At 31.2% G+C, this 139,988-nt stretch overlaps 1 protein-coding gene across 2 annotated transcripts; it reads right to left on the bottom strand.

Annotated features, from left to right (window-relative positions):
* Positions 1-18,775: 18,775 nt before the first annotated feature.
* Positions 18,776-115,521, bottom strand: LOC132754086 (metabotropic glutamate receptor 3-like). Of its 2 annotated transcripts, XM_060744681.1 has the most exons (6): positions 115,451-115,521; positions 37,203-39,581; positions 30,052-31,115; positions 26,162-26,315; positions 21,909-21,983; positions 18,776-21,031 (listed from the first exon to the last, which is right to left on the bottom strand). In XM_060744681.1, the coding sequence occupies exons 2-6, from the start codon at positions 38,587-38,589 to the stop codon at positions 20,919-20,921; spliced, it is 2,793 nt and encodes a 930-aa protein (XP_060600664.1). In that variant the 5' UTR covers positions 38,590-39,581; positions 115,451-115,521; the 3' UTR covers positions 18,776-20,918. The 2 variants fall into 2 exon arrangements, with proteins under 2 accessions (XP_060600664.1, XP_060600665.1); XM_060744682.1 differs by lacking the exon at positions 21,909-21,983.
* Positions 115,522-139,988: the final 24,467 nt, after the last annotated feature.

Below are 139,988 nucleotides of genomic sequence, written 5' to 3'. Positions count from 1 at the left end.
ATGTACGACCAGGGGATACACGACCCCATAGGTTATTGAGTTGGCGGCGACTATGGTGAGAAAAACTGACATTCGACGCAGCATTTTTAAAAAAAAACTAGCAAACCCCAGGGAAAAGACTCGTAACTCGGAATGGACGCCCGCACCGCTACCACTTGTCCATTACCCTCCCCACAACACTGATCAGTTGCGGACAACTTTGAAATTTTTTGGGAAATTATACATAAAATGATTTTGTTAATGTTAATTTTGTTTGTTTTTATTTTCAATTTTTTAACAGAAAAAGTCACGTAATTCGGGCCCCCCCTCGTATGAAGATCAGAAGCAGGATAATTGACGTCAATATTTTTTTACTACATTTTTTTCTGAATAAACCCCACTTTTTATTAAAGGTAAAAAAGGTAGATAAAAAAATATGGTGGTGTTTGTGCATTTCGTTTTTTGGGTTCGCGGGTCGCCAAACGAAAACACAAGAATACGACAAAGTCAACTTTTGGGTGGACTTTCGCTCTGCTGGGGTCAAAAAAACGAAAACGCGATAATACAACAAAGTCTCAAATTTGTCGTTCTTTCACTCCGCGGTGCACATGGTGAAAAAACGATAATACAACGAAGTGGTGACTGTCGTATTATCGTGTTTTTGCCTGGCTCCCCACGGAGCGAAAGTACGACATAGCACAGATCAGCCACAATAACAAACAGACAATTAACAAGTTTTTGCTGCATATGATAAGATAACAATGAATTAGTTGAATGAAATCCAGTATTATTGATGTGTTTTCCTTCAAGTCTGAAAAGCTGTCACAGTTTCCCCTAAACAAAATACATTTTCAGTCCCCGAAAAAAACCCTTTTAAAAAAGTATGATGCGTAAAAATTCAGATATTGTGAAGTTAAATGTGACTCATTGTCATTAAAAAATATTTTCCCCACCTGTCATTACGAAAAAGCGCAAGGACAATTTTGGATAAATTTTGTTTTTAAAAAATATTTTTTACAATATTTATATATGAATATGTGAAAGGGTTTTAGCTGTAAGTGTAAATTTTTCAGGGGTAAAAAAAAAGGGTTTACAGTTACGGTAAATTAATTTTTCATTGATTTAAAACCCGTTTGGGTAAAAATTTGTCATCTATTTCCTATAGAATTGTGCACAAATGAATTTTAAATTAGTACATGTTGTTTTGGGCCTTAAACTATCAAGGTTGTGCTTTAAAATTAAAATATTTTTTTAAAAAATAGTGTAACGTGCCCGAGCTATACCCGTATGATATAAAATTTTCCCCTGGCTTTTTGCCTTATATTATTTGATTGGACCCAAATTTTTTTTGCTTTTAAAAGTGCATAATTCCCAAAATTGAATTAAATATATAAAATATAATTTCCTCGGGGGGACTACTTTTTTTTAAAATTAAAAAACGAATAATGATTTTCTATACCTATTAAACAATTTTTTAAAAATTAATACCTTTGAAATCCCTATTTATATATATACTTTCCCCTCTTTCTCGATCTCTAAAATTTTCTATTTAAAAAAATTAAATTCTTAATTTTCCCCTTTATTAATTTTTTAATTCCTTGTTTTCTTTCTATTTTTAATATTTTCGGGGGCCCTTATCAAAAAGGGCCCCTATGCACTGTGAAACTAAAAAATAAAAAAAAGAAAAGGTTTTACCCTTTTAGGATTGTCGACTGTTCAAACGCTCCCAAAAACACCCAACTCCCCAATTTTCTCACATTCACCTCCCTTTAATATATTGGCTGGGGACTGCTTCCCCCCTTCAAAGTGTTTTCCATATCTTTTTAAAACGCTTGAATATATTTTTATCATTAAAATCAAATACTGTTTTCCCTTTTTTTAAATATGCTTTACTTTTGTACATAAAAAACATGACCCCGGGAAAACCATCGCCAAAAATGAATAAATAAATTCCCTTTTCTACTTTTAAATAAATAAAACCGGGGCAATTTCAAAGGGCTCCAAAATAAAAAGTAAAGGGAAATTTTAAATTTAAAAAGCAACATTAACAAACAATTTTGATACAACTTACAGGTCCCAATTTTAAAACAGGTTTCACTTTTCGGGAAAAATTTGGTTTTGATTGTTAAAAACAAATGGTTTTTACTCTTTAAAGGGGGAAATTTAATTTTTTCTATATTCGCTACTTTCCCCCCACCCCCAAAAGGGGACATCGTCCCCCCATGAAAAATTTCAATTTCAAAAAATAAAAATAAACTTTTTTTAAAATTTGAAATCAAACTTCTCGTTTTATAAAACAAAAAAACTGAAAAAGAAAAATCTTTTACATTTTAAAAATAAAAATCCTGTCCTTTAAAAGCTTTAATTCCTTTTTCCTTCTACATGTCTGATATGATGTAATTTATTTTTTGTTAAAAAATTTTTCCCTTTAAAACCCCAAATTTAGCTGTCTCTAAGTCTATTTTTTTTCTTCTCTTTTTTCTAATTTTTTCCCCTCTCAAAGCTAAAGAAATTTTTCTCCCGGGCGGGAAAGCTACACTTTTTTCAGCATGATTTTTAAAATAAATTCTCAATTTTTTTTTCCCCCTCTTCTTTGGTGTCTATATCAGATTCATAAACTTGTTCCTACCCTTTTAAATTAAACCCTTCCATAATTTTTTCATTATCATTTTTTGTCCTCTTTCTTTTAAAAATTTTATAAAATCGGGTTCCCTCCGAAATTCCAAATTTTCTTTTCCCCTTTGAGAAATTTTAAAAGGGACGGGAAAGGTTTCAAGGGGCCGAGTCCAATTTTATTTTTTTTGTCCCATATCATTGTAAAGTTTCGCACACTTTCTAGTGACGGGTGTTTCCCCGGGGATTTGGAGGGTTTCTTTTCCATAACTTTTTCCCCAATTTTAAAATTTCTTGTGACATTATCAGTCTTTTTCCCCCCAATTTTTTAAAATGTCAGGACCCCTACCCAACCCAAAAAAAAATTCTTTCGTCCCCAATTTTCCCAACACTCTTGATTTGTATTTGGGTTTTTTCCCTTTAAATCGGAAATTTTTCAGTGTTTATGCACTCCCCTTCAAAATGTTTACTTCTGTAAATCCCCTTTTTGAAATACATTTTAAAATGTACACAGAAAACCCTATCATTGTTTTTTTCTTACAGTAAAAATTATGGGGCTGTAAAAAACTTCCCCTTAAGCAACAAAAGGCCCCTTGCATATTGGACAAAAACGTTTTGGAGAAAGTTTTCTAAAACCGGTCTGTTTATTTTTTTCCCAAATTCTGGAAATAAAAAAATTACCATATTCTTTAAATTTTGATGGTTTCTTAATTTTTTCCCATATCTTTTTTGTCTGAATATCCTTCATTTTTTTCTATTTTTTTGAAAAAATTTAATTTTCTTTCTACCCTCTGAAATCTTCAAATACTTTTTTGAAAGTCCTTGCTTGAGATAAATAAGTATCTTCTGGGGGAAATTTTGGGCCCCTTTAATTTCGCATACTTTGGGGACATAAATTTAAACCTTGAAAAGGGTTTTATTAAAACCCACAATTAACTCTATAAAACATTTGATATCTTTCTTTTTTACTTAAAAAGGTCCCTTCCAAAAAAAAATTTTAAATTTTTAGAAGAAAAAACCCAATTCTTTTTACTAAAAAAATAAACTAAAACGTGATCTCCAGGTTTAAAAAAGTATTAAAAAAGAGTTTAACAATAAATGAAACTTTTTCTGTTTTTTTTAAATTAAAGTTTCCAGTATTTTGCCTTAAAAAAAGAAAGTGCCATTCCTAATCTTCTTGAAGTTCCCATGCCCAATTGTTTTTAGGTACTGTTTTTAAAATTTTGGGACGGAACTTAAAAATGCTATTTTTCTAAGGTGTAGTTTGTTCTCTCCCTAACAAAAGGGGTATTGGGAGCCCAATACCTGGGGTTTTCTTGTCAGATGCTCGAATAACCAAATATCAAAAAAGGGTAAGAAACTCATCCCAGCCCCTTTTTGTTTTCTCGTAAAAAAACATAACTAAGATTCTAGTTAATGTTTTTAAAAAAAACCCCCTCTACCATCCCCATCTAAATTGGGGGTGGTTTAAAGGTGTTGTTTTTGGTCTTCCTGTTTTCTGAAAGCACTCACAAATTTTCCATGAAAAACATAAACTTTCAAAAACCCCCTTACCTTAAACAAAAGGGTTATTTTTACTGGGTACCCCAAAACCCCTTGCTAAAATCTGTTTCTCCTTATTTTAAAAAACAGTTTTTCCCTCCATGTTTGGGCATGGGAAAATTCCTCGGTCCACTTCGTGAAATAATTCAGCAATTACAATAAATTTATTACCTTTTGTTCGGGTTTTTTTGGAAAAACTCACCAAAGTATTTTCAAACCGCAATTTTTTCCTTTGGAAACCTCTGACTTCCTAACTACATTCATGGGTGCTTTATTATTGGGTAGGGGCCCTTTTTGCTTTTAAGATTTTTCAAACAGGTATTAACTTTAATTTTTTCCCATCTTTTTTGTAAACCAGGCCAGAAAAATATCTTGCTTATTTTACTAAGTGTTTTTACGGTTTACCCAAATGAACCTGATCCCTTTATATTCTTTAAGAGAATTTTGGGGATTTAAAAACCCCAAAAACAAAATTGGAAATTTAAAAGCCTCCCAAATTAAAAATTTGTTTTGTCCCAAATCATTTTTTTCCCTTTTTTTCTAACAAAAATGGGGCCCCTTCATTTTATACAAAAGTTTTTCCCTTTTGGTTCCAAAAAGATTAAAAATGAAAACTTGACCCCCAAATATCTACACTATTGATTTCCCATGTTTAAACCCAAATTTTTTTAAATTATTTGAATATCTTTGTCAATTATTCTGTGAAAATTTTAAAAGTGAAAATGCCCTTAAACCCTTAAATTTCATCTGATTTCTTGTAAAAATAGCTGCGGGAAACCTAAAATTTTTTCTTTCTTTAAAGGGAAATGACCCTTTTATCCACTTTGGGTTAAAGGGTATTCTACTTAATGAAATCAGCGTTTTTTTCATGAAATTTTTCCCAGGTCGATTTTCCTTTTTTTTCCCAAAATTGTATGAAGAAGTATTTCAAGCCATTTTTCCCGGAAACTTGTCCTTGGGGAAATTTTTAAACTCCCCTTTAAGAAATCTAAGTGACCCATGATCGGTTTTTACTTTTAAACCCTGTTTACCAAAAAAAATTTAATGAAAAAAAGTACTTGACGAAATTTTTAAAAGGGTGCTAAAATTTTCTTTTACGTGTGAAAAACATATTTTACTTTTTCACCCCTTTTCAATAAATGGGCTTGCATAGGAAAAAAAACCCGTTCCTTTTCCAAATTCTATTTTCCTGTGACAAAATTCCCCCAAAAGGAAAATTGCAAAACTTTCGGTATCCAATAAAAAATTTTCTTGTGTGAATTCGGGGTTGCGCTGGGCCCCAAGGTTCCTTTGTTAATTTCTGTTTCAGACATTTAAAGGTTTTCAGAACTTTCTGTTTTCCCAAAAATCAAATTTTTGAGATTTTCTTTTGTTAATTTTGAAAGGGGTTTGGGCAATATCGAAAAAACCCTTTTAAATGAATTTTTCTTGTAAATAACTGCAAAGTCTAAAAAAGGGAACAAAATTTTCCCAAAAACATTTCTAGGCTTTTGGCCATGACTTTTTTACAGTTTTACTTTTTGGGGTTTCATTTTTTAAAACCTCAGACGAAAAAAATGTGCCCAAAAAACTCTACTTCCTTTCAAAAATTTTTTAACTTTTTTCTGGGTTTTTTTAAAAATTTAAAGGGCCCTTTATTTTTCAAATTTCCTTTTAAAAACTGTTCTAATTTTTTCGAGCAAAATTTTGAAAAGTTTTTCCCTATGACAATAATTTTCGCAGAAAAATTCAAAAAAACACTCCAATGGTAAAACCACCCTGTACCTGTCCCCAAATGACCCTTTTTTGAAAAGCCCGCTGGCGCATTGCAAAAAAACCCAAAAAGGCAAAATTTAAAACGGGATAAAATTCCCTTGCCGGGGTCATAAAAGCTTTTTTGGGTTTTTATCTTCGGGCTCAATTTTAAACCCTCCCAGTAACCTGATTTTTAAATTTCTAACAGGGAAAAACCCTTTTTTGCCCCCCCGAAAATTTTTTGGATCAATGATTCATCTATTCGCGGGAGGATACGCCCCCTTTACCTTTACATTTTTTTAATTTTCCTAAAATCATCCCAAAACCAAATGCGTTCCATCTTTTTTTCTGAACTAAATCCCAACCCCAACTAGCCAAGGACTTGAGGATGTTTTCTTAAAATTCCCTTTTACCCCAAAAATTTCATTAACATTTTTATTATTTCTTCGTTCTTTGATGAGGAAGCCTTCGGAGAGGTTTTTTAATTGGATGTGCATTCCCCAGTCGAAATTTTTTTGGGCGATTATTTCCCGGCGTCCCACATCAAATCGTTTTTTCAGAGGGAAAATAGGAAATATTTACAATAACTTGGGGAAACAGACTTTTCACTGGAAATTTTTTCCCAAACTTTTAAATTTTCTTTCATAAGATTTTGTAAATGTGACGGGATATAGAATTATTTTAGACTTTACTTCGTTCACCTTTTAACAGGACTCTGAAAAGCAAACAATTTAGTTCCTGGATGGGAAAACCTTTGGTTTTTTTCTGACAAGTTTAAACTCCCTTTTTGAAAAATCTGTTTACTTGCTTTGCACAAGTGTTCGATGCAACTAAAACCCTCGTTATCAAGAAAAAGGGCGATTTTTAAAAAGTTCAAAAAAAGTAAAAAAAACCCCTTTGTTTGGCCCTTTAATGCCAAACATTAATTTTACCCCCTTTTCACTTTTTCAAATTTCCCCGGGAATTTCCCGTTCTTTCCCTTTTTTAATAACCCCATTAAAACCCTATTCCCGGGCCCCGCAAAAAAAATTTTAAAGAGACTGTCCATTTAAACGTTTAAAAAAACATTCTGTAAGGGTCGAAAATTTTTCATTTTGCGATTTTTTAAATAATCAAAGACCCAAGAAATTTCGTCCCCCTTTTAAAATTTTGGATACAAATTAACATCAAGCAATGATTTCTTAAACCCCGATCCAATTTAACTTTCGTGCTTCCTTTGGGGATTCTAAAACCCTTTCCTTTATGCGTAAAGATATCAGCTGTAAACGAAAATTTTAATTTTATAGCGGAATTAATTCCCCTGAAAATTTCCTTTGATACTATGGGTTTAAAGTAAACCCCTGTTCTAAAAGGGAAGTTGCTGGAAAAATTTTAAATTTTACCCTTTTGGGAAAATAAAACCCAAAACCCCTATTTTTCTAGTAATTTTTTTACGGGATTTTCCATATTTTTTTTGTTTAGAATTTGAAAACTTTTGGGGTTATGAAGTTTTGGGCAATTAAAAACGAAAGGGGACCACTTTTACCGCATTTTATAAAATTTAGAACTTTTAATACTTTTATGATAATTATTAAAAACCTTTAACTTGGGTTTTTGAAAATTTGTGTTTCTTTTTTCCCCGAACCATCGGAATTTTTAGATCTTGTGTTTTTTAAACCCCCTTTTCCTTGGAAACTGCAGACTTTGACCCCGTATTTCCCTGTAAAGAAATTTTCTTAATTTCTGACACTGATTCCCGTAACTGGGTTTAACGTCAAATTTTTTAAAATTAATTTTTTTTAAAAATTTTCTGATTGGGCTAACCCTACGCATTTAAAAAAATTTTTTTTTCTTTTTGGGTTTTGGGCCCCGGGGGTCCCCTCTTGAAAAACCTCTTTCTAAATGCCCTGTCTTCGGATCGTTGGAAGGTTTTAACGGGCCCTTGGGTTTCATTTTTTTAGCTGAATGAAAGGGAATTTTTTATGCTTTTCCAAAGGTTTTTTCCATCTGAAATCTAGGGTGGGTGGTTTAAGGCTGTATTTGGTTATTTTAAAAAATAAAACGGTTTTTCCCCTTTCACCTTAAATTTTTTGGTTTATAAAAACCCCTTTTAAAAACCCTTGCTAAATTTTAAACTTTTGCCCTTTTGTTCCCAAATTTCCAATAAACCCCTAGCCTTTTCCGCCGGCCAAAAAACCTGGCCAAAATAAAATTTTTTTTTTCAAATTATCTGTTTTTAAACCCAAAAAATTAAATTTAAGTTTTTAATCCCTTTTTAATTTCCCGGGTTCCCTCAAAAGTAGCTGGTTTTAATTTTAATTTTTTAGGGAAGTCCCTTTTTTGGGGGTTGGGATGTTTTAGGGCAGGTTTCCCAATCTTGTAAATTTTGTCATAAAATTTGTTTTCTTTTTTAAAAGTGGGCAAAAACCCTAATTATTTTCCCTGGATCAAAGGGTTTTTCTTTGTACAAAAATCGCTTTGGAACAAAATTTTCCTGTTTTGTTCTCTTTTTGGGGGATTTATGGCGTTTTCCTGTCTGTTGAAAATTTTATCGTGGGGGTTGGTTTTCAAAAAATGTGGGGGTTTTGGGGCCAATGGGGGGTTCGGGTTTTTTTAAAATTTTTTTTTCAAATTGCGGGTTTTCTTTTTTGAATACAAAAAATTATTAGGAACTTGAATATGGTGTCTGAAAAATTAATCTAAAAATCCCTGTATGAATGTTCTTTTATTACGGGATTTTCCCAATTTCAACATCCCTGGCCCCTTTCATTGTTTCTTAGGTCCAACGGGGGGCGAGTTTGAGAAGGGCCTTCATTTTTTTATCCCAGAAAACTTTTAAATATGGCTTCCCAAAACAGTATCTTCGGTCTTCCTTTTAGAACCCCGGAACCCTGTTTTTTCCCCTAACAAACTTTCTGGCTCATTTTGGGGGGTAAAATCCCGTGGTTCAAGCCTGGGGCCTTTATACTTTGTGATCTGTTCAAAGCTCTGTTTCTGTAATTTTCCGTCACAGAGGGGAAAATTTTTAGGGTTTAAAATTTAAGAATTTGTCCAGGAAAAGTAATCTGACTGGACCCTGAGAACTTTTTTTCTCTATTTAAGAAGTTTTTTATTTTGTTTAAGCAAAAAATTTGCTCGTTTTTTCAATTTTTCCCCAATGTATTCAAAAAAATTTAAAAAATATGAAATAATGGTTTCTGTGGCTAACTCGGGAAATTGATTAAGTAATTACTTTTTTAACTATTATTTTTATCCTTTTTTTTTATCCTTAAAATTTTGTCCTTTTTCACCCCTTGGGCCCCCAAATTTGTTAAACGTGCACCGAGCTTTTTACCCGGGATATACTAAATTTTCCTTTTGGGCTTTTTTTGGGCCCTTTTGATTTTTGATTGAAGACCAAAAAGATTTATAAATTCTTAATAATGTGCAAAGTTACCAAATTTTAATTAAAATTTTTAGGGTATAATTTTTCCTCGAGACTTTCCTTGTCTTTTAAAATTTAAAAACGAATTAAAGATTTTATAACCCATTAAACAATTTTAAATTAATATTTTTAAATAAATATTTATAAAATATTTAAAGTTCCCTCTTTCCGATCTCTAAAATCTCTTTTTACTAATTTTAAAATTTTTCTTAATCTTTCCCTTTTTTTAAACTTTAATTTTCCCTTTCTTCTTTTCCAAATTTTAAAATTTTTCAGCCTTAATTTACAAGGGGCTAAAAGCACTGTGCACTAAGAAAAAATAAAAAAATAGGGTTTAAGCATTTAGGATTTTCGACGTTCCCAAAACGCTTTCCAAAAAAACCAACCCCTTCCCAAATTTTTCCAAAATTTAAAAACTGGCCCTTTTAAAAATTGGGTCGGGACTGCTTGCGCCCCTCAAGTTCTTCCAATTTTTTGGGAAACGCCCCGAATTTTATTATTTTTATTTAAACAAATACTGCTTACCTTTTTTAATATGCCCTTACTTTATTTTACCCAAATTTACATACTCGGGAACCCTTCGCCAAAATGAATATAAACTTACCTTTTTTACATTTAAAAAAATATACCTGCTTTTTGGCTAAGGCCCCCAAAATGGAAAATTAAATTGGGAATTTTAAATTCAAACAAAAAATTTATAAAAATATTTGATATTTAACTTACAGGTAAAAATTTTCAAGAATTTACGGGCTGGAAAAATTGGTTTTGGGTTTTTATAAAAAATGGTGTTTCCTTAAGGGGGAAAATAACTTTTTTTATATTTCGCTTAAAATTAGTAATTGACCTAAAACCCCCATAATATTTGCAAACTTCACCAATTTTTGAGGGTGAATTTGAAAATTATAAGGCTTCTGGGAGTGCCCCAAAAAGTTTTCAAATTTCTTTTTGTAGTCCCCGGGGGAATTTTAACCCGTTTGTTTTTGTACTATTTTTTGTTCCCCTTTTCAAATTTAATGCATCAGTTCCCCTAGAAATTTTCCAAACAACTATTCATATAAGTTTCTTTCTCCTTAATTAGCCAAAAAGGGGTATTTTGTACATCTGCTGAAAAATGGAGGGTTAAATTCATAAATATTTTCCAAAAATTTTGCCTGTTTTAAAAAGCACTTTTTGGAAGGGGTTTAAAAAAAAATCTTGGATTTATATTGTTTTTACTTCATATAAATTGGGTCAAACATTGATGTCACATTGCGACAAAATTTAAAGATTGGGGGTAATTGCAATATGTTTTTGGTTTATTGCGACAAAATCAAGTTTTTGCCAAATCCAACCCCTTTTAATTGCATCTGGCGACCCTATTTTAAGGAATCTGTCATTTCATACATGAATATACTGACAGGTGGGGATGAATTTCCCCAAATTATCTATTTTGCAAAGGCAGGGTGCGGGAAATTCAGGATTATTTGCGGATGAATTTACAATTGGGGAAACTTAAAAGGGCCCCTTTTTTTAAAAGTTTAAAACGAACGCCTAAATTATAAAAAACCCTTTTCCCCCACCTTTTCCCAGTGAGGGTTTTTTTGTTTTTTTAAATGCCTAATGTGAATTTTTTAAAAAGACTTGAAAATTTTGTGACTAAAAATAAAATTTTAAAATTACATTTTAAATTTTTAAATTACTAAAATTTTTTTCTTTATTTAAAATTTGTTTTTTAAAACCACCCAAAACATTAAAAAATTTTTTAAAATTTCAAAAACCTTTTTTAAAATTTCTTGACCCCTTTAAAAAACGAATTCCATGTAAAAATAAAGAATTTAGCTAACTTAATCTAAAGTTTTGGGGAAACATTTCAATTAATTTTGTTCTGGGGCGATCTATAAAGTTTTTTAGTTTTAAACCTTTAAAATTTGGGCCGGGTGGCAAAAAGCGACGAGCATGTCCAAAAATCATTTAAGTAAAAAAAACCCTAGAAAGCGGGGGTCCCCAAAACTTTCCCTTGTTCTTCCAAATTTTTTTACTAGGTCAATTTGTTTTTTGGGGTATATGTTCCCACAAATTGGGAAACTAAACTCCTTTAAATTAAAAAAAAGGGCAAGAAATTTTCAAAAACTGAATAAAATCCCAAGCGAACCCCCAAAGATGGTATAAGTACGCGTGCTGACCACCATTCTTGTAAACCTTCAGGCCGACAGGTCAATTTTTTTGAGCTATGCATGAACAAGTAAAAATATTATTTCTCTATAGGCAGTCAAGGGCAATAACTCTTAATAAAACTGAAAAAATAATCCACATGCAAAACCCAGGTGCATAACTTCACAGTAATGTTGATCATTATTCCTGTAAAATTGGTTGATTCTATCTCAAGCACACAAGGAACAAATAACACAACATTATGGAATGTTATTTTACTAAATCAAGGACAATAACCAAAGAAATACTGGATTAATCCACCAGTGAAACCTAAGGTGCACAACTACACATGCTGACTATCATTCCTGTAAAGTTTCATGACACAAGATTAAATACTTTTGACTTACGGGCGACCATCACTTATTGAAAATTTTCAAAATTTTCTTAATCAAGAGGGGATGGCTTGGGCAAAAGGGGAAAAAAAAATCCACAAGGGAAAACAACAGGGGGCAAACCTTCCAAAAATTTTTATGGGGGCAAATTTCCCGTACCGGTTTTCATGGGCTCTAGTCAAAATTTTTTTAGTATTTTGTGAAAAGTTGATAAATGGCAATTTTTTACTAAAATCCAAGGGGAATTTCTTTCAAATTTCTAAAATAATTTCAAAATAACCCGTTTCCAACTACCATGGGGCACAAAACCTGTAAAATTTATAAATTTTAGGCAAAATTTTTTTGACTAAAGGGAACACCCAATTTAAAAAGCATTTTTTTTTAAAGGTGGGCCCTAATTTTAAATTAACTCTTTTTTAAAATGGGACTTAACTTTAAAAAAAAGGGTATTACACAAAAAAGGGTATTTCATTCACTTATTTTTTTAAAATATTAATGTGATGGCTTGTTAAATTATTGACATATAATAACGATTAACGGACTCGGTAAAGAATGCTATGACGGCAAAATAGAAAATGTAACATTTGGTTATATGGTGCAAATGAAAACGGCTACCTATGCTTAATATAATTACATTGTCTAGCTTATCGCATTATGTTTTTTCGCATGGTTTTTCTATAATTTATCAATCAGATAAAGACATCCGCCTACACTAACACATAACTTTTTTCTAATTTCGATAATAATTTTTTATACAATATTTTTCCAAAATTTACCAAAACACCGCATTATGCGTACATTGTTTTGGTGTAATAATAGCAGTTGCTTTTAAATATATTCCTTTGATAAATAAATAACTATCTTTCTGGACTTATATAAAAAATTTTGTGTCTTCTTGTTTTAGGCATATCTGATTCAAGTCAGTAATTATGAATACTTGTACTCAATACTGATGAAAAATTTGGGTAACATAGATTATTCTGTCCCGTGGAATAAGGCAAGAAATCTATCAATAAATAAATGTTAGTCTGTAATCAGGCATAATTTGATGGAGTACAGAGCAAAGTAGCGATCCAAAGTTGACGTGATCATAGGTCATTGTTTGACCTTGTTTTAAACATGGACGTTTTCCCTCCTGTAGGTAAAGACACAATGGTTTCGGGTTTTTCACGTCTATTATCAATCATTGAATTATGTGAGGAGATGAATTTTAAAGTAAATATATAAACACAACGAAACAGCAGCAACAAAAATACAAAAAGCAAACATTTTAATTTATGAAATGCAATGTTTTCTATTTAAGTTCAAGAATAAAAGCTGATTCAATGATGTGTTTTTATGTTATTATGAATAACTTTATTTGCATGAGATCATCCAAAATTGACACCATCTAAAATTCATTTAAGTAAGCTATTAATACTCTTCAACGGTTTGAAACTGAAAACAAATTTTACAAGAATTAACAAAAAATGAGAAATACAGAACATGTGAAATCATCCGTTGTATCAATGAACAGAAAAATGTAAATAAGTATTATTAATTAAATTTGATTTTCTTTTACATATTTTTCTTTTCTTGCGTGTATGAATTATTTTGAGTAGCAAATGCAATGAAAACAAAACATAAAGTGATGAAAAAAAAAAGAATAGGTTTCATGACAAAAAATTATCACGCCCAATGCACCAAGTAAACCAGAATGTAAGCCATAATTCTTAACATATTTTTTCAGAGGATTATCATGCCATCACTAAAATGAAGTGCAGAGACAATTTTACAGATGAAACACATCAGCTTATTGCAGTTATGATGTGTATATATGACAGCTAACGGAATTGTTTTTGCATCTTTTGCTTAATATCAACGTGGTAATAAATAAACCATGCAAAAATCAGTGAACGAAGATTGATTGGTGAATAACCTTAAATGAGGTGTAATGATGAACGTCTGATTTAAGTGGAAAACACATGAACAGTAGTAGTTTAACGTTAATATCTGACCTCATTTTCAGTAGTTATGTACTTCTGGTGTTAGATTTGGTTATAGGAAAATACTGGTTGAGTGATAACTCTTGTTCTCCCTAAATGACTTTCAAATAACATTTAAGTTATTATTTTTTGATAAATTGTACTATGATAGTCACCTTGAAACGATAATAAATATATGTATTCAGGAAAATTACTTTCTATGAAAAAGTATCTTATGTAAAATCCAAACTTGTTAACAAGCATTTGGCCGAAATATATGTGCAATTATTTAGTCAGGTTCTTTAAATGAAAAAGTATGAGTAATAAATAGCCCTATGTATCGGCAAAGACACATTAATAAAGAATAATACGAAAAAGCGGCTTTTTGGTTTTTGTCGAATTTCTAAAAAAAATGTAGTATGTCTTATAAAGAAGTATACAGTGGCATAGAGGTGACATTTGCAGTTTTATTTTATCTCGTGGCCACGACATATTATTTGGTGGCCACGACTTATTATCTTGTGGCCTCAAGATATTATCTCGTGACCACGAGTTATTATCTTGTGACCACGATTTCGTATCTTGTGGCCACGACTTATTATCTCGTGGCCACGACTTATTTTCTTGTGGCCTCAGTAAGAGATAATAAGTCGTGGCCACGAGATACTATGTTGAGGCTCGTGACCACGAGATAAAATAAAACTGCAAATGTCACCTCTATGCCACCGTAAAAGTATGATAATTGACTTCTGACTTTATATAAACCGTGATTAAAAAGGTCGTAAAATCTATGGAAACTGTTATTATCGGTAAAATAAATATATTCAAACAGCTAAATTCTGATTTTTTTCTCAGGTTGACTCTTATTTTTTTTTCCATTTATTTCCCTTCGTAGCCGCTAAGAACTTAGAGGGCTAATTTAATTGATAAATTATATCAATATTTCAAGATCTTAGTTTGCAATGGTTTGTGCACTTTAATGACAGCAACACATTTAACAAAGATATCGCTTATCATTAAATTTAAGTAAAAACGCGTTATGATTTTATCATTTTTGGCACCTTCCTATTCATCTTTTTCAACACGAGTAGTCTACAAGAGTTTAAGACTTTTTTATTCCTCTAATTTGATAAAGTATCCTCCCTTATAATTTAAATAATAACTGCCAATTCCATGAAAGTGACATTATGCCCATCAATGTGTAAATGTTGAGTGCACAGCAAGTCAATATATATTTACATTTTGCCATTATTATGCAAAATAATCAACAAGAGAGTCATGATGACATATTACCGCTTATCTGACTGAAGTATCCACTGGTTACTATTGACAATCAATTATTGCTATGGAAGTCACTGATTGCCATAGAAAGTCAATGGTTCATTTGAAAGTCACTGGTTACCATACAAAGTCAGTTGTTGCTATGGAAGTAACTGGTTGCTTAGAAATCACTGTTTCTCAATTGAATTGATAAATAATATTGAAATACATTACCAATTAAACTCACCTGACAGCAAAGGCCTGAGCATAGTGTCGTTTTAAGCATAAAGAAGAAATTTATGTTCTTATGTTAAAAGGTATTTTTATGTAAAATTAATCATTTGACCGATAAAGAATCAATTGTTCGGTCGGGTTTGTTAAATGAATAAGCAGGAGTAATAGATATAGATTTAAACGATTCTCTATTTTGGTTAAGTTACTTCCCTTGCAGTTTAGATGAGAGTAGCTAATTATGTTAAACAAGATTGAAAATAAGGTGTAAGTAACAGCTTGAATAAAATGGAAATCAACTAGTACTGTGTCCAACGTTACAAGGACATTTTCTAGACTCAAGTTCAGGCTTGGTCTGAAACTGGAAAAGAATGTACACTGATCAATGAGAATTCTAGAAAATAACCGAGTAACTCAGTCATGCAATAAATTATAAATTGCCTTCCCTTCTTTAAAAATTGTACTACCGCTCTTTAAGTCTTAATAAAGTACTGGCAGTGTACATTAAGCCTGATCTACACGCACCTATGGTCAATGTCTTACCTGTACAGTAGTCTGTATATGGTAGGGAAATTTTTTTTGGGCAATATTTTGTGTATCTCAATACAGGCAATTCTTCCTGACTTACATTGTGAACGTCAGGGTTATTTTATGACTGTGGACATATCATGTGATATAGCATATCAATTTTAAAGCGTCGCTTTCAATTATTTCATTCTATTTGGACAGTAGAACCATTGCTTAATTTAATAGCATTAATTTAAATGCGATATGGCGCATGCTCAACGCACATTTTTCATTGCACTCATATGCCTTGTCGTTCAAACAGTCACTAACATTTTTGCTTTTCATGGTTCATTTAGCAGACCAAAGCTTATAATGTCTTCTATGTCTAAATCTCTCTAATGTAGTGACATATCTTATATTTTACATATTAAACATTTTAGAACCTTACTGTATGGAATGTATTGCCACTTAGCATTTGCTGATTTCTATGACACATACATATGGTTTCATTTTGTGACGAGCAAAATATAATTGCAAGACAAGCCTTCATAAGATGATAATTTTATTATTTATATACTTATCACGATATGTTTCATACAACCTAATTTAGTAACATTTAACCCTTAATCTGCTGAATATGTGTAACGAATTTGCCCTGCTTAGATTTCGTATAGTTTATTATGATATTGATATATTCCACTTGTTTTAAAGAACATATTAAAGCTTGATCATACTACACGGACTTGCAGGCTGGCCTGGTTTTAGACTAATAACAAAGGCTAATCAATTTTGATTTCAGCAGAAAAGGGTCATTTCATTTTCTTGACAATCACATTTACGACTGTCATAAACATTACAATTAAAAATTATTGATGCTTTTTCCATATTCAGTATAACACTTTTGAAGCAAACCGTTTTACAACAAATTCAATCATTATCATTTAAAGGAAAGTCGCTCGCTAATCAAGTAATAGAAAGAGCATCGAAACACGAGGCTTTCTGATTTCTGATTATTAATCAGATTGCCGAGTGTGTTGATGTTCTTTCTTTTTTGTTCCCTGTTGTCACACTATGAAACCTCAGAAAAAAGTAACAAGTGAACGAGCAGCTTTCCCTTTCTCTGCCGTCTAAATATGTAAACCCCACCAAAAATGAGCCAATCAATGGGCATCCTCTGTACTGCGGGTAACTAATACCCGCACTCCAGTTAACGCATTGTGTATGTATATGTATACGATTTAACACATTTTCAACAGAAAGGTCCCCAAACCATGATACAAAGAAGAAATAGAATACACAAGATTTTTGAAAACTAGTAAATGATTCACAAACATTTTATAATAAACTCTAAACATTAACAAATTGAAGTGCACATTCAATTTAAGTTCATTTCAATTCTTACACCATTTTTAAGAAATCAAAACAAGGTAAACAAAACTATGTTATATACAGATAATTACATCATACATATACATTCTGTTCGTTTCATCACACCGCATCTAGATTTAATAATATATTAACCCTGACAAATGTGACGTTTTAGCATAATCATCAGGGTATTAGTTAAATAGTTAATTCGAAAATGTAATAATAGTAATGTTTTGATTTCTTAACAAAAACATTATTATCTTTTTAATTCGGACTAGATTTAGTTTAGTAATAAATGAACCTGAACTTCTTCGGTGTTTCTAAATATAAAAGTTGCCAATTAATATAACGGTCGTTAATAATGTTTTTGAGATTTATATTATTTAGCTAAAAAGGACTACAAAACTCATTGGTTCACTAATATAATAAAACAATACTGATAAAAAATAATCATGAACAACAAAACACAGTATATATTATATGACAAAACCATAAAGCTGTAATATTTATGCACAAAAAAGAAAAGAAAACGTTGAGGAATTTCTTATAATATTAGTTACATCAGAAGTGAATGTCATCCAAGAGTGAACTAACCACTTTATATTATAATCTTCGTAATGTTCATAAACATAACTGTTTAATCTTGGAAGTGCTCATTAACATAACTTGTACCTAAAATACTGAATGTTGTGTTTAGTCAGTTTCAAAAATCTCTCTCTCACTCTCTCACTCTGTCTCCCTCTCTCTTTAAAAGATTTATTCCTACGACTATGTCATATTCACTTTTGCATCAACCGTTTCTTTTTGAAACGCTTAACTTTAAAAAACATTAAATAACAGCATTAATAGACCACGAATGTAGTAATACATTTTTCGACTGATGTAAGGTATAAAACATGTGGAGCAGAACATGTTTCCAAAAAAATCGAATTTCTGCCACATGTCATACATACATCAAAGCAAACTATGCTTGTAATACGACGAAGGTTAAAACAGAGAAATAGAAAACCTAACAAGTAAGAGAGCATTTGTTACCACAGAAACGGACGATCGTGATTTAGAACTGATAGAGATCAGCACCAATGGCTTTTAAATTGCTTAAACATTATAAGCTAAGTGGAATGGACACAATTATGTCTGTTTCATAACAAATAATAACGATTCATACATAGTCGTATGGTATTTAATTTGTCATGGTGTCAAGTGAGCAAATATTTATCAAATATTTCGAACACATCTTTTGGCATTCAATTAAACTGACACATGGAACATTTACAACATATAGACATTCATTAATTTTACAAACTTGAATAAAATAACATCATATTCATATCCTATCAAATTTGAATCACATCATTTCTGTCATTTTGAAGTAATGTATTGATTGGCAATATACATAATGTTATTTCGCAATCAAATTGGATGCCCATTTGATAAAACATGAACAAATGATCAAATATAATCACTTATAATTCTACTCACTAGTGACATTGTATGTTACTGGCCTATCATAATATAACAATAACACATACAATCCCGAAAGTTATAAAGTTCAACATATCACTTTTTATTCTGCAATACGTATATTTGGTATGTTATTACCTAAACTTACCTATGAACCATGAACTAAATAAACATAACTTAAAATAACGTAACAAAAGCTTAGATATTAACATCTTGAAAAATTCAAGAATTCCCGAAATTAAGTTCAAGTTCAAGTGTTCAAATCTATACGAGGTATGATCAAAAAGTTCTCGGCCCGATACACTTTCTAGCCACTACACTGACATTTACATACAATACGTCGATGCCGATATCTTATTGAAGATTACTGACCGTGTTACACGCGGTTTCACACAGATTAAGTAACATAAAACACACTTTGATCAGTAAAGGGGTGTGCCATGTAGACCAAAAGGAGGAAGTTCAAACCAGAGCCGTCATTAAGGACCTCGGTAAGAAAGGGATTTCCCCAAGGAAATCCATAAAGATTTCATGGATACACTTAGGAATGAGTGCCCTTCCTATCCTATAGCACGGTGAAAAGATGGGCTGCTGAATTTAAGAGGGGCAGTGAGAACATTGGAGATCATGACAGGCTTTGGCGGCCAAAAGAGGCCACCAACGATGAAACTGCCGAAGCTGTGCACGATCTGGTCATGTGCGACAGAAGGCGAGACCTGCGAAGCATTGCTAGGGAAGTGGGTATTAGCTTTGGTTCAGTTCAGGCAATTCTGACTGATGTCTATGGTATGTCAAAGGTTTCCGCTAGATGGGTACCCAGAAATTGATTGACGACCAGAAGCAGATCGGAATTAATATTTTAAGATATCTTTTGTCTTGCTACGAGGATGAACCAAACCTGGTTTTATCTACCGGATCGTTACTCAGGATGAAACATGGGCCCATCACTTCGATCCAGAATCCAAAAAACAGAGCATGCAGTGGAAGCATCCTGACTCACCCCCTCCGATAAAATTCAAGAGGGTGCCATCAGCCGGAAAGATGATGGCTTAAATTCTTTAGGGATAGTAAGTGGATAATCATGATTGACTTTCTTGATCAACGGTACGTACTATGCTTTAAGAAAGTGCGCGTAAAAGGAGGGGCAAACTGACTCAAGGCGTTCTGCTCCGGCACGACAATGCGCCAGCTCACACATCCATAGTCGATGGCTGCTGCAACTGACTGCGACTTTTAAATTCTTCTCCCTCCCCCATATTTTCCAGACTTGGCCCACTCTGACTTCTACATGTTTCTGAAACTGTTAACCAAGCTTCGTGGTTGACGTTTTGGAAACAAGGAATTTCATTGATAGAGGCGATCAATGAGTTATTTGAGGTCCAAAATAGAGAGTTCTATTTTGAAGGGTTAAACAAGTTGGAGCACAAGTAGGCAAAGTGCATTCATGTAGAGGGCAAGTAAGACCATTAGTTGGGTTCTCTGACTACCGGAAGTACATCGGGCCAAGAACCTTTCGATCAATCCTCGTATACCACATTTTAGCCACTCTTTCTATCGTAACCTTTTCATTAGTTCGCCAGTATTATCTTTTTGCATTGCTTTCCCATATTCTCTTTCTCTTATTAAACTTGAAGTAGAGTAAATACACGTATTTTGACAATTCTAACAATCTTCACAGCATTCCCCTATAAAACAGACAGGTCAGTTGATTGTATGCGGGGCATAAAAAGGAATGCTTAATCGCAATATGACGCCAGTTGTGGAATAGTTTGTCTTGGTTTCTAGTATAATAATGCACGGTTTATTGTTCAAATGCTTTGTAAATGATCATTCATGCCGACCTGCCTGTGATAAAATCCATGCACATGTTCCCACTTATTGGACAACGGACTCAAAATTGATATATTTCCCCATTTCCTAATAGGGCTTAAACATGGAACTATAACCGACGAAAAAACCAAACACTCAGAGACAATTTGTTTCTTATCGTGATAAGGTAATATTTTATCTTTACGTAGTGTATTCAATGCGTAAACTTAAGACATACAAATTTAAATTAAATACAGCTTTATTTCATATCAAAGCTTATTAAGATGGTCTTTCATGTCACACACTATACTGGTCATCTGATTAGGTTCATGCTTAAATGGTGGAGGAAGGCTTCAGCTAGTAGGAGTACTTCCTAACATGCCAGAATCGATTTTTCTGTCTGGATCGAATCAGCAATGGTGTGGCGCAAGTGATTCGACAGCTACAGTGGCCTCGGTTTTAGCTTCAATACTTCTCCAAACATAAATTACGTACATCATCCCGTGTCTGTGTCGTTTGTGTTTACAATGAAGTAAGACTATCTTTTTCTGTTGCTGGATGTGTCTCGGTTGTCTCGGAGTTAAACTTCTGTGCAAAATGATGAACATTTAGACGAATGAGTTCCGCAGGACTATCTGTAACAGAATCAATGAATATGATATATCAAAGTACCGATTTTTTAAGGAGCATCAAAAGCAGGATAATTGACAGTTAATCTTTTATTACCTAACATTTTTATTCATGATAATAAACACTAAACATTTATGAAGGTAAAAAAGGTAAATACAACAAACTACTGGCTGATTTGTGTCATGTCGTATTTTCGGTTTCCGGGTCGTTGGACAAAAAGGCGTTAACACGTAATAACGACAGTCAACATTTCGCTCCGTGGTGCGCATGGTGAAAAAAATATAATACAACGAAGTGGTGACTGTCGTATTATCGTGTTTTTGCCTGGCTCCCCACGGAGCGAAAGTGCGACATTGCACAAAAAGTCATCGTAACAAACAGACAAAAGCACTTGACATTTAACAAGTTTTGGCTGCATATGATAAGATAGCAATGAATCAGTTGAATGAAACCAAGTATTATTATGTTTTTTACTAAACACTGAATGTGATGTTTAAAAGCTGTACATCAGCATTTGAAAACAGTTCTCCTCCAAACAAGTATACATGCAGTCCACATTAAAACCCCTAAGAAAATCATATGATGTGTAAATATTCACTGCATATTATAGAAGTTAGATAAGACTGAATTGTCATTTTATAAAATATTTATCCTACCTCGTTACTTATTACTTAACAGTGCAAGGAAAATTTGGCAAAATTTACGTTTTTATAATATTTTCATACAATATGTATATATGATATATGCTGAAGGCTTTATAGCTGTTAGTGTCAAATGTATTCAGATCTAAAATAAATGATGTCTTTACAGTTACAGTAAATTAAATTTCTATTGAATTTAAAACCTGGTTGAATAAAAACCTTATTATCATATTCTACTTACTTGCATTGTCTATAGAATTGTGAACATCTAAAGAATTGTTTAACTTAGTACATGTTGTTTGTGAGGCATCTGAAACTATACACAGGTGGTGATTTACAACATCAAAATATACTTATAAAGGAGTATTTGACCTATGTCAAGTTACATAATAGTTTGCAGCTTCACACTTCAGAGGCTGAATGTGAAACTTGATATAGGTTCTCTGCAGTGCAAAAAGTTTTAAAATAGCTTCTGTAGATTCAAGGAGAATTTATTTAATTTGTGTTGTATTATTTTATTGTTCCCTTTTCAAATGGTACATCAGTTACACTAGCAAATATCCAGGAAAAAACAAAGCGTAACTATGAGTTCTTTCTCCTTGAATAGACAGCCATGTGTTGACATAAAAAGTATATGTACATCTGCTGAAAGTGGAGATTTATTTATAATGAGTCTCAAACGTCTACCTGTTTGACTTATTTTTCGGAAAGTAAAAAGAAGCTCATAGTCATTTGCTTAAGAAAGACATCCAAAACAGAATATTCATGAACAAGCTACTAAACATTTAGTAGCATAAATAAAGATGTTTAAAAAAGAACGGAATGAAATGCTAGCATGGCTTTACCACCCCAATGGTGCTAATACGTGCCAGATTAATTATTAATCTTAAAGAAATATTTTGCAAGAAAAACGCAGTAATTAATTAATCTCCAACTCCATCATATGTACGTGATGTAACAATATTTTGGGAAAAGGTGATATGTAACTCATTAGCATTGGTAGACGACATATTCAAATACATGTAATAAGTTATAGATGTTTAACAACCAATTTTCCTTTCGATGTAAACGAAATAGTATGTAATGGTACAAATTGACTAGATAAGTAATAAACAAAGAACACATTATTGTGTTTTTCAAGTAATGAAATGTAAATAGAATATAACCGGTAAAACTGATATTTATTTTTAAATACCGCCACGCTGTGACACGTCAAGTATTAAGTAGTGCCAGCACCGTTATGGTTTTATCACGACATGTCAATTATCAAATATATGCAACTACTGTTAATGTCCTATGCTGACATGTCAAGTTGTGAATAACGTCAACACAGTTACATGTACAGTCTTATGGTGAATATCAGTAATGAAAAACGCCCACACTTTTGTTATACTGCGACATGTAAATTATTGAATAACGCAAAAACTGTTATTGCCATATAGTGACATCCATATATTGAAAAGCACCAATCCTGATGTCACATTGCGACATGTAAAGTATTGAATAACGCAATCTTTGTTATTTAATATGTAATTTTGCAAGGCAGCTGAGCAATTTCAGTTTATACCAGAGTGAATTGACACAATTGAGTTAAAAGACCATTTGTAACACTTGGCAACAAATACCTTAATTATAAAAGCCTCCAACCCTGCCCTCCTATGGTAGAGTAACATTTTATATTTAAATGCCCATGAATTTTCAATTAGACGTGAAAACATATGTGACTATAAAAGGTGAAATTTAGAATTGAATTTCATTGAAAGTGAAGTAACTATTCATAATTTACAATTTTGAAACCACCAAGGACTAAAAAGCTTTTTAAAATACAAAATATCACTTTTCTTATATTTGTTGTTTATATATGGAGAAAAAACAAATCGCGGTGCAAAAAATGACCATGCCACGCGGAAGTTTCCTGGACGTATTACTTGGGTTAGGGCTTTAAAACTTAAAACATGTAAAGTAGACTTTCCAAAGTTGTACAAAATTAAATTTGCAACGGAATTGGTCAATTGGTTATTGAACGGTGAGCTCGTGAAAATGATGTTTTGTTACGAAATTTATGTGGAGAAAGAACAAATCGCGGTGCAAAAAATGACCATGCCACGCGAAAATCTCCTGGACATATTACTTGGGTTAGGGCTTTAAAACTTAAAACATGTAAAGAAAATCCTCTATAGTTGTACAAAATTGAATTTGCAACGGAATTGGTCAATTATTTATTGAACGCTAGACTCGTGAAAATGATGTTTCTTTATGAAATTTATATGGAGAAAGAACAAATCGCGGTGCAAAAAATGACTATGCCACGCGGAAATCTCCTGGACATATTACTTGGGTTAGGGCTTTAAACCTTAAAACATGTAAAGTAGACCCTCCATAGTTGTACAAAATTAAATTTGCAACGGAATTGGTCAATTGGTTTTTGAACGGTAGGCTCGTGAAAATGATGTTTTTTTTACGAAATTTATGTGGAGAAAGAACAAATCGCGGTGCAAAAAATGACCATGCCACGCGGAAATCTCCTGGACATATTACTTGGGTTAGGGCTTTAAAACTTAAAACATGTAAAGAAGACCCTCCATAGTTGTACAAAATTAAATTTGCAACGGAATTGGTCAATTGGTTTTTGAACGGTAGGCTCGTGAAAATGATGTTTTTTTACGAAATTTATTTGGAGAAAGAACAAATCGCGGTACAAAAAATGACCATGCCACGCGGAAATCTCCTGGACATATTACTTGGGTTAGGGCTTTAAAACTTAAAACATGTAAAGAAGACCCTCCATAGTTGTACAAAATTAAATTTGCAACGGAATTGGTCAATTATTTATTTAACGGTAGGCTCGTGAAAATGATGTTTTTTTACGAAATTTTTATGGAGAAAGAACAAATCGCGGTGCAAAAAATGACCATGCCACGCGGAAATCTCCTGGACATATTACTTGGGTTAGGGCTTTAAAACTTAAAACATGTAAAGAAGAATCTCCATAGTTGTACAAAATTAAATTTGCAACGGAATTGGTCAATTGATTTTTGAACGGTAGGCTTAAAATGATGTTTTTTACGAAATTTATATATTGTATATATTACATAACGAAATTATCTGACTTAATCTGATTTTGGAATATTCTAAGTTATTTAGTTCTGGACGATCTATAAAGTTTCTATTTTTACCTTTAAGAAAGACCAGTGCACAAAGCGCACGAGCATGTCCATGCATCATTTAAGTAAAAATACAAACAGGGCATTTGGTTAAAACCACAACGTTATTTTATAAAAGAATAGTGCCCCGTTCAGTTTGCTCCTTACTCAAACTATCAAAAGTTATCAAGTTATACAAAGTTATATCATTCTCATTCAAATAAAAAGACAAGGACATTTTTTGTTTTGAGTCCAAAGTCCAAAACATGTAATGCGAAATTCAATGAATCTTATAAGATGGTTTCAAAATTGTGTTTCTATAATATTTGTTGATGTATCTCGAAATCAAAATATGTTTACTTGTGGTGTCATCAAGAATGTCAATCATTTTTTGACATAAATTACAAGAATCTGAAAAGAAATTTGTATCTGCATTCAATAAAGGTACCGCGATAGCAAAATAGTATAAAATAGATATCAAATTCCTTTTAATCCAGTAAATATTTTAATTTTAATTATGTAGGTATATCCTATCATTTTAATCACAGACTTATCATTTATTTTCTTTAACTGTAACGAATTTTTAAAAAAAATGGAAATACTGAGTACAATTTAATGTTAAGATTCGAATTGAGCGTAGAAAAATGTCCTATCAGAGAATCAAGTGATTTCCTAAAACGATTATTATCGTATTCGTTCAATTGTACAAAAAGGGTAACAAAACAAGTGGTGTACTTAGAAACAACTCGCTTTATAAAGGGTAGCAAAGGATGTGTGCAAGATGAAATAGGTTAAGCTCTACTACAACGTGGCGGGGCATAGTGATTACAACAAAAGGGATAACAATTAACAATACTTCGGTAATTAAGAAAAGAACCCTATCAGTGCATATACAAATTTAAGCTATCTATAAATCCTGTACACAGCTCAGTTTGTTTCAATATCAAGTATATTATGATGTTAACATAATTTTCATCTTTCATGAAAAAGTAATCAAGCTTTAAATTTTGTTTTTATTATGCCGGTAAGTTTCGTTCAGGCATCAGAGTAAAACGACTTTACTTGCACAACATAAAAGAAATCCATACCTCAAGTATTTAAAAAAAACATGTCAGACACAATTCGCCTGTATCTGTTCAATCCGATGTTGCAGTTTGTGTGCTCACAGATGATAGCTTTATGTTTTATAAGCAAATTGTATACTAGATGTCCTTTTTGATAAAGATTGACAGCAGCGTTCTTAAAACCTGAATTTTAACCTATTATTGCTCACATTTACAGCGAAATTTCCAGATTCAAAAATAAAAATAAGTACAAAATTCAGACTGAAAGAATGAAAGAACCAACCAACCTGTTTTTCTATGCATAGAGTTCATCATCATCGCAAGTTTTCGCACATTCTTCTCCGGTTGAAAGAAAATGATATACATTTTTGGTGTGAAGAGACAAACAAGAGCCACGCTAGCGCTAAGACTTATAGACACACACAATGTTGTGATCTGAACCTGCAATAAAATTCGAGTATAACGTTAAAAAAAATTAAAACACATGGAAATATCAAGAATTTTAAAACACACCAATACAGTATAATGCATCAACTTTTTAACAAAATGTTGTTAAACAAAATATATAGAGGCGCCATTTCTCTACAAACAAAGGTAAAATGTACTTTTTAATGCTTCAACCTGTCGTGCTTTTGTTTAGTTTTTCTTTCCCATGATATGAGCAACCTACGAGTTTTTATTGCAGAAAAGCGACATCAGGATAATTTGATCCATTTGAATTCAACAGTTTTGACCGTTCCTTCAACAAGGTGAAATCAAGTTCAATAAAAAAGTGTTACCTTATGTTTTGAATAAACAATAACATTTACTTGACAGATCAAATTCATCATACAGTTTATTAATTCAACTTACAAATTTCAGAACGAAAACACGTGATCTGTTCAATGACGAAGCGAAATATTCTTTTTTCTTTTAAATTTTGTAATAAAATTGTAAGCATTAAAAGCATTTATATTATACGTAAAGTCTTTGAACCCATCATACGCCGCGTAAGGAATAACTTAACGTTAAATGAAACTTTTAAAACGCCTAATTACAAATTGACAAGAACTCTTGTGTTGCATCTGGACAAGTGCAACAATTAAAGATAGGTGTGCAGCAGTATCCTTTGCGTTTTTGTTTCAATTTCATTAGGTTCTGTTTACTTTCAGATTATCACGTGCACATATGGCTTGAATTACTATTTCATTGAAATGCATCTACAATAGATCCCGGGAGATTTACGTGTTAACATTCTTGACAAATGTAAGAATTCTTTGAGCCAAATCATGCAAAGTTTTAATGAATTTTTAAAGACAAAATTGAAGCATCTAGTCATATTGTCTACGTGTTACATTAAACAGATGTGAGGTTTTCTATATGAAATAGAATTATTTGTTAACACTTTCTTTAACAGCATGATATATTTAATCCTATGTTTTAACCATCGACATGTTAAAAATGAAACGGAAATATGTTTAGTAGACAGATATTTAATGCAATTAGTAAAAGTTGTCGACAATTGAGTTATAATATAATCCTTCATTTTTTGTAATGTTAATTCCCCATAGGCCAATGACAGTTACACCTATTGTTAAAGGGATACCAACACAAAAAAATATTACAATGATCTTATGAACTCAAATTACGCTAAAATGGCATTTTCTTTAAACAAGAGGGCCATGATGGCCCTGAGGTCGCTCACCTGTATACAGGCCCCTTTAGCGGAGCCAGTTTAAACCTAAGGGCTTTTATTTAGACACCCATTAGAAGATGTTTCATGATGTTAAGTTTTTACTACACACATATAATGAAAAACAATGGTCTCCCCCCCCCCTTTGGCAGTGCCAATTTTGACCCAAGGGCTTTTATTTGAACAAACTTGGTAGACACCCACAAAAAAGATGTTTCCTGCTTAACAATCTAACCTCTAGCTCATTGGGTTTTTTAAAAGAAGATTTTTTAAGTTTTTACTATACACATATAGTTAAAATAATGACACCTTTGGGGCGGGGCCAATTTTGACTCAGGGCTTTTATTTGAACAAACTTTGTAGACACTCACTAGAAAATGTTTCATGCTTTATATCTAAACTCTAGCTATTTGGGTTTTTTCAAAGAAGGTTTTCTTAAGTTTTTGCTATACACATATAAGGATAATCAATGACCCCCGGGGCGGGGCCAATTTTGACCCCAGGGCTTTTATTTGAACAAACTTTGTAGACACCCATAAGAAGATGTTTCATGCTAAATATCTTAGCTCTAGCTCTATGGGTTCCTTTAAAAGAAGATTTTTTAAGTTTTTACTATATACATATAGGGAAAATCAATGACCCCCTGGGGCGGGGCCAATTTTGACCCCAGGGCTTTTATTTGAACAAACTTGGTAGACACTTATTAGAAGATGTTTCATGCTAAATATCTTAGCTCTAGCTCTATGGGTTCTTTAAAAGAAGATTTTTTAAGTTTTTACTATATGCATATAGGGAAAATCAATGACCCCCTGGGGCGGGGCCAATTTTGACCCCAGGGTTTTTATTTGAACAAACTTGGTAGACACTCACTAGAAGATGTTTCATGCCAAATATCTAAGCTCTAGCTCTTTGGGTTTTTTAAAAGAAGATATTTAAAGTTTTTTCTTTCGGTTGCCATGGCAACCAGAGTTCTGCATGGAATTAAATTCTTTGAACAATTTTTAAAGGTGACCATCAAAGGAACATTTCTGTGAAGTTTGGATGAAATTGGCTTAGTGTTTTATGAGGAGATGTCATTTAAAGTAAAAGTTTACGGACGGACGGACGACGGACGGACGGACGCCGGACGAAACGCGATCACAAAAGCTCACCCTGTCACTTTGTGACAAGTGAGCTAAAAATCCCAGCATGAATTCCTTTATTAAATATTAAATATTTGGGGTTTGAAGCGTAAATATATTTATATATGTTGAATAGAAGCCGACAGACACACCGAGTAAATTGAAAACAAGCCTTTTGACTTGAACAAACTCTGGATGTTACAATAACAAATATTGTGAATATTGTATGATTAAAACAAGTCTAAGTCATTCATTTGACATGTTCTTTAACGTTTCCAGAGTTCACCGTGACAACTATTCTGAAATCTTACCGCTCTAACCATACCCACTTGGGTGAGGTTAGAAAACCATAATTTAATCTTTATATTGTCGGAAGATTTGTTCCTGTGACTACCTAGTATATTCATTTTGACGACATTTACAAAATAATAAATATAAAATTCGAAACGAAGAAATGAAAATTTTGACTGTGCCTCCCTTTAAAGCAAGTGTACCACGTGACTAAGAAATTTGTACTGGGTAACAGTACTTTTTAGCAGTATACAATCTAGTCACGTGGTTTTTTCCCTAAAAAAACTTAAAATGGCCGCCAGCTATTTTGTTTTCTCGACTCAGCCTCTTTTTGCAAAGTTCACAACTTAGGGAATGGGGATTCGTGGGGCATCACTAAAGTGACTTTGACAACCACAAAATTTAGTTGCTTGCACCCTACAGAGTGCTTTTCGCGTCTTATATATCTTTTGGTTGAATAATCAAAAAGTGAACATCCGTTTTCAGCGAGAGTTATTGAACGGGAATAATTTCAAGTATGTGTCAAAATTGAACAAACAGACGATTAAAGCATGTACAAGTAGGATGTCATCGTCAATGCACATGTTCAAAAATATGATGAATATTCTGGAAATGGTCAGATTTTACAGGTCATAATCGTATAAATTGGTTTATGTTTTGATTCTAAATAAAATTATGAAGCAAAGCAAATTGTTTTTTATAACTGGTAGATAACATAATTTGCTTTAAGAATAAAGGGAAATTACCTCTTAAGTACACTTATATCTTGCAAGGTAAGGAGAGTCGAGTCATTGTTTCATTCGTTTCAATTTTGTAACAGTTAGATTAAGTTTAAATTTTGAAATTTTCAAATGATTTCATTATTTGTTCGGGATAATAGAATAAATAACACATTGGTTTGTTGGAAACAGTAATGTAAAATATCATTCTAAAAAGAGTTACACACAAGCCTGCGTGATATTTATATACTACCGGCAGTCTTAACTTTCCCATTTGCATATTTCTGACAAAGATGTTTTCCTTTTTTAATAGTCTTATGATACGGTATTACATTAAAAACATATAGTTTGGAATAGCTTTGAAAAATTCTTACCTGGAATGAATTAAGTGTTCCGAAGTATATAGGTACAAATGCTAGCCATATTATACACGTAGTGTACATTGCAAATCCTATGAACTTCGATTCGTTAAAGTTTTCTGGAATTTTTCTTGTTTTAATGGCGTAATACGTACAGATGATAATGAGTATTATATTGTAAATGAGGGATACTAAGAAGGAGAGGTCTTCTGTCCTGCACTTTAATATCACTTCATCACGTTTTCCATTTGGAAAATACAATCTTGTTCCCGGAGGCTCCAGCACAAGCCAAATAATTGTAAATATAACTTGAAGAGTGACTAAAATAGTTGAAATAATGATCTGTGATTTGGGACTAATAAATGGTGGTCGACGAGCAGACCTCCTTGCACTTTGGAATATCCTCGATATCCGATTAGTTTTCGTAAGTAGTGAGGAATAAATAATTGCAAAGCCGAACCCAACACCAAATCTCTGAACTGCACATGTGATTGGTGTTGGTTTTAGAATAAGAATAACTGTCATTAAGTAACTAAATAAACATCCAGATAGCAGCATATAACTTAGTTCCCGTCCAGATGCCATTACGACCGGTGTGTCGTTATATCTTATAAATGCAGTAATCACAAATAATGTTGCAAATATTCCGAGACCTGATAACACCAAAGGAACAATTGAATACACTGAATCAAACTGCATATACTGTTCTTCTAGCTGGTAGCACCCGAGACGATCTTCATACGGCCATCTGCCTTCCCCACAATCCTTACAGGTGTATTCGTCTTTAAGATATTCAAATGGTTGACATTTGATACACACCCAACAACACATGTCGCCATCTTCACCCACGTGCTTCATTTCATCTCCTAAACAAGGTTGACTACATCTTGAGAAGGGAAGATCTTTTGTTCCTCCAGACCAGACGATTTTATCAACATCGAGCGACAAGTCATTAACCCAGCTTCCAACCTTTCTGTATTCATACTGCCTTGTCGTCCTATTTAATTGATAATTCATAATACTGTATCTCCCAAACACATCGCCAGTCTCAGAGAATTTCACAGTGGCACCATATCCATCTAGATGAATGAAAGAAAATCTCATTTACATGTAATTTACATATTCACGTAGACATATGAACGAAATTCTATCTTATGTTTTATAATGAAAATTATGAGTGTTATTGTTTGTTTCGTTATACGCACCTTGTACATACTACTACATGTACCATGAATGTGTTATATAGTTGCTAACAAATGATAACGGAATTGGTTTCTAAAATTTAGTTTACAAATGCGTAATAGGAGGCATTTAGTTTAACCGTTCAATGCATAAAAGTAAATTTATTTATTAGTTTTTTGAGTGACTCGTTTGTATAGCTTTGTTAGCTTTGTAAAAAAAGGATTGCATATTTGGACGGAAAATGTAAAGCAGTTTTTGTTAAAAAGACAAAACACAATCGAACAATTGTCATATTTTTTCAGTTTTGCATAAGCATCTTTTAAAATTTAAACACAATTTGACATTCCAGCCAGGTTATTTTTAATGTGATATTTACATAAATATGTTTCTTTTATTACCGATATATGTGTCAGCGGGCCTATAAAGATCCTTAATGTTGTAATGTAGAATGTTACATAACTTAAGTAAAGTTTTATATATGTATGTAATTATTCTTTTGAAGCAATTTTCAATCATCCAAGAATATGTACTGCAAATGTTGATACGAATTATAAGTAATCATAAAAATATATGCATTCATTTCTTTTTGTAAAATTTAACTAACACTTTATTGAAAATAAATTTCTAATTACCTCCCTTTATTTACATGCATTTTAAATTAGGTAATATCTTTGCAAATAATGTCTTTTGGAACTTACAATAGTGATAAACCTTCATTTGAGCATCATATTTATGATATAAAACCATAAAAAAATTTGATATACAGGATCTTTAAATGCTATAGTTTTCTCGACGAAGTCAGTGGTCCGACAAAATGTTTAGTGACCGCCTGAGCAAGCACTAATATGTTTTTGTCAGACCGCTAAAAATTTAGCGGCGTATAGTTTAGTAATATTTAAAGTAATATAGTATGAGTAATATTTAAATTTACAAAACGGTGACAGACAACAATTTTTATACTCTAACTAGAAATATCTAAAATAGATATTCATGCAGTACGATTTAATTTTTTTCCTCGTTGATTTTTTCCATTATTTTCTACACCGCATGTACTAGAAAAGTGCGGTATGATATAAAAATAATACTATACTTCAGACCTCTTAGCATTACAGTGACCTCAAAGTTAGCCCCAAAAATTGAACGGACCTCAGTGTTCGTTGAATCCGTTAAACATTTGTGTGTGTCGACTGAGTAATCAGTCAGTATAATACTATAAGCCCTCAGTGTTGTGTACTATTTCTTGAATAACAAGATATCAAAAATCAACGCACCCCTGAAAAAAATGGATAGGACCATCGGAAATGCATCCAGTATGTCAAAATGATAAATAGTTACATAAGTAAATAGTGCCTTTCATTCTCAGATTTAATCTGATATGTTTTATATTTATTAAAAAGCCTTATAACCAGCCGTAATATTTATTGAAATTGTTATTTTAATAACTAGAATGACCTTAAATAATATTCTTTCAATCATGGAAGATAGAAGTAAAAAACAAACTACCTTTAATTTAAAAGTTGCAATTTATAAAGAAAAGTGATATAAAAATTTTATTAGCTTTATTTACTTGGCGTAAATTTTATCCACATTCGTAAGGCGAGAGATCATTTTCCATTAAAACGTGGAACCAGCCAATTCTTTGAAATACTTAATGTTGCGTGGTTACAATTCGTTGCTCTTTTGTAAGAACTGTTAGGGACGATCATTTACATCTGCATCGTAAAACAAGCATATGTCAAACAACACTCATCTAGCTGAGTGACTAATAATTGAAAAAGTAGTTTAAATTAGATCAAGACCTTAAGAAATTTTGATATAAGAGCCACTCCTTTTTCCATCTCTTATATCTAGCATAGAATTCAATTACATACAAAAACATTCTTTTTGACAATAACTATTAAATTAGTGTAACTGAAAGGTAATTACAAGTCTCCAGAAGAAGAGAAACATCTGTTTAAATATTAATGATTCCAATTTTATTTATCTAAAGTTTACGTACAGTTTTTCTAGTTTGAATAATGGCATGAAAGGGAAGATAAATAATGCACTCAGATAACCTGTACAACTGAAATATAGGAAGGAAAGTCCAGATTTAATTCCTTTAGTAATAAGGGCACGGTTAAAAAGTTTATGTATCTACATGAATTTTCAAACCAAATTCTTGTCAATGAATTCATTCTTTGGATATATTTCCTTAATTCTTTACAGAAACATATATTATATTCTTTTTTTATTTAATCTACATTTCAAGTGCAAGTTTTACTGATAAATAAATTGGCTATTTTGAAACCCTTTAAATAGATAAACACTAAATTGTTATATAAATGAAATCATAAAATAATATATATCAAAATAAATAAGTTTCAAAATATAAATATGGATAACATATTAACAATTGTAAACAATTGTACATATGGAAGTAAGATTTACTCCACAAGTAAGCAAAATTTAAAAAGGCAAAATTATGAACGCCACTGTAAAGGAATAATACGCAGAGAGAAATTCAACTATATTAAATGATAAAAGAACACAATGTTAATCGTAAGTCATCGTTTTTAATATTAGATGTAAAGATCATTTTAAGGATATAATGTTGACATAGCTTTAGTTTACAATCAGTCAGTTGGAATATCGTAAATGTATTTACTAATATATAACAGTATGAATCGTTTTACCGTTATAAAATAGCAATGCATTTTTTTCTTTTTATATTTCTATCCAAAAATTCACTCCATGTACATGTTATTACATAAACGATCGTAAGAATATACATTTTAATTTGATTTTTTTTTCAACCTTAACAAATCTTATTTATATATGCTAACGAATCGTTTGTAAAACGATTCAATTTGATGTACGCATTTTAATTTTTCTGTTTGACATATACTTTCATAGCAAATTATATACGTCTCTTTTCAAGAGGAAATATATGTTAAAAATACAAGGAAGGTTTCGATGTTCTTTTAATGTAAGTGTGCATATTTCCTTAACAATCTCATATTAAGAACTCAATTAAAGAGGTCTAGGACTATTTTCCTTCAACACTTGTTATTTAAAGTAGGAACACGCGCATACTTAACAATGATCAAATAATTTTGTAACTATTTGATATATGGAAGTAGATCTCCAAAACCATTTCAGTGGGATTGTTTGAAGGTCTATATATAGTCTTCTAAATACGTAAATTAGTCACAAATTAATGACCATGACCTTCTTTTATAAATAGGTTGATGCAATGAGAATAAAATATAACAAAGTTGCTATTTTCTAAACATGTTGTCCATTACGTTGAACTTATGTAAGCTTAAATCAATATTTTTAATATTTCTATTTTGAAATTATAAAACAAGGAAATGACCAGGTGGTTAAGCATGTTGATGATAACTGAAAATATTAACTTAAAGATAAAACAAAAATCCCCTAACACTTAGTGTTTTCATTAACTTTAGCTTAAATCATATAATTTGTTTGTTTCGTTCGCAAAAAAAAATTTAAGAGTTGAATAAAAACACTTGAATAGGTAAGTGGGACTTAATAAACTGTTTGTGTTTAAATGATAATTTCCATGAACAGCTTTAAAATACGGGTTTTCCCTATATACAAATGATAACACATATGAACTCATCTGCATGTGATTCACTCTTAATCATACCATTTTTAATTGACATGTTGACATATGCTTAAGTCGGGACGATAGCTTCTAATAATCATTACCTTTCAAAAATCAAATCAAACTAAAGCTGCAGCTATGTTGACGTCATGGGTGATCTTAAGAGTTCGAATTATAATTGTTTTAACAAATATTTTCGGCAAAAATGAAATCTCTGTAATCAACAGAAATACTTAATGCTTTGTTAAAGTTTGAAACTCAGTCACTATTCATGTCTTGTATATGCTTGTTTGAATGTGTTTTTGTGTTGTTTTAGGAAACATCAGATAAAATATAACTGTATATTATCACGTTTAAATGCTTCTCCTAACTCTCATTTTTTTGTTCTAATTCGGTTATTGTTTTCAAAGTATAAAAATGAAAAGTGAAACAACATTAAAGTTGTATCCATTATTTTTCATTCATTAAGACATTACTTGTTTTTAATTAAGGAAAAAAAGATGTTCATATGGCAAACGCATTTAAATTCCTGTTAATATAATAATATAACATTGTGATGTTTACCATCCTCATGTTGCTAGAATATTTATAGTCTCGGTTGACTTCTTAAAAATGTTGCAATAAATAACAATAACAACCTTTCCGTGAAAGAATCATGGAATTTGCCAACGAAAACAGTCAGATAAATGATAAATTATTGTGATAAATCAAGACAAACACAAATACACACGCATATATCTAGGAAAAATAGCTCTTACACCACATTCATAATCTAAATGTTAAATTGTGTAAAGGTCAGTTCTAGGGTACATTGACTGCAGCATGCACTTTATTACTTTCGTCTATTAAAAAGCTTGCTAAGTTAAACCAATCCTGCAACATTTTAAAATTAATCGTGTTGGAAGACATTTAAGGTTCCCGTTTTGAATATTTTAGCAAATTGATTTAATACAGGAAAAAAACATTTTTAATTCAATAAAATTATTTTTTTAAAATCCTCAAAGTCTAACACACTTTGATAACGCGATAAATCTTGTAAAATACCAAAGAGACGTGATATAATGTCGATACTTGACCTCATTTTCATGTTTCTGATATCCAATAACTAGAGAACTGGTGAAACTTTGACGCTTTTTACCAGACAATAGGTCCATGAATGCAAAGTGCGTTGTATTTACTACATGACAATAAAGAATATATACATATTTATAGACTGCGGATAAATAACTATACAGTAGTTGTTTTTTTAAAAGGCATATAATGCCTGGGAAACAATTTTTCCCCATCTTGAAGAAGGGCAAAAATGAGCTTTATAACGGTTTAATAATAGTTTAAGAGCTCTTTAAAAAGAGTTTAATGTGAAATTATTTATAATAAAAGAAGCAAACCAAAGTAGTATTTTTACTTCTATACAAAATACTAAATCACTATAACTGTACTAATTGCCGAAAAGCAAAGATGGTTCCGATAAGATGACAATGTGTATTTCTTTAGACACTATAACAGGTAACCAAAAATAAACCGGCTTCTGGGACATAAAAATAAAAGCATGTCTGGAGCATAATGGGCCTTTAAAATTACATTTAATTTCAACGATCGTATTACAAATAATTATATTTACAAATTTATGTTTTGCATTTTAATAACAAATCTATTTATTATGAAATATATTTACACAAGACATTTACACAGTTTAATTTTAATAAGAGTTCCAAATTTCTCTGTGATTTTTTTTTATATAATTTTCGAAACCCATGATGTACGTATAATGTTGTTTACTAGTCAAAAGCCAGGGAAATAATGGAATCTACACATTTCATTAGATCTCAGTAGGAATTTCGGTTCAAGATATTGAAATAAAAATATCTGGTGGTAACAATATTACATGTTTATTGCATTCACCTGTAACAAAATGAAATAATTGTTCATATGTAATGCATTTACCTATACGAATTTATTCAGCCTATACGACCACGTTATATGAATCAGTGGTTAAATTTAAAAAAGTAATTTTATAGTTTAGGCAGTGCCTGTATTTTGTATATTAAACGGTAGTCAATATATTTATTTGACTTATAAAATGAACGATTGCTTCGGATATAATATGCCCTTCCTCACTTATACGTGTTTAAATATAAATATATAAAATTTTATTTTTAATGTTTGATTGGAAGAAATAAATAATATATTACCAGTGAAAATGAGCAAATGAATGCACGAGGGGCTATGCATAATATTCCTTTGAAATGACACGATCAATTTAACTTAAGTTATTAGTAATTGCTTGTGTACTCTTACAAAAAGGTGTTTATATCGTTTTCTAATTTCAAATGTAATGGTAATATCAAGATACAATTCCCAAAAATTTACTTACCATCAAACGTCGTGTTGAGAATATATTTCTTTAACAGTTCTCCATTTATCTTTTTAAGCGCATGGCAATCCTTTGCCCTAGGATAGGCTTTGCATTTATCTATTCTCATCTGGTCAATGGAATGAGCAATAGCGTAGACAGCATCGTAAACAAACTGAACTTTAGATTCCTGCCTATATTTCGATTTGGACAACACCTCCATCCCTGTACAGTATTTTTCTGTCCCTGTTAGATTTTTAGGATTAACTTCATCGGCATACCGACAGTTATGTATAGTTTCCCAGTATTCTCTGAACCATGGATTTCTTTTATTATGATTAGGTTTTAATTTTGTAAAATAATCGTCAAATTCAGGAATATGAGTAGCCTGTAGAATTATTGTAAGAGCACCTTCTGCAGCAAGTTCGTTGTGTTTGACTGGGGATTGCTGTGTACCCCAACCGTCGGCGGCGATCCATGTAAACTTTCCAGAGATGTTTTTATGCGACGCTGCCTCCAAAACACCCTTTGCATCCTCTTCTCGCAGAAAAAGAATCACAACCTTCGCATTTGTCTTCTTTAACAGTTTTTCAATGATTTGATTGTATTCTTCATGAGTAGGATTGCTAGATATTTTAAGAGTTTCTGCAAGACAAATATTCCTAGACCGTGCCTCTTTTTGGAAGAATTCAATACCAGACACGCCGTACTCGCCTTCTGAAGCAACAGTAGAAACATATGTCCAGTTAAAGAATTGAACAATATCAACTATTGCAAGTGCCTGGTAATTATCGGCTGGAACCGTCCTTGCAAAATATTCGTATCTAGACTTATCGCTAAGCTGTGCACTCGTCGAAGCATAACTTATCTGAGGAATTTTGAATAGTCGTAACAAATTAGCTACTTGAATAGAAACTGAACTATATGCACCCCCTATCACACCAGCAACAGTTTTTGGCTCAAATTTAGCCTCAGCCTCCGACCCGTCTTCACAGACAAATTCAGACGCATCTAATGAAGAAAAAGAAGCTCTAATGTATTCTAAAGACTGCTCTAACGCATAAGTCCCTCGTGCACAAGTGTCGAAAATAGTCGTTCCAAGTGTTATTCCAGGCAGAATACTGTCGTCTTTATTTATGCGGTCTAATGTGAACAACATTGCTTCCACACGTTGTATTCCTCGGTCAGCATTAATCATCCCACATGGTCTATCTAATTTTCCCTTCTCACTTTTCTGGTGGACGGGGAAGAGCCCACCTAACATAACATCTCCCTCGATTGACGCCGAAATGGGAGCCGGCGAGTTTGTTAAATTTTCTATTGAGTATACTTTCACAGGAGACAGTACAACGGCGATAAAGATTTGTAATAAACAGTCTGAAAGGTTCCATTTTGTAAATTTAACCATAATTGTTGATGTTTACCGGCCGCTATTATTCACCTAGATTAGCCCGAAGCATTTTGTCTGACGCCGTAGAAATGCTTTTATATCCATTAAAACATATATTTTACAGGGCCTAGAAGCACGTGTTCGAGAATATAAAAAATCAGTCAGGATAAGAGCTCAGAATGAATAATACTGAATAATCCTTATTAATATATCCTTTAACAAAAAGGAAATGCTTCCTTTTTTACTTCTTAACTTACTTTTTATGCACATAAAACTACTTTAAATGAAAATTATCCACTTTTGCTACTTAACTACATTGTTGTCCTCTTCAGCTTAAATGTGTTAAGGGAAATATCGACAATTCGTGATATAAGTTCAAGTTACACACACGCAATTTGAAACTAATTAGCAGAATACAATTGAATGTATCTCCGTTATTTGCGCATTATCCTGTCGTTTCCATTAAAAGGCTCCTTTGAATTTTATAACCATTGATATAAATTTTACAGCACTATATTCATTTGAAAATATCATTGCGTTGCAATAAGATAATGTCATATCCGATTTCAAGAATTTTTTAGTAATAAAATAGCTTTTATTTGATTTATTTTTGTAGTTTATTCAACTTAAACACAAACGCATATAAATAACCAAGTACGTCCTCATTTAACAACTTGTATTTAACATAATCTCAAAAATTCACATTCACATGAAATTAATACTTTCAGAACTGATCATGAGATAAACTATTCACTTCCTGTTGCCAATTAAATCTCTTAGCCTCTACGCCTAGTGTGCCATTAAGATTTATATCCTTCGGTTAACAAGAATACAAATATATTTTTTAATGTAATCCGTTCCATTTCAAAAGATTATCCGTTGCACTTGGAATCTTTATAAACAATACTGCACTCTATCCTGTGTGTTCATTTTTTGCCGATCTCTCTGTCTAATTCTCCAATATCTCTTAGCATTCACGTAGCATGTCCTTCTCCGTTCTGTTAGACTATCTAAAATGAGAAGAAAAGGTATTTTAGAATCAAGACTCTGTAGACACTGTTTTGTAAAAGTATTTTTATTAAACGTGTAGTTATAATTAAGATTTTTTTTCTTCAAAACTTCAATGAAGTGTACTTTTGATAAGAGGAAAAATAGGTAGAAGTTATGATTTAAATCATAAAGCGATGGAATTGCCATAATAATGATTATTAATAATTATTTATACGAAAACATGCTTACAATACATATTAGTATAATGTTTATTTCATCTTTGAAATGTTTAATGCCACATCACAAAATTTTGAATTTTCTTTCTGAATAACTTGATTGTTTCAAATCTTAAAAGCTAGTCTTTTCAGAGGATTCTGTTAAAAAATGTTACATCTGGAACTAAATCTAACCATACGTTTAAACAAAGCATTAAATCGAACATATTATTATAGCTACATCCAAGATTATTGAACGTTCCAATTTTCCTTCATAATATTCTTATTCAAAACCATTTTAGAAACCTGTTTCTTTACAAAGTAATAATTTACATATATGTATTTACATTTCATATTAAGTTTAACTTACATAAAGATAACGACAATTGATATTAAACAAAAGTGAGTTGTTATTATGTTAAATATCAGTGTTTATCTTTATACCCTATATATCGTATATACTATTTGATATGATTTGCTCTAATTATTTGTACATATAAAATTCTGATTTAAGTACATACATGTATAGGATGTATAAAAAATAAAAAAAAACGTGTACGAGTATAAACGAAATTATTATGCACAATGAACAGTATACTATATACTTGGTAATAGTCAAACATAATATATTCACAACCTTCGCGATACTATTTTATAAACATATTATCATTTTGACGTCTTGTTTTGAAAAAAAAAACAAAAAAACAAAAAACAAATACGCGCACTCACGTGCATGCAACATATAAATTGATTCAGAAAAATGTTATATTTTACATTTTTGGACCCATGCATGGCGTCTTAGGTATAACTTTCATCTACTTCTAAATAATATTTGTTTAACTTTGATCAACTTTCACTTTTCAACTTTCATGTTGAACCTGCAAGTTCGTTTATCAAATAAATATCCCAATGCTTCATTTCTAGACTTAATCACAAAACAGTCTTACTGTTTTGGTATAAATAACTGTTAACTCTATAGCTTAACTAGCTGAATGCGTATTTTAATGACGTAACGCACGAGGAGTACACAAACATTTCTCTTAATTTACAGCTAATATGTGTAACTTATTTATACACTTTTAAGATGATTAGATTAATTTTCTTTAATCGCTTTACCTACTTTATGTCATGACCCAGACATTGACCTTTCAATTTAATTTGTTTTGATACGGTATAATATCAGTAATCCAAAGATAACAGTCGTAATAAAAGTTACAATGAGTAAAGTAAATTTTACGCCCGGTCGACAAATAACTATAAACATCAAGCCTGTGTTTATTATTATTATAATTCCGATGTTTTATACGAATATTGAGTAGAGACTGTTCAGAAATTATTCACTTCCATATTATTACTATTATTATTCAATATTTCATTTTTCTATCAGATAAAGCGTAGAGCTCACTCATTTTAGCGAGAAACATATACATAACATGTAAACAAAGAAAAAATTCATTTTCTATTTTTCTGTTGTAAAGCGACTGGTTGTTGAGAAATTCAAGCATATTCATTTTGCAAAACAATTTTTTCTCAATAAATATTCGATGTTTTGGTTACTTACTACAAAATAAGCGGGCTCTACACTTTATTCTATGTAAAATGAAGAAATCTCAAAAAAAGAAGAAAAAAAGATGATCGTTAATTGGATTGGTTTTCTGCCCCGCGCAGATCACAAAAAGTTACGTGGTATAGACACCATGTTATTACAGTACAAAATCTACAGAGCGCCCCTCAAAACTTATATTTGATTAAAACAAAAGAATAAGATTATTACTGATTATATATTACATGTCATAGATATTCATGTTTTCTCCATATAATATTTTCTATTATCTATTATCTATTATCATGTTAATGAAGACTAAATGACTGAAAGAAAAAAAATCTCGTTACTTTCTAACATAAATAATAGAAACGGAACTGACCAAATTAGAGAAAGCAAACTAATCAACGAGGAGCAATTAACACACACAAATTAAAAACTAGAAATTGCACAGTTTTTTATTTCAATGTTTTTGTGTTGTTTTGTTTTTGGGTTAAAACTTAGTTGGATATGAATTTCTTTTTCTTTGATATTCAAAATAACTGTAATGAATATAAAGAAATAAAAAAGTAACATGATAAATTCTCTCATAAACAGAAACCCATTCGATTATTGTTTATAGCGTATCGGCAATTAAGTCAGCCTTGTTCTAATGTCTGAAAATAAGCTAAGATAATAAATTATTCATCTTAATAGAGTTTTTTGAAATGAACAGATCCGTCTAAAGATGTCTTGAGAACGTAACTTAAAGTAGGCAGTCTAAGTCATCAATCTAAATAATTCGTCTGAATTATCCACCTATACCACCTCAGACATGTCTTTTGACGTGAACATCCCTTGTTGTTTTCGACAGATAGAATAATCTATTAACTACCAAAGCATGAACAATTTACTTCTAACAGTTCAATAAACTGTGTTTACAAGTTTGGTTGAATTTCGTGAGTGTTGGTGTAACTTAAATTTTGTGGGTTGGCGATCTACATTGGGTACGATTTTTATGAACATTTACAAGTTGAATATTTTGTTCTTTATCTGATATATTTCGTATATAAATACATGAAATGTATCTTACACCAACAACATCCAAATATACAATTCTTTCGTGTTTTGTTGTCATTCATAATACAAACTACTATCAACATATCTGTTTATTGTATAATAAGATAATAAAAAACAACAAATCTATGTATCATAAATCAACAATTGTTTCAATTTATCTTTTGAAATCATTAACCATTAACCAACGTAGTTATGATAAGCACTTCAACTATTTTTATAAGATTCTTTGATATTTAAGAGGGATAAAATGCCATTTTAATGCCTCATTACTCTATGCAAATTCCAGCAGTGATCGTTTGCTTGATTAGATGCCTGTATGCAACATGTTGTGTATATAGTGAGTTTCAAAGCATGATAGGAAAATGAAATAGGCATTTAAAGAGATTTTATATCACAGAAACTAATTCAATCTTAAATATTTATGTTCTGCTAGGACTTACATTATCAAAATATTCTACTAGAGTAAAATGACAAACGATAAACAGTTTATGTGCGTATAGTTTACACTACTTTGCAGACAAATTTACTGCAGATATACAGATCTAGAGGATATTGAATGAGTGTAGGTTCAATACGGATTTATTGAACGAGTTGAATACATTAAGTAGTGAACCTAAACGAATATTCTATTTATGACTTCCTAAAAGAACAATTTTTCAGTTAAAACAATCATTTTTTCATTGACAATCCTATAGTGTAACGCTAACATATGTCTGTATAACGCAAGTGACGTCACGTCAAAACATATGCAGGGCCGTGTCATACAATTGTTACTAAGTCGTAAAAGCAGCGCGTGTATGCGATGAAAATTTTTATTTTCTATTGGTACTTTTCTATGAAAAAGAAAAGAAACAAATTCCAAGACAAAGTTCGGAATGAACGTTATACTTTTGCAAGGGACTTTACAATATAATATTAAAATAATAATTTATAACGAGGTTTCATATAATAGTAAAAAAGTACGTTAATCAAAACATTATGATTTTTTAAGTCCAACTAGGGATGAACGATCAAAACCGTTGAATACCAGGACATTCATGAATGATTTATTTAATGTGTGATATATTTGGCATACGTTATCATTGTCAACATTTTATTTTGTTTAAACCGGGGGAAAAAACGAAACATTTCTATAGAGGAAATTATAATACAGCCTCTACTCAGCATTAATTCCGCCTATGTTGACACGTTCAATTCAATTCCTATAGAAAGGAATCTACTACTTCACAAGTAATGCAATACTATATTGAAACGCAGTCGGGGTCTGCTTCCCAAACACGCAACAATATCCAGGACGTGAGTTCTTCTCGAACGCACGTGGAGTATTAAAAATTGAACCTACAAGGGAAAAACAGAACACAAAAACCTGAAATAAAAGTACACAAATAATTTATTTAGATTTCATATCAAATACAGTTAAATTCGTAAGTATCTGGAAAATCCTCGTCAATGGGCCACGTCTGGAGGGGTTAGTGATAATCCTCGTCTTCAAGGCTGTGAACTTAACCAAAGAATAGCTATATCAATGTAGAGTAGCTAAGTATGACATCCAAGTTATATGTGGATCTATATGGTTTATAATAAACGGTCTATATTTATATTGGTTCATATAAATACATCTACATTAAAAAGGTGGTTATACTAGTAGTTCCATGGTAGCTGGAACTTCAGGATGGAATCTATGATAAAATACCATGGAAGCTGGTATTTATAGGTAATTCTCTATTATGTCACATCAAACAATACAATTGGAGTAAAATAAACTGTCAGGGAAAATATACTAAATTATCTGAGGTTAATAATTTAGGCACAATAAAACTGTCATAAATAATTATATTACCTTGGAATAAGGAGTTGCTGGCATTTTCCAAGGTAGAAATCGGCTTTGGTTACTATCCAAATTTCTATCCAGGCACTGACAGCCGGATTGCATGCGCCAGAGTATTTATAGTATCAGGGGTCAGGCATCTACGTCATATAGCCGATGACGTCAGTGCCAGAATTTAGCCCAAGCCGGCTGTGTTTCGGACAAGCGTGAACGATAAAGTCCGTTACATTCGGAACGGCTGAACTTGAACATGCGCGAACGGTAAAGTCCGTTAGATTCGGAATGGCTGCAGCCGGGAAACTAATTGATAATTAAACGTGTTTATTACGTATTTTATGGATATATAAAATGAAATTGGACTATAATAGCGCACTGGATATATTTACATATGTAAAAGGTATTGATTCACGAAGGGAATCTTGGTTGTCATTTATTCGGAGACCGGGAAAGATCTCCGATGTTTGTAGTGTTGTAGTAGTCGGATAAAACATCTTATCCGAAAATATCAATGAGCTAGGTACTTGGTCGTTACATTGCACCCCAACCAGATGGATTCAGTCCCTGAATAGGCTTGAGGTAAGTATCAAAATTAATATGTGAGATGGCTCATTGTTATAATGTTATCTGTAATTAACATAATCAGTCTCTAATTTAACGCACGTGTCTATTCAGGGGAGGTAATTCCGACATTTTCCTATATTAAGAATCACGAGTAATTCCCCTTGGAATCTTTAATTTATAACACAAGGAAGTTAACAAGTCTTTATTATCAATTAGAAAAAATCTAATATAACTTTAAATAAACAACATTCTAAACTTTTATGAACTTATATAAAATAACTCGTTATTAAATTTACTTACAAGATTAATTGTCAATTCAATAAATAGATTAATAGATTAGATGTAATTTACATTACAATACATTCTTTAGAATGTTTACAAATCTCACATACTCTTATATCAGTCATTCGGATTCATACAGCTATGGGATATTTTCATTTATTCAAGTATCATCACATTCATACTTTGCCTAGCTAGGACTACATTCATACTTAATAATGTACATTTTGTATTTTCTTTTGTAGGACATAGAGGTAATTATGGTGTTAAATATTTGCTGGTTACTCGGAGGTTTTCATAGAGTCCAACAATCTCTAGTCAAGGTAATTTCTCAATTATTTCTTATTTATATCTCGGCCGCAACTATCAATGGCAGTGTAAATGCTGCACATTCTAAGTCATAATGATTCAATTCAGATAAACTGGTATTGTTTATCTGGCACACTATGTGTATACACAGTTATATAATAGGATGATCATCATTTACGGGTATCCCCCCTAAAAGTATACCCACTATACGTGAGAACTTTGCTCACTCTATAGGATATTATAATCCTTTAATAATTATAAATAATAAAGTACCCTAGGACCGTCTTCTTCTACCATATTTTGTCTTTCTTTTTAAACACATTTTTCCATTTCTAGATGGTTACTTTTACTATTTTGTTTTCTTTCACTAGGGATTTGTCTTATACCTCCAAGTAAAGTCAAGGCAATTGAATCACTTGCCATGGGATAAAGTCAAGGCATTTTAGCCATGGGATTATGTCACACCCTGATGTGCACAGGGACGGGAAGTAAGTACACCTAACTGTATAACTCAGTAGGGAAGGGAAAGGGGGTCATCTTGTTGTTTCTCAATGTAAAGGGTTGATACGCAACAAGTAGCGGTATTTTTGGCATGCCATGTTTCTATTTATTATCACTTTTTGTGATAAAACAGTTTATTACGTGGTTCGATATAATTCTAATGACAATTTCACATGTCATTTGTTAGATACAAGACTAATTGTCTTTGGTTCTTTTTCATTAAGTGGTTTCTTGGTAAACTACACATCAGTTTTTATTCAGTTATCTATAGTGGTTCTATTTATTACGGATAACATAGGAGTTAAAACCGGCCTGGTTCTCTGGTTCTTTTTAATAAGATATCATTATGGTAACCTGTAGGACTACAATAAATAAGCAATAGCATATGTGATTCTTATAACAGTTCTAGTTTAATAATTCATTCATTTTTTTTTTTTTTTTTTTTTTTTTTTTTTTTTTATTACAGTATACAGTATACCGGTATATATTTCTCTTTCTATATATATAGTCATTTTAACAATTAAGTAATAAGTATAAAATTTCTATAATTCATTTTCACTACTTCTGTTATAACAACAGAGTATACATGTATGTATTTACTTTATCTCAAGTCACAACTCACTTAAGTTAAGTTACAATTTACTTCTTTAATGAGGTAAGTTTTTCATCAATTGCTTTTACTAATTTTGGTAAAATGTAAAATTCTGCCTCTTCCTTTAATTCATGAAGAACTTGTTTATCATTGGGTAAGCATCCAATTGGCATCCTACAATCATATCGTAAGTAATTTAATATAAACTTGAAGTGTGAAGGGTCCCTGTCAATGATCACCTTGGAATCTTGGTAAATGGAGTACAATCCGCATGGTATAGATATAAGGGAAGTTGGTTCCTTCATCAAAGTGGATTTGGTTGTATCGAAACATTTACCACCTACACATAATGTGATTTTGTCGTTCTGCCAATGTTGTAACATAGTTATTTTTGGTCTCATCTGGTCAATTGCATCAGAAATATGTACGGGAAGTTGTTCTTTTTCAGGTGATTTTGGTTGAGGAAGTTGTTCAGTTGATTTCGGAGTGTTAAGAAGACTTTCAATGAATTCATCATGAGTTTCTACAGAGAAAGGTGAAATTCTTCCCTCCATATCATCGTTGGTTATGTCAAGCGTCTCCCAGAAAGTTAAAGGTAATGTGTTATCAGTCTCAGAGTTGTTTTCTTTATTAATGTTTTCTGTTTGTTTAGTTTCCACAATGGGTTTAGGAGCTGGAATAGTATAAGTTGTGTTTTCTTCTATGGTTTCAGATGTTACTGTTGCAGGTTTTGAAGCCGGTGTATGAGAGATGAATTTCTTTGGATTTAGCACTTTATATGTAGATACAGAATGTTTGCTTAATTTTGTTTGATTACTTTCTAGGTTGTTGTTGTTTTGTTCCTCCATGGCCTCTCGAATCTGTTTACACATGTTCTGCTGTTTTACCACAGCATCGTGGCCAAATACACCTGACTCCCTGTGTAGAAGGTAGAATGAGGGATCCGGAACTCCACATGTGTGTTGCCCCTTTTCTGGCTTCCTGGGCATCGTTTTGCCACAACTACTACATTTGAAGGAGAAACCAAAATGGTAGCTCACCAGATGTCTCCTGCAGTCTGAACTGTATCTGAATAACCGTGGTGGATCGGTGCACAATTTGCAGGCCCATTTGGATGTAGACTGAAACAACAAGGTATACATTTTTACTGATATGTCAACATTGCTATTTGTATCAAATTTTTGTATTATATGTCTAAATCTGTTGGTACTTGGCAGCTGTAAGAAAATTATTAACTTTCTAAATTTATTCTTGTTTCAGGATTTCCTAGAAGACTTGTTTTGCCTGTGATAAGGAAGTGGTGATTAATAGGTATTGTAGGTAACAGCAGGTTCAGTATATTTGTTCTGGAATAAATCGGTTGAACAATATAAGAAGTAAATACCGGAAATTATAAAAAGTATATATTTGAACAATTATAAGTTTTGTGTGAACCAGGTTGGCTTGTCATCTCCATTATATGGTTTAAGTCGGTCATGGTGGACTACCTTTGCAGGTGTCCGAGGTTGTCTTTGTATTTTGAATAGGCAGTCATTTATTTTCTTCACAATAACCATAGGTCCAGTCCATGGCCTCTGTAATTTTGGACTTTTACCTTTTGTACGTCTGGGATCATGGTACCAGACTATATCACCTTCTTCATATGGGTGATAATATGTAATTCTGTCATATGTTTTCTTCATTTGAAAACTTGAGATATCAAGCCTTGACCGTGCATAATTGTGTATTTCAGATAACTTGTTTTCTAATTCATAAACATAGTCTATAGTTTGTTCTCTTTTATTCTCTACAGGTCTGCCCATTACAAGGTCTATGGGGAGATTAACTTGTCGGCCAAACATCATGGCACAAGGGGAAACACCTGTACTTTCATGAACACTTGATCTATATGCTAACATTAGTAAAGGTAAGTGTGAACACCAGTCAATTTGATTCTCACTAACATAAGCGGCTAGCATATTTTCTATGGTGCGATTTGCGCGTTCTATCATGCCATCTGATATAGGTCGAGCGGCAGTTGTTCGTGTCATGTGTATACCTAAGATTTTACATGTTTCTTGAAAAATCTTGGATTCAAATGTGGTCCCTTGATCACTATGTAACTCTAAGGGTACGCCCAATATTGAAATAAATTTGTTTACTAACTTTGAAGCTATGTATTCTGATTTAATATTTTTGAGGGGTATGGCATCTATCCATTTGGTAAAATAGTCTCCTACTACAAGGATATATTTGAAACCACGTTTAGATTTTGGGTAAGGTCCTTGAATATCAATTGCTATTCTTTCCATAGGCATTCCTACATTATATTTCTTCATTGGGGCTTTTGCATGTCTAGGCGGATTTTTACGTCTAGCACACTGGTCACAAATCTTACACCAGTATTCTATGTCTTGTCTTAATTTAAACCAGTAAAATCTTTGGAGTATTTTCTGGGTAGTTTTTCTAACACCTAAATGACCAGCAGTCACACTGCTGTGTAACTGATGAAATATGAGCTTTTTAAGTTTGTCAGGGGCTATTCTAACAGTATCGTTAGCTTTTAATAGCTTCTGGTTTTCTGTGATGCACAGTTCACTGTCAACAAGTTTAAGTCTGTCAAATATTTGCCAATAATACTTTATCTCCTGGTCATAATGAGATATTTCTTGCCAAGTGGGTTTTTGCTGGATTTTTATCCATTGTTTTACCACTGATAATTTAGGGTCACTGTCTTGCAATGCTGAAATGTTTTGTAGGCTATTTATAGTAATTTCATCAGTACTGCAACCTGGTAACGGGTTTGGTTCACTGGCAGTACATTCCAGTTTTAAACCAGTGGTTGTGTTTACATTGATTTTATAGTTTGTATCTAAACTAGTGGTCATAACATTTTCACAACTATCTAAGTAAATTTCTTCAGCACGTGTACAATATTTACATGGGTCGTCAGTACATGGTCTACGGCTTAGAGCATCACTATTTAGTGAAACTCTGCCTGGTCTGTAATGAATCGTAAAGTCATATTGCCCTAAGATTTCTAACCATCTGGCAAGTTGACCTTCACAGTTTTTGTTGAAATTCATAAGCCATTTAAGGCTTCCATGGTCTGTTATAACATCAAAATGTGTACCAAAAACAAAATGGTGGAAATGTTTAATAGAACAAACAACACTAAGTAATTCTCTTCTAGTGACACAATAATTTCTCTCTGTTTTGGTAAGACACCTATAAAAATAAGCTATAACTTTTAATTTTCCATCTTGTATTTGGTTCAAAACCGAGCCTATTGAAAATTTACTCGCGTCACACTCTATATTATATGGTTGTCCCTGTATTGGATAAGCTAAAACTGGAGCACTACTCAGGAGTTCTTTCATTTTCTGAAAAGAATTTTGGTATTCATTATTCCAATAAAATTGTCTACTTTTCTCTGTAAGTCTATGAAGTGGTTTAGCTTCTTCAGCAAAACCATGGATCATTTTTCTATAAAATGAAGCTAAACCTACAATAGAACGAACTTGTTTTGTGTTACATGGCACAGGCCACTCAGTCACTGCTTTTACTTTCTCAGGGCATGGTTCAATACCTTCTTCAGTCAATCGGTGACCTAAAAATGATACAGATTTCTGGAAGAAATTGCATTTACGGGGACTAAGCTTTAGGTTAGCACTTCTTATTCGCTGGAACATCTCGTCTAGGTGTTTTAAATGATCATCAAAGGTCTTGCTGTAACAAAGTAAATCATCAAGATAAATAAGACATATATTGTATGCTAGGCCAGCTAATACTTTTTCCATGAGTCTCTCAAATACAGCTGGGCAAGTACTTAAACCAAAAGGCATTCTTTTATACATATATGTATTTGAACCAAACGAAAAGGCGGTTTTTGGTTTGTCTTTTTCTGCTATACCAATTTGATGAAAAGCTTGTTTCATATCTAAGGAACTGAAATACTTATTATTTGCTAAAGCTTCTAAACATGTATCTATTCTGGGTAGAGGGTGGCTGTCATATTGTATTTTAGCATTAATTTTCCTGTAATCAACTACAACTCTGGTGCTTCCATCTGGTTTTGGAACAAGTATTAAGGGAGATAACCAAGGAGAAGTGCAAGGCTCTATTATATCTTGTTCTAATAATTTATTGATTTCTTGTTCTGCTATTTTACGTTTTTCTATTGGTAAACGATATGGTGGGGTACGGACTGGTTGACTGTCTCCAGTGTCAATGGTATATTGTGTCAAGGTGGTGAACCCAATATCTGTAGGTGTTTTACAAAACACATCTTGATTCTTTATCATTAGGTTTTTAAACTTGTGTTTTTGCATTTCTGTCATTTCAGTAGAGCAACGCTCAAAAACATCACTCAAATGAGGAGGGATAACATCACTTTGGTCACTTGTCTCTACAGAGTTTGACTGTTCAGTGTTTGAAGTTGGGAATAAGTCAGTAGGTATCATGTTGCCAATAACAGTATGTTTGTTTATTGAAAGTTTTTCATTATTAACATTTGCAAGTCTCACTGGTACACAACCGTCTATTGGATTTACAAGTACTTTTCCTACAAGTATTCCACTACGGTCTATAAAGTCTAATTTACCTTCTATAAATGAGGTTTGGTATCTGTCAAAGGATCAATTGGTTTAGCACTAACAATGATTTCAGTCTGTGGTGGAATTTCTATATACTTTGTTGTAGCTATTCTAGCACACATTGGTTTTGAAGAACCCTCATGTATAAAACAGTCTATCTTTTGTCCTTTTATTATAAGTTTCATTTGACTCAGTAAAATGTCACATCCATTTTTAAATAGGAAATCTCTTCCAAGAATTGCTTCATTCTTAATATCAGCTATAAGGATATCATGTTTAAAGATATTACCACCAATATCTATTGTAATTTCTGTTTTACCATGAAGTGGTGAGGTTTCACCAGTAACTGTGACCATTTGTGTATTTACAGGTTGAAGTATGGGTCTTGACTCAATTGGCAACAACTCATATTCAGATTTCTTTAATATACTGATATTGGAACCAGTATCTAAAAGTGTAGTAAGTTTTCTGTTTTGAAATCTACAATTTATGAAACAACCTTGGTCAATATTGTAGTTAATATTTTGTTTGACGGCCCGGTTGAAAGAATCGACCTGTGGGCCTCCAGGTCGACCTGCTGGCGTTTCCCGAGAAACTTTGTTCATGCTCTCTTTGAGAGTGGTTATTGTTATCAAATTGTCTAAACTTTGTGTGATTTTGCCTGGACTGAAAATTATTTGGTTTATAAGGCTGTCTATTTCTTGAATAAGTATTTCTGTCTTGTTTAATGTCTGCTACATCTTTGGATAAATTATCTAGGGATTTGCAGATATTTTCAAGTTTCTTGTCACTATTATTTTGAATTGGTACATTCTCGGTGACAGTGGCTACTAATTTGTGTCTTTGTCTGTCAGCGAGGCGAAATGCTTCAAGTCTAATTGCTGCTTGCTCGGCATCTAATAATGATTTTGGAGCTATTTCTTTAAGTCTAAGTCTTATATCTGAATCAGTTATGGCATCTATACACCACTTTCGGTCAAGGGCGTATCTTCAAACTAATCTTCTATGATGCGAGCGCAGCGTAAATAGGCAATATTCTATTGTAAGTCTCTCATAAAATAAGTCTCTGGATATAATTGGAAAGGGAATTTATGTAAGGTCCTCACCTTCTATTTCTAACTCTAAGTTTAATTAATAGCTCATATAAAAATGTCTGTTTATTTTGCTCTTATTTAGTGGGTCCAAACAGCATGAATGTTAACAGCTACTTAATAAGAAATGTTTAATTCATCGAGAAGCGATGATATACCAAGATGTCCATGTATCAAATTTTCTTGTATAACATGAACGGGCATTCTCCCTTTAAAACTACTGCAAGGGCATACCCCTTGGATCGTGTATCCCAGTTATGCAAGTCACTAGCATATTTGAAATGCAGATTAATGTAACTCTATTAATGGTCATCATTGTGCCATCAAGTAGGTGGTTACTTTTACAATATTATCTATTTGTACTACTGTGTAAAGGTACATTATTGTCACCATGGTCTATACGTCTGTCTGTAGGTTCTACTGAATTTGTGTTTCTGTTTTCAAAATTGGTTTGTCTTGTTTCTATTCTATTTAATCTCTGTTCTTCAGTTTCACCCATAGAAACAATAGCTTCTTTCATTTGTTCTACTATTCTTAACATTCTAGTTTCTGTATAAGAAATATCAACAGGAGAACTAGGTCTTGACTGGTCTGTACATTGTGATACAGTGTCAAAATTATCTAACTCATGAGGTTGGTGAACCTGGGCGTCCACCTCTATCTGGTTTTCTGCCATTGGTAATATTAAAGATAATGGTATCTACACTATTATGTAATACAGTGATAAAAAAAAATCAACAATAATTAAACAAGGGAAATGTACAATGTTCTCTTCCTTTCTGCTTTCAGGTTGATCAGTCCGGAATGCAGGCAGCAAAAGTCACTGGAAATAAGGCTATAATAGAATCCAATCAACAAGGGTACTTATTTGATTGAATGGTCAGCTCCTGGACAGATAATAAAATCAGCAGAAACTCAAGATATTGTATAATAACACAATGGAATAAATTGTATTATTGTAATCAATAAAATATGATTTTGGTCTCTGGTCTGGTTTCTCTGCAGGTTCTGGAATTGCAGACTATCTGTTGGAATAAATAATTTTTAATATCAATCCCACTTCTGACACCAGTTGAAACGCAGTCGGGGTCTGCTTCCCAAACACGCAACAATATCCAGGACGTGAGTTCTTCTCGAACGCACGTGGAGTATTAAAAATTGAACCTACAAGGGAAAAACAGAACACAAAAACCTGAAATAAAAGTACACAAATAATTTATTTAGATTTCATATCAAATACAGTTAAATTCGTAAGTATCTGGAAAATCCTCGTCAATGGGCCACGTCTGGAGGGGTTAGTGATAATCCTCGTCTTCAAGGCTGTGAACTAAACCAAAGAATAGCTATATCAATGAAAAGTAGCTAAGTATGACATCCAAGTTATATGTGGATCTATATGGTTTATAATAAACGGTCTATATTTATATTGGTTCATATAAATACATCTACATTAAAAAGGTGGTTATACTAGTAGTTCCATGGTAGCTGGAACTTCAGGATGGAATCTATAATAAAATACCATGGAAGCTGGTATTTATCTCTATTATGTCACATCAAACAATACTATTGGAGTAAAATAAACTGTCAGGGAAAATATACTAAATTATCTGAGGTTAATAATTTAGGCACAATAAAACTGTCATAAATGATTATATTACCTTGGAATAAGGAGTTGCTGGCATTTTCTAGGTTGTAATCGGATTGATTACTATTCTAAGTTCTATCCAGGCACTGACCGCCGGATTGCATGCGCCAGAGTATTTATAGTATCAGGGGTCAGGCATCTACGTCATATAGCCGATGACGTCAGTGCCAGAATTTAGCCCAAGCCGGCTGTGTTTCGGACAAGCGTGAACGATAAAGTCCGTTACATTCGGAACGGCTGAACTTGAACATGCGCGAACGGTAAAGTCCGTTAGATTCGGAATGGCTGCAAGCGGGAAACTAATTGATAATTAAATACGTGTTTATTAGTATTTTATGGATATATAAAATGAAAAATTGGACTATAATAGCGCACTGGATATATTTTACATATGTAAAAGGTATTGATTCACGAAGGGAATCTTGGTTGTCATTTATTCGGTAGGACCGGGAAAGATCTCCGATGTTTGTAGTGTTTGTGTAAAGTAGTCGGATTAAAACATCTTATCCGAAAATTCAATGAGCTAGGTACTTGGTCGTTACAATACTCCATCTTTTGAATTAAGAATTAAGTGGTTTTAATGTTGTACATAAATGCCCGGATTCGTTCTTATATATTTTTAATCTTTAGATATAGTTCCTTACCAACAGGTGTCTTGGTGCTAATACATTTTCAATCGATTAGATCGATTGCCAGACAACATTCTATGAGTATGTTTTGTTAATAAATTATTCATTATAAGGTTGCACACTCCTAATGCATTACATATTTCAAACATTTTGAGCAAACACAGTATCACTTGACTTGTTTAATTGTAATATGTATTTCATTAAAGGGTATTAAGAGATATCTTTTGTAAATATTTTTTTTTATATTTTGTTTCCATAATCATATAGGGGATTCCCGGGAAAGACGTTACATAAAACGTCTATGTAATTTAACACGCATAGATACTGTAGGTAAACAGAAAAGGTTCCAGAAAATGATTATTATGGTGCTCTCTTTAGTAAGGTTTAAATTGTTCAACAATGATTTTGAACATGCGTTAGTCGCTCCTAAAATTATACTAACCTATGTCTTTCATACAAACTTTTTGAAAGCATAACTTCAAAATTCAAACAAAAACATTCCAGCATGTATATATATTTTAAAAATTTCAAAACTTGTTATGGAAAGTCGAGTATCAGTTGTCATAGTTACAAACTATGTCCCTAGTGTTTTGTTTCAAATAACATCACTGTAAAAGTTTTACCATAAAAAATTAATCGGAATTTTTAAGTTTGATTGAGTTTTATAATAAATAATATCACAACTGACGCTCCCTATCAATTTTATATGTGATTAATGTTAAAGATCAAAGCGGCAATATTAGATAGAAGTGGTTCTAATGTTACTTACGTATTGGTGAAAAAACCACACTATAAAATCACGTTAAACTCATTTCTATCAATATTTAACGATTTTGTTTTTAGGCTAAATACGAAATTCTACAATTCTCCCATTGAGAATTTGAGATCCTTATATTTCAAGTAGAACATTCTACTTTTAATAAACAAAACCAACACAAATATTTTGTTCTCCGTGAAAACACTTGGTTGGTTTTCTTTGTCATTGTAATGTTATATCCATCATGATGCATTAATTACAACGTTATTTGATAAATATTTGATTTCAATACGCGATGGAAAAATCAATGGAGCCGGTTTTCTCTAAACGAAAATAAATGGCTAATAATATTGCCCTTTTCCTATTCATGTTTTAAGATTTGGAAACGTATAGTATAACAATAATATAAAATTGTTTTATGCGTTCATCTATATACAGCAATTAATAATGCAAGGTTTTGGTTTTAATATCGTCTTAATGTAAAACAAGCATTGACGTACTGATTATATTTCTTTTACCTTGGTTTATATAATATTTAAAACAGGTCATTTAGCGCTATGAAGAACATATTATGAGAAAAAATCATTAAAATATTTATAATGTATGTTCTTACTAATAGGATTGTGAGCCAATGACATAAAGGAACAATGTTTTGCAGTATAAATGTTTTGCTTTTTGTGTTTTTTGTCATTAGACAATATTTTTTCGCTTTCAACTAAGGCCTAGAAGTGTTTAATCATAAAAGTAGAAAGTCTTACATTGAACAGTCGATATATAATCAGTTCAATAAGAACAAACGCTTTTCTTAAGCTTTCGACGTTTAGTCTTGTCCAGAAAAATTGACGTTTATAAAATGAGCAAAATATTAGATATTTAATACTTTTAATTGAACAGTCGAGACACTTAGCACATGCAATATATGCAAACGATGACAAAATATAATCAAAATTAGATTGCAAATCAATTTTGTTGTGCGATTATTATCCAAACTAATATAAAGCGTTTTTTTAAAGGTTTTCTTATTTGTTTTTTTAAGGGGAATGATCTAATAATACCAAGCTATTGGATCAAACCAACAAATTAAAAAAAAAACACTTTCAGATCCGTCATGAAACAAACAACAAACCCTTTAATACACAAGCGCAAACTAATGATTGTTAAAATGTTAAATCAATCTACTAACAGTTCCCTGTTTAATAAATACTGCCTTTTGAGATTTTCATTACATATATATTTGTATTGCAGAGAAATAAATGCAATTTATACCTATCATTTTATCGCCAGAAAAAGTTCTGACAAAAGTGGCGTCCAGGGAGAAAAATAAAAGCACAATGTATTGGATATAGTACCAGAAATTAGAATTTTCCTTTCAGGGTTTGTTTTACTAGCGAAACGAATTGTAATATGGCATGCGCCATACACATAATTCATGATATTAAATGATTAAACAAAATGGTACATAAAAAATTGAAAATAAAGGAACTCCTTCATATTAATCTTCTTTTTTTTCTTACATTATGAAAGGACATAGAGATAATATGTGGTTTTGAAGATGAACAGCAAATTATTTCCTACAGAGGGGTCTAACATCTACGTTCGAGGCTGATAAACCTGATGAAATAGATAGTTATTTATTAATTGTTTTCAGAGTGGTTTCTTAAACTTCAATCAAAATAGAAACCTCGACATAACAAAAAAGTGAAACCAGTAACAAAACTAATTATTTGCTATTTTTTTGTTTTTATAACATAATGTTACATCTTGAATTTTTGTCTATCAGTTATATCAGAATTCAACACAACAGCACATGTTTGAGAACAAAAAAAAACAACAACAAACAACGGTGAGAAATCCACACACGATCACGAGGAACATAGATTATGGAACGCCGTGACTGTCTTATGTGATCGATGGTTTTGCTATCTTGTGAAATGATGTTTTTTATTGTGTCGATTAAGCATTTAAACAGGTGCAGTTAAATCTATGTATGTAGATGTTTCGAACGACGTCGTCTCTTACGTCAAACTAAACGTCTGATTAATCATTCCAAAAAGCGTTAAAAAAATTTTGTTTGTATTTTGGGAATCTTTGTAAAAAGGAAAACATAAAATTTGACAACCATGCTAAAAATATTATGTAACGTCTCAACTATCTGAAAACGATTGAAAGTGGATTGATTCGGATTTGTCTCTAGAATTAACTTTTACATAATTTCACAAACACAGACACAAGAAATGACCACTAAAAATGTTCACAAATTACTTGTGCGACGTCCTGTTCCATATGGCAATCATCATAAATATATTTACAGAACGTGATATACATGGGCATTCTTATATTTAATACAAAGTACTATAAATATCAATTTTGCAACAAAAAGTTGATAAATAAAAAGTTACACAAATCTGGAGTATTTTTCAATTGACCTAAATTGATTTCATGTTTTATTTATTTCTAACTTTTTACAAAGTCAATATCTTTTCATATAAAACAAACAATTAATATCTACATCATCACACACTATCTCACTGAGTTGCATTGTTTTATGTACATGTACGATTCGGGATTTTGTTAGATTTAGACATAATCGATATGTACGGTGGCAGAAAGGTGACATGTGTGTGTGTTTTATTTATCTCGTGCGCACGAGATACTATTTCTTAGCCACAAATTACTAAGTCGTGGCCACGAGATACTATGTCGTGGCCACGAGTTACTAAGACGTGGCCACGAGATAACTAAGTCGTGGCCACGAGATACTATTCGTGTCCACGAGTTACTAAGTCGTGACCACGATATAGCTAAGTCGTGGCCTCGAGTTACTAAGTCGTGGCCACAAGATAGCTCAGTCGTGGCCACGAGATACTATGTCGTGGCCACGAGTTACTAAGTCGTGGCCACGAGTTACTAAGTCGTGGCCACGAGATAGCTCAGTCGTGGCCACGAGATAAATAAATCAGGTTACACTATTCGTTACTAAGTAACTCGTGGCCACGACATAGTATCTCGTGGCCACGACTTAGCTATCTCGTGGTCACGACTTAGTAACTCGTGGACACGACATAGTATCTCGTGGCCACGACTGAGCTATGTCGTGGCCACGAGTTACTAAGAACTGGCCACGAGATAGCTAAGTCGTGGCCACGTCTTAGTAACTCGTGGCCACGACATAGTATCTCGTGGCCACGACTTACCTATCTCGTGGCCACAACTTAGTAACTATTGGCCACGACATAGTATCTCGTGGCCACGACTTAGCTATCTCGAGGCCACGACTTGGTAACTCGTGGCCACGACATAGTATCTCGTGGCCACGAGATAAATAAAAACACACACATGTCACCTTTGTGCCACCATAGATATGTGACGGCGGTCAAGTTTTTGTAACAACAATACGAAGATATATAGGAATAAATCGAAGTCTCAATAGTCACAGCCATTAATTTTTCACCCAACATGCATATATATTAATAATAATCCCCAGCATCGTCGGTTTGTGTTGTTTTTATCCATTTTTCCTGCATGAACTTTATGCATCATAAAAGTGTTCCAACAATTGCAAATCAGTTCTCAATGTGTTAATACAAACGGTTCCTGTAACATACTCAATTCTTGTTTATGCACTTTTTCATTATTATAGCTCATCATGAAGTCAAACGCGCATATGTCAAAAATCAATGGCACATGCAAAGCAAATGCTAAAATAAAACTAAAATGATTGCTCTTTCTTTCAATTTTGCAATGTTTCTATACACTCAATGATTCATAATAATACACGAAACAGGGCGACGAATTATTAGCCCCCATGTGCCCTTCCGTACATAATTTCAGTCACGAACGGGCACCTGAGTCACTGATGTTCTCTAAGCTGCAAGATAGCTTTTTTTATTACAGATTTCTAAGTACAGATTGAAGCTTACAATATGTAAATTAAACATAAGTTTACCTAGTTGTCTCTAGTCGGTTATGATAATTAACTCTTCTTATTCAAAGACACCAACCTAACGATATCGGATTATCTTAGTTATCCAAACATGTTTGACGATTATTCCTAGATGGCCTTTGAGGAATAACTTCAAGAAAAACTTTGCCTGCATAAGGATTAACCAGTATCATATATTACACAACTGCTGATAGTAGATTTATAAACCAAGTACGTGTTATTATGATACGTAAATTGCGACATTCTTCTTGAGAAAAAACTATGCCAATTTTCATTCTCTTTCATCAATATGTTTGACTAAGATCTTAAAAACGTAGAAATTCATTTACCATTTTTTTTCGTCATAAACAACTGTTGTTTCAAAGGAAATTCAAAATAAAATTAAAAAACTTGTCGCTTTTTTGTAATGTGTATAACCTCTTAAAAAATGCTACCTTATGCAAATAAAACAACAACAACAACTAAACTGCAGTGCCTTTGCATAAGATATTTTGACGAGGTTTCTCCACATTGCTTTTTAGCGAACGTGTTTTATACGTTAAATTTTAACAAAAGCTTTAAATTATGAACTTGTTAATGATATTCACCGCATCTGATAAATTATACGCCCACACTTTGAAATTCAACCCGTCCTTTGAGAAACAAGTCAGACTACTAATGAAGTATCCTTTACATCAGCAAAGCTGCAGTTCTCATCAATATTTGACGTTGAATGAAATTAAGATTTGAACATCAAATTTGATCCACACTAGAAGGGACTGACATGCATTTATTTGCCTTTTGAGGCGGTATTTAATGAGAAACATTTGTATTATCAATTCCAAGTTTTAACCGAGTTTTAACTAACGTCGCTTTATAAAAAAATCTAGGTGATACTTTCAACTTTATCTATATATATTTATACGTAATGTACACTTGAAAATGTTGACTTGAAATGAATTGCAAGCTTACAATTATTTTATTTTGATGTGAATATTTTCATAAATGTTAAATGATTTTAAAAGGAAACAAGTTTCAAGCTGTCCTTCTCAATCCTTGATTTTTGTATTAAATTGAGTCTACATTTCGTGGATGTTTGAAAGTATGATTGATATAAAAATGTTTTAACTAACGGGAAGTCTCTTTTAAACTTTAAAAAGTCAAACGCGCATATAATATAAGTTTGTGTCAAATATCAATGGGGCATGCTAAATCCAATGCTAAAATAAAATTGAAATGATGGCTCTTTCATTGAAATTTGCCATTTCCCTATACATTCAATGATTCTTAATAATACATGAAACAGGGCGACCTATTATTAGCCCCCATGTGCCCTTCCGTACATATTTTCAGTCACGAACGGGCACCTGGGTCACTGATGTTCTGTAAGCTGCAAGATAGCTTTCTTATTAAAAAGATAATAAAAAGATAATAAAAAGCTTGAATTCGACGTAGTTAACAAACGATTTTATGTTTCATTTTCATCTTAAAACTTAAAACATTAGTACATGCATGTATAAGTTGTGGTAGGCATTTGTTTTCTGAGTGTTGTATCAGTTTACAATGGAGTAAATAAAATGTGTATAATCTTTTAAAATAAATGGAAAATGTGAGAAAAATATATTTTGAAAGACAAATTTATAAATTGATGCAAATTATTTATTCGATGAATGTTAATTTCACTTAATGAACAATATTAAAATCCCTATTGATTATACTTTTGAAAAACTGATCTCTTTTTTTTGCTCTTCTGTGTATCGATTTGTTTCCTTTGACCAAGGCATTGTAAACATTTACTGAAATTCACAGGTCATGAACACTGAATCAGTAACAAAAAAGTAAGAAAATAATAGAAAAAAAACAGCACTATCACACCTTCAGGCCACATGTTTTGTGTCAAACCGGTTTTATCAGTGTCTTGACAGCCAAAAACTTGTAGAAAAATAGAACGTGTTCTAATTTTCTCGCAAGAAATTATCTTCATGGATGTCACATAATTTCTCTTTAAAAACCATTCAAGTAGGGTGTCTACACTATGCAAAACAAGAGAATATGATACTTGCATTCAAGACTTGGATAGGTGTAGACGGGGCTTTAGAAGTTGTTAATGTGACGTGTATTGCATTGTACTGCCAGTCTCTTCAGATTTTGTCTGTTATAACAGTGATTGAATGAAAAAGCCCAAGTTTAAAATGTGTCAATAAGTTTTTTGTAATCAAATTATTTTCCTTTCATCCCTAGTGGCCGAATACATTTGCGACGTTAACAAGGTGTTAGCTTGATTTCATTGGAAATAATTTTTAAAGTACAAAATGATGTAGCAATATATGTTATATCTTAAAAAAGTTGTAAAATACCGTATTCCTTTTCATATTGTTTTCATCCGTTAATGATGTACTCTTATACGGCATACACATGTTCAATCAGAGCATATAGCACAGCAATCTTATATGCCATATTAACAAACTCGGCACCCGTGGCCGAGTGGTTAAGGTCGTTGACTTCAAACCACTTGCCCCTCAACACTGTGGGTTTGAATCCCGAGAGGGACTTTGGATTCTTTCATGTGAGGAAGCTATCCAGCTAGCGTACGGAACGTCGGTGGTTCTACTCAGGTGCCCGTTCGTGCCTGAAATAATGCACGGAAGGGCACCTGAGGTCTTCCTCCACCAGTAAAGCTGGAACGTCGCGATATGACCTACACTGTGTCGATGTGACGTAAAACCCAAGACAAACAAACAAACTCGGAAATGATTTTTCTAAATATATATGCTGATTTAAAAACGCTAATAGCTTTAAGTATTTCTTCAAGGGTACTCCAATGTGTTTCTGAGAGCATTACTTATTTTCATTGATGGAGAGAATTTCAGAAAAAAAATCTTCTGGGTAAAAAGAAGGGAATATCAGAATGATATAGCTGTGCGTGAAGCAGATTATTGTTTGAAGTCATGGAACACTAATGCACTTATCCACTGGAGACAGTTTTATCTGTAAAAGAAGCTAAAATAAACACAACCAAATCGTTTGTAATCACAGAAGCAAAAGCAAGAATGATTGAAATGCTTTAATGTGTCATATTTTCATCACTTATTTCTATTTTTTAAAACCATCAAACTATTTAGAACTCTTAATAAACCACTGTTTACTCTGTAATTAAACCATGTTCTGTGGTATCGACAACTCTTACCGATTCTTAACCAAGGACAATGATTTAGATATATAAATAAAGATTGATAACGGTAATAATATACTCATCTTTGGATGAAATACTTTTATTGCAGAAATATTTGAATATATTGAATATGCCTAATTTAATTGGGAGATTGTATAACTATGTGTAAAAAACATAATTTCCTGTTACTGTTCAAGGTAATATTGTCCCTGTTCTACAAACTGACATTTAAATGTTACTTTACGGTGTTAACTTATAGCATTTCGATTTTAAAAACGTCACATATCTTTCTCTGAATGTGCTTAACAGATGTTTATTGAACCTTCAAATAGAGATTCTTCTAGCAATTATCAGTATTTTCAAATATTAAGTTTAAGTTTATTTTATCTTTAATTCTGAGGACACGAAATATGCAAAACCATTTAAAGTAATGATTCTTTAAAACAAATTCGCTGTGAGTTTTGTCTTTATTAAAAGAACTGGAAATAGGGTTTTAATTGTTTACAATGTGCTGATGTTCTTGGTAATAATTTCTACGCATGAATTCAGAGTATTTGCTCATTCCGTTGTTTTTTTTTCTGGAAATATTATATTGTACATAATTACCGAAAATTGAAAAGTTTTAACACACTTTTATTGCTAAAATTGATATAGGTGAGGATTTGAAATATAATTATTTCACAGTATGGTTTAACTAACTTTATATTCAGCTCGATGTCGGCATTTCAGGCATCGTTATCATAAAGGAATTGAATATATAAATACTGAATCAGAATCAGATTTGATTCAATACTAATTTAGAATATATAAAATTATGAAATTTGTATTCAATTATGCGGGTTATACGATGAATGGTGGATATTGAATATGGAAGATACACTAAAAACAACGACAAAAACACGATAAAAATGCACAAAAACTAGTCATATCTATACATGAATTATTTCGAAGATTTTCGGTTATAGGTGATTGTAATAAGTTTTTTTATTTGATCGTTACATGAGAATAACATGAAATGAAACAATAAACGAATAGTATTTATTTACAAGATTCCATTATTATACTTTGTTCAATTAATGTTTACTAATATTTGGACAGTTTGACCTATTTTAGCTGGATATTTGATGCATTCACTTCTGAAATGCGTCTACAAAACTAAATACATAAATGATTAATAAAATATTGAAATTATAATAATAATTATAGTAATAAAGACAAAACAACAACAAGCTAACAAACACACAAACAAACAAACAAAATAACAACAACAACAAATCACACCAAAACAGACGGTCTTAAAAAGTACTTCAGTGTTGTTTTTATAATCTGAAGAAGGGAACAAGGTACCGGAAACGGTAGTTATAAATAGATTTTTAAAGCCATCCCTTGTTTTTGACGTGATGCTTGTCACTGTTACTTTACGTTTTTGTTAGTTGTTTTTTTAACTTACAGTTTTGTTAGCAGTTTAACAAATTCTGTTTTTGTATTCCACAAAAAGAGCGGTCAACAGCTGAATTTAAAATTATTTGGAAGGGAATGAAGGTTAACTGGAAACAAATGGCAACAGCAATTGTGAAATGAACTCTAAAATCAATATTTTAACGCTTGCAGCTGGATGCAAACATTTTTTGTGATTTATGTTACACTGATTTTATCTGCTTTTCTCTAAATTTTATAAATTAAATATCCAGAGATATTTACTGTAAAATTTTCGGTCTGAAGCATTTTCCGGAAACTTTCACATTTTTGTTTATTTAAACTGCGTTCAAGAACATTTATCTATTCATCACAGACATTATTACAAAGATAAAACTATATTTTTTTCGTTAACATGAATACGTCGAAAGATTTCTGCTTATATTTCAAATCCAGTTCGGCACGACTTTGTTTCTCAAACCAAATTATCTCAAATCTATTAAATGCTGCCAATCTAAATCATACAATATCTTCTCCAGCAATGATTCATACAAATTTCCCATTTTTGTATTTCGTACTTTTAAATATAGGACATTCTAAAATAAAAGGCATAAGCTGGAGCCTTTAAAATGAATTATGTCCGTTTATCCGTTTATATCGGTATAGTATTTTGTTTGGGTTTTTTTTTCGTTTTTTTTTTCATGAAAAAACCTATAGTGAAGCGTTTTTACATTTTATTACATCGGAGGCCCTGTCAAAAAAAACCTAGTATATATATTTATTAGATTATTATATTGTATTACCAAGAGGAAAGATGTACCGAATATTACTTACAACTTCATTTTTGAATACTTTGCTAGAATAAAAAAAGTAATATGAATTTAACAGATGGTGATAATATTCAATATTTTAATTCTTTTATAGCTTTGCAGACCTAGAATTATTTGATATGCACATTTTGAATTAGAAGAAAAGTTGAAAATAACGCTCATTTTATTCAATCAACGTAGACCAGTCTGTTTACATAACGGTGCCTTTTGAGATTTTCATTAGAGATATGTTAGCTTTGTGGAAAACAAATACAATTTCTGCCTATCATCTTATCGCAGTAAGATATTAGTTCTAGACAAAAATCTATAATGGTCGAAAAAGGAGTAAACCATTTTCAGTACTTAGATGCATGGAAGATTAAATGAAAAATGTTGTGTGTTTTTAGTTTTAGTACGCATTGTTGTATCTGCTTTGACAGTTATTTTATTCGACAAACATTGAATGTCATGCCATTTAGCTATAATAAAATTGTAATAATAAATATATAATTAATAAACAAGGAGAGGAAATAAATTTTGTAGAAATAAAATATTGTGAAGATATCATTTTTAATTGATGCATATACGCAGCAAAATAAAGTGTACAAATCCGTTATATGGGCTATGAAACGTAATAGCTTACGTTTATCCTTATTCACAAAATAATGTATAAATAAAAGTGATAATTTATGTAAAAATACACAGCATTAGCAATTGCCCATTGAAATAAATTAGTTTTCTACTTAGTGACAACAAACGTTAGCAATATCATAGCTTAAAATCATGTGACACAGTAAAAAAAATCTAAAAAATCTTCACACCTGATGACAAAAATATTTAGATCTATGCAAGGGATATCCAAAATACTCTAAAATCTTAAAAATGTCTTGGAAATAGGATTCATATTAGCGAAGTCTTATTGAAATGAATAAACCAAAACTTACATCTTAGTTGATATCATGACATGTACATGTAGACGCAATTCCATTTATAATATTAAAAAAAGACGACTTAATCGTGTTGATTGTGAAAATGAAAATTGTCATAGAATTTATAGCATTGCAGTGTATAAACGTTTTCAATATGTTATTTATTTAAACTATCAGTATTTTATAACAGTACTGAAATTGTTGAACTAGATATTTCCATTAAACCGATAATGTTTTGTCAAACAAGAGGAACATTTCACGTAAAACTAAGTAAAAACGTAAAGCTAACGTCAACACCAACATCGTTGAACACATGAGTAGAAAGGCTTATCGAATCTTTCAATCGTTAAGCTAAAGTATCAAAAGTTGAAACGGTTTCAAATATAGAAGATGTCTGTTTTATTGGTACATTACATGAAGAAGTAATTACATGCTCGAACTCATATAACGGAGCATGTTTCATATGCAGCAAATTATTTTTTTAATTACTAATTGGGATAAACAACTGTAGTTGCGTCATTCAATTGTTTGGAAAACAAAAACTTCACACTCGGTACGGTAGAAAAATGGGACAAAAACAGAATAAGATAAACAATAAGAATTCATAAAAGTGACTCGCAAGATATGGTTTCGTAAACTACAAATATTCTAGAAACCAGTAGACTCATAATCAGCAAGACGGCAAAGTAATCAAACAGTTTTCCTCGTTTATTTTCTATGATGACTTCGATAAAGGGACAAACATACATTTACATATCAGTTTATATATGCATATGCATTAACTAAACTAAACCGGTATATGATATATTTATTGGGCAAGATAAAATATTTTGCAATATAATTTAATCGTTTACATACTGTCTCAGCTTCAATGCAATTCATTACTTATAATCAACGAGATAGTCCCAGCTGTTCTCATCACTGAAATCAAGGTATCAGCTCACAAGATCCAGTCGGTGTATACTGTAAGCATGCGCCTGTGTACGTTTGAATGTTTGGTACAAATATACTTTACAACAATATCATCGAGGGAAAGAAAATAAATCACGGTAGCTGGGAAACAGGTGCCAGATATAACTAACAATCACATGTTGTATGTGATGGCGGGAAGCCATTCATAAAACGAACTAGATCTATTTATCGTTCTGAAAAAAGATTTATGTATATCAACAATAAGTGCACCCATAGCATCCTTTATAACAATGACTACATTTAGATTGTTAGAATGTGTATTTATTTCAATGTTTTCCTTCTTCATCAGATTTGTTTGTATATAATTTATTTCCCATTGACGAAATCAATCATTTCATTATTATTTCTAGGTAGGAATCAGTAACTTTCATTCAATAATGCATCTTAAATTGTGTTTGTGAAATGAAATGAACAGATCAATCGTAAGATATCGGTGTTATGTATGATTCTTTATGCATTACCTAGCAGGAAAGCTAACATATTACTTTATTATTAGCATATCAGTAATTTTTTTTATCAAATGCACTAAGTCTTTGTTTTTTGATAAAAAACATCTCGATATTCTGTCTTGTGTTAGAATCTTGTGCATGATGCGTAACATAGCAATTGAGCTAAAATATCGCTTCTGAATCAACATAGCATATTTATATTTTAAGTCACCAATTGCAAATAATATTACATTTTGCATGAAAATAATAATTTAATCAAATGAAACATGTATATGACACTCAGATGTTGAAATAAAATTCCATTATCTTTATAGTGACAGACACATTTTTAAATACAATTGTTGTTTCATTACATTTGTAGACATTTTACGCTACAACTTGTCTATGATAAACGATCAAAATATCATCTTCAAATTTAAAAATTGTGTTTACCCGTTTAAAAAAACCAAAAAGTAACACCATTTGATATGCGGTACTGATAAAATAGCAATAACATGTTCATAAAATTCTTCGGCTGACAAAAAGAAACTCGCTGATTATTTCCGGATTGTTTTCTTAATTTGACATATGTTGGAAACTTCTCTTCCTTAGAGTTTAATCTACCAGGACCATAAAACATGTAAACACAATTTCATCCTAACCAAAATTAATGGGGACGTTCTCAGGGGAATCGCTTCTTTTTTATTCTACTTAATGGTATATCTATCAGACTAAATCCCCGCACAATGTTATTTAAACACATCTCACTCAAATACACCGTGGTCAAATAATCAACTTAAGGTCTTTTTTCTAAATTGTAAAAGGATAATAAACGGAAAGCCAGCAATATTGATACGTTTTGTGTTTGAAGTTTTATTGCAGTGCTGATGAGCCTACTCGTTATATAGATAACCAGGACATATGGATAGCTAAAAATGTCAATTCTGTGATGCAGAAACAAATTGAATTGAAGGTAACTTTGAATTAAAAAATGTCTCGTGGTTTCGTAACTTTTGTAATAGTGAATTTGGCGATTTACAACATTATCTTTCTTTTGTAATTTTGTAATTAGTAAAAGTATGAACCAATAGTAATATTAACTTACAAATCTGTAGCAAAATACACTTTCCAATACAAATAAAACACCATTTTGTCCCGTACACAGTAAAGCAGGATGAATATGGGAGTGATAGCCACGTGGTTATTCCTATTTCCATTTAAGTCAGCCTTTTAGTTACTAGTTCAAGCACAAAAAGAATTGCAGTTGGACCACCTACAACATTTAACTAATTTGATCCGACAACAAAAGGTTAGATTATACATGAGATAAAGAAAACTATTTTCTAATTAATCATTTTTTTTATCTTTTGGTTGGTAATCTATCTTCTAATTTTCAGGGCGCTTAGATATATCAGGAATATTTGACACTTTAATACAGTAAAACACACAGATTCAATCTACTAAGAACTCCCTGTTTATTTAACGGTAGGTTTGGAGATTTTCATTACAGATATGTTTGTTTTGCCGGGAAACAAATACAATTTATGTCTATCAACTTATCGGCGGGAAAAAATCTGCCAACATTTGCGTATTGGGAGAGAAGGCAATGGCGCTAAAACAGTAACATGTTTGCAAAGGTTGTTTTTTGATTTTTGTTTTAATGCGAGATGCTTTTTTATATTTTTCACTTATTGCAAAAAAAGATACCATGACATTAAACGAAATGGATAATGGTAATATCAATATAACTACATCAATTGGAACAATACAGCTTGTCCACATTTCGTGCAAAAGTCTGCTTATATAAATTAATTATTTGATGTTTAAAAATATCATTTGATGACTTAAATGGCCACATAAGCCTGTATAATTAAAAGTCTAGGTTATCCATCACATCAAATAACGTTATCTACACAGTGTCCGTTAGTAAAAAATAATTGAACTATAATCTAATGGCTGTATCTGGACTATTTATAAAATTATCTAAACGTTTCTGTCACTCATAACAGCTATATACCTGATGTTATCAAAACAAAAAATACGGATTATACCTTTAAGTAAACACACGTCTGGTGAAATAATGAAAATATTATTGCTGTACAGGTTTGGAGTAGGTTAAGACAATAAACGAAACGTTTATGGCACTGACAAGCGGTATAAGAAATTGCTAGATGAACATTTAGGAGTGTCATTTAGGACTCTTATTTTAAATTAATGCATTAATTTTATTTCTATATCTGATATAACACATTACCTTTCGGCCGTTAAATTTCAACATCTATTTGCTGAACGTAGCTCTTAAAGAATACCACAATGTCTTACTATTACCATTACGTGATTCCTCGCCCTATACTCTCAGTTATCAATCATATTAAAGGCATGATAAAATGTTATAAGATAAATGCGATACAAAGAAACGAAATCAGGCGGAATACTGCATAATTTACCCATAAATAGCATGTGTTTAAACGCTAAGATAATTGCGTTTTTCGTGTTACGGTTATATGATTTCAATAATTCGCAATCACGATTCTATGTTAATTGGAGAGTTTAGACTAATAATCACAGAAGGCATTAGAGTATAATAAGGATTTCGTTGGGAAGGAAATGATTCCTGTTTAATTTACAAATGTATGGTAATAAGATAAGTGATATAATATCATGAAAGATAATAAGGAACATTTTTTCTTAATTATTGTACAAGATATGAACCTGGTCATGATGTTCTTAAAAATGATCCCCTTCTATACCTCAATCCTTATTTTGATCATTTCAAATATTATACAAGTTATAAGTATTTGATAAGCTTGTAAACGATATTCAAGCAAATAAGGTGAATTGTGTTGTCTATGCTATTGTTATTTAATTTAACATATATCTTTTACTTGCAATTGTTAATGTTCAGATAAATTGCAAGGTCTTCATTCCTAGCGAGAACATGTTTATATCTTGGTTAGATCATTTGACTGCAAGAAACTCAAAGCGGATATAGGAAAACAGGGTAGAGAGAAAATAGACTAATATAGATATTTCTCTTTTTTCTGTATAAAATCACTTGTAAAGACAATATAATAAAATTATAATCTAGAACCCGCAGTAACTAACGATGCATATCACATATAATAGTCATTAAATATACTTTTTACATAAATAGTAATTATATGTTGAAACGTACAAAACTGAAGCATTGCACACACGTCTTTAATCATTTCTGAAATTTAAACTCCATAACAAGACATTATCAAATTTATATTGTTTCAGTTGATACAGTGTTGATATATTGCTATCAAATTAAAAAAAAATTAATATGTGCCACACAGACAGAATTTAACAAAAGAAAAAAAAACTTTTCGCTATTTGATTATAGCGTAAATTAGCAGCAAACTACAACATCAACCATATTAATTTTGCAAAATACTCATCCATGAATTATTGACTAAGTAGGACCCATTTATCCAACAAAAGCCCTGTTTATTTTAGCCTTGTACTGTTTGACTGCTCCTAGAAATACATTCTATTGTCTTTACCACCTAATTCTTTCTTTTCCTCTTTCTTAACTAAGGAACATTTAAGAATGCTTAATTTACTATGGCACAGAGGTAAAAACTGCACATTTTCCCCCAAGAAATACTATTATGTGTTTCCCGTGATCTAATTATGTAATTATCTCGTTCCAATGAGATATATTCTCGTAACCACGGCATAATTTATTCATTCCCGCGGGCTATTATCATGGTCCCACGAGGTATTTTCTGAAACATATATTTTAATTGATCAAGATATTGTCTCAATAGACATTTTCTTATTTTCTTTATTTCTTTATAAATATTTTTTCGTATATCTTGCGTAATAATATATCGTGATGATGTATATAATATATCGTGGGAACAACGATTAGTACGTCGTAGCAATGAGATATAATATCATGGGAACGTGATTATTTTCTCGTTGTTACGATATAAATGAGTGTACAAGTCACCACAGTGTAACCGTATAATTAAGTTTGTATTCACAATGTAAGACCACAGTCTAGCATCTTTAATTGGAGTTGATTACTGCCTAATTAATGTGATATTTTAATTCAATAACAACAAACATAATGTACAAATGTTTAGTCTAAAAATTGAATATTAACATGCATACCCTTATCATTACCTGAACAAGATTTAAAACAAATCAGATAGATACCAGTGTAAAGACTTCAAGTAAACCTTTTGAAAGCCTTTCTTCCCTTTTGGGTCCCCATTAATGTCTCTGAGTGCTAGTTAGTTTTAAAGTAAGACTGTATGTACGTATGTCGATATTCTAGGGATATAATCAATTTTAAAGGATTATAATTATGTGACGACACATTCATGATTTCTTTAATATATCGCTGACGACCTCTCTGATGTTTTGATGAATAATAAATCATTTTAATGATGACTTTTATTAACACATTACTACAATTCATGCCAAGTAAAAACGAAGTGTGTAGCATTTTCGCAGTTTGTCTTATCAAATCTATCATTATTAAAATCGGCTATAAAATACCATATTTTTTCTAATTTAAGACAAATCAATAAGTTGTGACGTTTTGTTTACATCTAACATAATAAAAAATATGATAAACAAGATCAACATGGAAAGGCGGCGTTCATTTAACATAAACCCTATACGACCCAGCAACAAGAACCAGTAACATTGTGCCCAGACGGACTCCGAACAAAGACAGGACAGGGCACAAGGCAGAGCACGGGCAGGCTAATCACTAAAATGATAAATAATTTGTAACTAATAGGAAATTCAAAGAAAACAAATAAATGATTTAATGATAGGAAATAATATGTAATTGATAAGGAATTCAAAGAAAACAAATAAATGATTGAATAATAGGCCCACACAATTAAATAGCACACAGGAAGGGGACAGGAGACCCGGTGAAGAGGAGGGGGATGTAAATTAAAGAAATAAAAATAGGGGCAAATGGGAACATACTTACTGTAGACGAGAAAACAACAACAAACACAAGCAAAAGTGTCACGAAAACAGTATGAAACAACAAAGACATACATCTGAGGAAGACAGAGGGGCGCCGCCTTGGAACGGTCAGCAGCACAAGTACTGTTGGGGAGTTTAAACCGGTTAATGGTGCACCAAACCTCACTCTTAGCCTCAACATCAACACTTAACAGAAATTAATAGCTTTGTTAATTCTGCCTTATTTCTATGTGAAATACCATGTTTAAAAGCTGAAATAACATGTTAAAAAGCTTAAAAAGTTTGGAAACAATAATAGTTTTCCCCTGATGTTGAGAATGATTTTTTCCTTTTCAAATATCGCCTTTTGCAATTCTATCAAGACATTCTAAGAAATAGTCATGACTTCCACAAGTAAAGCTGTTGAATTTAATTGAAAGTTATGTGCCTGGTATTGAATTCCACTTGCACATAATAGTTTCATTATATTTCAATTTTCAAGAAGACACCCGAAGCATCATCACGGTAAAAGAAGTAAAATAAATTATTCAGAAATAGCCTACAGACGATAAAAAATATTGTAGTCTCAGTCTTGTTCGGGTTTTGTAATCTAAATAACGCTTGCGGCAAAGGAAGTTCGGTTAAAATAAGAACAGTTAGGCTGAAAAAGTGAAAAAAATTAATTTCAAACAAATATCAGACACAGATTGTCTCATTTCATCGACATCAGAGTTTAATTTAGTCAATTATGTTGAAATTAAAACATTTCCAGTACTCAGGAATAACACTAGAGCAGTTAACACAACTTGGAAAACTGAGTAGATTTTTGTCTTGCTCATAGCATATAATTTACAAACACTTACTTTAACCATCCATTTGCGAAAACAGGACGAAAATTTGCCAAAAGAAATATAAAGCTTGCAGCAAATTGAAAATTGCATTGTTTGGCGGGCAAAGTTAATTTAATGCAAACTTTATATTTTGGTTTTGCGAATTGAATTAAACACTTAGTAGTCTACTTCCTGGAATAACCAATACTGATGTAATACAAGAAGGCAAGGTCGTGACCCGACGTAACTTAAGATAGATATTTCATATTTCAAGTACATTATATGAAATAAAAACAAATGTTCCTTATTGAATCGATCGAAAGCAATAATTTTTGCATGTATGATACACGATGTAATACAGAAGTACATTTTTTAAAAAGTAAATCGTGGTAAATTTCGAGTGTAGAACAAATAACAAGGCATACTATTGATCAATTAAGATGGAACCATATGCACTTAAGACTGTAAATTTAAACTGTACGTTATTTTTCAAAATAAAAATATTTTTACCAATGAATTTGAAAGAAAATCACAAATTAGGATCACTTTATCATCACTAAAACACTTGCAAAATATTGGGTCATAGGTTATACCAACATACTATTTTTGGGTCAGTCTTCGTAAGTTGCTAACAATTCATGGCTAAGTTTTCATTAACATTTGATTTAATCAAGGAAATAATTTCAAAGAAAAATGTCTTCTTCAGTAGTTAACATCATTAATGGCAATATCATATTCAAGATCTACATGGCCAATTATGGCTGTGACAACCATAGACTGTATATTATTGTATAAATAGCTGATAATAATTTTACACGAGACATCTTAATTAACCATGATTCAGTTTACATACTGTATATGACAGTTATGTATACATATCACGCAACAAAAACAACATTTTTCAGACAAATATACATATGTGGTGAAACTGTACTGTAGTATGGTGACTAATGAATAAAAATTGTAACTTTGAGCGTAAAGTGACACGACTACAGATGAGCAACCTTTGAGAAATGTTCAAATTAACTAGTTTTAGGGTCATATATTAACACTTTTATGAAAAATGTATAAATATTGACAATCGAATAACATTCACTCGTTCATGCAAAGTATGGCAAAATCAGTATATTTGTAATCTGTGTTGACTAAGTAAGGTCTATCTTTGAATATTTGTTACAAGCTCTTTATATTTTTTCTGTTGATGACAGGTAACATAGCTTGGATTGCATCTCTTAATTTATACACTTTTCACTATTATCACTTAATAGAACATTGTTTTTTAAATTCCATTACAACAGCACAGATCTGGAGATCCTATGCTTTAAGAGCATTGAATTTACTTACTTCAAAGAATTGATGTAACTCTTTGTTATCATTTCAAACTTTCCACACGCAAAGAACTATAATGGTCGAAAAAGGAGACAATCATTTACAGTACTTAGACTTATGGGAGATATATAAAAAGTGCATTGACATATGGTTTGCTTTGGCAGTTATTTTATATGACAACAAGTTAAATGTTGATGCTGCACATCAAAGACGTCGCCAGTCACAGCTAATGTACAAAATCAGAATTGGAAATCGTTCTATATTACAGCTGAATATCCAAAGCACTAATTAATTTTTTCTCCATGTTCTTGGTATGTGTCTGAAATTCTGAAATGTTTGTCTGTTGCTACAAAGATTGAAACGTCTGATCGAAGCAAAATAAATTGGATAACAAATGAAATTGAAATGATTGGTAAAATTAAAATAAATTCAAGGCAATATGTGCCGAGAATATGGCCATTTAAATATTGGTTCGAATTGCATAATGTTCGAATGATTTTGAGTTATTTTACAAATAGCAAAAATATGTCTGTATTATCAAATAATAGTTATAAATAAATTGATATATATAATCAATTTTTTGTTACGTATTGTGTACTTATTGATAAAAGATTAAACTACTTCAATAAATAAAAGATTGCATATTCGCCTAGAATCTAGGTATAGTAAAAATAATCTCCGTTACGTATTTTAGTGATACCTCTTGTTCTCTGCCCGTCATTAGACTATAGACGGGTCTGTGTTGAACTCAGGGTTAAGGGAGAACCGCCTCTCTTATAGTAGGCGTGGTTTAGGCTTTGTAACTTGTAATTTAATAATTCGTCAAGTTATATTGATCATAATTGTCCTGGTTTCCTCCCCTCACCCCCGTCAACGAAGACTTAATGCTAGCATATTGAATTTGGCGACACTTTAAGGCGGAGACGAACTTCAACAGAGGCGGAGCAAATGTAGTGAGTGACACTGCTTCAGTCGTTACCTCTCTCAACGGTTAAGCTTTAGAACGATCGACTAAAGACTGGCTCATTAGCACGTCATTTATTAGGTAGATAAAATTAGACACTTCAGTTAAACGTTTATTTTAATCCCTTAAAGCTCTGTGACATGTTGTACATAAGAAAAGCTATTTTTATTAGAAAATTTGAAAATAATGTGATTTTGCACAAGAAAATGCACAAAATCAAGTCTAAAATTTTCCCCATTGCTATACGGACAAATGCATATCTACTAGACGGCGCGTGCACGCGCCGTCTAATTATTGAATGTCATGTCATAGTTATGATTAAATGGTAATACATATAAGAGATAAAAACGGGTTGGAAACAAAAGAGCAATGAGTTGCAAATACAGAAGATGTCAATTTATAAATACATCATATTAAGTGTCAGTTAAAGTGACTCGCAAGATACGCGGACTTACAATAATGGTGTATAAAGAAGTAAACTAATAACCAGCAAGGCGGTTCAGTTATCAAATATTTTCCTTGTTGACTTTCTATGTCTGTGTAGGTCTGTTTGTTTGTTTGTGTGGGTTTAATGTCAACAGTCTAGATATTAGATTTTCTAAAATGAATATGCACATTAATTCCCTTGTGTAATCGGCGCGTGAAACTGTTAAAATATACAGCATTTTATTTGCATTTCCTGAATGGAACTGGTAAATGATATATTTATCGGGCAAGATAAAATATTTTGCAATATAATTTAATCGTTTACATACTGTCTCAGCCTCAGTGCAAATCCTTATTTACGAGTATAATCATCGAAATAGTCCCACCTGTTCTCATAACTCGGATCGTGGTATCTGCCCACAAGCTCCATTTGGTGTTTTACTGTTAGCATGCGCTTGTGCACGTTTAAATGTTTAATACAAATATATTTTATTTCATGGTCGTCGAGGGAAAGAAAATAAATCACTGTAGTTGGGGCACAGATGCCAAAAATAGCTAACAATCAAATGTTGTGTGTGATGGCGGAAGGCCATTCATAAAGCGAACGTTTTGTTATCTTACATACATACAGATCTATGTATTTCAACAGTAAGTGCCGTCTATCATATCCTTATCAACAATGACCACATTTAGATGATTACAATGTGTATCCATTTCAATGTTTTCCTACTTTATCCGAATTGTTTGTATATTTTATTTCTCATTTATGGAATCAATCATCTCATCATTATATCTTGTTTGGAATCAGTAACTCTCATACAATAGATCATGTTATATTGTGTTTTGTGAAATGAAAAGAAAAATATCAATCGTAAGATGTCAGTGTTATGATACTTTTTAGCAGTATTTAGCTACAAAGCTTACGCATTACTTTAACGTTAGCATATCAGTATTTTTTTATCAAATGCACTTTGTTTTTCGATAAAAGAAACATCTCGAAATGTCTGTTGTCTTATGAATCAACATCAGCATATTAATATTTGAAGTCACCAATTGCAAATAGTATTAAATATTGTATGGAATAATAACTTGAACAAATAAAATTCAATACAACATGTTATGACACTAAGATGTTGCAATAAAATTCCCTTATTTTTACAATGAAAGGCACATTTTTAAACACAGGTGTTATTGTATTGAACTTATTGACATTTGACGCTACATCTCGACGATAAACGATCAAAATACTATTTTCAAATTAAAATGTGTTTGTCGGTTTTGAAAAACCAATACAATCATAATTTGATACGTGACACTGATAAACTAGCAAATACACAATGTTTTGTCATACATATTCAATTAAATTCTTCAGCTGACTAAAAAACTCGCTGATTATTTCCGGATTGTTTTCTTACTTTGACATCTGTTGGAAACTTTGTCTTTCCCAGTGTTTGATCTACCAGGACCATAAAACATGTAAACACAATTTTATCCTAACAAAAATAAACGGGATTTCTCTGAGGAATCACTTCTGTTTTATTGTTCAACGTTATGTTATATCTATCAGACTAAATCCACACACAATGCTATTTGAATACATTTTTCCAATACACCGTGGCCAAATAATCAAGTTAATTTTTTTTTTCTAAATTGTCAAAGGATAATAAACGGAAAGCCAGGAATATTGTTACGTTTTGTTTTTGAAGTTTTATTGCAGTGGTTATGAGTTAACTCGCATTATGTCTCTGTATAGATAACCAGGACATATGGGTAGCTTCAAATGTCAATCCTGCGATGCAGAAATGAATCGAATTTAATTGAAAGTTAATTCGAATTATCAAATTGCTACGCGATTTTGTAACTTTTTACAACTTCAACATTCTTTTGTAATGAATTAATTAGTATGAACCATTAATGATAAAAAATACATTTCATTAGCAAATACACTTTACAACAATGAAACAAAATCATCATTTTGTCTGTACACAGTAAAGCAGGATGTTCATGGGTGTAGATGCTACGTGTTTATTCTTATTTCCATTTAAGTTCATCTGCCCTTCAGATATATAGCACGAAGAGAATTGCAGTTGGACCACCCACACCATTTAACTAATTTGATTCGACGACAAAAGGTTAGATTATACATGAGATAAAGAAAACTATTTTCTAATAAATCATTTTTTTATTTTTCGGTTGGTAATCTATCTTTTAATTTTCAGGGCGCTTAGATATATCAGGAATATTTGACACTTAAATACAGTAAAACAAACTGATGATTGTAAAGCGGAAGATTCAATCTACTAAGAACTCCCTGTTTATTTAACGGAAGCTTTGGAGATTTTCATTACAGATATGTTTGTATTGCGGGGAAACAAATACAATTTATGTCTATCAACTTATCGGCGGGAAAAGATCTGCCAACATTTGCGTATTGGGAGAGAAGGTTATAGCGCTAGATAAGTAACATGTTTGCAAAGGTTGTTTTTTTTTTTTCATTTTTGTTTTCATGCGAGATGCTTTTTTATATTTTCATATTATTGCAAAAAAAGATATCATGACATTATAAAAAACGAAATGGATAATGGAAATATCAATATAATTACATTAATAGGAACAAAACAGCTTGTCCACATTTCGTGCAAAAGTCTGCTTTCAGAACATATTTGAAATATTAATCATTGAGTTGTTTTATCAATTATTTCATTTACCTTGTCAATATTTTCTTTTAAAAAAGCCCCAAAAATCATTTTAATGAAACTGTTTAGTTGAGCAGATTACAACAAAATAAAAATACTTGCAATTAAAAGAAATATTGATAGTCTATTATTTTATGGCACTTAACATTGATGTTTTGGTCTAATATGGAGACCTATTGTGCTACTCATCTTTAAAGACACACAAAGCTCGCAATCAATTATTCTTAAGCTTGCTGTTATTAAATTACATTTTTCATTAAAAAGAATTGCGAAAAATGTGTATAAAACATTATATCAAAGCTAGATGATATCGTGTTTTTTCTTTCAAATAGTGCTCAAATGCAATTGACATTGAGGAGTTTCTTCATGAAAACGAAGTTAACAGGATCCATATAACATTTACAAACCGACATATTCAATCATTTACTAAACGGTCTTCAAGCTTGACAATGTCTGCCTAAAACAATAAAATTATATAAATTAATCATCTGATGTTTAAAAAATATCATTTGATGACTTAAATGGTCACATAAGCCTGTATGATTAAACTCTAGCTTATCCATCACATCAAATCACTGTATCTATATAGTGTTCGTTTGAAAAAAAAAAATGAACTATAATCTAATGGCTGTTTCTAGACTATTTACAAAATTATCTAAACGTTTCTGTCACTCATAACAGCCATACGCCTGATGTTATCAAAAAAATTACGGATAATACCTTTCAGTAAACAAACGTCTGGTGAAATAATGAAAAGATTATTGCTGTACAGTTTTGGAGTAGGTTAAGACAATAAACGTAACGTTTATGGCACAGGATCTGACAAGTGGTATAAGAAATTGCTTGATGAACATTTAGGAGTGTCATTTAGGACTCTTATTTTTAATTAATGCATTAATTTCATTTCTATATCTGAAATAACTAATAACCTTTCGGTCGTTTAATTTCAACATTTATTTGCTACTCGTAGCTCTTAAAGAATACCCCACTGTGATTCCTCACCCTATACTCTCAGCTATCAATCATAGAATGATAAGCTAAATGCGATACAAAGAAACGAGATCAGGCGGAATACTGCACAATTAACCCATAAATAACATGTGTTTAAACGCTAGGATAATTCCGTTTTTCGTGTTTTATTGTTACGATTACGGTAAAAGAATGTCAATAATTCACAATAACGATTCTATGTTAAGAAGGCATAAGAGTATAATAAGGAATTCGTTGACAGGAAATGATTCCTGTTTAATTTACTAATGTATGGTAATGAGATAAGTGATATTATATCATGAAAGATAATAAGAAACATTTTTTCTTTATTATTGTACAAGATATGCACCTGGTCATGATGTTCTTAAAATGATCCTCTTCTATACCTTAATTCTTATTTTGATCCTTTCAAATATTATACAAGTTATAAGTATTTGATAAGCTTGTAAACGATATTCAAGTAAATAAGGTAAATTGTGTTGTCTAGGCTTTGTTATCTAAATTAACATATATCCTTTACTTGCAAACGGTTGTCATGTTTATATCCGGGTTAGATCATTTGACTGCAAGACACTTAAAGCGGGTAGAGGAAAACAGGATAGAAAGAAAATAGACTTATATAGATATTTCTCTTTAATTTTTGTATGCAACCACTTGCATAGACATTATTATGAAGTAATAATCTAGAACCACCAGTAACTAACGATGCATATCACATATAATAGTCGTTTAATATACTATTTTCATAAATAGTAATTATATGTTGAAACATACAAAATTAAAGCAATGCACAAACGTTTTGAATCATTTCTGAAAGTGAAGCTTCATTACAAGACATCATCAAATTTATATTGTTTCAGTTGTTACAGCGTACATATACTGCTATCAAATTAAAAAAATAATACATGTATGCGCCACACAGACAAATTTTAACAAAAGAAAAAAAATCTATTTACTTTACGCTATTTGATTGTAGCGTAAATTAGCAGCAAACTGCAACATCGACCATAATTGCAAAATACTCATCAATGAATTATTAACTATATATGACCCATTTATCCAACAAAAGCCCTGTTTAATTTAGCCTTGTAATGTTTGACTGCTCTTAGAAATACATTCTATTGTCTTTTCCACCTACTTCTCTCTTTTCTTCTTTCTTAACACAGAATTATATAGTAAAGAACATTTAAACATGATTAATTTACTATGCCACAGAGGTAAAACTGCAAACTTTCCGCCCAAGAGATACAATCATGTGTTTCCCGTGAACTAATTATGTAATTATCTCGTTCCAATGAAAAATATTCTCGTAACCACGGCATAATTTACTTATTCCCGCGGGCTATTATCATGGTCCCACGAGGTACTTTCTGAAAACATATATTTCAGTTTATCAATATATTTTCTCAAAAGACATTTTCTCATTTTCTTTATTTCTTTATAAATAATTCTTTCGTATATCTTGCGTGATGAGGTATATAATATATTGTGGGAACAAAAATTATAACGTCGTAGCAATGAGATATAATATCATGGGAACGTGATTATTATCTCGTTGTTACGATATAAATAAGTGTACAAGTCATCACAGTGTAACCGTATAATTACGTTTGTATTCACAATGTAAGACCACAGTCTAGCGTCTTTAATCGGAGTTGATTACTGCCTAATTAATGGAATATTTTAATGCAATAACAGCAAACACAATGTACAAATGTTAGTCTTAAAATCGAATATTAACATGCATACCCTGATCATTACCTGAGCAAGATTTAAAGCAAGTGAGATAGATACAAGTGTAAATTTGAAAGCCTTTTTTCCCTTTTTTGTCCCCTTTTTATCTCTGAGTCCTTACTTTTCTTCTTTCAAACAGTAAGTTTCAAAGTGAATGTAGTATCTCGATGATCTAGGGAAATAAAAAATCTTAAATGATTATAATTATGTGACAAATTATTTATGACTTCTTAAAAGGTATGTCGCTGACGACCTCTCTGATGTCTTGATGAATAATAAATCATTTTAATAATGACTTTTATTAACACAATACTTCATGCTTAGTAAACGAAGTGTTTAGCATTTCCGCAGTTTGTCTTATCTAATCTATCATTATTAAAATCGGTTATAAAATACCATATTTTTTCTAATTTAAGACAAATCTATAAGTTGTGACGTTTTTTTTACATCTTACATGATAAAAAATTATGATAAACTAGATCAACAAGGAAAAGCGGCGTTCAATAAACGCAAACCCTACGCGACCCAGCAACAAGAACCAGTGGCAAGGAGCCCAGACGGACTCCAAACAAAAACAGAATAGGGCACAAAACAGAGCACGGACAGGCTAATCACTAAAATGATAAATAATTTGTAACTGATAGGGAATTCAAAAAAACAAATAAATGATTTAATAATAGGAACTAAATTGTAATTGATAAGGAATTCAAAGAAAACAAATAAATGATTGAATAATAGGCCCACAAAGTTAAAGGGCACATAGTAAGGGGACAGGAGACCCGGGAACGGGGAGGTAAATTAAAGAAATAAAACTAGGGGCAAAGGAGAACATACTTACCATAGACGATTAAACAACAAGGGACAGAAGCAAAAGTGTCACCAAAACAGTATGAAACAACATAAACATACATCTGAGGAACACAGAGGGGCGCCGCCTTGGAACAGTCAACAGCACATGTACTGCTGGGGAGTTTAAACCGGTTAATGGTGCACCAAACCTCACTCTTAGCCCCAACATCAAGACTTATCAGAAATTATCAGCTTTGTTTATTCTATCTTATTTCTATGTGAAATACCATGTTGAAAAGCTTAAAAAACTTTGGAAACTATAACAGTTTTCCCCTGATGTTGAGAATGTGTTTTCCTTTTCAAAAATCGCCTTTTGCAATTTCATCAAGATATTCTAGGAAATAGTCATGGCTTCCACAAGTAAAGCTGTTGAATTTAATTGAAAGTTACGTGCCTGGTATTGTATTCCACTTGCAAATAATAGTTTCATTATATTTCAATTTTCAAGAAGACACCCGAAGCATTAACACAACACGGTAAAACAAGTAAAATAAATTATTCAGAAATAGCCTTCAGACGATAAAAAATACTGTTGTCTAAGTCTTGTTCGGGTTTTGTAATCTAAATAATGCTTGCGGCAAAGGAAGTTCGATTAAAATAAGAACAGTTAGGCTGAAAAGTGCAAAATTTAATTTCAAACAAATATCAGACAAAGATTGTCTCATTTCATCGACATCAGTGTTTAATTTAGTCAATTATGTTGAAATGAAAACATTTCCAGTACTCAAGAATAACACTAGATCAGTTAACACAACTTGGGAAACTGAGTAGGTTTTTGTCTTACTCATAGCATATAATTAACAAACACTTACTTTAACAAGTTACGAAAACAGAACGAAAATTTGCCAAACGAAAATTTATATAAAGCTTACAGCAGATTGACAATTGCATCGTTTGGCGGGAAAAGTAAATGCAAACTTTACTCATTTGGTTTTGCGACTTGAATTAAACACTAAGTAGTCTACTTCCTGGAATAACCAATACAATGTTTTAAGTACATTATATGAAATAAAAACAAATGTTATTTATTGAATAGATCAAAAGCAATAAATTTGCATGTATGATACACGATGTAATACACAAGTACATTTTTAAAAAAAATGAATCGTGGGGAATTTCATTGGTTAATGCCCAAGGTACATAATTATTTTAACAACGTTCAAAGAAACAATCTAAATGATTTACGTGTAGGAGAGATATAACACAATGGAGCGTCGTTTAATGTATAAAGTGTCTGCCTTTCAGCTTCGAGCCCTATCTACAGAACTCCAGTACAGTAAGCGGATTCGAAAGTTATTCATATAAGATGCAATTTGTTTCGCAATCGCGGTACATGTCATATAAATCTATTTAAACTAAAACGATTGTAGACAAAATAATAAAGCATACTATTGATCAATTAAGATGGAACTTAATTTACTTTAGACTGTAAGTTTAAACTGTACGTTATTTTACAAAGTAATAATATTTTTTACCAAAGAATTTGAAAAAAAATCACAAATTAGGATCACTTTATCAACAGTAAAACACTTACAAAATATTAGGTCATACGTTATACCAAGATATAATTTTTGGGTCATTCTTCGTAAGTTGCGAACAATTCATGGCTTCGGACACTGTTATATTTATGTATTGGCTATGTTTTCATTAATAATTGATTAAATCTTTGAATTATTGATAAGGAAATAATTTCACAGACAAATGTCTTCTTCAGTAACATCATTAATGCCAATATCATATTCAAGATCTACAAAGCCAATTATGGCTGTGACAACCATAGACTGTATATTTTGTATAAATAGCTGATAATCATTTTACACGATACATCTTAATTAACCATGATTCAGTTTACACACTGTATATGGCAGTTTTGTATACATATCACGCACAAAAACCACATTTTTCAAACATATATACATATGTGATGAAATTGTACTGAGTATGATGACCAATGAATATAAATTGTAACTTTGAGCGTAGAGTGACACGACTACAAATCAAGATGAGCAACCTTTGAGAAATTTTCAAATTATCTAGTTTTAGGGACATATATTAACACTTTTATGAAAAATGTATAAATATTGACAATCGAATAACATTCATTCGTTTATGCAAAATATGGCAGAATCAGTATATTTTTAATCTGTGTTGACTAAGTAAGGTCTATCTTTGAATATTTGTTACAAGCTCTTTGTATTTTTTCTGTTGATGACAGGTAACATAGCTTGGATTGCATCTCTTTATTTATATACTTTTCACTATTATCACTTAATAGAACATTTTTTAAATCCATTACAACAGCACAGATCTGGAAATCCGTTGCTTTAAGAGCAGTGAATTTACTTACTTCAAAGAATTGATGTAACTCTTTGTTATCAATTTATACTTTCCACACGCAAAAATCTATAATGGTCGAAAAAGGAGACAAACATTTGCAGTACTTAGACTTATGGGAGATATATAAAAAAGTGCATTGGCATATTGTTTGCTTTGGTAGTTATTTTATATGACAATTATTAAATGTCATGTCATAGTTATGATTAAATGGTAATGAATAACAAGAGATAAAAACGGATTAGAAACAAAAGAGCAATGAGTTTCAAAAACAGAAGATGCAAATTTATAGATACATCATATTAAGAAGTAGTCTTATCATAGCCAGTTAGATGCTTGATCTTCCTCCAGATAATTAACATATGACGCGGTTTTCAATTGCAGCGAAATAATTTTTAATTACTTATAAGGGAAAACGGATGTGGTTGCGCCATTCAATTGTTTTAAAAACAGAAAATTTTCACTCGGCACGGTTTTAAAGAGAAAACAAATTAACAAAAACAGAAATGAAAAGAAGTGTCAATTAAAGTGACTCGCAAGATATCGGTACGTGAACTTACAAAAATGGTGTATAAAGAAGTAAGCTAATAATCAGCAAAACGGTTCAGTTATAAAACATTTTCCTTGTTTACTTTTCATGTCTTTGTAGGTCTGTTTGTTTGTTTGGGTTTTATGTCAACAATCTAGATATGAGATTTTCTAAAATGAATATGCACATGAATTCCCCTGTGTAATCGGCGTGTGAAACTGTTAAAATATACAGAATTTTATTTGCATTTCCTGAATGGAACTGGTAAATGATATATTTATCGGGCAAGATAAAATATTTTGCAATATAATTTTATCGTTTACATACTGTCTCAGCCTCAGTACAAACTATTATTTATAATCATCGAGATAGTCCCACCTGTTCTCATAACTCGAATCGTGGTATCTGCTCACAAGCTCCATTTGGTATTTACTGTTAGCATGCGCTTGTGCACGTTTAAATGTTTAATACAAATATATTTTATTTCATGGTCGTCGAGGGAAAGAAAATAAATCACTGTAGTTGGGGCACAGATGCCAAAAATAGCTAACAATCAAATGATGTATGTGATGGCGGGAAGCCAGTCATATAGCGAACTTTTTGTTATCTTGCATACATACAGATCTATGTATATCGACAGTAAGTGCGTCTATCATATCCTTATCAACAATGACCACATTTAGATGATAAGAATGTGTATCCATTTCAATTTTTTCCTACTTCATCAGAATTCTTTATATATTTTATTTCTCATTATTTTTATGGAATGAATCATCTCATCATTATATCTTGTTTGGAATCAGTAACTCTTATACAAAAGAGCATCTAATATTGTGTTTTGTGAAATGAAATGAAAGGATCAATCGTTAGATGTCTGTGTTATGATACTTTAGGCATTATTTAGCTACAAAGCTTACACATTACTTTAATGTTAGCATATCAGTATTTTTTTTATCAAATGCACTTTGTTTTTCGATACAAGAAACATCTCGAAACGTCTGTTGTCTTAGAATCTTGATATTAATGCATTACCTAGCAATAGAGTTAAATTATCGCTTCTGAATCAACATCAGCATATTAATATTTGATGTCACCAATTGCAAATAGTAATAAATATTGCATGGAATAATAACTTGAACAAATAAAATTAAATAAAACATGTTATGACACTAAGATGTTGAAATAAAATTCCCTTATTTTTACAATGAAAGACACATTTTTAAACACAGTTGTTATTGTATTGAACTTATTGATATTTGACGCTACATCTCGGCGATAAACGATCAAATATTATTTTCAAATTAAACTGTGTTTGCCAGTTTTGAAAACAAAAACAAAAAAAACAGTCATAATTTGATATGTGATACTGATAAACTAGCAAATACATAATGGTATATCATACATATTTAATAAAATTCTTCAGCTGACTAAAAACTCTCTGATTATTTCCAAATTGATTTCTTACTTTGACATCTGTTGGGAACTTTGTCTTTTCTAGTGTTTGATCTACCAGGACCATAGAACATGTAAACACAATTTCATCCTAACCAAAATAAACGGGATTTCTCAGGGGAATCACTTCTTTTTTATTGTTCAACGTAATGTTATATCTATCAGACTAAATCCACACACAATGCTATTTGAATACATCTCTCCAATACACCGTGGACAAATAATCAAGTTAAGTTTTTTTTCTAAATTGTAAAACTAATAAATGGAAAGCCAGTAATAGTAATCGTTTTGTGTTTGAAGTTTTATTGCAGTGGTTATGAGTTAACTCGCATTATGTCTCTGTGTAGATAACCAGGACAGAAATGAATCGAATTTAATTGAAAGATAACCAGGACAGAAATGAATCGAATTTAATTGAAAGTCAATTCGAATTATCAAATTACTACGCGATTTTATAACTTTTTACAACTTCAACATTCTTTTGTAATTAATTAATTAGTATGAACCAATAATGATAACAAAAAATACATATCAATAGCAAATACACTTTACAACAATGAAACAAAATCATCATTTTGTCTGTACACAGTAAACCAGGATGTCCATGGGTGTAGGTGATACGTGTTTATTCTTATTTCCATTTAAGTTCATCTGCCCTTCAGATATATAGCACGAAGGGAATAATAGTTGGACCACCCACACCATTTAACTAATTTGATTCGACGACAAAAGGTTAGATAATACAATCATGAGATAAAGAAAACTATTTTCTAATTAATCATGTTTTATCTTTCGATTGGTAATCTATCTACTAATTTTCAGGGTGCTTAGATATATCAGGAATATTTGACACTTTAATAAGTAAAACTAACTGATAATTGTAAAGCGGTAGATTTAATCTACTAAGAACCCCCTGTTTATTTAACGGTAGCTTTTGAGGTTTTCATTACAGATATGTTTGTTTTGCGGGAAACAAATACAATGTATGTCTATCATCTTATCGGCGGGAAAAGATCTGCCAACATGTATGTATTGGGAGAGAAGGTAAAAGCGCTAGATTCAGTAACATGTCTGCAAAGGTTGCCTTTTAATTTTAATTTTAATAGCAAAATGAGTTGCAAGATGCTTTTTTCTATTTTCATATTATTGAAAGAAAAAATTTTATGACATTAAACGAAAGGGATTATGAAAATATCAATATTATCAGATTAGTAAGAAGGGTACAGCTTGTCAACTTTTCATGTAAAAGTATTAAATATCTGCATTCAGAACATATATAAAAAATTTCATTGAGTCACTTAACCAGTTATTTTATATACCTTGCCAATACTTTTTTTTAAAACGCCAAGAAATCATTTTGAATACAAATATTACAGAATACAAAAAAAAGCTTGTACCTTCAATCAAAAAAAAAATGAGTGTCATTTATTTTATGACACTAAAACATTGATTTTTCACATCAATTTCGTCAAACAAAAGCTTGCAGTTATGTTTTGATTGAGTTAGATTTGCATTGACAATAGAAAGCATTACGGAAAATGTGTAAGAGATATATCAAAGCTATATATAATCACTGAATTTATCATTTGCAAATGCTGTAATGCAAATGACATTGAAGAGTTGCTTCATCAAAACAAAGTAAACAGGATCAATACAACATTCGTAAACCGACCTGTATAACCATTTAATAAATGGTCGGAAAGCTTTACAATGTCTTCCTAAAACAATAAAACAATATATAAAAAATAATTTTTAGATGTTTAAAAGGACTAACTGATTTATAAAATGCTAGGTTATCCATCAGAACGCTGAATTTGCTCGTTTGGAAACAACAACACAATTGAACAATAATTTAATGACTGTATCTGGACAACAGATATAATTATGCCTGATGTTATCAAAACCAAAATACGGATAATACCTTTTACAAAACAAACTTCTGATGGAATAATGAAAGGAGATTATTGTCTGCGAAGTGTTGTGTAGATTACGACATTAGACGAAACATTTATGGCAGCGGATCGGACAATAGGTAAAAAATGGTATATTATGGACATAAAGAAATAAGACTCTATTTTTTCTAAATTAATGCATTAATTTTTATATCTCCTTAGCTCACTACCGTAAACTTCAATATTTATTGGCTGAACATAGCTCTTTAAAAATACCGCAATATTTTGCAATTAAAAGTAAGTGATTCATCGTCCTCTGCTCTCAGTTATCAATCACATTAAAGGTATCAGAGAATGTAATCAGATAAATGGGATACAAAGAAACGGTTCATTCGGAATACTGCATAATTTATCTATCAATAACGTGTGTTTAAACCCTAAGATAATTATGTTTTTCGTGTTATATCGTTAAGCATGTGGTAATAATGTCAATAATTCGCATTAACGATTCTATATGATAATTGGAAGGTTTAGATATTTACTCACTGAAGGCTTAAGTAATAGAAAGAGCATCGAAACACGAGGCTATCTGATTTGTACGAGGGGGCGTAGCCCCCGAGTATTAATCAGATTGCCGAGAGTTTTGATGTTCTTTCTCTTTTGTATCATAGTCAAACATAAAAACACGTTCCCTGTTGTCACAACATGAAACCCTTGGAAAAAGTAATCAATGAACGAGCATCTGGATATGATATTTCTGTCGCTTTCCCTTTCTCTTCCACATAATAAGTAAACCCCAGCAAAAGTAAGCCAATCAATGGGCATGCTCTGGAGTGCGGGTAACAAATACCTGCATTCCAGTTAACGCACTGTGAATGTATATGTATACGATTTAACTTTGACACATTTTCAACAGAAAAGTCCCCAAACTATGATACAAGAGTATAATAAGGAATTCGTTGAGAGGAAATAGTAACTGTCTCATTTTAATCTTAATAACGTTTGGGGCAAAGGAAATTAGATTGAAATAAGAACGGTTTGGCTGAAAAGGTAAAAACTTAATTTCAAACAAATATCATACATATTATCTCATTTCATGGAATTTCGAGTTTCATTTAGTCAATTTAGTTGAAATTAAATCATTTTCAGTTCTAAACATTGCACTTGAGCAGCAACTTGATTAATTTACACATGAAGCATGTGAGAATTTACATGGTTACATGTGACTATATTTGGCTTTAACACAACTTGGAAAACTGAGTAGATTTTTGGTCTTGCTCGTAGCATACAATTTACAAACACTTACTTTAACAATTTGCGAAAACAGGACGAAGATTTGCCAAAAGAAATATAAAGCTTGCAGCAGATTGACGATTGCATCGTTTGGCGGGCAAAGTAAATGCAAACTTTACTCATTTGTTTTTGCGACTTGAATTAAACACTTAGAAGTCTACTTCCTAGAATAACCAAAATATTGATGTAATACAAAAAGGCAAGGTCGTGAGCTGACTTAACTTCACATAGATATTTCATATTTCAAGTACAGAATCCCTTATTGAATCATTCGAAAGCAATAATTGTTGCATGTATGATACACGATGTAATACAAAGGTACATCTTATTTTTTAAATGAATCGTTGGAAATTTCATTGGTTAACGCCAAAGGTACATAATTATTTTAACAACGTTCAAAGAAATAATCTGGAATTATAAATAAATGATTTACGTGTAGGAGACATATAACAGAATGGAGCGTCGGTTTAATGTATAGGTGTCTGACTTTTAGCTCCGAGCCCTACCTACAGAACACATGAACAGTAAGCGGATTCGAAAGTGAGTCATATAAGATGCAATTTGTTTAGCAATCGAGGTAATATAAATCGATTTAAACTAATACGATTGTAGAACAAATATTATGGCAAACTATTTATAAATTAAGATGGAATTTAATGCACTTTAGACTGAAAATTTAAACTGTACGTTATTTTTCAAAGTAATAATATTTTTATTACCAAATAATTTGAAAGAAAATCACAAATTAGAATCACTTTATCATCACTAAAACATTCACAAAATAATGGATCATACGTTATACAAAGATTTAATTTTTTTGGTCATTTTTCGTTAGTTGCGAACAATTCATGGCTTCGAACACTGTTATATTTATGTATTGGCTATGTTTTCATTAACAATAGATTAAATCTTTGAATTATAATAAAGAAATAATTTCACAGAAAATGTCTTCTTTAGTAGTTAACATCATTAATCATGGCAATATCATATTCAAAATCTACATAGCAAATTATGGCTGTGACAACCATAGACTGTATATTTCTGTATAAATAGTTAATAATCATTTTACACGAGACATCTTAATTGACCATGATTCAGTTTATATGTTATGTATACATATCACGCAACAAAATCCTCTTTTTTATACGTATGTACATATATTGAAAGATGACCAAGGAATAAGAATTGTTACTTTAGTGGATAAAGTGACGCGACTCCAGATGAGCAACTTTCGAGACAGTTTCAAATAATGTTACTTATTGAACATAAAATGACAGTTTAATTTATGAAAAATATGTGAAGTTTGACACTCCAATAACATTTATCGGTTTATGCAAAATATTGCAGAATTTACTAATTTTATCAGTTTACATTTTATTTGTGTGTGTGTACTGAGTAATGGCTATTTTTGCATTAACTGAGAAGCTATAAGTATTTTAATCTTTCTGTCGGCAGTTAGCATAGCGTTGATTGAGTAATTTTATTAATACATTTTTCACTATAATTATCACTTACTAGAACAGTTTCTTTTTAATTTTAATTAAAACAGCACAAATTTACAGATATGGTGCTTTAGAAGAAGTGATTTTATTTACTTTAAAACAATTTATGTATCTCTGTGTTATCACATTATTTTTACGTATATAATTTTACCTGAAAAAAATGTAAAGATTATTTCATATTATTCTCATTCTCACCCAACAGGCTCAATCAAACCGAGCTTGCAATATTTCACTTTCGCTGGTTTGGATCATCTTTAGGGTTTTCCTTTTTCTACTTTGTAAAATTGTTATATTTGCCATTTGAGTTCCTTTTTAACTGAACCGGTTAAACTTTTTATGTAATATATTCGAATTTTAAATTTTACTTATTTTACTATCTGGATCCTCTCCACATTTTATTTTGATTTGTCTTCGATTTGTTAAAGTGTTATATTTTTAATGAATAGTCTGAACAGAAGCATTTAGTATAAAGTAGTAATCTCCGTAAAGTAAATGCAGAAAAATAAAGAAATAAAAACAACGCATCTAAACAAATGGTGTGATATTATACCCATTTTTGCGTGCAATCATTGTTTATTTACGAACATCTCAAACAAGAGGGCATTCCAAGTATTTAAAGTATACGTTTACGTCAACAACAATACCGTTGAAGGCTTATGCAAATCTTTCGATCGTTTAGTTAAAGTACGAAAAGCGTAATGAGTTGCAAATACAGAAGATGAATGTTTAAAAATATATTAAATTAACTAACGAGGTAATTGTCGAACCGTACCAAGTTACATGCTAGATCTTTTGTTTTCGTCCAGATAGTGAATATATGATGGAGCGTTTTTCATGTGCAGCAAAATAGTTTTTTAATTACGTATAGGAAAAAGACAAAATTGCGTGAATTAATTGTTTTGAGAAATGAACATTCGCACTTGGCACGTTAAAAAAGAAAACAAAGACTGGACAAAACTAGAGATAATAAACAATATTAATCAATATGGTTACATGAACAAATCAGTAGACTAATAATCAGCAAAAACGGTTCAGTAACCAAACGGTTTTTCTTGTTCACTTTCTTGTTTTTCTGTTTGTTTACATTTCCTGTACGAAACTGGTAAATGGTATAATTATTTATTAGGCAAGATAAAATGTTTTAGAATATGATTAAATCAAGCTTCAATGCAATTCATTCTTTATAAACATTGAGATAATCATCACTGTAAACGTGGTCTCATCTCACAAGATCCATTTGGTGTCTACAGTAAGCATGTGCTTGTGCACGTTTGAATGTTTGATACAAATATACTTTATTACATTATCATCAAGGGAAGATAATAAATAAATCATTGTAGTTGGGAAACAGGTGCCAAACATAGCTAACAATCAGATGTTGTATATGATGGCGGGAAGCCATTCTTTAAACGAACTATTTATCACTTTTCATACAGATTTACGAATATCAACAATATGTGCGTCTATTACATCCTTAACAACAATGGCCACATTTAGATTATTAGAATGTGTATTTATTTCAATGTTTTCCTACTTTATCAGAATTGTTTGTATATAATTTATTTCCGATTGATGAAATCATTCATCTCAACATTATTTCTAGGTAGGAATCAGTAACATTTATACAATAATGCATCTTAAATTGTGTTTTGTGAAATGAAATGAAAAGATCAATCGTAAGATGTCTGTGTTATGTATAATATTTTATGCATTACCTAGCTGGTAAGCTAACATGTTACTTTATCATTAGCATATCAGTATTTGTTTTATCAAATGCACTTTGTTTTTGATAAAGACAATTTCTCGAATTGTCTGTGTTGTGTAAAAGTCTTGTGATAGTATGAATTTCCAAGGAAGGAATGGGGCTAAAATATCACTTCAGCATCAGCATATTTATATTTGTAGAGATCATTTGTAAATGGTATTACATTTTGCATGACAATAATATTTTGTATCAAATAAAAGTAATTTAAACATGTATATGACACCTAGATGTTGAAATAAAAGCTCCTTATTGTTACAATGAAAGACACATTTTACACGCATTTGTTATTGTATTGAATTTATTGACATTTTACGCTAGATCGCGACGATAAACTTTAAAATTTCATCTTCAATCTAAATTATGTTTGCCGGTTTAAAAAAAAAAACAGTCATTATTTGATATGTGATACTGATAAACTAGCAAATACACAATGTTTTGTCATACATATTCAATTAAATTCTTCAGCTGACTAAAAAACTCGCTGATTTTTTCCGGATTGTTTTCTTAATTTGACATGTGTTGAAAACTTTGTCTTTCCCAGTGTTTGACCTACCATGACCATAAAACATGTAAACACAATTAATTCCTAACCAAAATAAACGGGATTTCCTTAGAGGAATCATTTCTGTTTCTTTGTTAAACGTAATGTTATATCTATCAGACAAAATTCCCGCACAATGTTATTTGAATACATCTCACTCCTATACACCGTGGACAAATAATCAAGTTAAGCTTGTTTTTTCTAAATTGTCAAATAAACGGAAAACCAGCAATATTGATACGTTTTTTGTTTGAAGTTTTTTTGCAGTGGTTATGAGGTAACTTAACTCGCAAACTTATGTTTCTGTTACTTATGTAGATAACCAAGACATATTGATAGCTTCAAATGTCAATAATGCGATGCAGAAATGCGTCGAATTAAATTGAAAGTTAATTTGAATTATCAAATTGCTATATGATTTTATCTGTTGTATCAGTGAAGTTGGTCATTTACAACTTCAACATTCTTTTGTAATTAATTAACGTATGGACCATTAATGATAAAAATACATATTAATAACAAATACACTTTACAACAATGAAAAACAAGAATCATCATTTTTTCTCGTACACAGTAAAGTAGGATGCTCATGGGTGTAGTTGTTACGTGGTTATTCCTATTTCCATTTAAGTTCAACTGCCCTTCAGATATGTAGCATGAAGGGAATAACAGTTGGACCACCCACACCATTAATCTAATTTGATTCGACGACGAAAGGTTGGATTATACATGGGATAAAGAAAACTATTTTCTAATTAATCAATTTTTATCTTTCGGTTGGTAATCTATCTTCTAATTTTCAGGGCGCTTAGATATATCAGGAATATTTGACACTTTAAAACAGTAAAACAAACTGATGATTGTAAAGCGGTAGATTTAATCTACTAAGAACTCCCTGTTTATTTAACGGTAGCTTTGGAGATTTTCATTACAGATATATTTGTTTTGCGGGAAACAAATACAATTTATGTCTATCAACTTATCGGCGGGAAAAGATCTGCCAACATTTGCTTATTGGGAGAGAAAATAACAGCGCTAGATACAGTAACATGTCTACAAAGGTTGCCTTTTAATTCTTATTTAAATGGCAAAATGAGTTGTTAGATGCTTTTTTCTATTTTCATATTATTGAAAGAAACAATTTCATGACATAAAAGAAAAGGGATTATGGACATATCAATATTATCACATTAGTAAGAAGAGTACAGCTTTTCAACTTTTCATGAAAAAGTATTAAATATCTGCTTTCAGTACATATTTTAAATATTAATCATTGAGTCACTTAACCAATTATTTTAATATATACCTTACCTTTTTTTAAAAAACCCGCCAAGAAATCATTTTGAATACGAACAATACAGAATACAACAAAATAAAAATGCATGTACCTTCAATCAAAAGAAATATTTGAGTGTCATTTATTATATGTCAAGACACTAAAACATTGATTTTTCTAATCAATTTCGTCAAACAAAAGCTTGCAGTTATGTTTTGATTGAATTAAATTTGTCTTTTTAATAGAAAGCATTACGAAAATGTGAGAGATATATCAAAGCTAGATATAATTACTGAATTTATCATTTGCAAATGCTGTAATGCAATTGTCATTAAAGAGTTGCTTCATCAAAACAAAGTAACATGATCCATACAACATATGTAAACCGACCTGTATAGCCATTTAATAAACGGTCTGAAACTTTACAATGTCTGCCTAAAACAATAAAACAATATATATAAATTAATTGTTTGATGTTTAAAAGTAGTAACTGATGTCTTAAATGGTATCATGTGCCTGTGTAAATAAAATGCTAGGTAATCCATAAGAACGCTTAATTTGCTCGTTTGGAAAAAACGACAATATTGAACAATAATTTAATGACTGTATCTGGACAACAGATATTTGCCTGATGTTATCAAAACCAAATACGGATAATACCTTTAACAAAACAAACTTCTGATGGAATAATGAAAGGAGATAATTGTCTGCGAAGTGTTGAGTAGATTAAGACATTAAAAGCAACATTTATGTGTTTTCTAGACTATTGTTATTTAATGTCACACAATTATATCCTTTTCTTTGCAAACAGGTATTCATTCCTGTATAGGAGATGAAGAATATATAGACTTATACAGACATCTCTCTTTATTATGTTCCAAAAAATCACTTGTATAAGCAATCATTTTAAATTAATTATCTGTTTTAATTGAACAACCGGTAACTACCGACTTATATCACATGCGGCATTTATTTATACTATTTACAGAACTAAAAATTGTTGGTTTAACCAATATGTATGCACGTATGTCTGGAAACATTTCTGAGAATAAAACTTCATTAAAAGGCACAATCAAATAGATATAAATTGATTCAGTTGATAGAGCGTTGATATAATGCAATCAAATTAAAAAGCAATATGCGCAACACAAACCGAATTAAACAAAAGAAAAAAATCTTTTCGCTATTAGATTATATATTGGCAGCAAACTGCAACATCGATTGTAATTGCAAAATACCAAACTATATTAAACCCCTTTAATTACCAAAAGCCATCTTAAAATTAGTCTTTTAATGTTTCACTGCTCAAAGTAATACATTATATTGTCTTTTCCACCTACTGCTTTCTTTTCTACATTCTTAACACACTTATATAGTAGAGAATACTGAAGCAAGCTTAGTGCCCATGCCACATAGGTAAAACTGCACCTTTTCCCCAAAATCTTTTCCACAATCTAATTAGCTCGTTCCAATAAGATATAATCTTTTTACCACTGCATAATTAACTCGTTTCAACGGGCTACTTTCCTGGTCCCACGAGATAATTTCTCAAGACATTTATTTTAATTTCTCAAGATATTTCCTAAAAAGATATTTTCTCATTTTTTTATTTCTTTGAACATAATTCTTTCGTTTATTTTTGAGTAATAATATACCGTCAGGAGGAATAAAGTATATCGTGGGAAAAAAGATTATTACGTCGTTTCAATGAGATATAATATTATGGGAACGAGTTTATTTTCTTGCGGCAACGATATGAATAAGTGTACATGTCTCGTCATTGTAATCGTATAATTAAGTTTTCTCACAAAGTTAGACCACAATCAAGCTTAATTACTGACCAATGTGACATTTCAATGCAATAACAACAAAAACATTGCACAAATGTTAAGTATAAAAAACGAATACTAACATTATAACTCTTATTTTTTACCTGAACAAGATTTAAAGCAAGTGAGATACGAGTGTAAAGACTTCAAACCTTTTGAAAGCACTTTTGTCTTTCTTTTTTATCTCTGAGGGCTTATTTTCCTGCTTTCAAACAGTCGGTTTAAGAGTAAGGTTGTATCAATGTACGTATGTCGATGGTCTAGGGAATAAAAATAGCTTAAATGATTGTAATTATGTGGCGACATATCTATGACTTCGCTGACGACCTCTCTGATGTTTTGATAAATAATTTATCATTTTAGTGATGACTTTCAATTACTCAATAATACAATTTATGCTAGTTAGTAAACTAAGTGTGTAGCATTTTCACAGTTTGTCTTATCAAATCTACCAATATAAAAATTGGTTATAAAGTGATTTTCTTTTAATTTACGAAAACAGGACGAAGATTTGCTGGCAGCAGTTTGAAAATCGCATCGTTTGGAGGGAGGGGGGAGAATAAATGCAAACTTAACTCTTTTGGTTTTGCACTTAAATTAAACACTTTGTAGTCTACTTCCTGGAATAACCAATACTGATGTAGATAAAAAAACACAAGTTGGTGACCCGACTTAACTTCACATAAATATTTCATAGTTCAAGTACATATGAAATAACAATAAAAGTCGCTAATTGGATCGACCGAAAGCAATATTTTTGAATGTATGATACGCGATTTAATACAAAAGTACATTTTAAAAGAAATGAACCATGGGAAAATGTCAATGTTTAATTTCGAAGGTCAAAAATTGTGTTTAATAATGTTCAACAAAAATAATCTTGAATTGTAAATGAACGTTTACGTGTACATTTATTAACAGAGTGGAGCGGTGGATGAATGGTAAGGTACCTGCCTTTCAAGTCAGTCATCACGGCTTCGAGCCTACCAAAATTGCTCAGGATTGACTCGATCGTTTAACAAATATTAAGCGAATTATGAATCAATTAAAATCAATTAATACACTTGAGATTGTAAATGCAAATTATAGCTTAAATATTATTATCACCAAAGTTAACACTTACAAAAGTATTTGGTCATTAATTATACCAAAATTATTTTGGTTGGGAACAATTCATGGCTTCGGGCACTGGTTATTATATAGATGTTTTGGCTATGTTTTCATTATAACATTTGATTAAATCTTTGAATTATTGATTAGAATAAAATTTCACAGAAATAAACAACCTTCTTCAGTTGTTAACATCATTAATGGCAATATCATATTCAAGATCAAGATAATCAAACATTGTTTAATTCTGTATAAATAGTTAATAATCATTTTACACGATATTTCTTAATTAACCATGATTCAGTTTACATACTGTATATGGCAGTTATATATACATATCACGCATTAAAAGTTCCCATTTGTTCAGATGTATATACATATGTGATAGAGCTATACTATAGTATGATGACCAATGAATTAAATTTGTTACACTTGGCTGAAAATGACACGACTACAAATGAGCAAATTTTAAGAATTTGTATTATGATCTAATTCTATATTTAAACAGTTTTATGAAAAATGCATGCAGATTGGCAATCAAATAACATTTAAAATATGACATAATTTAATTTTTATTAGTGTATTTTTATTATTGTTTACTGAGAAATTTGACAAGCTTTATGTACTGTTGATGGCAGGTAACAAAACTTGGACGGAATGACTTAATTTATACGCCATGCAATGTTATGACTTATTAGTACATTCTTTTATTAAATTGTAATTAAAACAACACACAACTGGAGATATGGTGCTATACGAAAAATGAATTTACTTACTTCAAAGAATATAATTTATGTATCCTTGCGTCATCACATAATTCTCATGACGTATATATTTTATACCTGAAATAAACAAAACAGAAAAATAAATTGCATAACATTCTCATTTTCGAATAGAAATAGTTTTATTTTTAATATTGCTTTGAAAATAAGAGCGAGGCGTTAAAACAATAATAATAATAAAGTTCATTTTAATACATGTATACTGATTAAATTAAATGAAAATTACCTTACACATTATCGAAAAAACAACAACATATGATTTTTGTTACATCTAATGTAGCAAGACATTATATTTTTATATTTTCGTTTGTGTATTAACAGATATAAACTTTAATAATGAACGTCGTTTGTGTATCAAGAGATATAAACTTTGATAGTGCACGAAAGAAATGTACTGACGGGCCATTTAATCTTAAAAAAGTTATGAGCGTGGCATTTAAATGCCTACATTTGTTTTTACAATTCAGTATACATATTCCTATTGTTAGCATATTACTTTATAAAGCAAACATACATTTCACAGTCGCAAAGAGAGTTATTTATCATTTGTGAAATGTGTCTTTCTCGAACAAAGTACATATGTACTTTTACAAATTAAAGTCTAGACTTAATGCATCCGAGTATGATAATGTTTGTAGATGCATTGTTTCAAGGCGTGTACAAGTGCTTTTCACACTCTCTAAATCTATTTTGTATTTTGTAAATTTAGCGTCTGATGAATTCATTAACAGTTCTTATGGTAATTTGGTTTAGCAAATATAATGTTTATCCATCCTTAAGATTTGTTGCCTATTCTTCAAATTTGTATTTTAACATTTATCCATAATATACAAACTTAAAACATTGTCAAGTTTCGCCCTTGCTTAGGACACGAGAATTAAATGGAAAGGAAGTGCCACCTTGTGTGCTCCAAGATCACCACGAAATCAACACATATGCAACTGTTTAGGAAAAAGCTTAATTAAACAAAATGTTCATGTTTAGTTTCCTTAAACAGACTTTTGCGCAGGTAAATTGCATTGACCATTGCCGCCCAACAATCAAACTGGGTCTGCAGAGTCTTCCATTTTGCTCTTTTTGGTGTTCTTTAAGTTTCCTTCTTCTTTATTTTGGGAAATTGTTATATTTGTCATTTTGGGTTTCTTCTGAAGTAAATCCGTTGCATTATTAAGGTAGTATATTTGAATTTTAAATTCAACGTATTGTTCTTTCTGGTCACAAATTTGATTTCCTCTTGTTAAAGGGTTGTAATTTTTAATTAAATGGTCTTTATAAAACAGTCAATGTCCGTGAAATAAATGCAGACAAATTAACAAATTTAACAATGCATTTTACCAAATGGTTGAATCATCTATTTTTATGCTCCCCGAAAAATTTCGGGGGAGCATATAGTCGTCGGGTTGTCCGTCCGTCCGTCCGTCAGTCCGTACGTACGTACGTCCCGAACTCGTGTCCGGCCAATAACTTTGTTATTTGATGTCGGATTTTGAAACTATTTCACAGAAATGATCACCATATTGTGACGACGTGTCGCGCGCAACATTTGGGTGGCTACCTTGAAGGTCAAGGTCACAGCATGACCTTGCGACAAAATCATGTCCGGCCCATAACTTCGTTAGTTGAAGTCGGATTTTAAAACTATTTCACAGAAATGATCACAAAATTGAATCGACGTGTCGCACGCAACATTTGGGTCGCTACCTTGAAGGTCAAGGTCACAGCATGACCTTGCAGCAAAATCGTGTCCGGCCAATAATTTCGTTATTTGAAGTCGGATTTTACAATATTTCACAAAAATGATCACCATATTGAATAGACGTGTCGCGCGCAACATTTAGGTCGATACCTTGAAGGTCAAGGTCACAGCATGACCTTGCAGCAAAATCGTGTCCGGCCCATAACTTCGTTATTTGATGTCGGACTTTAAAACTATTTCACAGAAATGATCACCATATTACAACAACGTGTCGCGCGCAACATTTGAGTCGCTTCCTTGAAGGTCAAGGTCACAGCATGACCTTGCAGCAAAATCGTGTCCGGTCCATAACTTCATTATTTGAAGTCGGATTTTAAAAATATTTCACAGAAATGATAATCATATTGAGACGACGTGTCACGCGCAACATTTGAGTCGCTACCTTGAAGGTCAAGGTCACAGCATGACCTTGCAGCAAAATCGTTTCCGGTCCATAACTTTATTATTTGAAGTCAGATTTTAAATCTATTTCACAGAAATGATAACCATAATAAGACGACGTGTCGCACGCAACATTTGAGTCGCTATCTTAAAGGTCAAGGTCACAGCATGTCCTTGGAGTAAAATCTTGTCCGGCCCATAACTTTGTTATTTGAAGTCGGATTTTAAAACTATTTCACAAAAAAATCGCCATATTGAATCGACGTGTCGCGCGCGTCATTTAGGTCGCTATCTTGAAGGTCAAGGTCACAGCATGACCTTGCAGCAAAATCGTGTCCGGCCCATAACTTCGTTATTTGATGTCGGATTTTAAAACTATTTCACAGAAATGATCACCATATTACGACAACGTGTCGCGCGCAACATTTGAGTCGCTACCTTGAAGGTCAAGGTCACAGCATGACCTTGCAGCAAAATCGTGTCCGGTCCATAACTTCATTATTAAAAGTCGGATTTTGAAACTATTTCACAGAAATGATAATCATATTGAGACGACGCGTCGCGCGCAACATTTGGGTCGCTATCTTGAAGGTCAAGGTCACAGCATGACCTTGCAGCAAAATCGTTTCCGGTCCATAACTTTATTATTTGAAGTCGGATTTTAAATCTATTTCAGAGAAATGATCACAATATTGAGACGACGTTTGCGCGCAACATTTGGGTCGCTATCTTGAGGGTCAAGGTCACAGCACGACCTTGGAGTAAAATCTTGTCCGGCCCATAACTTTGTTATTTGAAGTTGGGTTTTAAAACTATTTCACAGAAATGATCACAATATTGAGACAATGTGTCGCGCACATTTGGATCGCTATCTTGAATTTTAAAGTCACAGCATGACCTTGCAGCAAAATCGTGTCCGGCCCATAACTTCGTTACTTTAAGTCAGATTTAACAACTATTTCACAGCGATGATCACCATATTGAATCGGCGTGTCGCATGCAACATTTGGGTTGCTACCTTGAAGGTCAAGGTCACAGCATGACTTTGCAGCAAAATCGTGTCCGGCCCATAACTCCGTTATTTGAAGTCGGATTTTACAACTATTTCACAGAAATGATCACCATATTAAGAGAATGTGTCGTGAACAACATTTTGGTTGTTTTTACACTTTGAACTTTGTATGTGACATAACTCTGACACTACAAGAGGTACTTCCTAAATATATGTCCTAAACCTTTTCGGGGAGCATCACCCGGTTCAACCGGCTCGTGTTGCCTGTAGTCAATGTTGTTTCACCAACATCTTTGAGAAATAACAAACGTGGACACACACTTTCCCAAAACATACTACATAATTATTGCACAGTAAATGAAATGTGGATGTACATATAAAACAGAAGCACTTATTTACAATTGTTTCTTTTATTCACATTGTAATGTTAATACATATATTTTTAGATATCAATATCTGAAAGACTGTGCATTTTCATCACTCGATTCATTTGTAAAACAATATTTTCAGGATTTTCATCGTTTGTCTTTACAATGAAGTCGTTCACAAACTTGAAATATGGGTAACATATTATTCCAAAACATGTTGTTTTTTGTAATGATATCTTATAATAGAAGTACTTCTTTTTGCAATGTTATTCATAAGTATGCAAGTTTATAACATCATGGGTCTTATGTATAAATCATTTATTGCAGACCTCATCTACCATTTCATTATGAAACAACATATTAATAGCATCTGAAGTGTAAAATCGTATTACATTTACGTTCTGGTGATATAATTTACACACACAACACTTCAAAATGAACATTCTTTAATTGAAAAAATAAAACATTAAAGAGAATAGAAATAAGGTCAAAAAGCTTTAAAACATTATTTCGTTTTAGACTACTTAGATGAACTGTTCACAGTTCAGTACAATTAGTGGCTGGCCTTTGGGATTAAATATTAAAGCAAACTCTGGCTTTTCATTATCAACTATATCAAACTAAATAAATAATTAAAATCCTAGACGCGAGATAGAATCTATTTTTACATTGCGTAATTACAGCTTCATTGATTTAATTCCTTGCCAGCTCCTCTTCTACAGCATTGATCTCTTCTGATTCTTTTCCTACATGACATATAACACGTAGTATTCTTTTTTAAGCTTTGTGGTTGCACTAAAAGAGTCATATTTTAATCCGATGCCTGTCAATTGAGTAAATTAAAGAACTACTAGTATTATAATTTTAAATGGGACTTTTGATTGCAATATAATATTATAATCATTATTTAATTAAGCATGGGCAGTTTTTCATTTAAAACTTATTTTAATTTTATAAGCCTATGGTTGTCTTTTACTAAAGGAAGACGTTCGAAATGAACCATATATGTTGTAATTTAACAGCTATGATGCATACATGAAGGAAGCAAAAACATACACAAAAGAAAAATTTCACGTTTTGTTAAAGATGAGTAACTCAAATTACTTATTAATACCTTAAATTCGCCGACAATGCTGTACAATCGCATTGTTTTCATATCTTTTATCGTATCTATAGAATCACATTTGATTGTTTGTTTGGTTTCAAGTTCAGTTCAAAACTACATTTATACTCAAATCTTTCGCTTTCGCTTTCACTACAATATGATGAACACTCATTCGCATATTTATTCCTGCTATGGAAATTCTTATACAGGCCTCTAAGTTTTTTCCATAAATTTCGTGACCATTTCACTTATATGATCATATTTAAATTTGCACTTTACGAAGTCCATCTAATATACATGTTTAAGATAAGAGCTACAATAAACTGTCACAAGTCACGCTTAATTTGTTTATATCTTACGATCATTAAAAGTCTTAGAAACTTAAGAAAATATTCATAGAACGATAGCATCATAGTATGTATCAAAATAGAGTCTAAAATTGTCATGCTTTGAAATTTGGTTACATATTTGCCTTAATACTAGATATATAGGTCAACGCATCAATATATATTTTATTTCGGTCATAAAACGATTACACGAACTGTTGTAAAATAAAAGGAACTAAAATGTCATTAAATGGCAATATACCGGTTATAAAGTAACTGTTTCTCTATTTCAGAGATGTGCTTTTGAACTGGAGAGATTTACAAAAAGCAGTTAAGCGCAATTAAAGTTTGTTACATACACATAAAAGCACAAACATTATAAAATCTAAGTACAGGTAAGTTTAAAGCCACATGTTTGCCTCCTCATAAATGTGAGTTCGCAACGATTACTGTATGTGCAATTTAAACGCATTGATCAAAATTTTTAAAATTTCATAAACTATAAAATATTTTTTACCAGAATAATTCACCTCTAACCAGCTTGGCACCATTCTTTAATTGTTATTTTGCAAAAGAGTGCCATGTTATTCGGTCAATATTTTTCTGAGATATATCTATGAGGTATTTAATTGTTTTGGACGTTACGAAACAATTTAATTATTGTCATTTACCATGTTAATTGCTACACGCCGATCTGCCAATCATTGAAATAGGTAGGTAGGTAAATGGCACTTACATTAGTGTGAAGATATGTATTTTTATTGCGTCTAATATTAAGTGTTTTCCTTTAATCTTTACCGGTAGCAGTGAAATGTGTCAAATACGTTCAGCAATTCACGTCATATTATATCATCTGTTTTGAAAGTCGTTGTATGTAATATTTGCTGGTGGAATGTATGTCTTTTCTGAAAATGTTATTTGGTACTTGTTTAATTGTAATTTAAATCTTTGTTAATCTTTATGAAATATAATTAATTAAGATTTGTTTTTGAAAATGTTTATATTTGCAGAATTGCATCATTATTTGTGTGTTTCTTATTTTTAGCTAATGCATGCATGCATGTATATGGAAATGCTATTGCAAAATGTTGATACTGAAATGAAAACGTAGAAAAATCTAAATAATAGAGGATTCTGCTTTTTAAATATAATAATTTAGGTGTTTAACTTATTATTACAGGAATAAAGTGTACTCAGATATATTAAAAGAGCACTACTGAGTTTAAAAACATCTAAAATTACATAATTTGAAATTCTTACATATATATAGTTAATCACTTATAATGGAAATACCTGCAAAGGATAATATAGCAATATGCGAATAATTAAACTGAAAAGGTGATGTTTGTGCGACTTTTAAGCCTGATTGCAACCGTTTTCATTTTTTTGGTCATTTTCCACAATAAATATGATGATTCTAGAACAACGGGTAATGACATGATCTGAAAATGTGCAGACAAGTACACACGTTATTTATACAAATCTTTATTAAAAGGTATACAAATCCCGGAAAAATATGTCCGATTATGTCATGTCAAAAAACCGCCGAAATAATACACAGTCTTTGATCATTATACATCAAAGATATTTACGGCGTAGCTGTTTTATCTGTGATTTGCATATCACTTCGGGAATGATTGGTCTGACATAAAGCAATAAATTGCTTGTTTTTTACTCTTGTTAATATCAGACATCCCATACCTATTATTAAAACTATAGCTTATATTCATCATACTTTTTCATTGTTGTTTTGATTTATATAGCCACCCATCCATTTTATCAAATAATAAAAAGCTATCTTTTACAAATATTTATTTTTAAACGATATTTGCAGGTAATAGCGTATCCAATGGATCTTAAATTATTAATAAGATCAAATTTATAGGCACTAAAAAGTGTTTGATAACTTTATCCATTTCATATAATTATTTAAAAACCTTAAAAACCAAAACCATCTAGTTTATATTAGGTTCACCGTTTTAGAGGCCTTTTGATATATGTAGATATAATGCCACACATTTATCAGCAATTGCATCATTTGTTGAAGGTTTGCTGATTTACGACATTTGATCGCGGCATCAGACGGGCGTAATAGCACGATGGGAAATGCGACAAAACGGGAAAAAGTGATCCTTTGGAAGCATCAATCACAACAAAATTACATGAAAATTGCAGACTCGGTCCGATTGAGTCTGTACATGAGGGATAATGAATAAGTGCAACATCCGTCACGCCCCCTAGCAACGGGTTGAGCGATACTCAATTCTCAACACTTAATAGTGCTAGTATCAATGATCCCGAAGGACCAGAAAAATATAACAACACTGAAGTGAAGTACAGGGCAACTTTTTGCAGCTGCCACACAACACTTAACACCCGCTGCTGCGAAACACAAAAATCCGGAAACATTTCAATAATCCTTCGGAAGCATCAATCACAACAAAATTACATGAAAATTGCAGACTCGGTAGTTGAATTTTTAAGATGGGTTTGGTTATTGAACTACGCTGTCACTCAAAACGGATATTTTGTAGAAAAACTTTAGCAATGTTTGATGCAGGTGTAAATTAATTACTTTTGTCCTGGATAAATACCCAGTCCATTAGAATAATGGAATTCCTTGTAAGATTTATCATTTTAGTATGGTATAGTTTTCTTTGATAGAAAAAAAATGTTTGATACTGAAATAATATAATGTCTGTCGTTTTTGTCTCCATGTGTCAAATTCAAATAAATTACAATAGTCACATGTTTATTTAATTTTGAGCAATTATAAAATAAATAACATAAAACATAATTTTTGTCGCATTTCCCATCAATGCAACTACGTTTGTCAAACGAATTTGTCATTAATAAAACAAAACTATGTTTCTTGTCATCGTCTATATCACAATGGTACCTAACACTTACTGAATATAATGATGTTTGATAATTCACTTACATAAAATCAAAACATGCTATAAAATATGTTATCTTTAGGTTTGCATTCACTAATATAACATGTTCAAGTACATCAAACATTATCTAAACTAAAATCATTCTAAAATGTTAAATACAACATGTACGAAAATCATCAGTGATGAATAACAGTCGACAATATTCTTTTCGATTTTGGATAACAAACTTGCTTTGTTTATATTTGGATAGATTATTTCATCTAAAAAAAGAACAAAGGTGAAAACATACGTATGTTTATTTATTATAGACTTATATTTTTCTCTCTCAAAATACAACCAAAGCACTAATACGCTTAAACAGATAGAACAATTTGTTTGTTTGTTTGTTTAATTGGGTTAAACCGACACATTATAGGTCATATGACGACGTTCCAGCTTTACTGGTGCAAGAAGGCCTCAGGTGCCCTTCCGTGCATTATTTCAGGCCAGAACAGGCCTTTGAGTAGAACCACCGACGTACCGTAAGCTACCTGGATAGTTTCCTCACATAAAAGAACCCAAAGTCCCTGTCGCGATTAGAACCCACTGCGGTGAGGGGCAAGTGGTTTAAAGTCAACGACCTAAACCACTCGTTTACGGACGCCCCACAGAAAAATCTGTATTATGGTATAGTACCAAATACGGTATCATAAATAAACGTGCCAAACTAGCCATAATTTATATGATTACATGCAACTATATTTGGCTTAAACACAACTTGGAAAACTGAGTAGATTTTTTTGTCTTGCTCGTAGCATACAATTAACAAACATTTACTTAAACAATTTACGAAAACAGGACGAAGATTTCTTGCAGCAGATTGAAAATCGCATCGTTTGGAGGGTTGATATTTGTTTTGTGTGTGTATTGAAAAAGGGCTATTTTGCATTATTTGAGATGGTAAATGTATTTTTATATTTCTGTCGGCAGTAAACATGGCGTCGATTGAGTAATCTTATTAATACATTTTTCACTAAAATCACTTACAAGAACAGTTTGTTTTTTTTAATTTCATTAAAACAGCACACATCTGGAGATATGGTGCTTGAGGAGCAGTGACTTTACTTACTTTAAAACAATATATGTATCTCTGTGTTATCACATAATTCTTACGTATATATGTTTTACCTGAACAAAACTGTAAAGAATATTTCATATTATTCTCATCTCATTCTCGCCCAACAGGCTCAATCAAACTGAGCTTGCAATGTTTTCACTTTCGCTGGTTCTACTTTGTTAAATTGTTATATTTGCCATTTGAGTTCCTTCTTAACTGAACCAGTTGCACTATTTTATGTATGATATTCGAATTTTAAATTTTACCAATTTTCCTATCTGGATCTTCTCCTCATTTTATTTTGATTTGTCTTCGGTCTTGTTAAAGTGTTATATTTTAAATGAATAATCTGAACAGAAGCATTTAGTATAAAGTAGGCAATCTCCGTAAAGTAAATGCTGAAAAATAAAGAAATAAAAACAACGCATCTAAACAAATGGTGTGATATTATACCCATTTTTGCGTGCAATCATTGTTTTTTTACGAACATCTCAAACAAGAGGAACATTCCAAGTATTTAAAGTATACGTTTACGTCAACAACAATACCGTTGAAGGCTTATGTAAATCTTTCGATCGTTTAGTTAAAGTACGAAAAGTGTAATGAGTTGCAAATACAGAAGATGTATGTTTAAAAATATATTAAATTAACTAACGAGGTAATTGTCGAACAGTATCAAGTTACATGCTAGATCTATTGTTTTCGTCCAGATAGTGAATATATGATGGAGCGTTTTTCATGTGCAGCAAAATAGTTTTTTAATTACGTATAGGAAAAAAACAAAATTGCGTGATTTAGTTGTTTTGAGAAATGAACATTCGCACTTGGCACGTTAAAAAGAAAACAAAAACTGGACAAAACTAGAGATAATAAACTATATGAATCCAAATGGTTACATGAACTTATAAAACTAAAACAAATCAATAGACTTATAATCCGCAAGACGGTTCAGTAATCAAACGGTTTTTTTTTGTTCACTTTCCATATGTTTGTTTACATTTCCTGTACGAAACTGGTAACTGAAATATTTATTTATTAGGCAAGATAAAATGTTTTAGAATAAGATTTAATCAAGCTTCCATGCAATTCATTCTTTATAATCATTGATATAATCCCACCTGTTCTCATCCCTATAGTAATGGTTTCATCTCACAAGATCCATTTGGTGTCTGCAGTTAGCATGTGCTTGTGCACGTTTGAATGTTTGATACAAATATACTTTATTATTTTATCATCAAGGGAAGAAAAATAGACCACTGTAGTTGGGAAACAGGTGCTAAACATAGCTCACAATTGTTGTATATGATGGCGGGAAGCCATTCTTTAAACGAACTATTTATCATTTTTCATACAGATTTACGAATATCAACAATATGTGCGACTTTTACATCAATAACAACATTGGCCACATTTAGATGATTAGAATGTGTATTTATTTCAATGTTTTTCTTCTTTATCAGAATTGTATATAATTTATTTCCGATTGATGAAATCATTCATCTCGTCATTATTTCTAGGTAGGAATCCGTAACATTCATAAAATCATGCATCCTAAATTGTGTTTTGTGAAATGAAATGAAAAAAATCAACCGTAAGATGTATGTGTTATAATAATACTTTATGCATTACCTAGCTGGGAAGCTAACATATTACTTTATCATTAGCATATCAGTATTTGTTCTATCAAATGCACTTTCTTTTCCATAAAGACAATCTTCTCGAATTGTCTGTGCTGTGTAAAAGTCTTATAATTGAATGAATTACCAAGGAATGGAGCTAAAATATCACTTCAACATCAGCATATTTATATTTGTAGTCATCATTTGTAAATATTATTACATTTTGCATGCCAATAATATTTTTTATCAAATAGAAGTAACTAAAACATGTATATGACACCTAGGATATTAATAAAACTACTCCTTATTACAATGAAAGATAATTTTTTACACGCATGCGTTATTGTATTGAATTTATCGACATTTTACGCTACATCGTAAAAACTTATGTTTATGCATTACCTAGCTGGAAAACAAAATTCAACATTTTGTCTCGTACACAGTAAAGCAGAATGCTCATTGGTGTAGTAGCTACGTGGCTATTCCTATTTCCATTTAAGTTCACCTGCCCTTTAGATATATAGTACGAAGGGGATTACAGTTGGACCACCCACACCATTAAACTAATATGATTAGACGACGATAGGTTTGATTATACATGAGATAAAGAAAACAATTTTCTTATAAATCATTTATATCTTTCGGTTGGTAATCTATCCTCTAATTTTCAGGGCGCTTAGATATATCAGCAATATTTGACACTTTAATACAGTACAACAAACTGATGATTGTAAAGCGTTAGATTCAATCTACTAAGAACTCCCTGTTTATTTAACGGTAGGTTTGGAGATTTTCATTACAGATATGTTTGTTTTGCGGGAAACAAATACAATTTATGTCTATCATCTTATCGGCGGGAAAAGATCTGCCAGCATTTGCGTATTGGGAGAGAAGGTAATAGCGCTAGATACAGTAACATGTCTGCAAAGGATTAATTCTCATTTTAATGGCAAAATGAGTTGCGAGATGCTTTTTTCTATTTTCATATTATTGAAAGAAAAGATACCATGACATTAAATGGACGAAATGGATTATGGAAATATCAATATGATCACATTAATATTTAGGAGAGTACAGCTTGTCAACTTTTCATGAAAAAGTATTAACCTTAAACATTTGCTTTCAGTATATATTTGAAATATTAATCATTGAGTCCATTAATCAATTATTTTATTTACCTTGCCAAAACGTTTTTAAAAAAGCCAAGAAATCATTTTGATGAAATTGTTTTGTTGAGATAAAAATGCATGTATTCAATCAAAAAAAATATTTCAGTGTCATTTATTTGATGATACTAAAACATTGATTTTTCACATCAATTTTGTTAAACAAAAGCTCGCAGGTATGTTTTGATTGAATTTAATTTGCATTTTCAATAGAAAGCATTACGGAAAATGTGTAAGAGATATATCAAAGCTAGATATAATCACTGAATTTAATATTTGCAAATACTGCTGTAATGCAATATACATTGAAGAGTTGCTTCATCAAAACAAAGTTAACAGGATCCATACAACATACGTAAACCGGCCTGTATAACCATATAATAAACGGCCTGCAAGCTTTACAATGTCTAATGAAAACAATACAACAATATTAATTAATTGGTTAATGTTTAAGGTTATTAACTGATGTCTTGAATGGTCACATATGCCTTTGTAAATAAAATTCTAGGTAATCCATCAGAACACTTAATTTAAACAGTGTTCGTTTAGAAAAAACAACAACATTTAACAATAATCTAATGACTGTATCTGGACAACAGATATATGCCTGATGTTATCAAAACTAAAAAACCGGATAATACCTTTAGCAAACATTCTTTTATGCTTCACAACAGCAGATGTCAAGTGCTGTGTGACAACTGTAAAAATTTGCCCCGCACTTCACTTCAGAGTTTTTATATGTTTCTGGTCCTTCGGGATCATTGATGCCAGCACTATTAAGTGTTGAGAATTGAGTACCGCTCAATCCGGTGCTAGTGGGCGTGCGTGAGGGATGTTGCATTTATTCATAATCCGTCGTGTAAAGACCCACAATCAAACCGAGTCTGCAATTTTCATGTAACTTTGTTTCCAGATTTTTCTGGAGATAAATTGTCTGCATAGTTTTTGAGTAGATTAAGACATTTAACGAAACATTTATGGCAGCGGATCGGACAAGAGGTAAAAAAAGGTAAATGAAAATATGTGAATGTCATTTGTAAGACTCTAATACCGCAATACTTTGCAATTACAAGTAAGTGAGCCATTGCTCTTAACTCTGAGCTATCAACCATATTAAAGGTATAATAGAATGTTATAAGATAAATGCTATACAAAGAAACGAGATCATGCGGAATACTGCATAATTTACCCAAAAATAACATGTGTTTAAACCCTAAGATAAATGCGTTTTTCGTGTTAAATTGTTAAGCATGAGGTTATATAATGCCAATAATTCGCATTAACGAGAAGGTTTATACATTAACTCACAGAAGGATGAGTATAATAAGGAATTCGTTGAGAAGAAAATAGATACTGTTTCAATTACAAAAAAAATGATAAAGAAATAAGTGATGTAATATCAGAAAAGATTATAGCAAAATCTCCTCCTTAATCATTTAACAAGATATTTACCTGTTCATGACGATCTTTATACCGACCCTTAATTATTTTGATTTTTTTTATCATTTAATTTATGATGTTTAATATGCTTAAACCAAGTTCAAAAATGCCTTTTCGCTTAATTGAAGGTGTAAAATATGAAAAACAAGATCAACAAGGAAAGGCGGCGTTCAATGAACGCAACCCCCATATGACCCAGCAACAAGAACCAATGGCAAGGCCTTGAAATTATTGAAATAATTTGATAATGATCGTGAAGATTTCTTTGCGAACATGGAGTCAGATGATGCACTTGGTCTTTATGTACATGTACATTTTGAAATATAACTAAGTTATTAGTTTTTGATAAGCTTGTAAACGATATTTAAGTAAATAAAGTAATTGTGTTTTCTGTGCTATTGTCATTTAATGTCACATATATCATTTTCGTTGCAAACAGTTATTGTCATTCCTGTTTAGGATATGAAGAAAATATAGACTTATACAGATATCTCTCTTTATTATTTTCATAAAACTTCTTGTATTGGCAATCATTTTAAATTAATAATCTGTTTTAATTGAACAACCGGTAACTACCGACTTTTATCACATGCAGCATTTATTTATACTATTTACATAACTAATAATTGTTGTTTGAAACATTGCAGGTATGTCTGGAAACATTTCTGAGAATGAAACCTTATTAAAAGGCATAATCAAATAAATATAAATTGGTTCAGTTGATACAGCGTTGATATACTACAATCAAATTAAAAAGCAATATGCGCAACACAAACCGAATTTAACAAAAAATCTTTCCGCTATTAGATTATAGTGTATATTGGCAGCAAACTGCAACATCGACTGTAACTGCAAAAATCCAAACTACATTAAACCCTTTTAATTACAAAAAGCCATGTTCAATTTAGTCTTTTAATGTTTCACTGCTCAAAGTAATACATTCTATTGTATTTTCCACCTACTGCTTTCGTTTCTACATTCTTAACACACTTACATAGTAAAGAATACTGAAGCAAGCTTAGTGACTATGCCACATAGGTAAAACTGCACCTTTTCCCCCCAAGAGATACTATCATGTCTCTTCCACGATCTAATTATCTGGTTCCAATAAGATATAATCTTTTAACCACTGCATAATTAACTCGTTCCAACGGGCTACTTTCTTGGTCCCACGAGATATTTTCTCAAGACATGTATTTTAATTTTTCAAGATATTTCCTCACAAGATATTTTCTCATTTTTTATTTCTTTGAAAAAAATTCTTTCGTTTATTTTAGAGTAATAATATACCGTCAGGAGGTATAAAGTATATCGTGGGGAAAAATATTACGTCGTTTCAATGGGATATAACCTAATGGGAACGAGTTTATTTTCTCGTGGCCACGATATGAAAAAGTGTACATGTCTCGTCAGTGTAACCGTATAATTATGCCCCCACTTTGAAGAAGAGGGGGTATATTGCTTTGCACTTGTCGGTCCGTCGGTCCGTCGGTCCGTTGGTCCGTCGGTCCGTCGGTCCGTAGACCAAATGGTTTCCGAGTGATAACTAAAGAACCCTTAAGCCCAGGAACTTCAAACTTGGTATGGTGATTGGTCATGATCAGTAGATGACCCCTATTGATTTTGAGGACAAGGGGTCAAAGGTCAAGGTCACATTGACCTTGTAAGCAAAAACGGTTTCCGATCAATAACTAAAGAACCCTTAGGCCTAGGAACTTCAAACTTGGTATGGTGATTGGTCATGATCAGTAGATGACCCCTATTGATTTTGGGGTCAAGGGGTCAAAGGTCAAGGTCACATTGACCTTGTAAGCAAAAACGGTTTCCGATCAATAACTAAAGAACCCTTAGGCCTAGGAACTTCAAACTTGGTATGGTGATTGGTCATGATCAGGAGATGACCCCTATTGATTTTGGGGTCAAGGGGTCAAAGGTCAAGGTCACATTGACCTTGTAAGCAAAAACGGTTTCCGATCAATAACTAAAGAACCCTTAGGCCTAAGAACTTCAAACTTGGTATGGTGATTGGTCATGCTCAGTAGATGACCCCTATTGATTTTGGGGTCAAGGGGTCAAAGGTCAAGGTCACATTGACCTTGTAAGCAAAAACGGTTTCCGATCAATAACTAAAGAACCCTTAGGCCTAGGAACTTCAAACTTGGTATGGTGATTGGTCATGATCAGCAGATGACCCCTATTGATTTTGGGGTCAAGGGGTCAAAGGTCAAGGTCACATTGACCTTGTAGGTAAAAACGGTTTCCAATCAATAACTAAAGAACGCTTAGGCCTAGAAACTTCATACTTGGTATGATGATTGGTCATTGCCAGCAGATGACCTATTGATTTTGGGGTCAAGGGGTCAACAACTTGGCTGTCATTAATGAGGCCTACATGATTCATAAAATTTATGCATATATTATTTGGTAAGATTTGTAATAACTTAAATGGCTGCACACAACCTATAGGGTCACAATAATTATTACCTTGTGACAAGTCATGACCAGTAGATACTAGATAACCCTTATTAATTGTTTGTTCACTGGGTCAGAAGTCAAGCATAATAACCTGATCACATGACTAATTGGCTGCCGACAGGGGGCATACATGTTTTACAAACATATCTTGTTAAGTTTGTATTCTCAAAGTAAGACTACAATCAAGCTTAATTACTGACCACTGTGACATTTCAATGCAATAACAACAAAAACATTGAACCAATGTTAAGTCTTAAAAAACGAAATACGAGTGTTAAGACTTCAAACCTTTTGAAAGCATTTTTGTCTTTCGTTTTTATCTCTGAGGGCTTATTTTCCTGCTTTCAAACAGTCGGTTTAAGAGTGAGGTTTTATCAATGTACGTATGTCGATGATCTAGGGAATAAAAATAGCTTAAATGATTATAATTATGTGGCAACATATTTATGACTTCGCTGACGACCTCTCTGATGTTTTGATTAAGAAATAATATATCCCAAGCTGTAATTTTATTGCTCAGTAACATCACTGTTTGGAGTTCGGATGCGGGGAATTATATCACAAGGGCGTAGCCCGAGTGATATAATGATGCGCATCCGAACGACAAACAGTGATGTTATCAAGCAATAAAATCATCGATTTGGATATATTATTTCGATTCTAACACGACATCAACAAATAAATGCTGCCGTACATGATAATTAGCTAAATTGCGTCTGATTTTTTTCCGTACTTATTGTCAGCGCGTCACATTTTTAGTGGCTACGTCACGTGTATAATGATTACGTCACATGTCTAAATATAGAACGTCAAACAGTGATTTTATTGCATAATAACACACACTTTTGGTTCTTCTATGTTCAATAGGGAAAAATGCGGGTCGTGTTAGAATAAATAATTTATCATTTTAGTGATGACTTTCAATTACTCAATAATAAGTTGTAATGTCGTCTGACTAACATAACAGAAATCAAGATTTAAGTTAGCTTTGTGTATTATGTCTCATTTTTATGTGAAATACCATGAATAAAAGCTTAAATGTTATTTGATACTGTAATAATTTTACCCTTTATTGAGAATAATTTTGGACTTTTAGATATCGCCTTTGGCAATTTTATCTTTTTATATTGATCCAGATATTCTATAAAATATTAATGGTTTCCACAAGTAAACCTGTTGAATTTAACTGAAAGATATGTTCCTAGTATGGTATTCCACTTGGACATAATAGTTACATTATGTTTCAATTTTCAAGAAGATACCCCAAGCATCATCATGGCAAAACAAGTAAAATAAATTATTCAGAACTAGCCTCAAGACTGTATAAATGATTGTATTCTAAGTCGTATTCGGGTTTTGTTATCTAAATAACGCTTGCGGCAAAGAAAGTTCGATTGAAATAAGAACGGCTAGGCTGAAAAAGTAAAATCTTTAACAAATTTCAGACAAAGATTTCTCATTTCATCGACATCAGTGTTTAATTTAGTCAATTTAGTTAAAGTGAAGTCATTTCTAGTACTAAGGCATTGCAATAGAGCAGTAAATTGATTAACTTACATATCAAGCGTTTGAGAATTAATATGATGAAATGGAACTATATTTGGCTTTAACACAACTTGAAAAACAGGGTAGATTTTTGACTCGCTCGTAGCATACAATTTACAAACATTTACTTGAGCAATTTACGAAAAAAGGACGAATATTTGCCAAAACATATAAAGCTTGCAGCAGATTGAAAATCGCATCGTTTGGAGGAGAGGGGGAGAATAAATGCAAACTTTACTCTTATTGGTTTGCACTTGAAAACTTGAACTGATTGACTTAATTTATACGCCATGCAATTTTATGACTTATTGGAACATTCTTTTATTAAATTGTTATTAAAACAACACACAACTGGAGATATGGTGCTATAAGAAAAATGAATTTACTTACTTCAAAGAATATTATGTATTCCTGCGTTATCACATAATTCTCATGACGTATATATTTTATACCTGAAATAAACAAAACAGAAAAATAAATTGCATAACATTCTCATTTTAGAATAGAAATAGTTTTATTTATAATATTTCTTTGAATATAAGAACAATAATAATAATAAAGTTCATTTTAATACATGTAAACTGATTAAATTGATTGAAAATTACCTTTCACATTATCGAAATAAGAACAACATATGATTTGTATTGTTTTTACATCTAATGTAGCAAGACATTATTTTTTATATTTTCGTTTGTGTATTAACAGATATAAACTTTAACAGTGAACGTCGTTTGTGTTACAACAGATATATACTTTAATAGTGCAATAAAGAAATGTACTGACTGGCCATTTAATCTTAAAAAAGTTATGAGCGTTTAATTTCAATGCATAAATTTGTTTTTACAATTCAGTATACATATTCCTATTGTTAGCATATTACGTTATAAAGCAAACATACATTTCACAGTCGCAAAGAGAGTTATTTATCATTTGTGAAATGTGTCTTTCTTGAACAAGTTCATATGTATTTTTACAAATTTAAAGTCTAGACTTAATGCATCCGAGTATGATAATGTTTGTAGATGCATTGTTTAAAGACGTGTAATATTTACAAGTAAAAGTGCTTTTCACACTCTCTTAATCTATTTTGTGTTTTGTACATTTAGCGTCTGATGAATTCATTAACAGTTCTTAAAATGGTAATTTGGTATAGCAAGTACTATGTTTATCAATCCTTAATATTTGTTGCCTACTTTTCAAATTTGTATTTTAGCATTTGTCCATAATATGCAAGCTTCAAACATCTGATACATTCTCAATACTTATTCAATTTAATTAAATTTTGCCCTTTGCTTAGGAAACGAGAATTGAATGGAAAGGAAGGTACCACCTTGTGTGTTCCAAGATCACCACCAGATCAACGCATATGCAACCGTTTATGAAAAGGCTTAATTAAACAAAATGTTCATGTTTCCTTAAACAGGTTTTTGCGCAGGTAAATTGCATTTACCATGACAGCACAACAATCAAACTGGGTCTGCAGTATCTTCCATTTTGCTCTTTTTGGTGTTCTTTAAGTTTCCTTCTTCTTTATTTTGAGAAATTGTTATATTTATCATTTTGGGTTCTTTTGAAGTGAGTCCGTTGCATTATTAAGGTAGTATATTTGAATTTTAAATTTAACCTATTGTTCTTTCTGGTCACAAGTTTGATTTCCTCTTGTTAAAGGGTTGTAATTTTTAATTAAATGTCTGGTCTGTAAAAAACAGTCAATGTCCGTGATATAAATGCCGACAAATTAACAAATTAAACAATGCATTTTACCAAATAGTTGAATCATCCATTTTTGCCTGTAGTCATTGTTGTTTCACCAACATCTTTGAGAAATAACAAACGTGGACACACACTTTCCCAAAATATACTACATAATTATTGCATAGTAAATGCAATGTGGATGTATATATAACAGAACCACTTATTAACAATTCTTTCTTATATTCACATTTTAATGTTAATACAGATAAACACATTCATATTTTTAGATATCAATATCTGAAAGACTGTGCATTTTCATCACTCGATTCATTTGTAAAACAATATTTTCAGGATTTTCATCGTTTGTCTTTACAATGAAGTCGTTGTTCACAACCATGAAATATGGGTTACATATTATTCTAAAACATGTTGTTTTTGTAATGATTTCTTATAACAGTAGTACTTCTTTTTGCAATGTTATTCAAAAGTATGCTAGTTTATAACATCATGGGTCTGATGAATTAATCATTTAAAAGTAAGAATTAACACTTTGACTTGGACCATGTTGCCACTTAAAGACTAGTGGAAGGTGATGATTTAATTACTTGAAACTGGTTATTGCAGACCTCATGTACCATTTCTGACAAAACATCTTCATAATGAAACAACATATTAGTAGCATCTGTAATGTAATTTCTTATTACATTTACGTTCTGGTGATATAATTTACACGCACAACACTTCAAAATGAACATTCTTTAATTGAAAAAATAAAACATTAAAGAGAATAGAAATAAGGTTCAAAAAGCTTTAAAACATTATTTCGTTTTAGACTACTTAGATGAACTGTTCAGCACAATTAGTGGCTGGCCTTTGGGATTAAATATTAAAGAAAACTCTGGCTTTTCATTATCAACTATATCAAACTAAATAAATAATTAAAATCCTAGACGCGAGATAGAATCTATTTTTACGTTGCGTAATTACAGTTTCATTGATTTAATTCCTTGCCAGCTCCTCTTCTACAACATTGATTACTTTTGATTCTTCACCTACATGACACGTAATATTTTATTTTACTTTTCGTGGTTGCACTATACCAAAAACAGTCATATTTTAATCCGATGCCATGAGATTTCATTGTCAATTGAGCAATGTTAAAGTCACAGATGTATTACACTTTTTACTGTCAATAAGAAACCTGAAAAACTAAGAACTACTAGTATTATAATTTTAAGTGCGACTTTTGATTGCAATATTTCACATGTGTTTGTTTGTTCGTTTGCTTGTTTGTTTCTTGTTTTTGGCGCCCATTTTAATACATCTTTGCTAGGCTTTCCTAGATATCTAAACCTGTAATTAAACCAATTTCTCCGCAACTGACCAACTACTAATCCAACCTTGTTTCTAACTCAGTGATTGACAAATGACCATATTACTCAATGTCCTAGATAAATTGTCACGATGACCGAACCATCGATCCCAGGATTACTAATCTGATGCCTTCCCTAATGATATTTGTGGTCGAATGTTTTAGGAAAGGGTGTATTGTTATTTAATGCGCATGAAAATTGATAATAATAATAATGACGATGATGATGATGATAATGATGATGATGGTGATGATGATGATAATAATGATGATGATGATAATGATAATGATGAGGATGAGGATGATAAGCACAATCATAATACCTCTAACAAAATATTCAATAACTAATTACAAGTAAGTAGGTTAACCGATTAAAAGGCATTTATCAAACATCTTTCGCCCAATGTAGGTGCAATAATTTAATTTGTCAACTTAGAGATACAAAGAAATATTTTACCAATAGCAAATACTCGACTACAGCATTATACTATTAAACTTAATTAAACGTTAATCCTTTGATTGTGTATAAAATTAAACCACAATGTTACACCATTAGTGAGGATTTCATTTTAAAGAACATAAGATTTCCTGTTTATTTCAAAACTACATAAACACTCAAATCTTTCGCCTCCACTACAATATCATGAAAACTCATTTGCATATTTATTCTTGTTATTGAAATTGTTTTAAATGCTACTTACCTTTGTCTATATATATCGTGACCATTTTACTCACATGATTATATACGCAAGAAAACAAGCTATATTTCAATTTGCCCTTTAAAATAACCATCATAAATCATGTTAAAGACCTTTTATGACAGGAGGAATAGTAGATTGTCACAAGTTACGCTTAGTTTGTTCATTTCATTGAAAGTCGTGGAAACTTAAGAAAATAATACAAACCATAGGATCATAGTATATGTGTATGTAGCAAAAGAGACTAAATTAAACTGAGAAATTGTCACGCTTTGAAATGTGGTTTATTTCTCTCTACAGATCTCCCTTTATACTAAATATATAGGTCAACGCATCCATATCTATTTTATTTCGGCCATAAAAACGGTTCCAGGAAGCGAACTGTTATTTGAACAGACAGCAAAGTAAAAGGTACTAAAATGTCATTAAATGGCAATATACAGGTTATAAAGTAACTGTTTTTCTATTTAAGAGATGTGCTTTTGAATTGGGAAGATTTACAAAAGCAGTTAAGCGTAAACCTTGTTATATACACACAAAAGCACCAATAACAATAATCTTAGTACAGGTAAGTTTAAAGTCACATGTTTGACTCCTCAGAAATGTGAGTTTGCAACGATTACTGTATGTGCAATATAAATGCACTAATCCAAATTTGTAAAAATTCATCAACTATCAGATATTTTTAATACTAAAAAAATCCACCTCTAATCAGCTTGGCACTACTCTTTAGTTGTTATTGTGCTAAAGAGTACCATGATATTTGGTCAATATTTCCAGAGAATATCTATCAGGTATTTAATTGCTTTAGACGTTACGAAACAATTATCATTTACCATGTTAATTGCTACACTCCAATCCGCCAATCATTGAAATAAGTAGCTTACATTTGTGTGAAGATATGTATTTTTATTGCGTCTAATATTAAGTGTATTCCTTTAATCTTTACCGATAGAAATAAAATGTTCAACAGTTCAGCAATTCTCGTTAAATATAAACAAACAATAATTATGTATGTTACATCTTCAGAATGTTTGACACTCCGTTTGATTGTGTAACGCTTACATTTAGTATTATATCATCTGTTTTGAAATTCGTTTTATGAAATGTTTTGCTGGTGGAATGTATGTTTGTTCTAAAAATGTTCTTTTAATATATATTTTAAATGTAATTAAAATCTTTGTAAATATTTATGAAATATAAATAATTAAGATTTTAATGAAAATGTTTTATTTGCAGAATTGCATCATTCGTGTGTTTCTTATTTGTAGTTAATGCATGCATGCATGTATATGGAAATGTTATGGCAAAATGTTGATACTGAAATGAAAACGTAGAAAAATATTGTGCTTTTAAAATGTAATATCTAAGGTGTTTAAAATTGACTTATTCTTACAGAAATAAGGTATACTAAGATATATTAAAGGGGTACTACTGAGTTAAAACAAATTCTAAAATTACATAATTTGAAAAAATCTTACATAGATTAAGTTAATCACTTAAAATTGAAATATATGCAAATGATAATAAAGAAATATGCGAATAATTAAACTGAAGAGTGATTTTTTGTGCGACCCTTAGCCTGATTTCAACCCTTTTTCATTTTTTTTTTTGTCATTTTCCACAATACAAATGATTATTCTAGAACAACGGGTAATGACATGATCTGAAAATTTGCACACAAGTACACAAGTTATTTATACAAATCTACATTTATTAAATGGTATACAAATCCTGGAAAAATATGTCCGATTATGTCATGTCAAGAAACCTAAAGCAAAGAAAAAAAACAAAACAAAAACAACTTTTGTACTTAAACTATTTTATTACCGTTTATACATTTCATACCGTGTAAATTTATCTTCTTTATAGAAGCATTAGTTTGCTGATTATATTCATCATTAACAAAATGATAAAAATAGAAAAAAATCAATTATACATAAATAACAGCCGAAATAATACATCGTCGAGTCTTTGTTCATTATACATTATAGATATTTATGCCGTAACGGTTTTATCTGTAATTTGCATATCACTCCGGGAATGACTGATTTGGCATAAAGCAATAAATTGCTTGTTTTTTTACTCTTGTTAATATCAGACAGACATCCCATACCTAGTTTTAAAGCTATAGCTTATATTCATCATGAGTGTTCTTTTTTGTTTTGATTTATATAACCACCCATACGTTTTATCAACTAATAAAAAGCTTTATTTAATTTTACCCATGAAATATGGTGCTGTATCAGTCAAATATATTTCATATTTTTTAAAAATAAATATGAGTTATAAATATGAAAGTGGGCGGAGTCAAAACTCATATTTATTTCAAGGGACTTCTTTCGCCATTTTGTTTGAAAAATCTGATAAATACAAAACAACTTTTTCTTGAATTTTGTTTTGAAAACTATCTAGAATGATAGAAAATGGTCTAACTAAGAAAATTAATCCGAACACCAATATCTTTAATTCAGTAGTTAACGCTGTACAGACGTTTAAAGAATTGTTTACATGACGTCACAATGTAGCGCCAAACAGCGCGTGCTTACGCATAAATTACTGCGCGCTGTACAATTGCAGTTGGTAGCAAGCAAGGGGTTTCGTTACCATTTTCTTTGATAATAAAATTAAATAAAAAGGTTATTTTTTAGCTTTTCGTGAAATATGGTATATATTTTCACTCAACATGATAAAATGCTACATATTTTCACTCGCCCTACCGGCTCGTGAAAATATGTGGCATTTTATCATGTTTCGTGAAAATATATTTCATATTTCACTCAAACGAAAAAATATCCTCTTAATATTTTACAAATACATATTTATTTTTAAACGATATTTTCCAGGTAATAGCGTATCCAATTGGTGTTAAATTACGAATAAAATCTTATCTTTAGGCACTCAAAATGTTTTTGATTTTCTTATCCAATTCATATAATTGTTCAGAAAGCTCCAAAATTCACCTTTTTATAAACCCTTTTGATATATGTAGATATAATGTCACACATATATCAGCAATTGCATCATTTGTTGAAGGTTTGTTGATTTACGACATTGGATCACGGCATCAGACGGGCGTTATAGCACAAAGGTGATGAAATTTATAGCTTCTCTATCAACAGGTAATAAAACGTATTTTTATTCCTGCTATATCAAAGGCGTATTTCCAACATACAGGTACTATCACGAAGTATCGTATCGTGTTTGAGTTCCATATAATTTACATTAACAGATTTGTAGCATTTTTTCTAAATTTACCCTTTATTTTGTACAAAGTAACACATATTTAATCGCAGTTATTTGATTTTTACGTATTGAGTTGATAAAGTCTCACGTATTATGATGTTATAATACATTGTTGAATATATTTAATTTTATTGGACGAATACACAGATATCATTTAAAGCTTTAGATCATTATTGAATACATACTTTGAACAAATAAAAAAAGCATAAACCCGGTACAAAATGAATTTGGTAGTATTTGGAACCACACTTTGATTTCAATATATCAGTAAAAGACAAGACGAGTTCGAGTACTCACAAATAAGCAAAATAAAAAAGGTAAATTAAATAAACATTCTTAATCAATTGTGTTGTGTTGTTCATGTAAAACGTTCTATGAAGAGTATCTTAGAAAAAAAGCACGCGTATGCATTAAGTAATGCTTACAGTAACAGACTGTGGTAAAAAGGTCATAAATGTCTGAATGTTTGCCTATGCATGTTAGCTTCTAAGCAATATTAATGCTGAAACAAAACTAAAACACCGAAATGCTTTTTATATCATATGTAATATGCATTGTAATAATTATACATGTATATGTATGTTATGATGATGGGTGTTGAGCCCAAGTCAGAAATAAAGTATATGTTCTGTTCTGTTCTATGATTAAGTTTGATTTAAGACAAAAATGTTTGGCAATGTCATTATGATATAAAATTACAAAGATAAAGGTTCCATTGAACACCAGTGTCTTTCCTTTGTAAGATTGTTCTTGCAATTGTCTACAGTTAATTTAGATTTAATACAAAATAATTACATAAGATATTCTAGAAATATCTATGTCAGACAGGTAGATCAAATAATTATGAGAAAATACCTATGGTCCAACCCGAGAAATCACGTTTTATAGGGTAATTGTTGTATTTGCTCTAAACAGAACATGAAAAAAAGTTTGTTCTTAAATAGCATATTATATTAAAAAGGGTTTTCATTTATTACGAAAGTGATTGCTTTCTAAAGACACTTGGATGTACAGTGGTTGAATTTTTAAGATGGCTTTGGTTATTGAACTACGGTGTCATTCAAACGGATATTTTGTAGGGAAACTTTAGGAATGTTTAATGCATGTGTAAATTACTTACTTTTGTCCTGAATAAATACCCTGTCCATTAGAGTAATGGAATTCCTAGTAAGATTAATCATCAATTTAGGATGATATCGTTTTCTTTGATAGAAAGAATATTTTTTCTGATACTGAAGTTATATAATGTCTTTTTTTTTTGTCTCCATGTTTGAACAGTTTGAACAGTTTATTGAAAATGTTGGGCCTCTGAGAGGCATCAGTCACATATACAATGATATACATATAATATGAAATATCATAAAGAGAGTTCCACGAAATATACTAATGTACTACATGGTAAATATAAATTAAAAACGAAAGTGTTACGTTATATACTAATGTACTACATGGTAAATATAAATTAAAAACGAACGTGTTACATTATGAAAATAAGCATAGCTATCTGTTACTTAAATATTGATATAATTTTCTTATAGAGTACTGCAATTTTTAACAATATACAACTATCTGTGCTATTCATTAACATAAGAAAACTTGATTGAATTAACATGAGTACTATACTCTCTAGTAATATATTTTTATCTATCAGTATTAAAGAATTGACAATTAAATAAGTAATGATATTCATCACCAAGTGAGCTAGTATTGCATAAGTTACACACTCTTAATTCTCTTGGTATATTAAAAAAAATCTACCAGACTCAATTGGCAATTTATGGTTCATACATCTAAAGCGCAATAGTACCAAAGCTTATCTGATATGGTAAAATATCTAAAAACTTTTCAAATCAATTCACTTTTGTGCATTCTATAATTCAGAATTTTACTGGATTCTGACATTTCACTACGCCAATTTTGAATGAACTGATCTTTCTATTTTTAACAATTTTCTTTAACAATGAAGAAAAGTGGCAACATTATTAATCTAGAAAAAATGATAAACCCAGTGAATCTAGTAATTTACAAACACTATTCATCCATGGGAGTTTCAACACATTTCTAAAATACAAAGAGTGTGACATATCATGCAAGATATGGCTTATTGATTCTTGCTGTTTCAAATTCAAATAAATTACCATTGTCACATGTTTTTTTAAATGATGAGGAATTATAAAATGAACATAATTTTTATCGCATTTCCCATCAATACAACCATAATTGTCAAACGACTTTGTCGAAATAAATAAAACAAAACTTTGCTTCTTGTCATCGTCTATATCACAATGGTACAAATCGTCATAACTTGCATTTGACCTTTATATTTTTCTGCATAACACTTACTGAATATATTGATATTTAATAATTCACTTACATATAAAATAAAACATGCTATAAAATATGCTATCTTTAGGTTTGCATTCACTTATATAATATGTTCAGGTACATCAAACATTATCTAAACTAAAATCATTCTGATATGTTAAATAAATACGACATATACAAAGTTCATCAGTCTACTTATTGTATGATAACCAACTATCGACAATATTATTTTCGAATTTGGATAACAAACAAGCGAATTTTCATACAATACATAAAAGATCATTAGAAAATAAAAAGTGAAATGTTTGCTTTGTTTATATCTGGATAGTTTATTTCATTTAAAAAAAGAACAAAAATGAAAACATATGTTTATTAATTATAGACTTAAATTTTTCTCTCTCAAAAATACACCCAAAGCGCAAATACGATTAAATAGATTGAAAATTTGTATTATGGTTATGCCAAATATGGTACAATATATTAAAGTACCAGACTATTTTCTTTTCTTGGTACACATATTGGTTGTGCATTACATAGTTTTGAGAAACGATACGGGAACCAATACACAGGACGTGGTTTCTTTTGCAAAGCTGATGAATTCATCTGTTTTTTCGTGAATTGTATTTCGTGACAGATATATTTCTATTTGTGAAATTACTGATTAACATTCAGTAAATCATATTTTGTCTGAAAATTTATAGGTACACACTAAGGAAAATTTGGTCGTTGTATCTTTTTAATGCTATAATTGTTCTTAATCGCAGCGTGGAAATATTGACCTCTCTCTCGACCTTCGGTCTCACAAGAAAAACATGTACCAAGGTCTTAACTACAACAAAATAAACCGTCTATATAACATTTACATTAAAATTTCTTTAAAATTGAAACGAAATGAAAACAACTGCAGACATTATTTAATATTCCAAACTATCTTGAAACTGAATTAAGAACAAAACAATATGAGATACAATATGTACTCCATATTGTTTATTTCAAAGTCATAATATTTCAAAGGAATTATATCTTCAACGGCAGTCAATTAATAACAAATTATATCATTATACGTCTCTAGGCAAAAATAGGAAAACCAAAATGAAAAGAGAAGAACTGGGAAACTTTATAATATTTTTCTTTCTGTGAACAACATTTTCCCAAAAAAAGAATATCATAACCAAATTCACTTATGTTTCAACAAGACAACGCTATTAGAACTGACACGCAAATATACGTATAATTGTTTCATTCTAGCTAAATAATCCGTTGAAATATGTCTCTCTTTAGAATTATTCCATTACAAATGAAAGATTGATGTCTAGACCAAATGCAATAACACTTACTGGAGTGTAGGTAGACGTTTCATGTCTCCACAAATTATGATAGGAAACATAAGTACTCTCTTTCTTCCTTCTATAATGTTAACTTTTGTTTATTTAATGAAGACTATTCTTCTGTATATTGCAATATGCTGAATGTCTCCTTTTTAAATTATTTTTTATTGTTATTTTTTATAACTATTCTTTCTTTTTTTTTAAAGTTTTTAATACTTTATATTTTACACGGCTGATATCTTTAACATATTTTTTTGTAGTTCATTTGCCATGCATATGTGTTGTTTTTTTATCTATATGTACATACTTTTATTATCCTTTTGTACAACGCCATTGAATATGTATATAGAAATAGGCGTTTAATTAAATAGAACAGTTTCAGTTTCAGTTTTTGTGATAGTGACTTTGATTCTGTTTTTTATCAATTATATATTTTACGATAATACATATAAGGTCCAGGACAATTATTCCGACTACTAGATGATGATCGAAAAATACCCTAAATTTATTTATAAGTCTAATATTCCTTATTTCTAAACAAGTGTTAATTCAATGTTTCATTAATATCAAATCTGAAACAAGTATCTGAAAATAATAAGATTTTTATAAGAATATGAAGTTAACTTTTGAACTCGTAAAACCATCTTTTGATCAAATTGATCTTTGTTATGAAGGATTTTTTGGTTAAATAACTGCTTAAAACTTTACATTATTAAGTATCAGATAAAAGAATCATAAAATCGTTTTTGTGATGTTTGTGGAACTTAACTGGCAATATTTCACTTTAATACCTATCGTGTTGATAGAAGCCTTACCGCACAGGATGAAGTGAAAAGTGATGAGTTAATTACATGACACTGGATTATTTCACGATACACCTTGCGTGTCTGTAGTAAAATTGAGTTATAGTACCTTGATGCTTTATTCATATAACCTTTCGTTACATCTGCTAAATTTAGATATGTTAAATAAGTTTAAAGTGTTGTTAAATTTGTTGTTTAATCAGGGAACCATCCGTCTTTTATTTTATATAACAGATGTTCTTGGCAAACCATTTTCCATTCCATTTTAAACTCTACTTATAAATTTTCAGACTCACTTGAATTAAGAGAAATATCTCACAAAATCTATATCTCCATCTTAGATCAATCTTAACTCTCGAGATTTTGTAAAGTAGAAACGATAATTCATAGATGGTTGATTTATACAAATCGGACTTATCATTATGAACATAACAATTTTGAGATATCATTTTTATTTTATTCCCGATTTGTGTAAATGATCATTAAAGGCCCATTATGCCTTAGAAATCCATAATAAGTCAATTGTTTAGAAAATTTCAAACATGTTTTTAGAACATGAAAGATGTTTTACACCTAAAAAAGTACCACTTAATGTAAAAAAATGTGCCAGAAAGGTAGAAAAATGTTAACAAAATGGTTTGTTACTTCAATACAAAGAGCTAATTCACTATAATATTACTAATTTCCAAAAGAGCAAAGAAAGCAAGAGAAATTTAATCAATGTTGCAATGAGTATCTGGTTTTTGATACAATGACAAGATAACAAAGATTGTTTTGAGAAATGAAAATGATAGCATTTCTGAAGCATAATGGACCTTAAAGTTTGAAAATTAATGATTAAATAATCTATTGGAAATAATATACATCCTTGTATTGACATGATATAGGCCATTGTAAACTACTTTTATCACACGGTCCGACGTTAAATATTAATACGTTACACGTTTAATATCACATAGTTACCGAAATTTCCGAAACAAGGCTATTTTATTCACATCACGGCCGTATTCCTTACCTGTGATTAGATCAAGACTTGTGACGTTTGCACAGTTACGTCAGCGAATATAGTAAATTTACTCATTCTTATCATTTTAGTAATGATACTATGTGCCCTCAATCATCGGTGCTTTTTCAATTATAATAAAGATTAGAAATGCTAGTCAGGCTTTTATCTATATGTTGCAATTTTATCATTTTATCGGAAGAAATATCAATCTTTATTGGCTCCTATATTCCTACTGTTAAATAAAGAACCATCTAATATATATACTAAAGACCTTTTAGGATCATTTCTACTGCAGACAGTTACAATTTACGCTTAATTTGCTGTTTTCACATGGGTCTTTTAAGTCTTGGAAATTTGACAGAATGATCGTAGTGGTATTTCAACATTTGGCTATTATGGAACAACATCTCAATAAGATATAGATCAAAACCTTTTCAGTAGATTATTTGACGTCATAAAAGATCATCTGGTTTCTTTTAAAAACATTCTGTTTCTTCTCAAACAAAAATATATCATTTTATTTTAGATATGACCAACGCAATTAAATTTGTTTTCATTTGAAATACTATTAAAAATTAAGGATACAAGCAATATAGTTCATGTAGTTTAAATGGTAAACATTCTACAGTGATGATACAGAGTATCTAAGTTACCTCGTACACTGGGTTTTAGTTAGAATGAACTGCACATCGAACGATTGTTTCTTAATTGTACCAATGATTATTATTAAACGCTGAGAAATATGTATTAAAAAGATGATAAAGGTTATTCTGTATTGAGTATCCCGCAGATATGTTATATCAGGTACGTAAAAAAGTACAATTCATATTCTTTATTCTAACAAATTACTATTATTGTTATGTTACCTGCTATAAACGAAGAGTATGAGAGCCGTTGAATGTTTTTTAATAATATATATATGATGCACAATATGACGTCATCAACAATACTTAGTTTCGTGATTTTATTGATTATTGTTTGTTTATTATAGAACGACAACAAACAATTACATGCACGCAATTAAATAACCGAAATGTCTAAGACAAAAAACAAAAATCTGATTTAGAAATAAACAATATTTCTGCAACAATTATGAACTCAAACTATTTCGGAATTTTTAAAAGTATGCAGATAACATTTATTTACATAAAAACTCTTGTAAATGTCTAATATAGTTTTCTTATAATTATAAATTAAGATAAATTAAGATTATTAAGATAAAACATCAACGGAAACAGAATAGTTACTCTTGTCGCTGGAAGCAGATAATTACAAATAATGTGTTAACTGTAATTATGTATTGCTACATTATTTTTGGATTATTGTAAAAGGAATATAATGGTTTATTTTAAAAGAGTATCGTAGCCTTAAACGTCTTAAGTGTTAAAGATGATGTTGAAGTATAAGTTTAACATAAAAGTAAGCAAGCACGTTAGTCAAAATAAAAATGATTAAACTATGAAACAGGATAACACTTTAAAATGTTTTACCTAGCATGGCATGGTACATATTTTAACAATAGTCCTAATGCATTGGTATCGTGTGATAAATTGCACTTCGTTGTTTAATTTCAAAAATATCACATCAACAGTAAATAATTATTAAATTCTACAAAGTCTTTGTTAAAATGTGCAATTATAACATAATCTGCATGTTGACTTTGCCCGAATGTAAACACGCACGGAAGAACAAATATAACCCAACACGTTTTTCCTTTTCCAAAATCAATTATAATGAGTCAAAATAATAATGAAAATAATAATTATGATAAAATAATACTAAATTTTAAATCGGAATTTCAACTTCATTTATTAACGTAAATGCCTATTCTTGATTACGTTTGACCTCTCTACTAGTGTTCTTTGAATGCGTACTAATTTGTTTTACCTACTTAGCTTCATTGCCAATGAACTAACTGTGTAATCATGAGCTTGTTCTGACGATCCAGGCTACAATGTAACATTGTTTAAAGATTTCATCTCATAACAATGCAAAGAGATATTTTAATTTCTTATTGATGATTAAGTCTGATGAACGTTTCAATGTATGAAAACACAATGTGTACTACAATGAAACAGCAATTTATTGTCCAAAACCAAACAACCTCTAGCAACGAAAGATCGTTATAGATCAACATCTCCTAGAGTCGTTACTTCGGTTGATTGTAACATAATAAGCAAGATATAAAAATATTATAATTGAAGGACAAGCGTTTCTTATCTTTAATGAAAAAAAATTTTGATCTTTCTTTCTTTTCAAAGGCTAAAGATATGCTCTTACGTTATATGAAATATGTTTATAGCTACGGCAAATATCATCTACTAGCTAAGTATTCATCTTACTAAAGTATCTGCATAAACCTGGCCGCCCATTAAGCGTTAAGTTGAAGAAAGCAAATATAGAGCAACATTTTATTGCACCAATCAATTGTGCGAGCAAACATTCGAACAGAACATACGTTTTTATTTTAGACGTGTACATAGTACATCGCAATGCAAATAGATAAATAAAACAACTTTCATGCCACGTGATCATGATAACACAAAAAACAATATGAAACTTATCAGGTGATAGAAAATACATTGTTTACAAAAAGAATGTTAAGCTTTCCAATTAGTTAATATCTTCTCAAACATAATAGTACTACATAAATTACATAAAACAGAAGAAAACTTTCACGGTGCGTAATTACAATTTCATTGATTTAACTCCTCGCTGATACTGCATCGATTACGTTTGACATTTCCTTAGTTTTCGTTGATTTCGTAGTAATTACTTAAAGCTACTTATCTGTTCTTAACTGTTCTTAACTTAGCAAACGTTGTACGTTAGTTTGATGACCTACTTGAGAGCTTCTTATGAAGATCTGTATTACTGTGTTTACCATTAAGATAAATAAATTGAATGCGCATGTTTTTCGTCAGTTTTTTAACATTAATGATAGAGAATATTTTATTCTTCATATTTACGTGCACTGTAAGATTTGGGTTTTACAAAACAGTCCAAAATCAATCTAATTTTGTTTTTTAACATTTCATTACAAGTTAAACATTGTTCAATCATACTTTTCATTCCTGTTTTTTCTTTGTTATCTAAATCTATTTACATAGTTACCTAGTCGTACCCAGATACGAATTTGATATCACATTATTAACATCATTACAGAAATCAAACAATTATTTACTTTTGGCGACTTGTATATTAAGTAGATCAAGAAATGTAAGATTCAATCGTTACACACATTATGACACATATTGCTATTCATTATTTAAGTTAATTGGCACTTAAAATTACCAATTTACTATTCTTAATGTTAAGAAGTTTGTTAATTGGCTACAATTAATCCTGTCTAAAGGTAAATAAGTACCTGTATTATCATGAATACATTTTCATCTCCAAGAATGACAGTGGAAGAATAATCTCGTACAATGATGATGTTTGTATCCATATGGTAAACAAAATTATTACTATACAATAATTGCGAATGATATATGTGACAAAAGGGTTTGAAAACGTTGACCTTGACGTTAACCTGAATTCGTCAAAATCAGAAGTACGTAAATGTTAGTATAAATCACCATATGTATCAAATCACAAGCTCAATACTTTCAAAATGTTAAAGACTCCTGATCATTCTTCCCTCTGCTTTTCTGGTTCGAATCACGATAGGGAATTATATCATCTGAGTATCTTAGATCTGTCCAAAATGACTTTTGGAACAGGCGTTTGATGTCAATGTGACTTAAACAAGCAAAAAAAAGAAATAACAAAATAAAAAATATAACAACAACTACTATAAAACCCAACAAACACACACTTTGACATCAATAAACAAAGCATTGCTTTCATAATTATGTCTGCCACATTTTTCTTCTAGACATACCTTTTTATGCTTAGTTTTCTTTCTTTTTTTCGAAATGAATTCTAAAATGTGTCAGTTACATACAATCTTACAAAGTTATAGATTTTATTGCGACTTGGAGCCTTTCCTTTCATTGATTTGTTCTTGGATATGTCTACAGCTAATTCAGATTTAATGCAGACTAATTCGGTTAAGCATTCTAGGAAAGATCTATGTCAGATCTAAAGGACATAGGATTGTGAGAAAAAATAAGATAAAACCCGGTTAAATGCGCTGTTAAATGAAATGTGAATGTTAGCTTTGATCAATGAATTCCTTAAATAAAGATGCACGCATGGAGATAATCTATTAAAGAATATAATGGTCAAATATTGGAACAAGTCATTACAGACTTTAAGAAACAATGCATTAAAAATTTAAGGTGATGAACTATGCATTATTATTTATTGTTCTGAACCATTACTGCCACAATACTACCCTATTATTTACAAAGCGGCTATAAAGCATATTGTGTACGCTTAAATAACTTCATTTTGCTTACTTTTAAATTAACAATATATGACAATTTTATATATTAAATGTAAGGCGTGGTTTTCCTCAATGTAGTACAGTCGTTAAATATGCAACACCTTTATTATATTATAATAATTATAACAATAATTAGTGTTTCCACTTCTGAAGATAGATTTTCATGCGATAGAATATTTCAGATACTGTTTCTGAATGAGTCTGATGTTTCATATTTACGTAATAAAGTCTTTTGCAAAATTAACAATCAAACTGTGCATCCAATTTTCTCTGTAAGCTCAGGCATAAAAGCGTATAATAAAGTTACAAAGATATGAATAGAACGAAATTTCAAAAATCAACCAATTAAACATATACTTTAGTTTGTTGGTGATGATGGAAGTTTAACCTTCAGATCAGCATATTTAGTTAACCAGAACACAGTTCAGCCACATCAAGCTGTCAAACAGTACTAGTTGCTATCACCTTCGCAAGGAACTGATTACTTCATGCGCGGGCAGAATTAAAGTGCGAGTGATCGTTGAAAGGATTTTGTGGTCAGTCACAACAAACATGGCCTGCACAAGGAAATTGAGCTCGGGTCGCCCGATTAATAGCGCAACGCTCTTCCTTTTGAGCAAACCATTGACGACTTAGAACTATTAGGAATCAGTCGCTTACCAAACTCATAAATGTACATTCTATGTTTTATTTCCAACATTTCTATTTGGACCAGTAGAAATACGTAGAAAATTAATAAAACAAAACGATTTCAAAGTTTAAAAAGTTTATATTAATTGCATCAAAATAATTTCAAGTTATTTGATACATCAGTTTTAATCTTCACTTAACAATACTCATTTTGTCAGCATACAAATGAATAAGTGAACTATTAAATGTCATTAAACCCGAATCATTTGTTCGACATCGCTGTTTGTTCAAATTCCCACAGAGTTGTTGTATGACATTAAATAAATAAGCTAGCTTACAAAAAGTAAGTACGTGGGGCGTTTGACGCCTTCCATAACAACGAACGCAATAGGTCGCCCCATGTCTTTTTACATTGTCGATGTGACGAAAAACCCAAACAAAATATAAGTTAATAAAATAAACGAAAAAAAAAACACAATAAAAAAACACAAAAACATGATAAAATAAAAATAACAGAGAGCATATTAAGTAATGTATGTGCTCTTCTATTCAGATACATCTTTAATCTACGTTCGTTAAAGTGACTGCTCAAATGTGATTGCCATTCCGATCAAATACAAAATGTAAGTTAAATACCACCTCGAAAGAATTGATTACAAAGAGTCAAACATTGTTTGCGAGTTACGACCTTTCCTTTCATTAGTTGTTCTTGGAAATGTTTGAAGCTTATTTAGCTTTAATGCAGACAAATCCGGCTAGGAATGCTAGAAAATATCTATGTCAGATACATAGGTCATATAGGCTTGTGAGGAAGAAATTAAGATTTAGCCCGGCTTGTTGCCCTTTTTAGAGAAGTGTGGATGATCGCCTTGATTGATCATAGAAAGGAAGTAATTTATATACATTTCCAAGAAAAGCAGACTGAAAATGATTTACCTTTAGAACATAAGCGTACAAACTATCAAACAGTCAAACTTTGTTTAAAGGCAGAGAGTTAAAAAAAACTTTTAATTTAATTCTTTACATGTTGCACGCACATTTTGGCTTACAGACATCAAGCTTTGTTAAATATTTTGACATTTTGAAGTAATTTTCTTGTGTTGATTACAATTTAAATTTCTTTATTTTTTTCCCTTGACTAAATTATCATATCCAGATTAAGATTTACGCAGTAAATATCTTTCAGGTTTGTGATTGAACTGACCTGGTGATGGCAATGAAAAGACATGACGGACGTATGTTACTCGATATATATCTTTAATATTGTATATTTTTGTTGTATGTCGTACACTACTTTTAAAGGGCATTTTGTTCTAAATAATAACAAACAAAACTTGTTTGTAAACTCATTACAATACGTAACATTCACGCATCAACACTTAGTTTCTTTTTCATACTAACAAAACTTTACATTGGTTTGTGTGTAATCACATACATAAAACTTTGTATTTATGTACGAAAAAATGTATTGCTATGATAATATATAGGATATAAGCAATCTTACATATAATCTCATTTTTTCATAATTTCAACAATAACTTCTAAATGTGTGAATGTTTCATACATGTACTGTTATAATAACACAACTCGAAAACATTAATTTATAACGTCAGTTTAGCTACAAAACCAGTGAAAACAGGCCCTCGGCTCAACCAGTGTAAAGTTAAAAAAGCATTATCATCTCTATTAAATTGTATTTCGAGTTTTTATTTCACACAATTTATCATGAAGAACAGAAAATGTTAATTGCACGGCTTTTGTAAGATAAATCTTAATTAGGTCAGCTTAATTTGTGATAATTTCGCCGTAAACAACACGACAAAGCTATTTCAAATCGGAAAAAACTGCTTTTATTTGCCTTAAGTATGTCATTCAAAGTACTTTTGTTTTATTTAAACCTTTGCATGTTGTCACATATCCATATATGTTACAAAATATTGACATTTTCTAAATAGAAACAAGTCTAGGCATCCCCGAGTTGAACAATGTATATTTAACAGAATTAATTTCATGTCTTTACTTGAGCAAGATTTTCATACAGTTTCTCTTTCTCTGTAGTAATTCTGTAATATCGATTATGTTTGGAACCGTGCAATATTTTAGATTTTATTTCAGAATAATCCTATTTTAAGTCGTAGAAATATCTTCATTAGGAACTTGTTTATTTCCATGCCAGAGATAAATTTCAAATACAACCTAGTTTATGGTAATAGCTGGCGACAAATCAATGTTTCATTCCAGTTAAAACTTTATCATTAGAAAACATCCAAAAGTTAGATTTAGTCTCTAAATGTACGATTCTCTTTATCCTTACATTTCGCTGTTACAACACTGATATGAACCAAAGACAACAATATTAGCTTACCACGGAAAGATAATATTGTGCACAAACCTACATTTGTAACTATCTTTTTTCTAATTAAAAGGGAATTCTGTACGCTTGTTAAATAATTTGATTTCGTATAAATATATTTTCTAAACATTCGAATAACAAAATCAAATAAAATGTTTAATGTTGAGAAAAAGTTTCGACCGACGGATAACGCGCATTAAAAATGTTATTGTTATGGTAATAAGCTACTAGTATACGCATTCATTGCTTCAATTTCAGCTGTTTATTCACACATGTCCTGCACGAATAACGACTCAATAACATAAACGGATGTTTTAGCTAGAAAACGCATCACAATGTTTAGGTATACATAGTACATGTGTTACTTTTAGCGTGAGAAACAAATTATACATAACTATTATAGCTAAACTATTTTGGTCTTATATTGTACACAGAATATCCTCTTTTACTATTTCAAAATATTTTCTTAAGTATAACATTGTATAAGGTTTTATATATATATCAAAGTGTGGTTTGGTTTTCGTGGATCTAAATAATATTTCTGAACGAAACTTTGTTATATGTTCGACTTACTTTGTATGCGGTATTATCTCTACTTGTTATGTTTCGGAATAAAACCACTGTTCACGTCTGTTAAACTGAAATGATGCAAAATCAACATTTAATAAAATATCAAATATAAAGTGCATAAAATACAAGTAATGACAATCATTATAATTAACAAGATATTAAATCAGCGGTAATGTCTAAATGAAGCAAATGTCACATTATTATTGTTTAGGTAAATTCTCATGAAAACTACGCTTTATTCAAACAAATGTTTACTATAGGTGTCAAGCGCCTTGTGGCTACTTTAAATAGGTGCCCCGTTCGTCACTACGTGTTGTTTTATTTTTCTGATCTTTTGGGATTATTGATTTGATCATGTTAGTGTTGGAGATTAGATACCGCTTAAGCCGGAGCTAGGGGCGTAAGGGATGTCGCATTTACACAAACCCAAACTGAGTCTGCAAGATTCATATTTTATTATGGTTTCATTGATTCCGAGGAGAATCATCCCATTTCCAAATGTCTTACGTTGAATTTTAGTAATTAATGATTGTGAAGATGTTTAAGTTCAGTTATCAAAGCATGTTTTGTTTTCCATTCACAATTTATCTTTTATGAAAACAATTATAGCTTTTGTGTGCTTTTATAATCTTTTAAACAAAAATTATAAAAAGGCTTTGACGGAGAAAAAACTACATCGTTTTGTACAAATACTCCTGTGTCCTGTGTTTCTAGATAACTTATCTTAGATCATGTTATCAATGCAGTTCATAAAATAATTAACCTATCATATTAAACTGGAAATAACTAAAGGTACACATTTTACCATTTTTTCTTATAATTATTTTGTTAGCATTTCTTACAGCAATAAAATATCGACACAGTGGAATGACCCTTTTGAATACTTAAATGCTTTGATTATTCATTTGTCATGACAAAATATAACTGTCAATTAACTGAATATCCCCTTTCTTTTTGAATGCATCAATATATCATCAGCACCTACAGACGAATATTTGGTCAAGATATATCAGGCTTTGAATTGAGTATTTTCGATTGAGCTTATCGATAACTTATCATCACCTTGATATAATGTAAATAAATTTTCTACACACATAACGTAATTAAACATATAATATAATCAATGTTCAACCAAAACGAAGTCATCCCTTTCAGTAATTTTTGCATGCTGTGCGAGTTTTAAACAGTCACTTGTTGCTCTTTGGCTTAAATTCTTTTATCGAGTTTCTAATCAGTCTTATTTGTTATGTACTTAACAACATGGTAATGCAACGACAATGTTCCAATAAGTGTCAATAAAAATTAATACACTCTTCACTAAACAAATACAATTTCTGATTGACGTTGGTTCATCTTAATTGTTTTAAGGAAGAATATTGTTACAGAAAAAACGATCAATTGATATTTTTGTTGTCAGAATCATTTGAACATGTGATTTCAATTAAAACGAAGAAGTTAAAAAGCGAAGTGCTTATCAGTTTTTCTGGTTACAATCAATCAATTTTTAAATGTATGTCAACACATTGCACGATGTTTAATTAGTAAAATGTATTTTTAAGATAGGGTGGCAATCGTAATACAATTTAAATATAAACGACACAACAAGAAGCAACCTCTGTGTTTTCTGTTCATTTAATTCTGTATAATTACAATTAAAGATTGTTACTTAAGCTAAAATGCTACAAGGTAAATGTCATACATATTATTTAAATCAAAAATGTCAAGAAAACATTGATAATAACGTAGGAGACACTATCACAAATATATATAAATATTCATTTTCATAAAATTCATTTCAAAGGAATTTCCAATTTACCCGTTTTATTATCAAAGAGCCTTATCTGGCAAGTTATAGCCTTATTTTACGATGAGTAAAAACATAAACACATTCGCAATTATGATTTGCTACGGATAGTAATCGAATTATTCTTCTTCTTACGAATAACTTAACATTATTACAAGACATTCTGCTGAATAACAAGCAACTATGTACAGTTGTTTTAATATTTCTTTTATTTGAAATATTTGTCTCTGCTAAATCAATCTGTTGTTATTGAAAGATTAATATCGAACCAAATGCAATAAGATTTGAAATAAGTATTTCTTTTCAGAACAGCCAGGTCCTATATTAAAGTTAATAGATATTTTACTTTCTAATTTCATCACCCACTGTTCGTAGTTTTGGAGTCTGACTCGCATAACTGTCAAGAACATTTAAACTTTGCAATGCTGTCTTTAATCTGTATAACACCAACTGACATGTAATCTAAGGGACATTGTCATCTGAGCATATCGTTATTATATATGACTTGAAAAATCCAAATATATATCCTAAATCAAAAGCAACGAATAAAGAGATTATGGCAGACTTCAAAACAAACAATAAAACATTAAATACTAATTTATTGCCACCTAATCGTTCTGGTTACTTTGCCTGACACCAAAACGCCTGGGGTTTATTCCCGTATTTTTGAGGTAAGATGTACGTTTCCAAAATTATTGATCCATCATTATTGTACAAATATGAATATGAACTATATCATTTTATTGTGAAATCTTTTTTGAACTCACATATCCCGTAAATCGTTTGTTGCAGTTTATTTAACACTCTTATCAAAGGATTTACCACACAGAAAGCAATTAAAAGTTATGGTTTAATTACATGACACTGATGTATTTCAGAACTCACCGTTCGTGTTTGCAGTAAGGGCATATCCGTTTGATGAGGCTTCAAAATTCTCTTAGATACGTTAAATTGGTCGAATGTGTTCATTTGAAATTGAAATTATTGATCCTCATGATATTTCCTAATGATTTTAACAGGCGATGTAACGAAATCATAAAATCATAAAAGTAGTAATTATTAATTAAATTATCTTTCAAACATGAAGCGCATAACTGTTGTAGTACGTCATATCCCCTTTGCTACATACATTTTTAAGGGAATGATCATTACAATTAATTAGAAATATTAAAATCGCTTATTCTCTACCACATTTTTCAACTTAAGAAAACATAGCGTTGAACAAACTTGCATAGCATAAAACAATACGCAACCTTTGACATTTTCCTAACTAATCTATGAGCAATAATGAAAACAAAAGGAAAGCAGTAAATTACATTTTACCTCTTCAGTGGCATTGATTTGCTACACATTTTCTCTCATATTTTTAGCTACAATGCATAATAATTCACGATACAACTAGCATATTAGCTACACTAACGAAACGTCATTAAGGTATTCGTTTAATCAGAAATTACCAGTATTCAGATTGTGTCAAATGTTTTAATCTTTTGAATAATTTTTAAATAAATGATTCAAATGACAATCTTCATGCCTAGGTAACAAACACTTACTTTTAGATTCATTTTTGCTAGTTACTTTTCGCACAATTACTAATAAAATAGGTTAATATTTTCACTATTTACACTATTTACACATGTTAAAGGAGACAAATACAAATCCTGATTTATTCTGATTTGCTTTTTAACAATACAACAAATTTACAAATTTAAAACTCTATAAGAATATGACAAAATTAACCTCGTCATAACCCATGCTTAATTCTTTTAAGTCTTTGGCGTCATGGAAAATTAAGCTTAGTGAGAATTTGCAAAAATTTGTAAAATATTATTTCAAGAAAAAAGCTAAGACAAAAACAAACAAAAATAAATCAGTAAAACTCTGTTTGTTTTTATTTGAACAACTTCAAACTTCAAAAATTGTAAATATAGAGTCTTATTTTTTTTTCATCAATTCAAGTAAATTTGGTTACCAATCCATACTTTAAATCTGCCATTTTGTTTACAGTAATTTTTTATGGAAAGTCTTTAAAGCTTTATCAAAACATTACAACATCTACCTTTAAATTGTTCAATCGTAATTCGGTGACGGATGTTGATGCGAATTTACTTTCGTTTTTGTTGGACGTTGATATCAGTAGCTCAGTACACATTCAGCATGTATCTTAGATGATAGGTTTTGATTTGATAAGTTTTTTACGTTTTCTTTTTTATTTCAGTTTGTGAAAATAATGTGATTGCGATAAAATATATGTATGTTTCCCTAAAATTCCAAGTAGTGTCTTAAAGTATTTGTATCATAGTTTTTGGACCTTTCTGTTGAAAATTTGTCAGACTTAAATCGTATACATATACATGCACAGTGCGTGAACTGAAGTGCAGGTATTAGTAACCCGCACTTCAGAGCATTCCCATTGATTGGCTCATTTTTGCTGGGGTTAACTTTGTGACGACAGAGAAAGGAAAAAGGATAGAACAAGCATATTCAGATGCTCGTTGATTGGTTACTTTTTCCTGTGGTTAAATATTGTGCCAACAGTGAACGTGTTTTATGTTTGACTATGATACAAAAGAGAAAGAACATCAAAACACTCGGCAATCTGATTAATACTCGGGTGCTACGCCCCCTCGTACAAATCAGATAGCCTCGTGTTTCGATGCTCTTTCTATTACATATTCTACATGAAGACATTATACAACGTCTATTCT

The sequence above is a fragment of the Ruditapes philippinarum genome, unplaced genomic scaffold, assembly GCF_026571515.1.
Source record: "Ruditapes philippinarum isolate M1 unplaced genomic scaffold, ASM2657151v2 ctg3685_1_1_1_1, whole genome shotgun sequence".
NCBI lineage: Eukaryota > Metazoa > Mollusca > Bivalvia > Venerida > Veneridae > Ruditapes > Ruditapes philippinarum.
This window is presented reverse-complemented; position numbering and strand designations above follow the sequence as displayed.

What these genes read in the sequence shown, in the direction of transcription:
- LOC132754086 (XM_060744681.1), bottom strand. Translation starts at nt 38,589, where the DNA reads ATGGTTAAATTTACAAAATGGAACCTTTCAGACTGTTTATTACAAATC. An exon ending in TCTCAACACGACGTTTGATG is followed by an intron (nt 31,116 to 37,202) that starts GTAAGTAAATTT and finishes TCATTCATCTAG; the next exon opens with ATGGATATGGTGCCACTGTG. An exon ending in GAACACTTAATTCATTCCAG is followed by an intron (nt 26,316 to 30,051) that starts GTAAGAATTTTT and finishes ATTTTATTGCAG; the next exon opens with GTTCAGATCACAACATTGTG.